We start from the raw sequence: 115,761 nt of genomic DNA on the forward strand, positions 1-115,761 counted from the left end.
GGGGAGGGGCGGGGCCCAGCAGAAGGGTCCCCCTGTCCCCTCTCTGCCTCCTCTTTCTCTCCTTAGGGACAGGAGACATATACCCTGAGGTTGGCTATCTATCATCACCCCTCTGTCTCTCCCTCCTTCCCTTCCTGTGCCCTTGGCCCCCATGTGAACCCACTGGATTGGGCAGACAGGTGAGAATTCCTTGGATTCCTGGTGCGCCCAGCTCCTTGAGGGTGGGATTTCCGGGGCATGAAGGCCTTGTGAAGATCTTACAAAGTCCAGATGACTGTCCCCTCTCTCCACCCCGCTCCCCGCCACCAGGCCCATATCCTGGGTGGGGAGCCTGAAGTTCTCTTAGTTTTTATCATTAAATTTTTTGGCCACAGCACGGGGCATGTGGGATCTTAGTTCCCCGACCAGGGATCGAACCCACCCCCCCCTGCATTGGGAGCGCAGTCTTAACCACTGGACCGCCAGGGAAGTCCCTGAAGTTCTCTTGACTGAAATGCCAAGTGTGCTGGGAATCACCTTTCCCGCTGGCTCCCCTTCCTGAGGTGGTCCAGCTTGGATGCAGGGGGGCGAGGTTGGGCTCCAAGTGGTCCTTGGAGAGTTGAGGTCCAGCTGGGGGGGGTCTGTGTTCTCTGATCTGGATAAAAGCATTTGTGTGTGCAGTGTGACTGTCCAGTCTCAGCAGCTGTCTCTAAGGGTAAAGACTGTCACTTAGGAACCCTCTGGCCCGGGACTCAGAAACTAGTGACCCCTTAGCTTTTCCGAGTCCCTTTGCCTACCTGTCAAAACAGCTGGCTAGACCTCAAGCACCTAGGCTGTGCTGTGTGACCTAGAGCCTCCAGCTGGCCCTCTCTGTGCAAGGCGCCAAGTTCAGGAGCTAGAGTACATTTACAGGCCGGACTCAGCTAGGACTCTCAATATCCAGACGAGGGGGACTCAGACTTGAAGGAAGCCCTCTTCTCCCCCGGGAAGGGGGGCACCGCAGGCAACTCGCAACACAGAGGCAGGAACACAGCAACCAACCTTCTCACATCTTTATTTGAAAGGCACAGCTAAGCCCACCCTCGATACAGCATTTTCACTTCTCTCCGTAGAGATCAAACGACTGAACACAACAAAGGCTGACAGTCTAAAAGGCTATATACAGACACAGGTGTGGGTGTTGCTTTTTTTTTTTTAAAACATTTTTCTGTCTTTTTCTTTTTTTTAATATCCCTTTTCTTAAAACACAAGCTAGTATACTGGAAAAAAGAAAAATAAAAAATAAAAACCAAGACAACTTGAGTACCCTCATCTTTATTTGGGAAAGGGAGAAAGGGAATTCTGGGTCACCCACCCCACCCTGTTCCCCAGGCGAAGCTTGCTGTCCGTGACCCCTCTCTTTCATGGGTGAGGGGACAGGACTAGGTGGTCGTGGGTGGCAGGAACTAGCAGAGGGTGAGTGGGAAGGGGAGACGCGGGGCGCCCAGGGCGGGGAGGGGCAGCTAGCATTGTGTTTGCATGCAGTGCCAGGGTGTGAGGCCAGGGTGTGCCCCGGGGAGTAGGGGGGGCCAGCGGGCAGACTGTCAGTTACAGGTGTGCGAACTGGGGAAGTGCAGGGGGTGTTGGACCTCTTGAGGTCTTGCTCCCTTCGGACCTGGCCTCCCACTTGTGCCTCCAGGCCTCAGCTTGCCTCATCTGTGGTATGAGCGGGTATTGACCCATTCAGGCTGCAGGGGAGGAGGAGGGAGGCTGGGAGTCGGGGGTAGGAGCCAAGTCAGGGGGTGGCACACAAGCAGGGCGAGGGCCCCAGCAGGCGGCTACCATAAATACTACCAGAGTTGAGCCAATCCCGAGCTATACTGTGTCTTACGCTGAATATTCCTCTCTCTCCATGTCTGTCTCCCCTTTGTCCCCCCGCCCCCATCCCAGCCGCCCACTAATCCGATTTCTCGCCATCATCCTCCTGGTGGGTGTCACCGTCATGCCCGTTCTTGTCTTCCTTGGAGAGGTGGGCCTGGGAGCCCAGCGCCGACAGCGAGAGGAGGCCGGTGCCTGCACTGACCGCTGGCAGCGAAGGGGGCTGCAGCCCCACAGGCAGTGGGGTCAGGGGCAGGGCCAGAGCCTGCAGCTGGGACAGCTGGTGGGCTTGGAGCTGCTGCTGCAGGGCAGAGGAAGGGGAGCGTTAGCCCCCTTGGGCCCACCTGTCCTTCTCCCACCCGCTGCCGCCCCCCCAAAGAGCCCAAACATACTCGGATGATGGAGTTCAGCTCAGGAGCAGTGACCTGCTTAGCCCTCTCGATGGCTCCCAAGACTTGCTGCTGGTGCTGGACGGGGCAGGGTGGAGAGAAGTCAACTGATTCGCCCCGAGCTTGTTAGGGCTTGTGGCTCAGAGCCCAGAAGAAGCCCCGTTCCCATCTGGGCTATTAGAGCCCTCCCTGTCCACGGCTTCCCACCCCTCCCGAAACCCCCCTCTCTCCAGCTGATTCCTTTCATCCAGCCTCAGTCTCTTCATCTGGAAAATGGGATACACGGAGATGCAGAGAAGACCCAAAGGGCTTGGTACCAAAATCTTAGGAAAAAGCTTTTGGGTGAGTCTGAGAAAGCCTGAACCACGACCAGTGCCATGTGCAAAGAAGCAGAAGTGCAGTGCACAACCTGGCCAACGGTACAGGGGAGTCCTGGTTCTAAGAGCTCAGACCAGGACTGCTGGTCCAAGAGATCTGAGATCTGCTAACCCAAGCTCCTCTTCTTCCACAGCCTGGGAAGGCCCAGTGAATTCTGGCAGGGCTGGGGCATGAGTCTGGGTTCAGGGCAACCCCCCACACTGTACCCCAGCCCTCCCTGAATGTCTGTCTCTCCGGCCATCAGATGCTAGAATCTGCCAAGCTCCTTCTTTGCCTCCGCTACCAAGGAGCCCCTGTTGTGAACAGAAACCACAAGCCTAGGTCTTCAGGGTCCCAAGAATCCCCTTCTTTGGGGCTTTCATGGTATCCTCCTGGAATTGTTCCTGGGCATCACCTGAGGGACCCCAAGATATGGGCAGGGGTTAAAGAGAAAATGATAAATTATCCACAGTAAATCTGGCAGAGAGCAGATGGGCCTTACATGACCCAGACATGTGTGTGTTTGTGTGTGTACAGAGTGGGCCTCACACCAAGAGTCTTAGAACCCCAGGAAACAAAAGAGGAAGAGTTGGGTACCAGGTTCCTCCGTGTGTCCGTGTGTCCGTGTGCCGTGTGTTTACGTATCGCATCTGCGCGTATCTGTGGCTGTCTGTATGTCTGCCTATGTGTGCTGAGAGCCCCCCTGTCCACACAGCGGCCAGCAGGGCCCCACAGATGAATCTCAGCGGGTGAAAGACGGAAGCAAAACAGGGAAACAGAATTCTTGGTGCAGTCTTCGGCGTAGCTGACATTTTTACAGTGCAATGACTCACTCAGGCTGGGAATTCCACAGCAGGGTGAGGTCCCTCCCTCCACTGCCCTGCACCCCTGGGGTTTCTCCCACCTGGGGATTCTTCTGCATAGACTGGCTGGTGGCTGGGAGGTCCAGAGAGGGAAGGCGTGTGCCCTGGGGCACCCAGCACGCTGCTGCCCCAGATGGCTGCAGTAGGGAGGGCCTGGGGAAAGTTCACGGTCCATCTACCGCCTCCTCCCCGCCCCCGCAGCCCCGGGGAGGCCTGGGGGCTCCACTCACCTCTTGGGAAAGGTAGGGCAGGACCTGGGCACAGATCCCATTCAGCCTCTTGACGATTTCAGCCTGAAACACACAGACGCTTCAGCCCTGGGCAGCAGCTGGGGCAGGCGCAGACCAGCCCCGGGAGGCCTGGGGGTTCTGTCTAATCTAATCTAAGAAGAGGCCAGCTCGGCCCAGGGTCAGGTCAACTCATCAGGCCCACAGGCACCCAATCAGAGGCAAAGATGGAATCTGAGGCTGGCTCTCTGCCCTGTAGGCTAAGAGCACAGGACAAACCCACACCCAGCCGCTTGGGGTCCCGGCGCCTGACAGGTAGTGAGTGCTCCGTGGGAGAGAGGGGAAAAGGGGTGGGGGCAGCTGGCATCAGTGTTCTACAACATACCGGAGAGGAGCCTCATCAGGGCACAGATGGCAAGAGCAAGGCTGGAGGGCAAGGGGCAATCTGGGGGATCCAGGATGGGTTGGCACATCACCCCTCCCCTGCTGTTTGCAAAGGGGAGACAGTGGGGTGCGGGGGGGGGGTGGCAGGTCCCCGGAAAGTCTCTGCCCCTCCCCCTCAGGGAGAGAAACCCATTAGGGAGGCCTAAGAAAGAAGGGGGGTGGGTTCGGAGGTAACAGGATACCAGGGCAGATTTGGTGCTCAGCCAAGGGGTGGGCAAGCTCCTACCTGCCTGGGGGAGTGCCGAAGTAAGCGTGGGGCGGAGGAGGGAGGAAGGGGGCGTACCTGCTTGTGCATCTCGATGTTCAAGCCGTAGGACATCTCATAGTACTGCATGGGGGGGGGGGAGACAGAGAGAGAAATGGGGGCGCGTGAAGGATGGGGGGGCTCCAGAGACAAAGAGATGGGGGGAGTGACAGAGACACAAAGGGGGAGAAATGGAGAGATGGGGAGGGGAGGGCAGGCGAAAGAGATGGAGATGGAAGTGGGGAGACACCCACACCAGGCGCTGGAGCCCAGGTGCCTGGTGGGGCTGCTACGGAAGCTGGGGGAGCTTCAGGGCCCCAGCAGCGGTGTGGGTGCCCTGGTTTCTGGAATAATGATCACACCCCAACCTCTAACACACACACACACACACACACACACACACACACTCTCTCTTTCTCTCTCTCCAAGGCTCCTAATCTTTTATCTTTATGTGTCTTGTCTGCGGGTGGCCCCGGACTCCAGGGAAGTTTGCCTTCATGGGTATAAATAATCGAGGATAAACAAATCCTGCTGGGTCTGGCTCTGGGGCCAGCAGCTCCCCCCCCCCCCCCACGCCCCAGATCTGACCCTGCCCCTTCCCTTGCTCTAAACCGTCCCATGGCGCCCCTCTGTCACCCCAGGGAGGGTGAGAGGGAAGCCAAGTTTGTTCCCAGGCCTTTGTGTGGTCTCTCCTTCTCTGCCCAGCAAGCTCCTACTCATTCTTCAAGACCCCAGCTGCAATGCCCCATCCTCCATGCAGCCTTTCTCAAACCACGAGTACCCCCTTCCGGAGTCCCCCAGTCCCGGTCCCTCTCTCTGCCCCAGCCCCATCCCTCCGTCTGAGGCCAGAGGTTCGGTATCTGGCTCTGCTTCCCCCACAGCCTGGGAGAAGTGGGCTCTGGGCTGGACCGAGGAGCGGTGGGGTGCGGGGGTGGGGTTGGGTTGATGCAGAAATCGCCACCTGGTGGGTAGGAAACCGAGCAAGTGATTCTGGCAGTGTGCACGGGCAGGGTCTCAAATGTCAGGCCCAAGAACACAGTGCCACCCCTTCCTTCCCTCCCACCCACGTCAGAGAGTCCTCCAAGGCTCGGGCAAGGAGGGGTTAAGCCTGGGATGCCTGGACCATGGGGGCAGGGAGGGATCTGGCTGCTCCCCCAGTCAGATCCTGGCTTTCCCAGCCATTGGCTCCTTTCCTGCCAAGGACAGCCGGGGGACCTGGCAGGCCCAGGCTGCAACCCGGTGGTTTGGCACCTCGGCCACTGCCTGGGCCGGCAGCCAGGCCAGCAAGACGGACTCAGCCCGGCCCAGGGGCAGGCTGAATGGAGAGCTGCCCCTGACTCCTCATACATCCCAGAGGTGGCGGCCAGGGTTCGGGCAGCAGCTGCTGGTGCTGGAGGGGGATCTGGGGTCCCCCATCCCTGCCCACTGGACCCCAGGGCTGGCTTACCATCACGTAATGACGCTGCATCTCCGACTTCTCGCTGGCCAGCTTGTCACATTCGAGTTTCAGACTGCAGAACATGGGGAAGGGCGGGGGCTGGGCTGAGGTCCCCCCCCATTGTGCAGGGGAGCCCCTAACTTTGGTGGGGGACAGGCATAAGGTGCGGCAGGGGGAGCCTCAGGTGCCCTAGCTAGAAAATGGGGATTATGAAACCAAACTTGCAGATCTGGGGGCAGAGAAAGCAATGAAAATAATAATAAAAAATAACAAAAGTCAGAGCAAATGCCCTGACTGTAGGTCAGACAGGGATTCAAAGAAACTTTTACCTCTCCAGAAACCCAAAGAGATCAGGGCTTTTAACATCACTCTGTTTTTACAGATGATGCAATGGACACCCAGAGAGGTTGCGTGGACGGGCTCAAGGTCACACAGCCAGGAAGCTGGCTTCAGAGGCCATACTCTCAAGCACTGGGGGAAACTCTCCAGCAAAGGAGGAACAGACAGACACCGCGGAGAGGCTGCGAGAGCCGAGTTGGCTGGTAGGGCTCTGGATTGGATTTACCAAGGAATCTTCAAAGGCACCCAAGCCCCTCTTGTGGGTCCTGATTTCCCTAGCTGGGGGGCATAAATTGCCACCATTGGGTAATAGAGATGGTGACTGCCCCACCTCTCTCAAGCTCCCCCAGCAAGGATGAGCTTTGGGTATTTCTCAAAGGCCCCTCACAAGGGTGTCAGGGTGACAGGTAAAGAGCTGAGAGCACAAACTCAAGCCAGATAGACTGGGTTCAAAGTTCAACCCTGCTATCTTGATGCTGTGTGGCTCTGGGCAAACCCCTCTACCCATCTGGGTCTTGGGTCTCCAAGTCTGTTGAGTTCCAACCTCCGAGGGTGAGATGGTGAGGATGAAATGAATTAGGACCAGAAACACTCTTAATGCTGGTATTCAGTAAGTACCCAATAAAGACTTAGTTGCTCTCATAGTCACCCCAGGAGACTGGAGTTTCACTCCGCCAGACTGACCACGACTTGTATACCCTAATTGCAAGGACAGCCACAGTTGGTTTCTCCAATTTTCTTTAAAAATGTGCATTTGTTGCCACCGTTAAAAACAAAATCAGGCAATTTCATTCCAAACTCTGCATTTCTGGCCCTTCCTGAAGGACTGGCGGATACTGTGTGAGACCCCAACATGGTAGGAGCCCTCAGTGTAAAGCAGGAAGCCCGGGCCCAGCGGATGGAGACTCCAAAGCTCAGAGAGGGGGTGTGGCCTACCCGAGGTCACACAGCGCTGTGGCAGCAACCACCCTCGGTCTCTGGAATTGGATCACCCCAGTGCTCACTGTGACGTGGGCACGGGCCAGGCAGGGTGTGTGTGTGTGGGGGAATCCTCCCCCCCAGAGAGGCTCAGAAAGGCCAGGCCTGCCAGGCAAAGCCCCTAAACCCTCCATATCACAGGACCAGAACAAAGTTCCTAGGCCTGCCCTTCAACCATCCGTGCCTCAGTTTCCTCATCTTTGAAATGGGCACAATGATAGGACACAGCAGGAAAGATTAAACAAAAGGATGTTATGTTCAACCTTCAGCAAATGGGAAGAATGGGAAGTACCCCCAAAGAACAAATATATCACTGTTCCCAATTCCTTCTTGGAGAAAACTCGGGATCCTTCAAAGAATACTTTTGTGCGGGTAAACTAAGGTCCAGAGAGGGCCCAAGACCCCACTGGTATTCGTGGCCATGGACCCCCTTTTGATTCCTAGGCAAAACCCCACTTCGTAGCAAAACCTTGAGAATCTGCATTCTTCGACCCAGAGATTGGGTACAAATCTCAGTTCTGCCACTTCCTTGCTGTGCAACCCCAGGAAATTCCTATCCTCTCTGGGCTTAAATTTCTCTAAGTGTAAAATGAAGACAATAATAGTTCCTTTCTCTTTAGATCTGGCACATTGGCAAGCCCTTTAGAAACAGAAACGTTAGATTCAGTTCTGGAAAGAGAATCGCCTTTCTGTGGGCTGGCAGAAACCCTTTCTCCAAAACTAGGCAGAGAGAGATAACATGCTACAGATTTTGCTGTGAGGTGGGGAGGTGGAGGGCCCATCCCCAACTCCAACTGTTGGGAGGTCTTTTATCCAATGCAGATTGGGGTGGGGGTGGGGAGAGGATCTCTGACACCAGACAGCTGAGGCTTTTGGGCAAATTATTGAAATTTTTGTGCCTCAGTTTTCTCATCCACAAAATGGGACTGTCTTAAAGACTAAACGAATTTCATATCAGCAAAGTGCTAAAGACAGTGCCTGCCACCTAAGACGTTAAACGTCTCTATTTTTCCGGAGCCTAGATATATAGCAGGGGCCACAACCTCCGCTGCAGGCTTTAGTCTTGCCATCTGAGTAGGGGGCTCCAGCTCCTCCCGCGCGGGTACCACCAGCCCCAGCTCACCTGTGGTACTGAGCCTGCAGCAGCTGAAACTCATCTTTGATGCGGTCGCAGGAGTCCGAGGTGGTGAATTTCAGTTGCTGGGGGAGGTGCGACGAGCCCTGTGGGGAGGGAGCGGCCCGGGTCAGGATCCGGTGGGGCCGCCACCCACCTCTCTCCCCGGCTGCCCCGAGGCAGCGGCCCGCGCAGCTGCAGCGTGTCCCCCCCCCCCGCCCGCCCCACTTCCCGGGCCCGTGTTTACAGCCCCCGGAGCTGCCCCCGCCCGCACTTCCTGCCCCCGCCTCTCCGCCCAGAGCTGAGGGGGGTGGGCGCGCCCGGAGGCTCTCGTCCCCCGCCCCCCCCAGGCTGTGGAGGTGCGTTTGAAGGCCCGCCCTTGGTGGGGGGCAGGGTGCGCCCTCTACCGCGCCTCCAAAGCGCCGAGAGGGGGTGCACATCTGAGCGCCCCAACTGCCTCTGGGAGAGGGGAGAATGCGTCCTAGAGGGTCCCCCTCCCCAAGCTGGCGGCGTAGTGGGGGGGTGATGAGGCTTCCTCGCAAACTCCCCTTGGGGGAGGGGCCTCTCTAAGCACCCGAAACCTTCCGGGGGGGACCCACCCCAGATTCCTAGCACCCGTCCTCCGGGCCGCGCTCTTCCGAGAGGGGTGCGCCTCCGGTCTCCCCCCACTCCCAGGCCCCGAAAGCAGCCCCGGCGTGGGAGGTGCCTGGTGGGGCTCCCGGGGCGCCCCAGGCCCGAGGCGAAGGCCGCCGAAGCCCAGGCTGGCTTGATGGGGGGGGCCCAGGGTCCAGAGGCTGGGGCCGGGGCTGGGGTGATCTGAGCTGGGATCTGGAGGGGACCTGGCTTGGGAGCTAGGGGGGTGCTCTGGGCCCGGAAGCTGGGAGGGGGACCGGGAGCTACGGGGGATGGGAGGGAGCCCCGGAGCTGGGGGTGGGGAGTAGCGCTGGGCCCAGAGCTGGAGGGGACTGGGCCTAGGAGGTGGAGGGGAGACGCCGAGCTGGGGGTGGGGGAGGTCCGGCTGGGATCTGGAGCGGGGGGCCCAGGGCTTGGTCCTTGAGGGGTGCGCAGGGCCCAAACCTGGGGGAGGGGAGGGTCCGGCTGGGAACTGGGGGGACCGGGCCAGGACCTGGGCGGACGCAGGGCCCGGAGCTGGGGGGATGGCCCGGCCGGGAACTGGGGGGTGCCGGGCCCGGATGGGAGGGGGGCGCCGGGCCGGCGGGCCCCGCTTACCGAATGCCTGCTTTGTGGAAACATCATGTCAGTCGCGGCGGGGGGCGCGGGTTGCGCCCCGGCTGTGCGCCCCGACTCGGGCTGCTCGGGGCGCCGGGCGGCCGCGCCTTTGTCCCGGCGCCGATCGGCAGCTCCCGGGGCCGCCGCCGCCGCCTCCCGCGCCCGGCCTCGCCCGCTTCCTGCGCCCCCTCCCCGCGCGCCCGGCCCCGGCGCGCCCCGGGCCCCGCTTCCTGCGCGCCCGGCGCCCCTCCCCGCCCCTCCCCGCCGCCCGCCTCCCCGCCGCCCGCCTCCCCGCACGCCCGGCCGCCGCTCCTATTGTCTAATGGCGGCGACGCCGGCAGTGGCCACGGCCTCGGCTGAGCGGAGGCTCCGGCTCCACCTGCTGCTGCTGCCGCCGCCGCCGCTGCTGCTTCCCGGGCCCCGTGCGCGCCGCCGAGGGGGGGGGCGCGCGCCCGGGGAGGCCCGCGGATCCCCACCCATCCGCCTCCCCCGGGCCGGCCGGCGCAGTGACCTTGGGCCCGGCGCGCCCCCGCCTCGCCGCGGCCCCTCCCGGCCGGGTTGCCCCGGCAGCCGCCAGGGCCTCGGTTTCCCCATGTGTCAGAGCCGGGGGGCCTGGCTGCCCCCATCGAAACCGCCGGCGCAGTCATGGCACGACTCGGACGCGTGCCAGGGACATGCTCTGTAACCTTGGCTCACGGGCTGTTCTCTGAGCCTCGGTTTCCTCTTCTGTAGAAAGGAGGTGGTGATACCGCCGACTTCCTGGGAGCCATGCCTTCAGCACACATTTATGGAGCGCCTACTGTGTTCCAGGCCCCGCTCCAGGACGTGGGGGTGGGAAGGGGTACAAAGCCCCGACCCTGGTGGAGATGACATGAGACGGCAAACACATGAACCAAATCCCTGGCAGCTCAGAAGGTGATAACAGCTATGGAGAATACAGAGCAAGAGGGAGGGCTGGGAAGGTGCGATTTTTCACAGAGGGAGGTCAGAGGGGGCCTGTTTGGCCTCTAAGAGGGCCCGAAGGTGAGAGAGCCAGCCAGTAGGCTGTGGGGGTGGTGGCTTATTCAAGTATGGAGAAATGCCAGTGCAAAGGCCCTGAGGCAGCACTGTGGCTGGCACGGGGTGGGGTGCTTGGGAGGAGATGGGGGCAGGGAAGCAGGAGCTTCCTGCATTCACGCAGGGGTGCTGCTCCCAGAAGTGCCTGCGCTTGGGTTAATGATCTGCCGTTTTGGTCTGGAAATTCCTAATAATTTTTGAACAAGGGGCCTCACAGTTTTGTTTTGCCATTTTTGAACAAGGGCCCTGCAAATTCAGGAGCTGGTGATAGGACCGGACAGATGGTGCAGGGCCTCGGGGTCTGTGGGAAGGACTTGGGCTTTTACTCAGTGAGGTCGGAGCCCTGGAGGGCTGTGGGCAGAGGAGGGACAGGACTGACTCAGGCCTCGAAGAAACTGTTGAAATAATAACATGTGAGCCCCCAGCAAGTGCTAAATAGACAAGCTCTTAATTATCACTATTACCATCAACTATGCACCTTGCCTCCTGGATGGGCCTTGGGTTTTCCCATCTGGAGTTAGGACTCTGGTCACCTTTCCTGGGCAGAGGAAAGGTTAGGACTAGGTTGAGGGCTTCCCTGGTGGCGCAGTGGTTGAGAGTCCGCCTGCCGATTCAGGGGACACGGATTCATGCCCCGGTCCGGGAAGATCCCACATGCCGCGGAGCGGCTGGGCCCGTGAGCCATGGCCGCTGCGCCTGCGCGTCCGGATCCTGTGCTCCGCAATGGGAGAGGCCACAACAGTGAGAGGCCCGCGTACCGTTTAAAAAAAAAAAAAAAGGACTAGGTTGACATGAATAAGCAAAATTGAAGCCCCTTCCACCAAAAAAGCCCTTCAAGATAAAACAGTACTTTAACACCGTTTTTTTTTTTTTTTTTTCCTGTGGCCACCCAGTGCAGCTTGTGGGATCTCAGTTCCCTGGCCAGGGATTGAACCCAGGCCACGGTAGTGAAAGCCCAGAACACGATATTTTTTAAAATAAAAATTAATGCCAAAAATTCATCACGAGCAAGATAACACATTAAATAAGACAGCATCTTGGACTTCCCTGGCGGTCCAGTGGTTAAGATGCCAGGCTTCCATTGTAGGGGGCCGGGTTCAATCCCTGGTCAGAGAACTAAGGTCCCACATGCCACAGGGCATGGCCTAAATAAATAAACAAACAAATAAATTAATAAAACAGCATCCAGTGGGGCCAGAGACGAGTTAGGAGGATGCAGGGTCTCCCTAGTCCCGATGCCCTAAGAGAAAAAGCAGAAACTTTTAGAAAGTTTACTATTCCTGGGGAATTCCCTGGTGGTCCAGTGGTTAGGACTTATTGCTTCCACTGCTGGGGACATGGGTTGGATCCCTGGTCGGGGAACTAAGATCCCACAAGCTGTGTGGTGCGGCCAAAAAAAAAAAAAAAAAAAAAAAGTTATAGAAAGTTTACTATTCCAAATGGTTCCAGAATATGCAGACCTCACAAATCGTATTGGAGTCCCTGAGTGGAACGGGCTACAGAATTTTCAGGGCCCAGGGCCAAATGAAAGCTCAGGGCCTCAGGTTCAAAAAGGATCAGGAATTTCATGATGGTGACAACAGAGCATTAAACTAAGAGCAGGGCCCTTCCTTCAAGTGCACGGTCCTGTAGGACTGCACGAGTCACAGGCCCAAGAAACCAGCCCTGCTCCCAAATCTCCCCGCTCCCACACAGGGACCAGGCACCATTTCTGCTGGGAGGCCATCTGCATCTAGGCAGGCAGCTCCAAGTATTAGGGCTCTTGGTGACCATTTTAGCAGACCCTAGACTTGGGTGGGCAGAGATGGAGACAGACATCTCCAGTACAGTGGGGTCAAGGCAGGCCTTTCACCATGTAGTAGAGAAGCCTGGAAGTGTGACCCAGACTATGAATAAACCGACCCACCTGTTTAATTAATTTATTTATTTTTGGTTGCGTTGGGTCTTCGTTGCTGTGCGCCAGCTCTCTCTAGTTGTGGTGAGCGGGGGCTACTCTTCGTTGCGGTGCACGGGCTTCTCACTGTGTTGGCTTCTCCTGTTGCGGAGCACCGGGCGCGTGCACTTCAGTAGTTGTGGTGCACGGGCTTAGCTGCTCTGGGGCATGTGCGATTGTCCTGGACCAGGGCTTGAACCCGTGTCCCCTGCATTGGTGGGCGTATTCTTAACCACTGCGCCACCAGGGAAGTCCCTGTTTAAGTTTTTAGGTGTACAGCAAAGTGAATCAGTTATACATATACATATATCCACTCTTTCTTTAGATTCTTTTCCCATACAGGCCATTACAGAGTATAGAGTTCACTGTGCTATAAAGTAGGTCCTTATTAGTTATCTGTTTTGTATATAGTAGTGTGTATATGTCAATCCCAATCTCCCAATTTATCCCCCCCCCCCCGCTTATCCCCTGGTAACCGTAAGTTTGTTTTTTACATCTGTGACTCTGCTTCTGTTTTGTAAATAAGTTCATTTGTACCCTTTTTTTAGATTCCACATGTAAACGATATCATACGATATTTGTCTTTTTCTGTCCAACTTACCTCACTCAGTATAACAATCCCTAGGTCCATCCATGTTGCTGCAAATGGCATTATTTTGTTCTTTTTAATGGCTGAGTAGTATTCCATTCTATATATGTACCACATCTTCTTTATTCATTCCTGTCGATGGACATTTAGGTTGCTTCTATGTCCTGGCTATTGTAAATAGTGCTGCAATGAACCTTGGGGTGCATGTGTCTTTTCAAATTATGGTTTTCTCCGGGTATATGCCTAGAAGTGGGATTGCTGGGTCATATGGTAGCTCTATTTTTAGTTTTTTAAGGAACCTCCATACTGTTCATACCAGTTTACATTCCCACCAACAGTGTAAGAGGGTTCCATTTTCTCCACACCTTCCTACCTGTTTGAGTTTTTACCATGAAGCAGCCTCTGCTTTAGCATTTTAACGCTGGGTACTACCATTATGCTCATTTGAAATATGGGGAAATTAAGGCACCGAGAGGTTAAGAGACTTGGCCAAAATCACATAGCTGGTAGGTGGCAGCACCGTGATGTCAACCCAGGTCTTTGGGTCCTTGATCACTATGCAGTCCTGCCCCTCCAGGTGGGGCGTGAAGGCGAGTCATGGTGGGAACACTGGCTGGAGAGGGCCAGGACCCCAGATGATGCAGGACCCTGCATTCTGCACTGAGGAGTTGGGCTTGTACCTGGAGGGCACTAGGGAGCCATGGAAGAGTTTAGAGCAGGGTTTGTCAGTCTGTACTCTTGACATTCTGGCCCGAATCATTCTCTGGTGGTGGGGGGGCATCCTGGGCACTGTGGGGTATTGAGAAGCATCCCTGGCCCCCACTCACTAGATCCCAGGAGTACTCCCAGTCCCAAGTGTCCCTCAGGGCAGAATTGCCCCCAGCTGAGAAGCCCTGGCTTAGAGCAGCAGAGAGAGCCCACCAGGGCGAGTGGTAGAAAATGCTTACTGGTAGTGGGAATGGATGCAGATGAGGTGGGAGGTCAGGAGACCAGGGGGGATCCCCAAACTAAGGCTCAGGGGAGGTTCAGGCTGGGCTGGGCCCGCTGTGTGGAGGAGCTTTTGCGGGTAGAAAGAGCAGAATGCCAGCAAGTCAGGGAAAGGCAGGGCAGAAGGCTGCAGCCCAGGAGGGAATAGTCTCCATCGTATAATTAATTTGGGGGAAACGGGGGCTTTTGAAGATCTTACTGTCTGGGAAGCTGCCATCCCACACTCCCCAGCTCCTACCCATCACCAACTCCTTGGGTCCACATCCTGATCTTTCTTCTCCCTGGGGTTCTTAGGGCCACATCTGGGGCCAAGTTGGGGCGGGGATCTGTCTCATGTATCCAACAGCCTGAGACCAGCCTCGCGGCCTGCTTACAAATGAGCGCTGGGCCCCCCGCGCCTCCAGGGCAGAGCCAGGCGCTGGCTGGCGCATGATGGATGGGGCTGCAGGGCCATTAATCAGAGGCGGAGGAGGAAACAGGTGGCTGCTGCGCACAGGGACCTCCCTGTGATAGGCCGGGTGGAGCTGGGGCCTCAGCTGTCCCCGGCCTGGGTTTGAGCCCCTGGCTACCATAACCTGGCTAGGTGACCCCAGGGCAGTATGAGTTTACTGCTCTGTACCCTAGTGCTCCCCTCCTTAAAGGGAGCTGTTATTCATTCATTCCCTCAGTAAACATTTATTGCACCTACTGTGTGCCAAGCATGGCTCTAAGTGGAGGTTTATAGCAGTGATTAAGGAGGACAAAAATCATTCCCCTTGCAGAGCAGACAGGCTTTAAATACTTGACTCAGGTCCTGCCCCTCCTCTGCCCACAGCCTGCCAGGGTCCCACCTCCCTCGGGGTAAAAGCCCAAGTCCTCTCCAAGGCCCTGCAAGGCCTGCCCCGTCCCCTCCCTGCCCTCCCCTCCTCCCTCTCTCCCCCTCGCTCACTCTGCTCCAGACACAGGGGCCTCCTGGCTGTTCCTCCAATACACCAGGCCCGGTTCTGCCCCAGGGCCTTTGCACTGACTGTTCCCTCTGCCTGGAAAGCTCATCCCCACAACCCAGTTTGGCTAATTCCTTTGTCTCCTTCCAGTCTTGACTTAAATGTCACCTTCTCAATGAGGCTGTACTGTGACTTTCCTATTTAATTCTGGCAGGGCTGGGACTAGGATGAGTGTACTTTCTAGTAAGGCACTTTCTTCAGGCATAAAATTTCAGACCAAAATCTCAGTCAACAAGATAAATACTATTTTAGTGCAATCGATTTTTGAATTGTAGTAAAATACACATACAATTTACTATGAGAGACATTTAGTGCATTCACAATGGCATGCAACCATCATGTCTGTCCAGTTCCAGAACATTCCATCGGGAATTCCCTGGTGGTCCAGTGGTTAGGGCTCTGAGATTCCACTGCTGGGGGCCCGGGTTCGATCCCTGGTTGGGGAACTGAAATCCCACAAACTGTGCGGTGCAGCCAATAAATAAATAAATAAAAGTTATAAGGAAAAGAAACCATTCCATCACCCCCATAAGAAGCCCCATCCCCATTAGCACCCCCCAACCCCGCCTCTGGAAACGACTAGTACACTTTCTGTCTCTGTGGATTTGCCTGTTCTAGACATTTCATATAAACGAATCATATACTATGTGACCTGTCATGTCTGGCTTCTCTCACTATCATGTTTTCAAGGCCATGCACATTGTATTGTATGTCACTGCTTCATTCCTCTTTGTGGCTAATGTTCTATTGTAAGGATGGACCACATTTTGTGTATTCATTCATTCGTCTGTTGATGGACACTTGGGTTGTTTCCACTATTTTTTTTTTTGGCGGTACGCAGTTGATGTCTAATCTCTAATTTTTTTTCCGTGCTAACTTAGGTTTTCTTTTTCTTTTTTTTTTTTTTTTTTGCGGTACGTGGGCCTCTCACTGCTGTGGCCTCTCCCGTTGCGGAGCACAGGCTCCGGACGCGCAGGCGCAGCGGCCACGGCTCACCGGCCCGGCCGCTCCGCGGCACGTGGGATCTTCCCGGACCGGGGCACGAACCCGTGTCCCCTGCATCGGCAGGCGGGCTCTCAACCACTGCACCACCAGGGAAGCCTTGTTTCCACTTTTTGACCATTGTGAATAATGCTGCTGTGACCATTCATATATAAGTTTTTATGTGAATGTATTATTTTATTTCCCTTGGGTGTAGACCCAGAAATGGGATTGCTGGATCACATAGGGTAATCCTATGTTTAATTTTTGAGGAATCACAAAACTATATTCCACAGCAGCTGTACCATTTTACATTCCCAATCGCAGTGCACAAGGGTTCCAGTTTCTCCACATCCTTTGCCAATAATTGAAATTGTCCTTAAAAAAAAAAAATATATATATATATAAAATACCCATTCTAGTGGGTGTGAAGTTGTATCTCAATGTGGTTTTGATTTGCATAAGGCAGTATTTGAACAAATAAGAAGTAATGAAAAAATTTCCACGATGAACAAAATTTCAAAATTTTAAATAAAAACAGGATCCAGCCCTTCACTTGGCATCACCAGCTTAACTTGATTCTCTCTTCCCAGCCCTGTGGCAGCTGCTCCTGGTCCCCCACCCTTCCTAACCCAGTAATGAAGTCACTGAGGGATTTTAGTTCCCCGACCAGGGATTGAACCCACACACCCTGCAGTGGAAGCGCCAAGTCCCAACCACTGGACCTCCAGGGAAGTGAATGGGGAGAAGTGGGGTGAACCAGAGGGGAAGATGCAGACTGGGGTTCATATCCTTTGCTGTGCAACTTCTGTGCAACCTCCAAGCCTTGATTTTTCTTCTCCATAAAGTGGAAACCCTCTATAAAAAATGGGGACCAGGGCAGGAGAGTGACCCGGCAATTCCACTCCTAGGTATATACCCAAAAGAATGTAAAAAGCAAGGATGCGGGGACTTCCCTGGGGGCGCAGTGGTTAAGAATCCGCCTGCCAGTGCAGGGGAGACGGGTTCGAGCCCCGGTCCGGGAAGATCCCACGTGCCGCGGAGCAACTAAGCCCCGTGTGCCACAACTACTGAGCCTGCGTGCCACAACGACTGAAGCCCACGCACCTAGAACCCATGCTGTACAACAAGAGAAGCCACCGCGATGAGAAGCCCGCGCACCGCAACGAAGAGTAGCCCCTGCTCGCCGCAACTAGAGAAAGCCCACGCGCAGCAGCAAAGACTCAATGCAGTCAAAAATAAAATAAAATAAAAATAAAAGCAAGGATTCAAAGAGATATTTGTACACCAATGTCCATAGCACCATTATTCACGATAGCCAAGAGTGGAAACAAATCTCCATCAACAGAGGAATGGATAAACAAAATTAACCATCTTACGTGTTTTTTTTTTCCCCCGGTATGCGGGCCTCACACTGTTGTGGCCTCTCCCGTTGCGGAGCACAGGCTCCGGACACACAGGCTCAGCGGCCATGGCTCACGGGCCCAGCTGCTCCGCGGCACGTGGGATCTTCCCGGACCGGGGCACGAACCCGCGTCCCCTGCATCGGCAGGCGGACTCGCAACCACTGCGCCACCAGGGAAGCCCATCTTACCTGTTTTTAAGTGCACAGCCCGGTGGCATTAAGCACAGTCACGCTGTCGCGCAGCCATCCCCACCATCCATCTCCAGAACTTTCTCATCTTCACAAACTGAAACTCTGTCCCCATGAAACACTCCCCATCCCCTCCCCCAGCCCCTGGCCCCCACCAACTATTTTCTGTCTCTAGGGTTTTGACTCCTCTGGGACCTCCTATGAGTGGGATCAGACAGTACTTGTCCTTCCGTGTCTGGCTTATTTCATTCAACATCCTTTAAAGAAGCCCCGTCTCCACGAGCAATCACCCCCCACCCCCTTCCCAGCCCCTGACAACCAGGAATCCACTCTCTGTCTCTGTGGATCTGCCTGTTCTGGACGTTTCTCATCAATGGAATCACACCCTGTGTGTCCTTCTGTGTCTGGCTTCTCTCACTGAGCATCGTGTTCTCAAGGTTCATCTACGTTGCAGCGAGTGTCAGGGCTTCTCTCCTTTTCATGGCTGAGTGATGTGCCCCTGCGCGGAGGGACCACCTTTCGTTCATCTGTTCATCTGTTGATGAACGTTTGGGGTGTTTGTACTTTTGGGCTATTGTGAGTAGTGCTGCTGTGAATATTCATGTACAGATTTTCATGTGCACACGTATGTTCATTTCTCTTAGGTAGGTACCGAGGAGCGGAATTGCTGTGTCAGATGGAAACTCCAGGTTTAACTTGTAGAGAAACCACCAAACTGATTTCCACTGTGGCTGCCCCATTTTCCATTCCCAACAGCTCTGGAGGAGGGTTCAGATCTCCCTACATCTTTGCCAGGACTTATTATTGCCCGTAGCTTTTTTTATTTTTGGCCCTGCACATGTGCGGGATCTTAGTTTCCCCAACCACGGATGGAACCTGGCCACAGCAATGAACAATAGTAATGATGCTGCGGATGGCACAGACATCCTGCATGCTGGGAACCAGTCTAAGTCTTCTTTACGCATTTATTTACTAGTAACCCATTTTGCAAATGGGGACAAGAGAGGCTCAGAGAGAGTGTGGCCCATCTGGAGGTCACCAGCCTGGCAGGGGCTGGGAACCCAGGCCTCTAGGCCTTGTCACTGCCCCCCAGGGCTGAGCTTGACAGTAAGTGTGTTTTGTTTTTGTGCTTTTCCTTCTCCCCGGAGCTTCTGGCTGCACCCTTGGGAGCCTGGCGTTGGCAGGGCCGGGAGCCACTGTTGGGGTATTTAAAGGCCTTTAAAAGGTGTTCCCGGGAGACTTCCCTGGTGGTGCAGTGGTTAAGAATCCATCCGCCAATGCAGGGGACAGGGGTTTGAGCCCTGGTCAGGGAAGATCCCACATGCTGCGGAGCAACTAAGCCTGTGAGCCACAACTACCGAGCCTGTGCTCTAGAGCCCGCGAGCCACAACTACTGAAGCCTGCGTGCCTAGAGCCTGTGCTCCGCAACAAGAGAAGCCACCCAATGAGAAGAGTAGCCCCCACTCGCTGCAACTAGAGAAAGCCTGCAGCAGTGAAGACCCAACGCAGCCATAAATAACAAATTTATTTTAAAAAAATAGTGTTCCCAGCCTTTCCCTGGGGCTGTGTGGTAACTAGGTGCCGTAATTAGGAGGCGTGATTAGGAGGCCACCCCCAGCAGGCGTGTCTCTGGGGACACCTGGGGACTGTGGGGAGAAGGGAGGTGTGGCTGCCCACCTGGCCTGCCCTTCAGAGGCCCCCGCTGCCTCCTCTGAGATACCTAAGGGCCAAGTGCTAGCTGCAGCTTTGAAGCTGGTGGGCTGTGTGGCTCTGGACAACTCTCTGTCCCTCTCTGGGCCTCTGCTTTCCCATCTATGTACTATAGGGGAGGGTATAGTGCAGACCCCACAGGACCTGCACCGCTACCCTTGCTCCCTGGTGCCTAGATCCCTCCACCTACCCCCCCACAACAAAATAAATATCCTCTTCGTTGTAAGAGGTCAGGGTCTACTAAGCTCTTTCATATCCCCAGCACTGCTCCAAGCCCTTGAGGTGGGTAGGATGATCACTCCCATTTTACAGCTGAGGAAACTGAGGCCCAGGGAATTTGAGAAATGGACTCAGGAACACACAGCCTGTGAAAGGAAGAGCCAGGATTTAAACCTCAATCGCCATCCCGAGACCACCAGCAAGTATTTCCCGACATGCTACTGAATGTGGGCAACACTTTTAGTGTTTTGCATGAGTGCTATGGAATAAATGGTGTCTTCCCTAAAACAAACTTGTGCTGAAGGCCTGATCCTCTGTGGGCTAGTATTTGGAGGTGGGGCCTTTGGGAGGGGGTTAGGGTTAGATGAGGTCATGAGGGTGGGGCCCTCATGGTTGGATTAGTGTCCTTATAAGAAGAGGAAGAGGCCAGAACTTATCTCTCTGCTTTGTGAGAACACAACAAGAGGCGGCTCTCTGCCACCTAAGGAGAGAGCTCTCACCAGACACTGACCCTGCTGGCACCTTGGTCTTAGACTTCCAGTTTCCAGAATGGTGAGAAAATAAATTTCAGTTGTTTAAATCAATCAATCTATGGTGTTATGTTATGGCAGCCCAAGTAGACGAAGGCAATGAGTTATGTGATTTAATCCCCAGAATAATCCCAGGAGGAAGTAGCTATAGCCGAGGAGACCCAGAGGCTCAGAGAGGGCAAGACACACCCCTAAGGTCACACAGACAGGAATTGACAGAGATGAGATTCCAACTCAAGTCTGGCTAGTTCTGAGTCCCGCCTGTGCCTGTATGTCCCTAAACTTCCCCATCCCCACCCCCGACCCAAGCCAGTCCTGGGAGGCAGTGTAACCTCCTGGTTAATAGACAGAGGTGAGTTCAAATCCTCACTCTGGCCTTCTACTTGCTGAGTGACTGGGACCAAGGCACGTCCTCTGTCTGCACCTCCGTCTCCTCATCGCAAACAGGAGTCCTAACAGTTCCAGAAGGCTGTGAGGATGGAATGAAATGAGATGTGAGGGCCCCTTGGCTGGGCATTAGCACAGAGTAAGAGCACTTGGTAAAAAAAATTTATTATTTTTCTTTCTTTCTTTCTTTCTCTCTTTCTTTCTTTCTCTCTTCTCTCTCTCTCTCTCTCTCTCTCTCTCTCTCTCTTTCTCTCTTTCTCTCTCTCTCTCTTTCTCTCTCTCTCTCTTTCTCTCTCTCTCTCTTTCTCTCTCTCTGTCTCTCTTCTCTCTCTCTCTCTCTCTCTCTCTCTCTCTCTCTCTCTCTCTTCCTTCCTTCCTTTCTTTCTGGCCACACCATGCAGCATGCAGGATCATAGTTCCCTGACCAGGGATTGAAGCCGTGCCCCCTGCAGTGGAAGCGTGGCGTCCTAACCACTGGACTGCCAGGGAGTTCCCTAAAAAATGTTTTTTAATTAAAAATTAAAAAAGAGCACATGGGCAGCTGTCTTCTCTGAACCTCAGTTTCTTCTTCTATACAATGAGCATAATGTCAGTACCTACCTTTGTAAAGTGCTTGAGTCAATGACAGTAAAGTGCTCAGAAAAGGGTCTGGTGCCAATGAATGCTTGATATACAATAATCTTTTAAAAAATTCGTAAATTCGGGGCTTCCCTGGTGGCGCAGTGGTTGAGAGTCCGCCTGCCGATGCAGGGGACGCGGGTTCGTGCCCCGGTCCGGGAAGATCCCACGTGCCGCGGAGCGGCTGGGCCTGCGCGTCCGGAGCCCGTGCTCCGCAACGGGAGAGGCCGCAACAGTGAGAGGCCCGCGTACAGCAAAAAAAAAAAAAAAAAAAAAAATCATAAATTCAAATACATCCACCAACGTGGAGACACACAATGCCCACGGACACACACACACACACACACACACACACACCGGGACCCCTCCTGCCTAGGGATGAGTGGATGAGTGGCTGCTTTCTCTACCAGTTGGGTTGTCCACCCTGGTTACTGTAGAGCTCCCCTGCCTATTTGCATTAAACGTAAATTAACTGAATGAAAGGAAATTTTAAAATTCAGTTCCTAGGCTGCACAGGCCACATCTCAGGGGCTCATGAGTCACTGGGGCTGGTGACCAGCACACTGGACAGTGAAGGTGTCCACTATCACCACACAAGGGTATTCTATGGAGAGCATGGTCTCGAACGTGGGGGCCAGGGAGGCTGCTCCACACCCCACAGCGCCCAGGATGGTCCCCCAGAGGATGAGCTGGCCCCAAATGTAATAGAGGCGGGAGACCCCGTGTTAATTATTTTGGGAAAATTTGAGTCTGATCCCTGCTCACCTAACATGCCAGGATAAACCCCCGATGGTCAGGCAGTGTAAACCAGGGGGGTCTCCAGTGTCTGAGTCACCTCCCCTCCCTCCCTCTCAGGTGTGTATTTAAATGTGTGCGGCATCCCAGGACCTCAGAGGTCAGATGGTCATGGAACCCAGTCTCCTGGGGCTCCGTGGAATCCCTAACCCCGGGAGTCTCAACTTGGGTGACCGTGCCCGCAGGGGACACCGGGAGATGTCTGGGGATATTTGTGGTTCTCATACTGGGGGGGCTCCTGGCATCGAGCGGGTGGGGGCCAGGGAGGCTGCTCCACACCCCACAGAGCCCACGACGGCCCCCCAGAGGATGAGCCCCATGTCAGCAGTGCTGGGGCGACCCTGGGGTAGGGCAGTGCATCTCAAACCTGTCCCCAGACCGGCTTCCTCGGGGAGCTTGGAGGGATGCAAAATCTCCGGCCCTGCCCCAGTCAGGACTGCCGCTTACATTTTACAATGCACAGCTGGGCCCAAATGTCCACAGTGCGGGGGCTGCAGAGGAGGGTACCCTGGACTAGAGCTATGGGGGCCACTGACCCTACACCGTTACATTATTACACTGAAACTGATGGAAATGAGACGAAAGACGCATGTCCGCAGTTGCCCTGGCAACCTCTCAGGGGCTCAGTGGACACAGGCGGCGAGGATGTTGGGCAGCACCGAGTTAGAATACTGCCATCCTGGCGGAAAGTGCTGGGGGGCAGCGCCCCGTCGAGACCCTCCCCGGAGTCAGGCCAGGCTGACAGCGCTGGATCCACTCCCTGGACAGGGGAGCGGAGGCCGCAGTTCCACGACCGTCCACAAGGGGGCAGCGTGTCCCAGGACCTGCGCCCCGGGAGGGAGGCTGAGCAAGGAGCCCTCGTCCCCCTCCGCTCGCACTTCCTTGGGGAGCGACCACCGTGGGCCAGGCTCTGGGCTGCACACGGAGCTGCACACGAGACAGTCTAGTCCAGTTAACCCCCTCTGCGTTTGGACACTGGTGCAGGTCACGCCGAAAGCCCCCCACAGTGTGACAACCACACAAGTCCCCTGACATCTCCCGGTGTCCCCTGGGGGCAGCATCCCCCGCCCCGCCAGTCATGACAAGCAGAAATGTCACCAACATTGCTGACCGTCTCTTGGTGGGGGCAACATTACCCCCAGTTGGGAATCACCAGGCCAGTGAATCAACTCAGCACACACATCAATATTTAAATTATGAAATAAGATGCAGTCTAAGGAGTTCCCCGGTGGTATAGTGGTTAGGATTCTGGGCTTTCACTGCCGTGGCCCAGGTTCAATCGCTGGTGAGGGAACATCCTGCAAGCCGTGTGGTGTGACCAAAAAAAAAAAAAAAAAAAAAGTAAGAAAAGGACATTAAAAAAAAAAGACTCAGTCTATAAGGGGGGAGGGGGGTTTCAAACTTTTTTGATCATGACATCTTAACCCAGTAAAACTAAATTCATTAATTAAGAAATTTAGGGGCTTCCCTGGTGGCGCAGTGGTTGAGAGTCCGCCTGCCGATGCAGGGGACACGGGTTCGTGCCCCGGTCCGGGAAGATCCCACATGCCGCGGAGCGGCTGGGCCCGTGAGCCGTGGCCGCTGAGCCTGCGCGTCCAGAGCCTGTGCTCCGCAACGGGAGAGGCCACAGCACTGAGAGGCCTGCGTACTGCAAAAAAAAAAAAAAAAAAAAGAAATTTATACACACAGGCTCAGGACACACATTTAAATACAGATATCACCCCAATAAAAGTTGCCCAAGATAACAGTTGCTGTTGCCCAGCGTGAAGCATTGTATTTCCTATTCTGTATCACTGAAAATAAAAAAATGTGGGTCATGACCCATTAAATTGATTTCTCGACCTGCAGATGGCCAAAAGCAATGACTCAGAGTCTAGGCTGGGAAGGCCCCAAACCAGAAACCCTAACCCTGAAGCCTGTCGACCTCAAGCAAGATAGCTTTATGCTGGGCTCACAGCATGGAAAATGGTCAATGGATACTGTCACGACCTTGACACGTCTTGCAGACACAACGTGGATGGAGGTTAGGCATGGAGAGCTAGTGGCCCGGCTGCACATATATGAAGTTCAAGAGCAGGTCAAACTAATCCAATGAAGACATGGGCAAAGGACTTGAGTAGATTTTTCTACAAAGAAGTTACACAAATGGCCAAGAAGCGCTTGAAAAGATGTTTGACATCACTTGTCATCAGGGAAATGCCAATCAAAACCACAGGGAGATACCACTTCACACTCATTAGGACATCTATGAAAAAAAAACAAAAAACAAACGAACAAACAAAAAACCTAGAAAGTAACCAGTGTTGGCGAGGATGGGGAGAGATCAGAACCATCGTGCTCGGCTGGTGGGAATGGAAAATGGTGCAGCCCCTGTGGAAAACAGTCTGGCAGTTCCTCAAAAGGTCAAACATAGAATCACCACATGACCCAGCAATTCCACTCCTAGGTGCGTGCCCAGGATAATTGAAAGCAGGGACTCAAACAGATATTTGTACACTTGTATTCATAACAGCATGATTCACGATAACCAAAAGGTGGGAACAACCCAAGTGTCCATTGACAGATGATGGATAAACAAGACGTGGTCCGTCCACACAGTGGAATATATTATTCAGCCATTAAAAAGAAGGAAATTCTGACACACGCTATGACATGGATGAACCTTGAGGACATTGTACTTAGAGGAGCCAGACACAGAAGGACAGATACTGTCTGATTCCACTCACAGGAGGTCCCCAGAGGAGTCACATCCACAGAGACAGGAAGTAGCTGGTGGGGGCCAGGGGCTGGGGGAGGGGCTGGGGAGTCAGTGTTTCATGGGGACAGAGCTTCAGTTTGGGAAGATGAGAAAGTTCTGGAAATGGATAGTGGGGATGGTTGCACAATAATGTGAATGTACTTAATGCCAGCAAGCTGTGCACTTAAAAATGATTGAGGGTGAGTTTTACATTATGTTTATTTTACCACAACTAATAAAAATTAAGTAAAAAATGTAAAACAAAACAAAACAAAACCCAAGGCTGGTTGGGTGGGGAAAACAGAGCTGGACACAGACAGTACCATCCCACGTAGTCAGGGCTGGGATTGCCGGGGATGGGAGAGGAGCAAAGACATTGCCTGAGCTTAGGGCTCCCAGAAACTACTGGATTCCCAGTTCAATGTGCATAGGACATTCTTATAGTAAAACCTTATTTGTTGCTTATCTGAAATTCCCACTTGTCTGCACATCCTGTGTTTTTATTTGCTAAACCTGGTTGGGAATTCCCTGGTGGTCCAGTGGTTAGGACTCAGAGCTTTCACTGCTGAGGGCTCGGGTTCGATCCCTGGTCAGGAAACTAAGATCCCACAAGCCATGGCTCACCCAAAAAACAAAACAGAACAAAACAAACCTGGTTAGTCCAGACCTGGTTTGCTCTGTGCCCACTGGCTGTGCCCACCGTCCTGGGATCGCTTCTAGCCTTTATCCTAAGAGGAAAAATCAGAGAATCATACCCCCTTCCTGCATAAATGTGGTCAGACACATAATTGTTGAGAATGGAACCTGGCAGGAAGAAAACACTCAGAAATTGTTAGCTATTCCTCTCTCCTGGGGGTACAAGGCAGGCTGTCGTTTCACACTGCCCATGTGTCCGCTCTGCCCGGGAGCCTTGACGACTTGTATTGCTGGTCACAGATAAGGGGCAATGAGGGAACCGAGATGAGAAGAGTTTCAAATATAAAACTCAGAATTGAAAGTCTTTGCAGCCACACAGGTCAGAAGCTTCTTGTGCCAACAGGCTGGCTGGGGCGGGACTCTGACCCAGCTCCGCCCCCCTGAGCCTCAGTTTCCCTCTAAGAAGTGAGGGGCGGTGACATTTCCTAAAGGCATGCCTTGTGGCACCGATTGCTCCGGGATGAGAAATGCCTATTCCAAAAGGGCAGTTTTGATTTTACTGTATATGGTGGGGGAAGCGTATTGAACAATTGTTTTGGGTTGTGATCTAGAGTGAGGCACGGTGGATGCAGAGTCCCTTTTTGTTATTCACAAAAGTTCTGTCCTATAAAGTTGCTGCAAACACTGAATTACTAAACACTGCACCGCTGCTCCTGGGGACACGCAGGGTCAGGCTCCTGCGAGCTCTGGTCACGGCACTTTTGTTAACCGGTCAACACATAAACTTGTGTGATGTGTGTTTCTGCTTGAAGACACCTTATTTAATAAAAGTTGTTGATTCGTTAACACTGAGCTCACAGCCCGCAGGGCTGTAACTCACGTCTGAACAAAGCTCATCTTACACACGTACTTTCTCCGTGAGGACGTAACAGCCCTCCTGCGCTTAGGACACTAGACAGCACTTCAGCTCTACCTCCATCCGGGTCCATCCCTCATCATCGCTTACCCAGAGCCAGCACAGTCACCCGCGTCTTGAACCCCAGACTCCCATTTTCGCCCCCTACAGTCTGTCCTCCCCGAAGCAGCCACCAGAGGGCGCGCGTGAACACCCGAGTCAGACCCCGCCCCCACCCTGCCCGCTGCTCTCCTGGGCTCCCAACCTCCCTGGGGTAAAAGCCCAAGTCCTCCCCGCGGCCCTCGAGGTCCTGCACGACGTGCCCCGTCCCCTCCCTGCCCTCTCCTTCTCCGTCCCCCTCCCTCTCTTCCCTTCGCTCAATCTGTTCCAGCCACACGGACCTACTCCCTATCCCTCCAAAATGCCAGGCACAGGTCCTGCCCCAGGTCCTTTGCATACATTGCCCCTGCTGCCCGTAGATATATGGGTGCCTTGCTCACTTTTGCAGAGGGTCCTTCCCTAATCCTGGTACTTAAAATTCCACTCCCTTCCCAAACCCCCTACTGTGCTTTTTCCCCCTTCTCTTAAGCATTTACTCCTATCTAAGACCCAGTATATTTTATTTATTTATATTTGTTTATTATCTGTCTACCCTTACCTAGAACATTGGCTCCATGAGGGCAGGAATTTTTGTCTGCGTTTTCATTGCTGTATCCCCGCGCCCAGAACCATGACACACAGTAGGTGCTCGATAAATGTGGATTAAAAAACTGGCTCTATTGTGTCCATTGAGCCTATTATAATGATAACCCTGAATGTTTATTGAACGCCTTCTGTGTGCCAGGCCATATGGGAATTGTTACTGTTTTTTTTTATCATTGACACATTTTTTGAGATACAGTTCACAAATCATAAATTTACCATTTTAAGGTGTACAATTCCATGGTTTTTAGTATACTGTGCTGCCACCACCATCTAATTCCAGAGCATTCCATCACCCCAAAAAGAAACTCCATTCCCATGAGCAGTCACCCCCACCCCCTCCCCGGCCCCTGGTAACCACGAACCCACTCTCTGTGTCTGTGGATCTGCCTGTTCTGGACGTTTCCCATCAGTGGAATCACACACTGTGTGTCCTTCTGAGTCTGGCTTCTCTCACTGAGCATCGTGTTCTCAAGGTCCGTCCACGTGGCAGCGAGTGTCAGGGCTTCACCCCTTTTCATGGCCAAATAACATTCCAGTGTGTAGATGGACTACATTTTGTGTATCTGTTCATCTGTTGATGGACATTTGGGTTGTCTGCATTTGGGGGGGGGCAATTGTGAATAATATTGCTGTGAATATTCCTGTACAAGATTTTGTTCGAGGGACTTCCCTGGTGGCACAGTGGTTAAGAATCTGCCTGCCAATGCAGGGGACACGGGTTTGAGCCCAGATCCAGGAAGATCCCACATGCCTTGGAGCAGCTAAGCCCGGGTGCCACAACTACTGAAGCCTGCATGCCTAGAGCCCGTGCTCCGCAACGAGAGAAGCCACTGCAATGAGAAGCCCACGCACCACAACGAAGAGTAGCCCCCGCTCACCACAACTAGAGAAAGTCCACATGCAGCAACGAAGACCCAACGCAGCCAAAAATAAATAAATACATTTATTTATTTCTTTTTAAAAAAGATTTTGTTTGAACACCTGTTTTCAATTCTTTTGGATAGGTCCCTAGGAGTGAAATGTCTAGTGAAACGGTAACTCTGTGTTTACTTTTTTGAGGAACTGCTAAATTGTTTTCCACTGCGGCTACACCACTTTACATTCCTACCAGCCCATGCATGAAGGTTCCAGTTTCTCCACATCCTAGCCCACACTTGTTATTATGTCTTTTTTATGATAGCCATCAGGGTGGATGTAGAATAGTATCTCACTGTGGGTTTTGATTTGCATTTTCCTGATGACTAATGATATTGAACATCTTTTTTTTTTTTTTAATTCACACAAAACAACTGCTGGGTGTCTACTATGTGCAGAACATATTTTCATATGCTTAGTGGTGCCTGGAAATTCTTATCATCACCCCCATTTTAACAGATGAAGTAACGGAAGCTCAGAGAGGGATGGCCACTTTCTGAAAGTCACACAGCCTGCAGGGCAGTGTGTATGGGATGAGGACCAGACAGTTTGATTCTGACCTACTAGCTTAAAATGAGACTGCTGTGAGCATCTGCGTGCCAATCTTTGTATGGACGTATGTTTTCATTTCTGTTGAGTAAATACTTAGGAATGGAATAGCTAGATCCCGTGGCAGGTGTGTAATTTTAAGAACTCTTGGAGAACCCGCCACACTGTTTTCCACAGAGGCTGCCCATTTTGCATTCCCACCAGCTGTCATGGATGAGGGTCCCAGTTGCCCTGCTTCTCGTCAGCACTTAGTATGGTCTTAGCCATTCTGGTGGGCGGCATCTCACTGAGGTTTTCCTGGGCTTTTTCCTAATGTGCTTATTTTACTGGCCACCTGTATGTCTTTTTTGGTAAAGAGTAAAAGCTAATATTTATGGAGTTGTGCAATAAACATTCATTGTGTGTCTGCAGGTCTACAAAACTGTCATCCAGACAGACCCAGACCCCTCACCCTGATCACTGTCTTTGAAATTTTTTTTTTAAAGTATTTATTTGGCTGTGTCAGGTCTTAGTTGCGGCATGTGGGATCTACTTCCCTAGGGAAGGGATCGAACTCAGACCCCCTGCATTGGGAGGCATTGGGAGAGCAGAGTCTTAGCCACAGGACCACCAGGGAAGTCCCTGTCTTTGAAATTTAAAAGAGGGATTTCCCTGGCTGTCCAGTGGTTAAGACTCTGTGCTTCCACTGCAGGGGGCTCAGGTTCAATCCCTGGTTGGGGAACTAAGATCTCCCATACAGCACAGTGCAGCCAAAAAAGAAAAATTTTAAAGAGAAGAAAACAAATAAATACCCTCTGGGATTGCAGGCTGGGGCGTTAAGTCGGGTTAAGGATGTGACCCCTTTCTGGTTCCTCCGACACTGAGTGTCCACGTGACATGGGTGACGATCGCCCTATTTTCAGCTCTGATGCCCGGAGAAGGACGGGGACTTGAATACAGTGGAATGTGCCCCCGATTCCGGGGCTGGTGCTCTGGCCTCAGGTGCCCCTCCACCTTGCATGCCCCCACCCTGGGCCCCACTCACTTTTGCTCACGTTCTCAGCTCTGTGCCAGGAAATGGCCTTGTTCCCTGGCCCCTGGACCCGCTCATAAAATAGAATCCTTCAGGGCATGGGAGGCCAATATCCAAGGATGGAGGAGGGGAGGAGGCCACGGGGACAGGAGGACGGGGCCTCCCAACCATCAAGGAGTGCAGCCGTGGCCTTTTCTCTCTGGGCCTCTGGGTGGAGAAGCCAAGGTCAGTAATTAGCCACCAGCTGGGCCCTGGGATCAGTTCACCATCTCTCGGTGGGCCTCCGTTTCCCCATCTTACCCGCCTGGTCCCCACCCACCTCCGGCACAAGGAGAGCACTTAGTGAATGGCTGAGAATGACAAGCCAGTCCCTGTGGATTCTGCTCCGTTTCAGTGTCCTCTGAAACATTTAAGCACTTACTAAGCACCTACTATGTACTTTACAGATACCACCTCCGTGGACACTTATTATTTTGACAGCTTTATGAAGGTGTAATTGACACGCCACGAACTGCACGTGTTTAAAATGCACATTTTGATGAGTTTTGTAGTCATATGTCTACCCCAATTATGGGCACAATCAAGAGAGTGAACAACAACAACAAAAAGATAGTGAACAAGATCCCACAAGCCGCGCGGCACGGCCAAACGTTTCCATCACCCCAGAAAGTTTCCTTGGGCCCCTCCCTGCCCCGACCCTCCAGCCCCAGGCAAACAGCAATCTATTTTCAGTCACTATAGACTTCCATAGTGGGTGTTTTCCAGAAGTTTATATAAATGGAATTATACAGTACATCCTCTTTTGTGTCTGGTGCCTTTCGCTCAGCATAAGGCATTTAAGATTCAGTCATGTTATGTTTTTCCTTTTTTATGGCTGAATCATATTCCAGAGAATGGATGGACCCTATTTTGTTTATCCACTCACTTTGTTGGTGGACATTTGGGTTGTTTCTAGTTTGGAGATCTTATCAATAAAGCTGCTACACCATGTATGTACAGGTCTTTTTTTTTTTTTTTTTTTTTTTTTTTTTTTTTTTTGCGGTACGCGGGCCTCTCGCTGCTGTGGCCTCTCCCGTTGCGGAGCACAGGCTCCGGACGCGCAGGCTCAGTGGCCACGGCTCACGGGCCCAGCCGCTCCGCGGCACATGGGATCTTCCCGGACCGGGGAACGAACCCGTGCTCCCTGCGTCGGCAGGCGGACTCTCAACCACTGCGCCACCAGGGAAGCCCGTACAGGTCTTTTTTGCTGGTTGGTTTGTTTGTTTGTTTTAGCCGCACCGTGCGGCATGTGAGATCTTAGTTCCCCAACCAGGGATCAAACCGGAGCCCCCTGCAGTGGAAGCATGGAGTCCTAACCACTAGACCGCCAGGGAAGTCCCGTGTGTACGGTTCTTATGTACACCTGTGGTTTTGTTTCTCTTGGGTACATGTGTTGCTATTAATTTCTACATAACGAAACAGCCCCAAACTTGCTGTCTTAAAACAATAAACATTCATGGTCTCATGCAGTTTGGGAGGGTCAGAAATTTGAGAGTGGTGTAGCTGGGATGGTTCTGACTTGGGGTCTCTCATGAGCTTGCAATCAAGCTATGCACTGGGGCTGGAGGAGCCGCTTCCAAACCGGTTCCCTCCTGAGGCTCTTGGCGGGAGGCCTCAGTTCTTCTGCACATGTGCTTCTCCAGCAGAATAGGATGGTCTAGACGTCTGTAAAGAGCTCGCTGTAAGAGCGGGTGAGGGAGATCCCACTATGGAAGCAAAAGGCATTTTGTAACCAAATGTCTGAAGTCTATTCCTCCGTATTCTGTTAGAAGTGAATCACTAAATTCAACCCACATCTTAGGCAAGGGAGAGAATTACACAAGACCATGAATACCAGGAAGCAGGGCTCACTGGGGGGCCATCCTACAGTTCCCTAGTACTTGAATATTTCAGCAAACATTAAGCTTCTACTGTGTACTGACAAGAACCTTCCCCTTGGCTACTGACAAGCTCTCTGAAAAACGACAAATAGTCTGCCCACTTTGCAGACAGAGAAACTGGCCCAGAGAAATTAAGTCACCCGCCGACAGTCTACACCAGAGTAAGCAGCAAAAGGAAGGTTCCATCCTGAGGTTTAAGTCCCGAGTGAGGAGGAGGCCAGATGTGGCAAGGAATAGGACCAGAGAAGGGAAGAAAGTACAGTTATTTTTTTTCCTCCAGAGCAAGAGAAGACGCACCCAGGAGAGCTGTGCTGCTTCATTGGTTTCACAAACATGAATCAAGCACCTACTGTATGTCAGGGGCTATATGAGGCTGTGGGGGCACTGCAAGGAGCAAGATGGACAATCCCGGAGCACGTGGCACTCACACATGTGGGTGGGCGATTCCACTCATCCCTATCCAGGCCAGCACGGGTGCACCGTTTTGCTAGAGGAGGGAGAGGCCTCAGGCTCTGTGCTGGACGTTGTGGACCCCAGGGTGACCGAGACACATGCCGTCACTGCCCTCCTGAAGTTCACAGTCTGTTGGGTGAGATGGAAAACAAACAACAAAGAGCTCATCCATTCTTCCCTTCAGTACCTATTTATTACCAACCAGTGTCCTTGGCTTCCTTAATGAATAGAAATTGATGAGGCCAGACAAGAAACTCAGGGCCCCTGCTGCAGCAGGTGGGGGAGAGGGGGGACGAGCTGGTTCCTGATATGAGGTGAAGTGTAGGGGTGTGTCCAGCGGTTGGGCCAGAGAGGTGACTTAGGTGGTTGGCCCACCCCTTTGGTGGTGTAGTGTGCGGCGGGCATGCACTTTTGCTCCCGACACCCTGCTTTTGCTTCTGGGTCTTCAGAAGTGACAGTTGGGACTTCCCTGGTGGTCCAGTGGTTAAGAACCCAACTGCCAACGCACAGGGGACACAGGTTCGAGCCCTGGTCCGGGAAGATCCCACATGCCGCAGAGCAACTAAGTCCGTGCACCACAACTACTGAGCCTGCGCTATAGAGCCCGGGAGCCACAACTACCAAAGCTCGCACGCCGCAACTACCGAGCCTGCTCTCTAGAGCCCGCAAGCCACAGCTACCTAGCCCATGCACCGCAACTACTGAAGCCCAAGCGCTTAGAGCCCGTGCTCTGCAACAAGAGAAGCCACCGCAATGAGAAGCCTGTGCACCGCAACAAAGACCCAACACAGCCAAAAAAAAAAAAAAGAGAAAAAGAAGTGACAGTTGGGTTTTTTTTTGGTCTTTTCGTATCTTGTTGTCCATAATTTGCCCCAACTGCGCATGCACACAATTTTTAGTCCCCTTATAGTTTCTTTGTATTTTGTTGCCCGAGGAGACCTTTTTCCAGGTGCAAGCACTGCAGCAAAGGGTCCCAGGTCCCAGGTGCCAGCGTGCCTGAGCACTTACTGTGTACCAGGCTGGGGTCTAGATGCAGCAGTGATCAGGACATAGATACCCTACAATATGGTGGGGAGGGAACAGGACAGTAAGGGAAGAAAGCAGATGATTTCAGCCCATGAAAAGGGCCTGGGGAAGTCCAGCAGGGTGGTGCTGGGGTGGGGTGTGGGTGTCATCAGAAGGGGTGCTCAGGGAACACCTGGCCTGACCACCTCTCCTGGAGGAGGGGACATTGGAGCCAAGACCAGTGTTTTTGTTCAGGTTCCCTGGTTGTGGGTTCTTTGTTCAAGTGGAGCTTTCTTCTCTTGGTGGGGCCCAGCGGCCCCTGCTCTGGCTGCGTGTCCAGTTGGGGTGGGGATGGAACCCCCAAGATGAGTATCTCAAGAAACCAAACTTTCCTCAGTCCCAATCAACTAATAAATGGAGACTTTGACCCTCCCTTCTCCCCTTATCTCAAGATAGGTGAGCACAGCGTGTCAAGGTGCAGCTTGGAAGGTTTGTGATGGGATCTGGGAAGGGCCAGGTGGAGAGGAGGTAGGTGTTGTGGCCAGGTCATGGCTGGGAGGAGTGCCATCGTCAGGGAACTGTGCATAAGGGCACCTCAGTTTCCTCATCTGTGAAATGGGTCTCCATTTCAGGCTTTTTTCTTTTTCCGTCATTCAAAACACGTGGCGCTTCCTGTGTTTAGGCCTCCTTCTAGGTCTCCTTTTGGAAGAGGCCAGATGGTAAATATTTTAGGGCTGTTGCAACTATGCAGGTCTGCCGGTGCAGGGTGAAAGTAGCCAGGCTCCTTAAATGAATGGGTGTGGCTATGCTCCCATAAAATCAGCCCAGTAGTACTTGGTTTATAGTAGGTGCTTCATTAATGCTTGTTCCCTGCCTGGAATTATAGCAGGCACTGCACTAATGCCTGGTCGAGGCCTGGTATATAGCAAGTGTTGCATTAATGCCTGGTCCATGCCCAGTTTACAGTAGGCATTCCACTAATGATTGTTTCCTGCCCAGTATATACCAAATACTGCATTAATGCTTGGTTACACAGTAGGCACTACATTAAAAGCTGGTCCATACCTGGTATACTGCAGGCACTACATTAATGGCTGGTCCATGCCTGATATACAGCAGATACTCCATTAATGCTCGTCCCATACGTGGCACACAGCAGGCTCTGCATTAATGCTAAGTCCAGGTCTGGTATACAGGAGGCGTTCCATTAATGTTTGTTCCAAGAACGGAGGAGAGGAAGGTTCGTTTCCGGTCAGGTAATGCCAGGGCGCCCTAGGAGGCCGTGAGGGCTGGTACCCCAGTGCCTCGCGTTGGGCCTTGGTCGCTCAGCCTCGCGACCGCTGCTGCGGGTCCGAGCTTCTCGCTCCGGGGCCCAGAGATCCGCCGGGCCGAGCGGGGCCGAGCGGGGCCGAGCGGGGCCGAGCGGAGCCGATCGGGGCCGAGCGGAGCCGAGCGCAGCCGAGCCAGCCTGACGAGTCCTCCACATTCCCACAATCCCGGGAGGCCCCGCCCGGCTCCCGGCTGCGCGTCCCCCTTCCCACGTCGGCGCAACCAAACCCACGGGCGCGCCCGCCTCGCCCCTCCCCGCCCCGCCCGCGCGACGCCCCGCCCATCCCGACCGCTAGTCCCGCCCCCGCGGCGGGCGCGCGGGCCGCCGCCCACTCCCATTGGTCGCGCCGCCCGCCCGTCGGCGCTGTCCGCGCGCTGGTTAGGTTGTGAGGTGCTGTCGCTTGGTCGCGGCGGCTGCGGTTGGCGGCGGCGGCGGCGGCGGCGGCGGCGGCGGCGGCGGTTGTGGCGGCGCGGGTGGAGGGCGGCCGGGAGGGACCAGCGGCTGAACGGGACCGGCTCTCGCAGGTGGCTGAGGCGGACCGCCGGCCCAGGGGCCGAGCGCCGAGGGCCGGGCGGGCGCGGCCGGGGCAGCTCGGGGCCAGGGCCGGGCCGGCCGGGGGGCGGTGGCGGGGGCGGCCGGCGGGCGGCCGGGGCCGGGGCCGGGACGATGACTCTGGAGTCCATGATGGCGTGTTGCCTGAGCGATGAGGTGAAGGAGTCCAAGCGGATCAACGCCGAGATCGAGAAACAGCTGCGGCGGGACAAGCGCGACGCCCGCCGCGAGCTCAAGCTACTGCTGCTCGGTGAGTGGGGCCGGGCCTGCGGGGTTCGGGCTGGCGGTGCGCGTGCCGGGCGGGCGGGCGTGGCGGCCCTGCGTGCTGGCCACGGCCCTGCGTGCTGTCCAGAGTGGGCTCGACCCCCGCGGGGTCAGCCCTTGCCTACCTGTGCTGTCCACCTCTGGGCCACCCAATCTCTGCAGCCTGTGCTGTCTAGGTTGAGCCCCTGACATCAGAGGGGCCAGGCCCTGCCTCTGCTGTCCACATCAGCGCCCCAGACCCTCGGGATCTGCCCGCGCCTCTGCTGTCCGTGTCAGGTCACCAGTCCCTGCAGGGTCAGCGCCTGCCTCAACTGTCCAGATCAGGCCCCAGTTTCCTTCAGGATCAGTCCCTGTCTCTGCTGTCCAGGCGGGGTCCCCAGGACCCTTTGGGATCAGTCCGTGCCTCTGCTGCCCAGTCCCTGATCCCTGCAGGGCCAGCTTCTTCTTCTGCTGTCCCTTTCGGGCCATCAGAACCCTCGAGGGTCTGCTCTCTGCCGCTTTTGAGGAGACAAGCCTCCTCTCTGCACAGGGCTGGCCCTCCATCCCTGCCCCCAACAGGTGTGCCCCCTCGCTGCCCCCAGCATCCATTCAGGGCCAGACCTTTGGGCTGTAATCCACAAGACGCACCCCTTGCCTCCTAGCATCCCTTCTCTACTTTTCCCACCAGGTGGAGCCCTGTTCCCTGCAGGCTGGGCCTGTCCCCCTCCAGCCCCCGTTCCCTGAGGCCAGTCGGAAAACCCATGTCCCTCCCCAGTGGAGTGCAATCCGTGGGGAAGAAGACAGCCTTTCCTCTCTTCTTGGGGCCGGGGTGGGTGGAGCCCTGACGGAGCTACTGTCTCCGTCCGGTCCCTCTCCTTACGTCCTAGTGGGAGCCGGGTCTCCCGGGTCCTCTTTCCCCTCCAGGAGAGGATTCCTGTCCAAGCCTCCGTCTCCCCCACCGCGCACCTGTTGCATGGAGCCAGTCGGCCCAGTAGTCGGCAAGCTGTTGTCACCCCAAATAAGGGTTGTTGGAGGACTTACCTCCGCAGTCAAAGGCAAGAAGGTCGTTTACACAAGCGAAGCCCTTGCCCTGCCTTCTCCGGAGCTCTGCTGCATTCCTGCACTGCGGGGAAAGTTGGAAATGCTGCTGTGATGGGCCCCTGGTGGAGGAGGGGTCTGCCACCGAGGGGTCCACGCGCAGGACGGTGCAGGGTCGGAGGCAGCGAGTCGCTGGAGGCCGTGGCTCTTGGAGGGACTGCCTCGCTTCTCCCACCTGTGGGGACCCTCTGGGTTCTCCTTTTGATTAAAATACCTTCCCTGTTGTTTTTTTTTCCAAACGTTCCACTTTACCTAAAGGCTATAAAAGGGACCATCTTAGCAGAAAAGACAGGGAGAGAGTAACGGTAAAGTTTGGAGGAAACTTGCAGTGGGGTCCCAGTGGCACCTGGGAGGACAGCATGCCCCTGGCTGCCTTTCGCCAACAGAGGTAGACTTTATTTTCAGAGGGGGGTTGAGAAGTTATCAGCATGTTAATGTTACCAGACAGTAGGCCTTGCCTGGGGGCTGGGGGCTGCATGAACCTCTGCACGCCCCTGCTGCCTGCCCTGTGCGCACCCAGGCTCCAGATTGATGTGGGGTTCAATGGTACGGGTCGGTGGCCTGTGCTCCTGCAGCCTTGCTGTGTGTCTCTGGTCTCCCTGGGCCGGGGCTGAGGAGCCTTGCAGGGGATCTGGCCGTGTCCAGCGCCCACCCATGGGTGTGGACTGTTGGCTGCAGGAGCACCTGGGTCTGAGGTCCCACCCCTCCCCCCGCTGGCTTGCAGGACAGGGAGTCTGCACCCTCCTGGGAAGCTGTGAAGTCCTAGGCATGGGGGCAGATAGAAAGATGAGAACTTGTGGGTCCAAGGTGAAGGTTTATGACACCAGGAGGGCGGCTGTGAATGCCAGGTGGAGGTCCAGGGGATGTGCTGGGGGCCGGGGAGTGCCGAGCAGCATCCCTGCCCCACCCACTCCATGCTGGGAGCACCCCCAGTCATGAGAACCGCAGACATCCCCAGGCGTGGCCCAGTGTCCCCCGGGGGCAGAATCACCCCCGTTTGTGTTATCAGAATCACCCCTGCCCCGTGTCAGTACACAGTGTAAAATGCATGTTGCAGAGCCGGTATGTGATGAGTGTTAGGTTATTTTGTCAGATGTTTTGTGGGTGCTTAAAAGGTGAATGCTTTTGTTACTACGGTCCAAAGCCACAGACGTGTGTGCCGTCAACACGCAGCACGTCTACGAACACGTGTGATAGGTGTGTTCGGTTTTGTTGGTCCTGTTACTCCAGGCCACATCCTCGTTGACAGTCGTCTGTGGTGGGGAGTGGGGGCAGCAAGTGTCCCTGCAGGGGATACACCGGGGTCGCCACAGCTCGGCGTCACTCTCCCACTTTACGGAAGAGGACCCCCAGACCCAGTTAGGAGCTCCAGTGGGGGTCCCGGGCAGGCCCACCGGCTTTTGCCTCCCGTGATCCCTCCTGGTGCAGGTGCAGTCCCCTGCCCCCGCGTTCCTGCCACTCAGCGGAGAACCACCGAGGAGGCCCCTTGTCCATTCCTTAGGACAGGTTTCCCCTTGAGAACCGAGGCCTACCGCAGGAAGTGCCGTTCCGGGAGCTGAGCGGCTCCGGGATTTCTAAATAAAGCAGGGCGGTCAGTTCCGCAGGCTTCCTGTCCAGCCCGCTGCGGCCCCGAGGGCGGTAGAAAGGGCCGGAATCCGGCCTGGGGTGTGGTGGCCCCTGGCGGGAAGGGTGCGTCCGCCCTGCTTGGAGGCGCGAGTGGAACGTGGCCGTGGCTCCTGGCGGGTGGCCCTGCCTGTCCCCCGCAGACCCCATAGCTGGAAGCGCCTGGGGCCCCGGGCCACCACTCGTAGCCCACCCCAGCATGTCTTAGGGGCTTAAAAGTTAGATGAAATTTTGTGTCGCTGAAAGGGTGGGCGCCGTCCCTGGAGGTGCAGGAGCCCAGACTTGCTCTCAGAGCCCCTCTCCCTCTGTGTCCTGTGCGCCGGGCCGGTGGGAATCTCCCTCCCCTTGGGCCCGACACGGCCTCACCAGGCGTGTCCCTGGGCTCGGGACTCCGTGTGCACAGATGCTTCCCAGCCTCGGCTGAGCGCTGGGGCTGAGCGCTGTTCGCTGCCCGAGAGCCTCGGATGTTTAACCGTGAAAGGTTTCACTTTGTGGTGTTTGTGGTGGAGCACTTCTCCCTGCGGCCCAAGAACAGGTCGCACTCACTGCTACTCCTGGGGTGGGAGTTTGGAGCGGCTGCAGACGGAGCCGACTGGGGACCCCTGGCAGGAGGGACGGGAGCCCGTTTGTCCCTCCTCTGCCTCGGAGGGCCTTGAGGGCAAAGTCTAGCCCTGGGTGGGCGGGTCTGGTCTGGGCCCGGGCCAGGCCGGGTGTGCGGAGCTGGGCCGCACTCAAGGGGAACGGCCATCTCTGGTCCCCATAGGGCGCTCCTCTCCCATCAGGACAGTGAGCCGTGGGGCCTGTCAGCCCAGTGTCTGTGGACGGGATTGGGGCGTCTCCATGGGCTTCGGGGGCGCCCACGTGCGGGGTTATTTTTTGGTGAAACTCCAGCTGCTCTCAGAACCGGGCCCGAGGCCACAGGCTTGCTGGCTGGGGAGTTAGTGCCAATGCGCCCCGGCCCCCTGCTCCCGGGTGGCCGCGGTCTCTGCCCTTGGCCCGGGCATGGGCCGCCTGGCTGGTCACTACCAAGGTGTCTCCCCCTCGTTTTCCCCACCACATCTCCCCTCCAGGCCAGGCCCTGCCACCCCACGGCCCAGCACAGAGCCCTGTGGACCTGAGATGTTTGCTGGGTGGCTTTGATTGGCTAACTGAACGCAGTTCCCTCAAGCAGGTGGAATGGGGGTGACCGGGCGCCCTGACTGAGGGCATCCTCATATCCCGCCTGGATGTGAGGCTCCCTGCTCCGGGGCCCGTTGCCACTGCCGGTGGCCCTCTGCTGTGATGCGTGGACAGACAGGGACTTAGGGGCACAGCTTGCAGCTGCCGCCCTCCCGAGTCCTTGTGAGTGGGCTTGGGGGTGCTCCAGAGCGAGCACAGCCTAGGCTCCCCACCTGCAGTGCCGTTGGGGGGAAGGCCGGGACCCCTGCGAGGCGCTGTGCCCTCCCGTGGCCACTGCTCTCCCTCGGGGGGGCTTTACCCGCGTTGACAGTCTGTGCTGTGCCGGCAGCTCTGGGAGGCGGGTCCCGCCAGGACCAAGCTGGAGAGTGCGGTGGGGTTTTGGTCCCCGTGCCTCCCGAGCCTCAGGTTTCCCTGCTGTGGAAGGAGAGCGCCCCCTGACTCCCGGACTGTGGGAGGGTCAGTGGGGGCGACGCACGTCAAACTGGGGAGCGCCGTCTGTGCCTTTGTCTTTATTCACAGTATCGCGCTGGCTGGCAGTCCCTCTGTGGCCGAGCAGGGACCTCCTGTCTTGCGGTGGGGTCTCCGGAGCTTGGCCCTCAGGGCTGGGCCTCTCGTTTCCTGATCTGATCCCAGCGCCTGCCAAGGAGGTTTGCTTACGGACCTCGGTTGGCCCAGAGCTGGAAGGTCAGACCCCCCCCACGGAGGCGGGTCGCCCGTCTCTGCCCCATTGGTCCTCTCTACTGAGCCTCGACAGGTGGGGGGGGGCCTTCCCGTCCCCCAGGCCAGGCAGCTGGGCTGCACGGCAGGGTTGGGCAGGACTGGGGCTCATACCAGTCTCCCCGACTCCTGAGCATTAGGGTTCAGGAAGGGCTGCACTAGGACCCGGCACGTGGGACAAGAGGGGGGCTGGCCCAGCGGACCATTGTCTGCGCCTGGAGTCACCTGGGCAGGGGACGCTGGACCTGCTGACTTAGCGGCCACGGTGTGGAGGTCAGATGAAGGGATGAGTCCCGAGGTCTGCCCTGTTGTCCTCCCTCCTGGCCCCTGTCTCTGCTGGTGCCTGCTGCTGCTGCGGTGTCTCTGAAAGGCCCGTGGCTGGCCCAGAAGAGCTCCCTCCGTGCTCTAACATTCTCTCACTTCCCTGGGTGGCGGTGACCGTGGACCACGGAGAGATGGATGGACCGTGAAGCCCGAAGACAGCCTGTTGAGATCTGACAGTTACTGGCTGTGTGACCTCAGTGAAGCTGCTTGACCTCTCTGTGCCTCAGTTCCTTCACTTGTCCAGCAGGAGGTGGGGTGATAGATGTACCACTGAATGAGTGGATGAGTGGGGGCGAGGGGAGGGTGCAATTGCCTTCCTTGGCTGCACGAGGGGTTTGCACTCTCTCTGTCCCCCAGCAGAAGGTCGCCATGCCTCATTGATCTTGGACCTGTTGACACAGCTCAAGGCCGTGTTGGATTTCTGGGCTGTGTTTCCAGGAGCCCAGATCCCCGGCAGTGCTCTCGCCTGGGCCTCCTGTGGTCCTGGGTTCCTGGCTTCACTGCCCACATTCTAGAATTAGGGATGGCCAGGCCCAGCTTCTGACACTAGTGTTCTCTTGCTAGATCACGGCCACTTGCCCCGGGGGTCACGGATGCTGCACACCTTGAGTCCTACTGGGATGATGTCAAACCAGCACCATCCTTCCTGCCCTCCAGGCCCTTTCCCTGCCCCTCTCCTCTCCCACATTTGAGGAGTGGCTGCCCGGGCTCAGACTTAATTCCTCCCGGTCTGCGGTCCTAGATCTTGGCCAACCATGCAGGCGAGACGGTGGCTTTCTCCCTCTGTCGCAGGGATGGGGCTGCTCTCCTCCTTCCTCTTCTCCAGTTAATCTCGGCCGGGCGACTGATGATGCCCCTGAGCAGGCTCCCGGCCCTGCTGTGCTGTCTGGCCCCTGCCAGGCCCCCAGGGGCAGGACCCCTCACCTGGGTTGTGCCCCCAGGGGCCCCCATTCTTGGAGTTAGGACAGGGGATGCAGAGGACCCGAGGGGGACACGTGACAGAACCAGGACTGCGGATTGGGGCCGAGTTCATTTGGTTCATTCGGGAAAAAGGTTTGCGGTGCCTTCTGTGAGCCGGGCCTGTGCTGGGGCTGGGTGTGAGGCTGCTGGCAGAGCCCCGCCCTCGGGGATCTGGCTCCCAGCAGGGACAGACGGGAGCAGCAGGCCAGGAGCAGGGGGGGCGCTGGGGGCGCTGGGGCCCTTCCTGGAAAACGTGAGTTTGGGTTTCTGTGCAGGGAGTTGGGGTGGCGTTCGGGAGGGGAAGGGCCTGATGCGTGGGTGACGTGAACAGTGGTGTGGGGACCCACAGACACGAGCCTGGGGTCTGAGTTCAGCCAGGACCTGGGGCCACTCGGTGTCCTCGCTGGGAGGGGGTGTGGTGGTAGGTGCCCTCTGCACCTGTGCAGGTGCGTGGATAGAACGAGGCCTGTCACGGGGTCTCACACGGTCTTGCTTGAGGGGGGCCTTGCTTTTCTCCCTGGTGAGCGGCTATTGAAGGTTTTTTTTTTTAATAAATAATTATTTGGTTGCGCTGGGTCTCAGTTGCGGCTTGCAGGCTCCTTAGTTGCAGCACGTGGGCTCCTTAGTTGCGGCTCCCGGGCTCCTTAGTTGTGGCATGCAAACTCTTAGCTGCGGCATGCGAACTCTTGGTTGTGGCATGCGAACTCTTGGTTGTGGCATGCGAACTCTTAGTTGCGACATGCATGTGGGATCTAGTTCCCCAACCAGGGATTGAACCTGGGCTCCCTGCATTGGGAGCGTGGAATCTTCCACCAGGGAAGTCCCCGTGACCGGATCTTCAGGGGGAACTGACTGAGGGCCGGGCAGGATGAGCTGGAGCTGCCAAGGACCCGCGGGCAGCAGCCACAGCAGATGGGCCTGGTCGTGAGGTCCAGGTGGGCTTCGCACCCTGAGACTTCTCTGAGCGGGTGGCTGTTGGCTCGGGCGTGTTGGGGGGCCCAGGTCCCAGCTCCCAGCACCGGGTGCCGGCAGCACGTGGGCTGAGTTGGGCCAGGGGGTGGGCACCTGGAGAGGACACTGTGGCGGCTCTGCGTCCCCCAGAGCCTTTCCTCCCTCCCTCCCTGGCCAGTGGTGGCCGAGCTCCGGCCAGCTGGGCCTGCTGGTTCCAGAGCCCAGGGCCCGCGGCTCTGGCCTTCCACCCACAGCTCTGCCGGGAGGCGCCTGCTGGGACTGGCACCTGTCACTCAGTCGCTGTTGGCCCTGAGCACAGGTGACACGCCACCTTCGACATGCGGCTGGTGGGGCTTTCTTCTGGGGGCCTGGCCTCTGCAGCCATCACCTCCACACCCTCCTTTCTCTGTCCTTCCTGGTAAGGCGGCATGGCCCGGGTGGGGTCACTGACTGTCCCACCTCCTGGGCCGCACTGTCCCCAGGGTGTCCCTTTGGCCGTGTTCTCCCCCAGCTATGTTGAGACGTAAGTGCCATGCATGTTAAGGGGTGCACATGAGGACTTGACACGTGGATTGTGACATGATTGCCCGTGAGGTCCGTCACCGCCCCGTCACCTCACCAGTGCCTTTTGCTCCTGGACTTGATCGCAGTGCTGTCTTCGCAGGGGCTCCTCTGCCCCCGGCAGGGTTTGGGCCACACGCCTCGTCCAGGACCCCTGACGTGTCCAGGGCCAGTTGTGTTTCCGGCTTCTGAGGGGTCCGTCTTCCTTTTCTTGGTTTTGGGGGTGTGTCCCCAGCTGTGTCGTCTGTGTTGGGCACCGGGGCGTCCCCCGTTGTCCCTCGGCCTCTCTCTGGCTGGCGATCACGGCTCCTCCGTGAATACCCACTGTCCCCTGGCTGTTGGCACGGGCACGTGCACGTGTGTGAGACCCTCAGTCCTCTGTGCTGCCTCTGGGGAGCTCTGGGGGGGCTGCCTGTCCTTTTCGCACCCGTTTTGGAGACGCTGGCTGTGGTCTGAAGTCAGCAGGCTCTCTGGATCTCCCTGCGCCCTTGCGCTCGTGCAGCTCGCTTGCCCGTCCTGCAGTTCAGGGAGGTGGGCACAAGGGGCAGCGCCCCGGGGCCTGAGTGGCTGCCCGTCTCCACCTCAGTTGAGCTGTGGCTGCAGGGGGTCGGGCTTTAGTGGCCACTGGTCTGATGTTTCCAGTGAGAGGCCCTTCCAAACACCAGCAGGGCACGTATGTTTTTACAGTAGCATAGTGTCAAAAACAGGGGTTCTCACCTGGGTGGTCCTGCCCCCAGAGGACACTGGGCAATGTCTGGGGATGTCTGTGTGTCACACTGAGGGGATCCTGGCATCGAGGGGGCGGGGCCAGGGGTACTGCTCAACACCCCAGAGTGCCCGGCACGGCCCCAGTGTCAGCAGTGCTGTGGGGACCCTGGTCCAGAGGAAACCACGCAGGGCATGGCATTCATGTGTGTCGCCTCCCCTCCCCCACCCCACCCCCTGCAACGAGGGAGGAGTGCCTGGACCCCTTAGGGAGGTGTGGGGTCACATGGGGTCCTCGCCCCTCCTGCTTCAGAGCTGGGGTGGGGCCTCGGTGGGAGTGGGCGCCTGGCCTCTGGTTGTTGATGTGGCAGTGGTGGGATGGGAGGTGGCATCGGGTAGTTACCACTCGGAGACAGAACCAGAGTCATATTCTTTTATTCGTAAAAGGACCCAGGACCTTGATGGAGGTCCTAGAAAGGGGCAGCTGCAGTGAGGCGGCCCCTGCTCTGTCTCCCCAGGTGGGCTCGGGCACCCGTGGTCAGTTACTCAGACGCGGGCGGAGGGCCTCCTGCTGCAGGATGGTGTGGTCACTGCAGGCCGCTCAGAACCCATGTCTTCTCCAGGAGCTCCCGGGCAAGGAGGCAGGCAGCAGATGCCTGAGAGAGACCCCCTGAAAGGCAGCGGTGATGGGTCCCAGTGCAGAGGGGAGCTGCCTGCCCTGCACCCACGGCACCGGTGGCTGTGAGCTGGACGGCGTGCAGGGCAGGACGCAGCTCAGGCCCCTTCGTTGGGGTGGGGGACGCAGGTGACTCAGACAGGGTGGGGAAGGATGAGCCTTGACAGGCGGGCTGGGGTGAGTCTGGGGGGTTCTGAGTCCCCAAGAGGGGTCCTGGGGGCTTCAGTGCATGGGTGAGTGGGGACCTGTGTTGGTTATCAAGTAGGGGTTTGAGGTCGTGCATCCTTAGGCTGTACAAGTTTTCTTCTGCTGTGCAATAAAACCACCCTGTAACTTAGTAGCTGAAAATAACACACAGGCAGATTCTGAGGGTCAGGAGTCTTGGGGGTTCTAGCTCGGGGTTCCTTAGGAGGTTGTAGAGCACGTGTTAGCTGGGGCTGCCTCATCTGAAAGCCCGATGGGGCCGGAGAAGCCGCTTCCAGGGTGGCTCCTCATGTGGCTCCTGTCCACATGGGCCCTCATGGACGGCGCTGCCCCCCGGCCCCCGCGAAAGTCCTAGAGAGGACGGGGAGCCCTGTGACTCGTCTTGGAAGTGACAGGCCATTCTTGGTCAGATTCTTTTGGTTGGAAGGGAGGCACTGAGTCCAACCCACCCTCCGGGAGGGGTCAGGCTCCCCCTCTGCATGGAAGACATCTCAGAGATTCGTGGGCACATTAAAGCCACTAAATTGCAGTCCCTGCCTGTGGAGGTGAACAAAAGTGGGGATACGGGTTTGCCGCTTAGAGGGTGACAGGGCGGTGAGAGGCTGGAGCAGGAGAGGAGCCCTCCCTCCCGCCACAGCTCTGGCCCGCACATGGAGCAGGTTAGCGCCGCACGTGGAACAGGTTAGCGCCGCACGTGGAGCAGGTTAGCACCGTAGGAAGATGCGGCGGCCACGTGGCCCTGTTCAGGGGTTTCTGCTCTAATCCCTTGATCCCGGAGACAGAGCCTCGGTGTGCCCTTCTCTGAGGTGGGGTCTTGACACCTGACACCCGGAGGGTGGTGGGACAGAGAGGGGAGGGGCCCCGGGCGCCCGCTGGGCCTCTGGGCTGACAGGGATGTGGGCCTTGGGGCTGTTCAAGCGCCAGGGTCACGCTCGGTCTTGGGTGGCGTGAGGTTGGGTGAGTTACAGGTTCAGGGGCTGCTGGGGACTGTGGGGGGCATGGCCCGGTGCCCTGCGAAGGCCCAGTGTGGCCTTGATGCAGATGCCAAACTCGTGCCCTGAAGGAAAGCTGTTCTGATCGGAAGCTGGGGGTTGGCGGGACGTTGTCACACGAGGGCGCGTGGGACAAGGGAGCTTGTCCACCAGTTAAGGGGGTGGCGGCATCTGGGGGAGACACTTCACTGCTTCTGGCCTCCAGTTCCTCGGCTGCGGCCAGAGTTGAATTCAGACCCAAGTTGCAGCAGGTGCCGCAGCTGCTCCCCACCCGTCCCTGCCCCCGTTGTTGTCCCGACCTGCTCTGAGCCTCGGCTCCCCGTGTAGACAGGGTGTGCGTGGGAGGACGCGGCCCGCCCTGTTGTCCGTGCAGCAGCGGCTGGCCAGGCTCATCCCCACCTCGAGCCTCGTGGGCGGGGCTCCGCGTGGGCGGGGCTCCGCGTGGGCGGGGCTTCTCGTGTGCAGGGTGCGGTGAGCCCAAGGCTCGGGTCGCAGGTCCGGTCCTGCTGGGTCTCACTGGGCCATTTGCAGGCACGGGCGAGAGCGGGAAGAGCACGTTCATCAAGCAGATGCGCATCATCCACGGGGCGGGCTACTCGGAGGAGGACAAGCGGGGCTTCACGAAGCTGGTGTACCAGAACATCTTCACCGCCATGCAGGCCATGATCCGGGCCATGGAGACCCTGAAGATCCTCTACAAGTACGAGCAGAACAAGGTGAGGCCCTGGGTGGGAGCGCCGGGCATGGCTGGGCGTCTGGCCGCTGTTCGCAGCCCCGTCCTACAGTTGGCAGAGTGGGTCCTGGCCCCCTCTGAGGGCCAGCATCCTACCAGGCACTCCACGTGCTGTATCAGGCCCTCTGTGACCCTGGGGGGTGGCACGTCGTCTTATTTTCTTCAGTAACAGCTTTATTGAGAAAATGTACATACCAAGTCACCCGTTTAAAGTGTGCAATTCACTCATTTTTAACATTCACAGAGTTGTGCAACCATTGCCTCTAATTCCATAACATTCTCATCACGCCAGAAAAAAACCCTGTCCCCACTGGCAGTCACCTCCCCTACCCCTAACCCAGCCCCTGACAACCAGGAACCCACTCTCTGTCTCTGGATCTGCCTGTTCTGGACATTTCCCATCAATGGAATCACACCCTGTGTGTCCTTCTGTGTCTGGCTTCTCTCACTGAGCATCGTGTCCTCAGGGTCTGTCCACGTGGCAGCGAGTGTCAGTGCTTCTCTTTGTGGCTGAGTGATGTTCAGTGTGTGGAGGGACACATTGTCTGTCATCCACTGAGGGACACATGGTTGTTTCCACTCTTCTGGCTCTCGCGGACATGCTGCTGGATCATTCACGTGCAGGTTTTTGTTTGCACGCCTGTCCTCGTTTCTCCGGGGCGCGTCCCCAGCAGTGGAGGTGCGAGGTCCAGGGTAACTCTCCGTCTGCCTTCCAGAGGGGCTGCCTGCCTGCTGTCCCAGCGGCATTGCCCCGGCCGTGCACCAGAGGGCTCTCTCTGGCGGCCTCCCTTGGTTTTGCTTTTGTGGGTCTGTTTTCGGGGACTTCTCTTTCAACTCCAGCAGTTTGCCTGGGCTGGCACGTTGGCACCATGTATTGGACCATGTATGTCCAATAGGGTTTAACTTAATCTGTTTACTTTGAGGCTTAAGAAGGCCAGTCAACCCAATTTCTGATATTGGCGTCTTCCTGCCTTGATGCCCGGTTCACGGGTCATCAGGGACCCTACAGGGCCTAGCACTGGGTCTGGGGCCCGGCCAGCCTGGCTGTGGGGCTGAGCATGTAGGGCCTGCTGGAGCCTCTCACCCCCTGGTTTGTAGGATTGCTCGCAGCCGAGGCCCCTCAGAGTCCAGGCCCCACTTTAACCGTGCAAGTCCAGCGGCATCTGGAACAGGGATTGGTAGACTAAGGCCTGTCTCTGTAGGTGCAGCTTTGCTGGCACAGGCCACGCCCACTTGCTTACACGTCATCCGTGGCGGCTTTTGCTGCAGCAGCAGGGACAGCGTGGCCGTAGGAACAGACGTCTGGTCCCTGGCCTACATGCATCCACAGTCAGGGGGGTTTTCTGGGGCTGGTGTCTGCTTCTCCAGGCCCGGACTGAGAGGCCGGGAGGGTGAGGTGGGGCTGAAGGACGCTGGTGTGTCGGGGAGCTGGGGCGGTAGAGCATCCCTGGGAGGCAACCAGTGGGTTCCAGAGCCTGGGCCGGGGCCCCCTTGTTACTTGTTTGGGGTTCTGCCCAGCTGTGTCCCCTCCCCAGTCCCTCAGCCATGTGGGTGGGGCCATCCTGAGCACAGGCATGTGGGGCTGGAGGAGAGACGGCTCTCCTGGGAGCCTGCCGCCCCCGGCATTGTGTGTGTGTGTGTGTGTGTGTGTGTGTGTGCACGCGTGTGGATCTCTGGGGTGGCGTGTCTCAGCGAGGCTCTTTCGGAGCGGGTCTCTGAGCCCTGTGGTCCAGGGTCTGTGTGGAGGCTCCGTCCCAGGGGCGTGAGTCATTGCACCACTGGACTGTTGTGATTAGCTCAGCCTCCCCTTCCTGGTGGGTTGCTTTGGTCCCCAGACCCCATCCGAGGCTGCACACGAGAGGACCTATGCCTTCAGAGATCCCGAGGGTTTCAGGAGCTGTGTGCTTGGAATCGGGGGGCAGGTTCTTCTTAGGTCACAGCATCTCTCTGTGCCTCGGTTTCCTCACCTGCAGCATGGGAACACGGGGGCAGCCGGGGGTGTTTGTTCCTCTGTCCTGTTTGGGTGCCCCGGCACCGAGGTGTGTGGCGGCTGGGTAGGCCCTGCTCCCGGGAGCTGCCTCCATCTGCATTTTCCTTTGGGGGCCTGGCACTGGGGGGAGATCGCCGCCGGTCGCCCTTGCGTCGTCCTGGCGCGTGTTCATGGGAAACGGGAGTCAATGGTTCTGAGTCGGTTGCCGGGTGCTGGCGTTGAGCGTCCCGGCCTGCCCCTCCCCCCGCAGGCCAACGCGCTCCTGATCCGGGAGGTAGACGTGGAGAAGGTGACCACCTTCGAGCACCGGTACGTGAGTGCCATCAAGACCCTGTGGAACGACCCCGGCATCCAGGAGTGCTACGACCGCCGGCGGGAGTACCAGCTCTCGGACTCCGCCAAGTAGTGAGTGGGACTGGGCCGGGCCTGGGCGGAGGAGGGTCTGCACGGCGCCCCGTTAGCCATGACGGGGCGAGTTTCCCTACAGGGAGGCGGCTGTCTGCGGGGATTTTCTTTTGTCTCTCTGCCCCTTTTCTGTGTCTCTAAAACTATTCCAAAGTGACAGGTTTGGTTGTGAAAAGCCACCCCTCCAGCCCACAGCCTCTCTTCGGAACCCCGGCGCCGTCCCCATCCCCGGACAGCCGTCCCTCAGAGCTGGGGCGGGCTTCTGTCCCAAGCGTTCCCTGCGGCCTCATTTTGCCCCTGTCCGTTCTCGTCCCAAGTACTTGGGCTGCTTGGGCCCCTCCCAGCGCTCAGGAGACCTGGGATGGCCGGGAGGCCCCGCGTGGGCTGACCTGAGCGGCCCTGCCTGCTGTGTTGCAGCTACCTGACTGACGTGGACCGCATCGCCACCTCAGGCTACCTGCCCACCCAGCAGGATGTGCTGCGAGTGCGCGTGCCCACCACTGGCATCATCGAGTACCCCTTCGACCTGGAGAACATCATCTTCAGGTACCTGTGCCCCCGGCCCCGGCCCCAGGCCCCGGTGTGGGGCAACGAGAGAGGGTCCTAGTCCGTGGCTGTCACCAGGTTTCCGAGTGAGCCAGGCCCCGGTGGCGCTGGCGGGGTGGAACGGAGGCGGCCCGGGGGCGAAGGCCTCCTGGTGCGGGCTCCACGTGGGCCCCACATGGGTGGAGGGTGCCGGCGTGTGCGGGCGGGCAGGCTGGAGTCCAGGCCAGAGCAGGGGTGCTCCGGGCAGGCGGTGGAGGAGCCTGAGGGCCCCAGGGGAAGGTGGCTCCAGGCCCCTCTGCGGCCCAGTTCCAAAGGCCATGCGGGCAAAGTGGACTCAGGGCCATCCCCGAGGATGGGCCCGGCCACCCCGCAAGGTCACAGCTTGTCCAGAGCTGCCAGACGGCAAGGCCAAGTGTGTCTCCCGGGGCAGCTGTAACAAATGACCACAGATGGGCAGCCTAAAATCACAGAAATGTATCCTCTCCTAGCTCCGAGGTCAAGGTATCGGCAGGGCTGGGTCCTCCTGAGGGCGTGAGGGGAGGCTGTCCCGTCCCTCCCAGCTCTGGTGGTGCTGGCAGCCCGCGGCGTCCCTTGGCTTGTAAAAGCCTTGCTCCATCTCTGCGTCCGCCATCACACGGTCCCTCCCTGGGTCTGTGCCCATGTTTCTTTCTTACGGTGACACCACTGATCACTGGATTCAGGGCTCCTGCTCCGGAGTGGCCCTGTCTTAACTAGTGCCATCTGCAGTGACCCCGCTTCCAGATCATGCTGTTGTGTCCCCAGATTCCAGGGGGACTGACTTTGGGGGACACGGTTCGCCCAGGGCTCTGAGGCCCAGTCTCCGGGGTGGGGTTCCTGCTCTGGCTGCGAGCCTCCCCTCCCCGCCACTGCATGGGGTCCCTTCTGCTGGGCGGGCCCACCCCAGGCGCCCGAGACAGCGCTGCTGGCGGAGGTCCTGCCCTGTTACCTTGAAGTGCCAGCCCCGGGGGCGTTCAGGGAGTCTGTTGGGTTTGCCTTGAGGTGCCCTCTGGCCCAAGACCCGAGACCCACCTCTGCCGCCGGGGACCCGCACTTCTCAGGCAGACGCTTCTGGGAGACGGGGAGAGTCTGGGTGCCCCCAGCTGGCCCCCATCCTTTCTCACCTGTCAGAGCCCCCGGGGTGCCTTTGGACCCTCAGGAGTTGTAGGCATCACACCGTACATGCCTGAGGGTACATTTTCTGGTGAGAGTTCAGCATTTTGGTTTCCTTCTTTTTTGGTCAGATTCTCGATGGGGTCCGGGACCTCAGAGGCCTGCGGGGCACAGGCCGGGGCTATCACTGGCCTTCCTCCCGACCCCACGTCCCGGGGTCCCCTCACACGGCCTCACCTTGGTCTCCGCAGCTGCTGTGCCCTATGTCCGGAATGCCTCTCCCCCTCCCTTCCCGCCCCTCCCCCAAGCCTGTGTGTGCACTCTGCTGCTGTCCGAACTGCAGAGTGGCCCTGCACCTCTGCCACCACTGTCCCTTGGCCAGCCCCCCCCTCGCCCACCTCCCCCCTGGTCTGTTTGAGGGCTTACAGAGGGCAGGCCGGCGGCCCGGGCATGGAGCTTGTGCCCCCATCTTGATCGGAGCTCACACAGCATCCGGTGACAGTGCAATTGGTCTGATGTGTGAGGCCCAAGCCTGGTCCCACACGGGACCTCCTGCGGAGACCTGACCACCCCCGCCCCCCGACCCGGGGGCCCAGGTTCCCGCCCAGCTGTACCAGGGAGACTCAGTTCCAGAAAGGCTGTGACCCCTGACGCTGTCGGCCCGATGGCGCTCCCCAGACTGGCAGCGGCGACCCGCGTGGGCCTGGTATCCACTCACCCCCCTCCCGTCCCCTCGGTCACCCTGGCACATCCACCATCCGCCTGTGCTTGCTAGGACCTCCTCTGTGAAACCCCTGCCAGGCGGATTGACCTCTGCTGCCCGACTGTCCAGCAGCTGTGGATGGGCCTGGCCCGGGGACCCTTACCTTCTCAGGCTGCTGTTCTTTCTCGCCGTCGTCTTCACAAGTAGAGGGCTTCCTCGTCATAGAAAACTTAAGAAACTCACAAGTAGAAAGCGGGGACCCGTCACCAGTCATGATGCTCAGGGCGCCGTCCCTAGCGTGTCCCCGCCCCCCACCCTGCCTGGTGTCAGCATCTGTGTGCCGACATCTCCCGCTGGACAAGCAGCCTGCTCTTGCCGTGGCTGGGGTGGGTTCCAGTGTTTCACAGGTGATGCCGTGTGGTGTCCAACAAGGGGAGACGGGTTTCCAGACGTGGGACGTCCGAGGTCGCCCGGCTCAGCCCCACCGGGGTCTGTGGGCCAGGGCCCCTCCCTTGGCAAGCAGGCACCTGGCTGTCTCGGGGGTCCCCCCTCCCCTGCTTGTGCTGTGTTCTCCTGGCTTCATGGTACTGTGGCTTTGCTGGCTCTGACAGGTGACTGAGGGGGCCCTCGTGGCTCTGATGCCTCAGGGGTTGCTCGTGGCTCTGGCAGAGGCGGCTGTGCTGGGGGTGGGCAGTGTCACCTGCAGCCCCGCGCTGAGCCCGTGCACCCCGCCCTGCAGGATGGTGGACGTGGGGGGCCAGAGGTCCGAGCGGAGGAAGTGGATCCACTGCTTTGAGAACGTGACGTCCATCATGTTCCTCGTGGCCCTCAGCGAGTACGACCAAGTGCTGGTGGAGTCGGACAACGAGGTGAGGCCCTCGCTGGGCCCCGGGAGGGGGTGCCCACAGGCCCTTTTGGGGGACCTGCTGCCAACCTGCTGCCTGCCCCGCAGAACCGCATGGAGGAGAGCAAAGCGCTGTTCCGGACCATCGTCACCTACCCCTGGTTCCAGAACTCGTCCGTCATCCTCTTCCTCAACAAGAAGGACCTGCTGGAGGACAAGATCCTCCACTCGCACCTGGTGGACTACTTCCCCGAGTTCGATGGTGAGCCTGCCCTACCGGCCTGTCCCGGGGGCCGCCAGCGCCTCCCTCACCTCGGTGGCCTCATTGGCGACTCGGGAGTGACACATGGACGGTGTTTCCCAGGCCGCACGGAGGCCGCGGTGCAGTTAGTGTGGCCGGAGCTTGGCGGGCGCCTCACAGGGCCCAGGATGGTGGGGAGAGCTTTGTGTTCCCCAGGGGAGCGTCGTCTGTGGGAGGGGGCACCCTGTGGTCACCTCCCGGCAGCCTGTCCCCACCCGCCCCGTGCCCGACGTGGAGGAGCAAGGCGCGGGGGATACGGGGTGAGCCGGACCCCTCCTGCCCTCCGGCTCAGCGCCAGCTCCTCCTGCCGTCCCCACCCCCCACGCGGAGACACCCCGGGGGTGCTCCTTGGGGGCAGTCGGGGCTCCGCCACTCCCTCCCCGGCGTCTCCCGGAGGTGCTGCCCGAGGAGCTGGGAGGTCCGGGGTTGGGGGGCGGCGTGGGCGGCGGGCCAGAGCAGGAGGCTGGCTGCCCCGGGCAGCAGGGCTGTGGACACGTGCCTGAGTGGTGGGGGGGGACGGAGGGGAGGCGGCAGCCAGGGAGGTGGGAGGTGGGTCTGCCTGGCGGGTGGGCCTGAGTGAGGGACTGGTGGGAGAGGGGGCTGCGCGGCTCCCTCCGCTCATCCCGCCCCTCCCCCCGCCTCCGCCAGGCCCTCAGCGGGATGCGCAGGCCGCCCGGGAGTTCATCCTGAAGATGTTCGTGGACCTGAACCCCGACAGCGACAAGATCATCTATTCCCACTTCACGTGCGCCACCGACACGGAGAACATCCGCTTTGTCTTTGCCGCTGTCAAGGACACCATCCTGCAGCTCAACCTGAAGGAGTACAACCTGGTGTGACCGCGCGGACTCCCGCCGGCCGCCTGCCGGCCGCCAGTCTGCCCCGGGAGTCGGGGGCGTTCATATTTTTAAACAAATGGTTTTTATTTCACAGTTATCAGGGGACGTACATCTTTCTTCCTACACACCTCGTGCACCTTCTCATCTTTGTCAGTGGCAGAGGCCGCCTTTTTCTGGCCTTGACTCGTGGCTTGCTTTTTTCTAAAAAAAAAAAAAAAAAAAAAGACAAAAAAGGAAAAAGGAAAAAGAAAAAAAAAGAGAACCCACAGAAGACGGGCAGAGAGGAGACCTGGCCCGCAGCGGCAACGGGACACGGCCTCCGGGGACGGCTGTCGGCCTGCTTTCTTCTGATCTCGGAAGGCGTGGAGACGCAGAGGCTGGGATTTCTCTTTCTTCCTTGTTTAAGTTATTGATGCCCTCACCACTGTTGCCGGGTTTCTGCCCCGGACTCCAAGACGTGGGGGTGGGTGGCGCCCCCCGCTGCCCGCCCTGGGAAGTGCCTAACCATTTTTTCTTTTTTTTTTTTGAGGAAACAAAACGCAGCCCCTGGGGCCCTGTCTCACAGCCCTGCCTGCCACGGGGGGCCAGGGCGTCGGGGTTCTCTGGGTCTCCCACTGGGAGTGCTCCTGGGCTCTGGGCCCGGTCCCCAACCCCGAGGAGGCCCACTTGGACTGGGAGCCACTGTTTGTTTTGTTCCATTTTGTACCCAATTTGGAAACAGTGGGGTGGGGTAGGGACTTCTTTCAGAATTTTCTCAGGTCTGTCCCCGAGAGGCAGAGAGGGAGGGAGGGTCGCCCCGGCGGGGCCGTGGGTGGCTGGGAGGTGCCCACCGCCCTGCACTCTGCCCAGAGCCGAGCTGTCGGGGCTCGTGGCATCTGGAGGTGGGCCCTCAGCCTGGCCACGGCCACGGCCATGCACTGACGGGGCCTCCCCGAGGGCCGGTTTCTGGGGGGAGGGAGTGGCCGTCGCACGTGGCGTGGGCCGAGCACCGCGGTGGTTGGTTTTGTGTGGTTGGTTTCTTGCACCAACGTGACAGGAGTGGCCCACCGGTGGCGCCCCGCACCTGGGCCCTGCGAGTGAGCGCTCAGGGCAGCCCTTGACCAGGGAGTGCAGAGAAACGGCGCACACGTCAGACCAGCCCCGCACCAGCCCTGTCCCCCGTCTGTCCGCCTCCCACCTCCCTCCTGCACCTGATACGCAGGGCCCAGGGTGAGGGCAGGCTTCTCGGCCTGTTCTCCTCGGGCATCTCCCCCCGAAGGGCCCTCTCTGGTGCCATGCGTCTGCTTGCGGGGGTTTGTGCCATAGCCCTGACGTGCGGCCGGGGGTGGTGGTGCCTCTGGCAGTGGGCTCCCGGGGCCCCACGACGCACGGGGAGCTGGGGCAGTCCCTCGAGGGGAAGGCAGTGGGGGGCGCATCCAGAGTGTTAACTTCCGGAGGGGCCGGCGTGCCAAGATCCCGGGGCAAGCCCGGCTGCCGTGCCCACCCTCCCTGCCTGGCCCGCTCGCCTCCAAGGCGCTTGCCCGAGTGCCAGCCTCCCCCAACCGCTGTGTCACATCACTCAGCAGAACTGCCCTCCGAGTGCCAACGCCCCAGTGGTGTGAGGGGCCGTGCCAGCTGGCGGGGGTGACCTCGCCCGCTTGTACTTGTATATTAAAGTCCTGATTTCAGACAATTTAAACCTTAATCTATTTAAAAAAGAATATTATATAAAAATGCTGTTTTTAAACCTTTTGTCATTTGAAATGCATGTATTGTCCGTGCGGGCTGAGGGGCAGGTGCCGTCGGCTCAGTGCCAGTCTCCTGTGGCCGGAGCTGTCCATGTTCAGGCAGCGTGTCGGGGCCCTGACCCCTTAATCCAGAGATACGTGATGGAAATAGACTTTTCATACCTTTCTCCTGAAATGAATTCTGTTTTAAATTGGAATAAATTTTGTTCCTAAACACTCGGCCCCCTGTAGCTTATTTCCTGTTACTGGCTGGGGGGTGGGGGGCAGCAGAGGGGCCCTGAGGCCCCCGGGGTGTCACCCGACTCCTGTGTGGCCTGCGGGGCCCTGGCACCTTCAGGATGGGGTCTGAGCTCACGGGGAGCCACAGCTCGGCCGCCTGGGGTGTACCTCCTTCCCTGAGCTGGGACTGCGGCCCCAGGGCCCCTGACTTCGGGTCGATGTGCCGCGCTGTGGGCTGGAGCATCCTGCCAGAGGAACTCCTCCTGGTGGCGGGCAGGCAACAGAAATGGGGCAGAGCCCGGGTTCTGGGCCCAACTGGCCACTCACTGCCGCGGATCCTGTTGGGAAGACACGCCCCTCCCCCAGCCCCATTTCTTTCTGCAAACCAAGATGTTGGACCAGCGATGTCCCTGCCATCTCTCAGTCTTTTTTTCCTTAAAAAAAGTATTTTTTACATTGTGGTAAATACACATACAACTTACCAGCTTCACCTTTTTTTTTTTTTTTTTTTTTTTGTGGTACGTGGGCCTCTCACTGCTGTGGCCTCTCCCGTTGCGGAGCACGGGCTCCGGACGCGCAGGCTCAGCGGCCATGGCTCACGGGCCCAGCCGCTCCACGGCACATGGGATCTTCCCGGACCGGGGCACGAACCCGCGTCCCCTGCATCGGCAGGCGGATTCTCAACCACTGCGCCGCCAGGGAAGCCCAAGCTTCACCATTTAAAAATGTACAGTTCGGTGACATTAGTTTCATTCATAATGTTGTGCAACCATCAGCAGTAATTGTCTCCAGAACCTTTTCATCACCTCAAACAGAAACTCCGTACCCATTAATCAATAACTCCCCACCCCCTCCCCCAGCCCCTGGCCCCCACCATCCTATTTTCTATGGATTTCACTCCTCCAGGGACTCCATGTGAGTGGAATCAGACAGTATTTGTCCTTCTGTGTCTGGCTTCTCTCACTGAGCATCATGTCCTTCAGGTGCTTCCATGGTGTAGCAGGTGTCAGGATCTCTTTCCTTTTTAAGGCTGAATCATTCCACTGCGTGGATGGACCACCTTTGTTTATCCATCCGTTGATGGTCACTTGGGTTGTTGCCCCCTTTTCACTGTCGTGAATCACGCTGCTGTGAACACAGGTGTGCAAGTATCTCTTTGAGACTCTGCTTTCCGTACTACTGGCTATAAACCCAGAAGTGGAATTGCTGGGTCAAATGTCGATTCTACGTTTAACCATTTGAGGAACTGCCAGGCTGTTTCCACAGCGGCTGCCCCCTTTCTCGTTCCCACCAGCTGTACGCCAGGGTCGCATTTCTCCATATCCCCCTCCAGTTTTATTTAGTCATTCATCAGCGGGATGGAAATGCCCTGAAGGCCCCGTGTGTGCCAGGCACTGTCCTAGGCACTGCATATACAGGGAGACAGCACTTATCACCATGACTCAATCTATGAAGAAAAACAGCAGGGAAGAGGCATGGGCAGTGATAGTGGCTATTTCAGGCAGGCTGTTCAGGAAAGCCCTTTCAGAGAAGGGGGCGTAATGAATAGGATGCTGGAAGACGTGAAGGGAAGGGGCCATAGTGTGGTCTGAGGGAGGGGATTTCCAGGTGGAGGGCCGAACACGTGCAAAGGCCCTGGGGCAGGACCAGCCCTGGTTCATTGGAGGAACAGCAAGGAGGCCCGTGTGTCTGGAGCAGAGTGAGTGAGGCGGAGAGAGGGAGGAGGGGAGGGGAGGGAGGGGACGGGGCAGGTTGTGCAGAGCCTTGTGGGCCGCGGGGAGGACTTGGGCTTTTACCCTCAGGAAGGTGAGACCCTGGAGGACTGCGGGCAGGGCAGGGACAGGGCCTGACTCGGTGCTCACGGGCGCCCTCTGGTGGCCGCTTCCGGAAGGACAGGCTGCGGGGGTGAGGGCGGAACCAGGGACCCGGATGGAGGGGACTCAGGTGGACCAGTTGGGAGATGATGGGGTGGTCCCAGGTGGAGGCGGAGGAGGGGAGTGGGATTCGGGAGGTGGGTGCAGGGAGGGAGCCTGCGGATGCTGCCGGCGCGCCTGGCCGTCGTGCCCCCCGCGGCCGGCAGGTGCCACTCGCCTGCTTTCCGCGCCCGCCCGCGCGAACGTGCATCCGCTCCGGAGGTCCTCTCCGCATCCCGGTTCCAACAGGGAAACCGAGGCACACAGTGGCCGGGCCCTTGCCCTGACGGTAGGTGGCGCCCCCGAGCCTGGACACCAGCCGCGACCCGGTACAAAGTGAAAACGCAGGGCCCTTGTTAAAAACCAGGAGGCTTTCAAGACAGAAAAGCTTCCAAGCCCGAGTCCCCCGCCCACCAAGCCGGCCCAGGTAGCCGGCGAGGGGGATCCTGGATGTTTCCTCCTTTTGGCTGCGGTGAATCATGCCTCTCTGAACTTGGGTGGGAAAGACCCTCTGGAGACCCTGCTTTCGGTTTGGATATACCCGCAGAAGTGGACTCAAATCCGTGATTCATCAGTTAATAAAGGGAGGCGATGGACCTTTGTACCCCAGCCTTGGGCCAGCCCTGGTGAGGGCGGGGGCATGACCTTGGGTATGGCCAAGGGCAGTGGCCAGGGAGTGACCCAGCTGTGGCCTCCCATCAGCTGAGGACTGTGAGGCAGTGTGAAACCATGTAAACATCCGATTCCTCATTAAACAGAAAGGGCATTTCTCATACCAAAGGAACAGCAAGATCGTCGTCTCTGAATAAAGGAGAGACTTTTGGATGGGATAAATTTAGGTCCATAAAAACTCACCAGAGAGAATTCCCTGGTGGTCCAGTGGTTAAGAATTCGGGATTCCACTGCAGGGGGCACGGGTTCGATCCCTGATCGGGGAACTAAGATTCTGCAAGCCCGGTGGCACGGGCAAAAATTTAAAAAACAAACAAAAAAACTTCACAGAGCTACTGGGGTTGTAAATTGGTACACGCACTTTGGCAAAAGAGAGTTAAGATCTGGGAAATACCTTGTAACCCAGCAGTTCCACAGTTGGGTATTTTTTAAAAAATAAATGTATTTATTTATTTTTGGCTGCACTGGGTCTTCGTTGCTGCGTGCGGGCTTTCTCTAGTTGTGGTGAGCCGGGGCTACTCTTCGTTGCAGTGTGCGGGCTTCTCATTGCGATGGCTTCTCTTGTTGTGGAGCATGGGCTCTACATGCACAGGCTTCAGTAACTGTGGCACGTGGGTTCAGTAGTTGTGGCTCACGGGCTCTAGAGTACAGGCTCAGTAGTTGTGGTGCATGGGCTTGGTTGCCCCACGGCACATGGGATCTTCCGGGACCAGGGCTCGAACCCTTGTCCCCTGCATTGGCAGGCAGATTCTTAACCACTGCGCCACCAGGGAAGTCCCTGAGTATTTATTTAGAGAGTCATACATATGGTCTCCAAAAAGGCACATCCCAAATGTCCATAGCCATCCTATTCATTACATCCCCCAATGCCCATCAACAGTAGAATAAATGCCTAGCCCAGCATGGTGATGACAGTTAATAATACTGTATTGGGGCTTCCCTGGTGGCGCAGTGGTTGAGAGTCCACCTGCCGATGCAGGGGACGCGGGTTCGTGCCCCGGTCCGGGAAGATCCCACATGCCGCGGAGCAACTAAGCCCGTGAGCCATGGCCGCCAGGCCTGCGCGTCCGGAGCCTGTGCTCCGCAACGGGAGAGGCCACAACAGTGAGAGGCCCGCATACCGCAAAAAAAAAAAAAAAAAAAAAAAAAAAAAAAAAATATATATATATATATATATATATATATATATATATATATATACTTTAAAAATTTACTTATTTATTTATTTGGCTGCGGCACGCAGGATCCAGTTCCCCAATCACGGATGGAACCTGGGCTCCCTGCATGGGAAGCGTGGAGTCTTACCCACTGGACCACCGGGGAAGTCCGTGTGTGTGTATTTTAAAACACACACACAACTCACCCTGTTATTCCCGAATGAACTAATAGGTGACAGGTGTCCCGCCAGGATGGCACCTCATCTGGAGAGGAAGCAGCTCCTCTCCTGTTTGGGGAAGTAGGAAGTGTTGTTGTGAGGCTGAAGAAACTCACAGAGTATGGGCCCCGGAGGAGGGGGAGTCAAGGCGCCTGTTGTTTTTTTTCTGAGGTCAGTGGAAGCCAAGAAAGGTATTAGACCTCGGCCTGCCGCCCTGGCCCTGTGTGATGGGTTAGGGGCCTGGTGTCCTTCGGGAAACAGCGGGGTGGCCGCAGGTGCTCCTGACCTTGACCCGCCGTCCACCCTCCAGTCTGTGACTCAGCCTGGCCTCCGGGTTTTGCCAAGCTGGTTACCTCCGTTCTGCTTCTCTGTGGCCCAGATTATTATTTCTGCTTTTCTTCACCTGCCCAGGAGTGGGAAGTCACCCAGGCCTCAGGTCCCGGGGAGCATCCCCTCCTCACGGCCATCCGGTCAGGGGTGGGAACGGGGTTGGGCAGGGCAGTGCCTGCCAGGACCCAGTGACCCAACGGGGGCCCCTATCGAACTTCCCATCTGCTGGTCGTTATGAATCAACAGCGAAGGAAACCGCATTGGTGCCGGCTGGGGTGTGGCACAGGGCGACAGTTGCGGCTATGTGACCTCAGGCGCAGCACGCACCCTCTCTGAGCCTCACCGGTGCCTCTGGGAGGGGCCCGGGGTCTCCCGGATTCTGTTTCTCTCCGGGGGGGGGGGTTGTTCGGGAACTTTCTAGAGCTTTCTAGAACCTCTCAAAGAGCATTCTGTCCCCGAACACGGCAAAGAGCTGCTGGATTGGAGACATTCTGTGGGGACGCAGCTACACAGCCACCCCTGTGTCCCCTCCTGCTTCAAAGGTCCTGAGGGCTGAGCCGTCAGGGAACAGGGGCCTCATGGCCTTGCTGGGACGTGGGCTTGACTCCCAAGGTCCCCCTATGTCCAGGCGGCCTGTCCGACTTCTCCTCCTGGTCCCAAATGCCTGTCTTCTGAGGGTGACCTTCCTTGACCCCCTGTCCGCAGGACCACCCCCCAATACACAAAAGCACTTAAAACAGTGGGTGCCTCCGGGCCTCGGCTGTTCTTTTATGACTGCTTCTAATTGGCCCAGAGGAGGGGGAGAGGTGGGTGGGCCGGGGCCGGGGCCGGGCGTCAGAGGCCTTGGAGAAAGAGGAAGGAGGCCCAGCGCAGACCCAGACTGCAGACGGCCGGGCCTTTCCTCGCCGCCCCGCCCTCCCCCGGGGCGCCCACCTCACCTCTCGCTCTACCGCCGCCAACCTGTCGGGCCGGGCCGGGCAGGTCTGGGGGTGGGCGGGGAGCCCTAAGCGGGCATCTCCTCTCCTCCTCCTCCACCCCTGACCCGGCGCGCAGGCCTCGCCGTGCTGGGCCGCCGGGTGCCCAAGGCCGGGAAGCCGGGGGTCCCTGGGGGGGGCGACCCCCACGACGAGGGAGACTCTGGCCGCCGGCTGCCAGAAGCCCTCTCCGGAGCGGCCGGCCGGGGTGCCTCCCGGGGCGCGGGGGCGATGCTGCCTGGTGCCCGCTGAGGCCCCACCATGGCCCGCTCGCTGACCTGGCGCTGCTGCCCCTGGTGCCTGACCGAGGACGAGAAGTCGGCGGTCCGGATCGACCAGGAAATCAACAAGATCCTCCTGCAGCAGGAGAAGCGGGACCGAGGGGAGCTGAAGCTGCTGCTGCTTGGTGAGTCCGCGGCCACCCCTGGCGGGACAGCCTGGGAGCCCACTTTCAGGGTGAGTCGACTGAGGCCCGGCTCCTAGTCCCAAGGGGTGCGCTGTGGGCCCGTCCCGCGGCCCGGCCGTCTCCTGGGCATCTACAGGAGCAGAGGTGGTTTGGCCGGGCGGCCTGGCTTGTGTCGGGCCCGTCGGGCCCGCCCGGCCCGCCCGGCCCGCCCCACCGGCTCCCGCGTCACAGGAAAGGAATGAGCCGCGCAGCCCGGGGAGCTCCAGCCTCGCCCTCCCAGACCCCCCCCGTCCCTCTGGAGGGCTGGGTCTGTTCTGGTGGTTGATCAGCACGAGGCGTGTGGGCAGAGAGAGTATTGCCAGGTGCCTCTGATTGATTGATTGATTGGTTCATTCATTCAAGACGTACTGAGTAATTCCTGGGGGCACAGGGGCAGAGGAGATGGAGTGTGTCCCTGCCTCTGGGGACCCCGGCTTCCGGTGGGGGAGACAGATGTTAAGCCCCCAAAGCCAATAAGCAGGTAAAATAATTTCCGGCAGCAGGAAGAACAGGAAGAAAATAGAACGGGGTGAGGGAGTCGGGGTGACTTGGGTGTGGTGGATTGGAAGGCTCTGAGCTTGTGATCTCTGAGACCTCATGTCTTCTTGTCCACGTGTGTCCACTCCCCCAGCCACCTTGCCCTGTGTATGACCCTGCTGGCCTAAGCCCAGGGATGCCAGCCTTGGAGGGTCTCCTGGGACGGCCTGAGCCCTGGGTGAGGGCCGGGGAAGTGTTCCAAAGTCCTATCTGCCTGTCCTGGGGCAAAGAGCCTGGTCATCTGGATGGCCGTCCTCTCTCTTCTCCTCAGTGGGAAGGGGCAGCCCTGGGGGGTGGAGAGAGAGGAGAGGGCGGGGGCATGGGACCCCAATGAAGCTGTCTGAGCCTGGAAGGTTTTAATTAAGAATTTAATTTCATAGCTATCTCTATTCACTTTCTGTAATAGCTAGGCTAGTATATATATGCTATTCACTCGTTTTTAATAAGTAGGGCTATTTAGGCTCTTTCTTCTTGAGTGAGCTTTGGTTATTGGTATCTTCCAAAGAATTTGTCCATTTCTTCAAAGTTGCCAAATGTATAGGCATAAGGTTGTTTATAACATTCCCTTGTCCTCCTTTCATGTCTGTGGGATTTGTAGTGATGTCTCCTTTTTCATTCTTTGTCTCTGCTACATTTTTCTTGACCTGTTGGGCTAGGGGTTTGGCAGTGTTAGTGATACTTCCTTGCACATCTCAGGTTTTCTTTAACCACACCTCAGGACCTTTGCACTTGCCATTCTCCCTGCCAAGGGCTCTCAGCATCCCCCAAGCCTTTGCACGGCTGGTGCTCTCACCCCTTTCACTCAAGGCAGGTCTCACCTCAAGTGTCACTTCCTCAGAGAAGTCTTCCCTGATTTCCCGGGCTTCAAAGTCAGCCCCGTCTTTCTTTCTCGCCTGATTTTTCTTCATACCACTCACTCACTGACGCTCTCTCAGGTGTTTTCTTGTTTCCTTGTTTATTGTCTGTCTCTCCAGTTACACAGCAAGCAACACAGAGGTGAGGACCATGTCCATCTTATTCACTCCTGTGTCCCCAGCATCTATTCCAGGCGTACGGTGACCTGACGTAGAGCAGATACCTGATGCATGATTTATAAATGAGTGAATGAATGAATGAATCCTGTTTCAGGGGTGATTTTCCCCAGAGCTGTACCATACCTTCCTGGAACTGGGAAAGTCCCTTGCCCCACTGACCACTGCACACCCAGTCCCAAATCAGGAAGCCACTTCTGCTGGTAGGGGTGGGAGAGGGGAGAGGGGAGATTGTCCACATGCCCAAGCACAGATGGCGGCCCTATGGACAGCCCGCTGGACTGTGGTTTCAACACCCGTATCCAAGCCCTGAGGGCTGCTTCCACACCTGCCCTCCTTAAAAACAGGAATTGAATCCAAAAGGTTTTTTTTTTTTTTTTTTTTTTTCCTGGGAGGTGGCTGACCCTTTGGAGGAAGAAGGCCAAGGGGCTGGGGGTCTGTCCCTGACAGGAAGTGGTCACCATGTTGAGGAGGGGGAAGAGTCAGAATAAAGCAATTAAAGGAGCCAGTTCTGTCCATACTGTGTGAGGTAGGAACCACTCCAGATGGGGAAACCGAGGCCCAGAGAGGTGAAGCGACCTGCCCAAGGTCACACAACCAGGATCGGAACCTAGAATCCTGATTCCACAGTCCACGCGCTTGACTGCCCTGTGAACGTGCCTCTACAAAACCCCAATGACAGATGGGGAAACTGAGGCCCGGGGCGGCGGCAGGATGGGTCTGGGGTCTGCAGCCAGTTTTGAGGCAGAGCTGGGCAAAGACGATGAGCTGTCTGCTCTCAGGAGGCTCCCTGTGTCCCAGTGGCCCAGTTTCCTGGGGGAGGACGGCGGGGCTGGGACTGCCATTGCCCATGGAAGGAGCCGCACAGCGTCTCGCGATGCCTGGGGCTTGGCACGGCTTCTGGCCTCTGTGAGTTTCCACTTCGTCACCCATTCCCAGAAGGAAGCAATCACTTCCCGTCTGGGCTGCGAGGACGCGCCAGGTGGAAACAGCTCTCCCTGCAGCCCCCAGCCCCATTTGGGGAGCTTCCTGAACCACATCAGAGGGGGAGCAGAGAGGCTCCTGATTCCTCAGTGGCTCCAGGACAGTCACAGTTGCAAAGGTGGAGTTTTTCAGACTTCAGATTGTGAGCCACTTCTGAGTCACAAAACCCAAGCTGTGGGTGGCCACCAGGATATTTTTTTTTTCTTTAATGAAACAGAAGAGGAAAAAAAAAAAAGAAAGAAATTCGTGCATCTCAACAAAATTAACTGTTGCAGACTTCCCTCGTGGTGCAGTGGTTAAGTATCCACCTGCCAATGCAGGAGACACAGGTTCGAGCCCTGGTCCAGGAAGATCCCACATGCCAGGGAGCAGCTAAGCCCGTGCGCCACAACTACTGAGCCCATGTGCCACAACTACTGAGCCTGCGCTCTAGAGCCTGCGAGCCACAACTCCTGAGCCCATGTGCTACAACGACTGAAGCCAGCGTGACCAGAGCCTGTGCTCTACAACAAGAGAAGCCACTGCAATGAGAAGCCTGCACCCCTCAACGAAGAGTAGCCCCCGCTCGCCCCAATCAGAGAAAGCCCGCGCGCCGCAACCAGAGAAAGCCTGCGCGCAGCAACGAAGACCCAACGCAGCCAAAACTAAATAAATAAATAAAGATTAACTGTTTCTTGGTGAGATCCTTCTTTGTTCTCCACACTTTTGGGGGCAACCCAGAGGAAGGTCAAAGGGTGCAGCCCCCTGCCATAGGTCTCACCGCCGTCTTGGCAGCACCCAGAGGAGCCGACGAGCTTCCGAGCGTCCGTAGAAACATCACATGAACTGACACTTTGATGAAGATGAAGCATCCACAAGGGCTTGTGTTTACTCCTCTGCTTTTCCAGTAGCTGTGTGATCCTGGGAAAGTCACTTCACCTCTCTGAGCCCCCACGTCTCCACTGCGAATGGGAAAACAGTGGGAATCTTAGTGACGATAATTCAGGCAGTGCCTGGGGAACTTCCCGGAATGATTATTAAAAAGCCTGTGAGGGCTTCCCTGGTGGCGCAGTGGTTGGGAGTCCGCCTGCCGGTGCAGGGGACACGGGTTCGAGCCCTGGTCCGGGAAGATCCCACATGCCGCGGGGCAACTGGGCCCGTGAGCCACAACTACTGAGCCTGCGGGTGTGGAGTCTGTGCTCCGCAACAAGAGAGGCCGCGACAGTGAGAGGCCCGCGCACCGCGATGAAGAGTGGCCCCCGCCCGCCGCAACTAGAGAAAGCCCTCGCACAGAAACGAAGACCCAACACAGCCAAAAATAAATAAATAAAAATAAAATTTATAAAAAAAATAAAAAGCCTGTGAGCTCTGGACTCAGAACCGGGTTTGAGTCCCAGTTTGGCCACCCACCGGCCGCATGATCCAACCGATCTGGGACTCAGTTTCCCCACGTGAAATGTGGAGCCAAGAGCCGTTCCTCTTGTGGCAAGCTGGTGCATGTGGACCCCCCGGAACCCTAGGAGGACAGGGGGGCTTATGGTACCTCTCCCACCTCCGAATAGCAGAAGCTCTGGAGACCAGCCCGTCTCTCCAGGTTTTCCAGTGGGAGGCGAGGCTGTGGGTTTATCTCACTGACTGTGATAGTCAGAGGTTCTACTGCAGGAATATTTATTGAATTTGATGTATCCCCATCCTGAAATACAAGGAATCTGAGACACACGTGGCTCCTTACTGAAGCATTTCAGATTGTGGAACTGTGGGGCGTTTTTTGTTTGTTGTTGGTTTGTTTGCAGGAAACTTTTTATCTTGGAATCATTTTCTAAGGACAGAAATGTGGCAAAGATAGTCCGGAGAGTTCCCGTCTCCTCCTAAACAACTTCCTCTCGTGGTGACATCTTACATAAGTGCCCTGTGCTCTTCACAGCTGAGATATTAATGTGGAAACCGTACCATTACATTCTGCTAACTCCAGATTTAGATTTCACTGGTTTTTCCACCACGGCCCCTTTTCTGTTCCAGCCTCCAACGCAGCATCTCACATGGCATTTGAGGGTTTTTTTATTTTAATAAGTTTATTTATTTTATTTTTGGCTGCGTTGGGTCTTCGTTGCTGCGTGCCGGCTTTCTCTCGTTGCGGTGAGCGGGGGCTACTCTTCATAGCTGTGCGCGGGCTTCTCATTGCGGTGGCTTCTCTTGTTGCGGAGCACGGGCTCTAGGCGCGTGGGCTTCAGGAGTTGTGGCACGCGGGCTCAGTAGTTGTGGCGCACGGGCTTAATTGCTCCACGGCATGTGGGATCTTCCCAGACCCGGGCTCGAACCCATGTCCCATACACTGGCAGGCGGATTCTTAACCACTGCACCACCAGGGAAGCCCTTGAGGGTTTTTTTTTTTTTCCCCTTTCTTAACTTTTCATTTTGAAATACCTTCAGAGTTATAAAAAAGTTGCACCGAATTCTTCTGCAAATGTTAACATTTTACCACATACCCTTTATCCCATCCCACCCTGCTCTCTCTCTCTCTCTCTCTATATATATATATATATACACACACACACACATTATATATAAGTATATGTGTATATACTTATAATTTACATAATGCATAGCTATAGTTTATTTGTTATACATTTATATATTATATTTAATACATACGTATTCACTGTTATCGGAACCATTTGCGAGTAAAGTTGCAGCCCTGACACCTCCCCCCCCCCCCCCAGATACTTCAGTGGGTTTGAGTCCCACTAAAAAGCAAAGACCCCCCCAGGGCAATGGCGACCAGGCGATGAGCTCACGTGATGCAATCCCGTCACCATCACGTCCCGCCGGCATTCCCAGTTTCCCCATGAATGTCCTTTAGGGCCATAGGAAAGTGACTCTTTTCCTTGGCTCTTGAGTGCAGTGGTGTCGCTGGGTCCTGCCCTCACCGCCTTCAGAATTGCTGGGAGTGGGAGGGGACGAGAGCCCCCCAGGGGCGGTACAACAGGGTTCCACCGGGTCTTCTGCTGCTTCCTACACTCCCCGCCTCCTCCCTGCTGCGTTTCCGCTGCTCCTGGTTCCTCTTTCTGGCTCCAGCCAGGGCACCCCTTCCCCTTTTGCTCCTGGTCCCAGTTCCTCCTGCACGAGTCCCCTTCCCCATCCCTGGAGGGACCCCACACCAGTGTCCCCCAGGAGCTGGCAGGGGGACAAGGTGCTGGAGGTGGTTCCCGGCCCTGCACCTCCCACCTGGCTATCATGCCCATTTCACAGACGAGAAAACAGAGGCTCAGAAAGGGAGATATCAGGGCTCAGACAGCAGGGAGCCAGGCCTTGCTCTTTGAGCTTCCAAAGGTTCTAGTATTATTATCCCAGACCCATGACCGGCTTTTTGACGTGTGACCCTGCACTCAGAAGGGCCCTGTGGCTTCATCCAGCACTTGGCCCTGGAGATTCTGTAGGTGAGCCTGCAAGGACCCCTCTCCCCACTCTGGTTCATCAGCAAGGTCGTGTGTATTCTGTCTCCCAAATATCTCGTGCCTACGTCCTCTTCTCTCTACCTCCACGTGGCCACCTGGGTCCAGCCTGGACCTAAACAGTCCCATTTGGCTGGGTTCACCCCTCCCCAACCTGCCCTCCCCTCAATAGCCAGGGGCCACCTGTGAGCCCCTGGGTCAGGCCCCACCCCTCCTCTACCTACAGCCCTCTAGGCTCCCACCTGCTTCGGGGTAAAAGCCCAAGTCCTCCCCACAGCCCACAAGGCCCTGCATGACCTGCCCCGTCCCCTCCCTGCCCTCCCCTCCTCCCTCTCTCCCCCTCGATCACTCTGCCGCAGACACACAGGCCTCCTAGCTGTTCCTCCAACATTCCAGGCATGGTCCTGCCCCAGGACCTTTGCATGTTCTGTGCCTGCTGTTGAGAATGCTATTCCCCCTTCTCTTCTAATGAATTCTGTCATCTGCCAGGCCTCAGATGAGATGTCACCTCCTCAGTGAAGCCCTCCTAGATTACCCAGCCTAACTCAAAGCCCCCGGGTCCTTAGAACCCCTTCCACCATAATAACTGCACCTCCTCCCTCTCTCCCCCTCGCTCACTCAGCTCCAAGCACACAGGCCTCCTCGCTATTCCTCCAACATACCAGGCCTGGTCCTGCCCCAGGGCCTTTGCACATGCTGTGTCCACTGCCTGGTGCTCCCTCCTCCAGATATTGGCATGAGAGCAACCTTCCCAGCCTTCAGATCTCAACGCCAATGTCACCTCCACTGAGAAGCCTTCCGTGACACTTAGCTGTAGTAGTCACTTAATCACTCTTTATCTATTTATCTTATTATATTTCCTTCACAAAACTTTCTCTACCTGAAATTATTATAGCGAATAATAATAATAGTAATTATAATCATGGTAAAGACTACTCTTGCTAATAATAGTGGACAGGAGTGTAGCTCTTACTATGTCAAAACACACTCTAGGCCAGGGGTCCACAGACTTTTTAAGTAAAGGGCCAGATGGTAAATCTTTCCAGCTTTGCAAGCCAGAGGGTCTCTGACTACTCAACACTGCGGCTGTCCCGAGAAACCAACCCTAGATAATTTGTATACAACCCGGCACGGCCATGTGCCAATAAAACTTTATTGACCAACCCTGAAACCTGAATTTCATGTCATTTTCAGGTGTCACCAAAAAGGAATCTTTGGATTCCTTTCGGCCATTGAAAAAGGCAAAACTGTAACCATTACAAAACTGTAAAAACTGTAAGGGTGAAAAGCATTAGAAATATAAAAACCATGCAAACTGTAAAAATTTTGCTGGCCGTGCAAAAACAGGCAGCTGTCAGGAATTCCTTGGTGGTCCAGTGGTAGGACTCAGCGCTTTCACTGCAGGGGACCCCAGTTCCATCCCTGGTCGGGGAACTTAAATCCCACAAGCCACGTGGTGTGGCAAAAACACAAAAACACAAAACAGAACCCCCAAACTGAAAACAAAAACAGCGGCCGGTAGGCCGTGGTTTGCTGCCCCTCCTGGGACAAACTTTCAATGAACTAGTTTACCCCTCACGTCCACCCAGCAAACCATGTTTCACAGGTGGGGAAACCGAGACCCAGAGCCATGAAGCTGCTTGCCCAGGATCACAGAGCAGGGATTTGCACCCTAGTGGCGGGAGGTGGCGGGTGGCGGGAGCCCCGGGGGGCTGAGCTGACCGCTGAGTCGTCTCCGCAGGCCCCGGGGAGAGCGGGAAGAGCACGTTCATCAAGCAGATGCGTATCATCCACGGGTCGGGCTACTCGGAGGAGGAACGCAAGAGCTTCCGGACCCTGGTCTACCAGAACATCTTCGTGTCCATGCAGACCATGATCGAGGCTATGGAGCGGCTGCAGATCCCCTTCAGCTGGCCCGAGAGCAAGGTGAACACCCCGGGTCTGGCCACGTGGGCGCCACACTGGGAGGGGGTTCCTTAGCACTTCAGGGTGGGACTGTGTCCCTTCAGATCCCCTAAGTCCTTGTTAAGAACCACCTCCTCCCAGGTTTCCTGGGATCCTGGTCTGCATTCCAGGCAGCTCAGCACCAGCAGGTCCCCCCACCGACCTCGCAGGTTCCCCGTGGACCCCCAGGCTCAGCCATCTCTCCCCTGGACCCCATGATGCCTGGTAGGAGTCCTGAGTCGGCAGGCGTTTTGTTCTAGAAATATTAGCACGGGCGGCCTGGTTCCTGAGCCCTGCCCCACCCTGCTGGGGGGAGGGGTGCTATGCAGACTATGTGTCACATCACCCTTCTCTTTAAAATTTTTATTTTATTGTGTGAAGAACACTCAACACGAAATCTATACATCTTAGCAAATTTTAAGCGCACGATGCAGTATCAGTAACTGCAGACACAATGTCATCAGGGAGAGCTCTAGAATGTATTCCCCTTGCCTAAGGGAAACTTTATTCATAGCAACCCCAACTCCCTTCCCCTAGCCCATTCTACGCTCTGTGTCCGTGAACTCGCCTCTTCCGGATGCCTCATATAAGTGGGATTCTGCAGGATCTGTCCTTCTGTGACTGTGTTATTTCACTTAATATGCGCAGGCTCAGCGGCCATGGCTCACGGGCCCAGCCGCTCCGCGGCATGTGGGATCCTCCCGGACCAGGGCGCGAACCCGCGTCCCCTGCATCGGCAGGCGGACTCTCAACCACTGCGCCACCAGGGAAGCCCAAGAATTTCCTTCTTTTTAAAGGCTGAATAGTATTCGAGATATATCTATCTTTATCCATCCAACCATCGATGGACATTTAGGTCCTTTCCACATCTTGGCTGCTGTAAATAAACACTGCAGTGAACCTGGGTGTACAGATATCTTTTCAAGATCCCAGTTTCAATTCTTTTGGATAAATACCCAGGAGTGGAATTGCTGAATCATAGAGTAGCTCTATTTTTAAAAATTAGTTATTTTATTTGCCATGTCACATGGTCATCCTTCTGTGTGTGTCTGTGTCCCAACCTCCTCTTCTTACAAGGACACCGGTCACATTGGATCAGGGCCACCCTCATGACCTCATTGTAACTTCATTACCTCTGTAAAGACCCTATCTTCAGACATGAACAACAGGAGCGCCTGCTTCCCGTGCAAAGAAAGGAGGACAGATAGAGCAGAGGTTACTGCGCCAGGCAGGGTCACCCAGAACTGGCGCTCCCTGCACGCAAGCCCCTGCTGGCCCCTCGCGCCGCCGTGCGCTCCCCCTGTGCCCACCCTCGGTGGAGGGACGCCGGGACGAAAGGGGGTGGAGACGTCAGGAGGGCAACCCGCCCCGCCCGGCTGCTCTGACCCGCCCCTGTCCGTCCGTCCGTCCGTCCCTCCCCAGCACCGAGCCAACCTGATCATGAGCCAGGACCCCTACAAGGTGACCACCTTCGAGAAGCACTACGCCATGGCCATGCAGTGGCTGTGGAGGGACTCCGGCATCCGCGCCTGCTACGAGCGCCGGCGCGATTTCCACCTGCTCGACTCGGCAGTGTAGTGAGTCTGGGGTCCGCGGGGACGGGCGCGGAGTCGGGGGGCCGAGCGCGAGGCGGTGCCGAGGCGGAGCCAGAGGAGACCCAGTCCCAGGTTTGGGAGGCGGCAGAGGGGCCTCAGGCTGGCCGGTTCCCACTGCTGGGAATGCTGTGGGTGGTCTTGCCCCGGGGAGAGCTCCTGGGGTGCACTGTTCCTGGGGTGACACTATTTCTGGGGTGATGGCGCCTCTGGGGTGACTGTTCTAGGATGACGCTGTCCTGGGGTGACAGCATTTCTGGGGTGAGGGCGCCTCTGGGGTGACTGTTCTAGGATGACGCTGTCCTGGGGTGACAGCATTTCTGGGGTGACGCTGTTCATCATCATGCAGTGAAGCTGTCCTGGGTACCACGCTGGGTGTCTAGTGTTCCAGGCTATCACTGTTCTTGGGGCAGTGACACACCTGGGGTGACAGTTTTCCCAGGGTGACGCCCACGCCAGTGAGACTGTCCTTGGGGTCACGCTGCTGAGGGTGAAGCTGCTTCTCTCCATGCTCCCATGGCCTTGGGCTGTGCTCCTGAGCCACCTGGGACCCCAGAGATCCTGGCCCCCCCACCCCCGGGGGTTCTCTTCCCCCCCAGCAAGGTCCTCACCAGGCCCTGGGTGGGGGGCCTGAGAAGCAAAGGGAGGTTTCAAGGCCAAGACTCAGGGCTTCTGGCTCTACAGCTACCTGTCAAATCTGGACCGCATCATGGAGGAGGACTACATCCCTACCTCGCAGGATGTGCTCCGCAGCCGCATGCCCACAACAGGCATCAACGAGTACTGCTTCTCCGTGCAGAAAACCAACCTGCGGTGAGCGCATAGCCTGGTGGGTGGGGAAGGCTGTGGAACTGTGGAGGGGCAAGGAACTGGGGTCGGAGGGGCAAAGGAAAACAAGGTTGGAGGGGCAAAGGAACTGGGGCACTGAGGGATGAGTAGGAGTTGCCTAGTCCCAGCCCACAAAGGGGCTGCCAGGCTGAAGGAGGCAAGACTGGACACAGACACCTCCAGCCCCTCCATGGAATCAGGACTGGGGCCTGCGGGAGCTCAGACTGAGCCCCCAGATCTCTAGGAGGGTAAGTCTTCCTGGAGGAGGGGACATTGGTATTAGGGCACTGAAGAATGAATAGGAGTTCACTAGAGCTAGGAGGTGAGGGGAAGGAAGAGACAGAGACTGTGCAGTCAGGGCTACACCAGAGGGATTGATTTGGGGCTGGGGAATGCTCACCCTCTGAGCATTCCCCAGCCCCAAATGAGGGGTGAGGCTGGAGGTCAGGAGACCCAGGGGAAGGCAGGAGCCATGGTTCAGGCAGAAAGGGTTGGGAAGTGCCCGGGCAGTGGCTTTGGGATAGAAATGAGGGGACAGTTCGAGAATGCTTTCTGATGTAGAATGGGCAGGACTAGATGAGCTTGGGAGTTAGAGCAGAGTCAAAAGTGACTCCCTATGGGTTTCCCATCTAGGTGACAGAGTAGATGGTGGAGCCACAGTGGTGGTGGCGGGATGGGAGGTGTTAGAATAGATGACGAACTCATTTGGGGCAGGTTGGGTCTGAGGGGTCTGGGCCATCTGGGAGGTGGCTGGGCGCACACAGGCCTGAGCTGGAAACCAGAGGTGTGGGCGGCCAGTGTAGCAAAGGATGGTCCATGCAGAGTCATGGTCACCGTCAAAGGCCAAGGAGAGGTCAGGAAGAATACAGTGAGAGAAGCGACTTCTGGGATTGGCCTTTAGAGAGTCCTCGGTGACCTTAGGCAGGGACCTGTGTAGGGTGCAGGGTGATGACTGAGACCCTTCAGTGTTCAAGCCACCCATGTTGATCCCTTGTTTCCCTGAACACCCCCTCCCCTGGCCCCATGTTGTTCTGGCCTCTGCAGTAGTCCTTAGCAGGAAGGTTCATAATTTATCTGTTTGCATTGGGTCTCCTCCACTAGATGGAGAGACCCTCAAAGTCAGGGGCTGAGTTTGATTCTCCTGCTTCACTAGTGGTGATCAGCTGAAGGTCAGAGTGGAAGCTTGGAAATGTGAGTGGATGGTTGGAAAGATGGCTGGCTGGATGGGTGGGTGGATGGATGGATGGATGGACTTATGGATGGATGGATGGGGGGGTGGATGGGTGGGTAGATGGATGGGTGGATGGATGGGTGGGTGGATGGATGGATGGGTGGGTGGATGGATGGGTGTGTGGATGGATGGGTGGGTGGATGGATGGGTGTGTGGATGGATGGGTGGGTGGGTGGATGGATGGGTGGGTGGATGGATGGGTGGGTGGATGGATGGGTGGGTGGATGGATGGGTGGATGGACTTATGGATGGATGGATGGGGGGGTGGATGGGTGGGTAGATGGATGGGTGGATGGATGGGTGGGTGGATGGATGGATGGGTGGGTGGATGGATGGGTGGGTGGATGGATGGGTGGGTGTGTGGATGGATGGGTGGGTGGATGGATGGGTGGGTGGATGGATGAATGGATGCATGAATGGGTAGGTGGGTGGCTAGATGGATCAATGGATGGGTATATGGGTGGGCGGGAGGGTGGGTGTATGTATGTATGAACAGATGAATGGATAGATAGCTAGACAGATGGATGGATAGATGGGTGGGTATGTGGATGTATGGACAAATAGATAGGTGGGTGGGGGATTGGTTGGATGGATGAATAGATGGGTGGGTGAGTTGGTAAAAGTTTAGGAGCAAAAATAGTGGTTAGGGAAGTTGAGAAGGAAGGCTGGGCTGAGGAGGGGAATTATCAGATGGGGAAACTTGAGTCCGTTCTTAGGCCAAAGGTGAGGGCTCAGAGGAAACTGAGACTTCGAGCTGGGAGGCTGGCAAGTAGCATACCCCACACCTATCTCAGCCATCAGAGCCCCAGTCTCAACCACTGCATCACCCATCCCGCCCTGGGTACAGGGTTTGAGGGAACCTGAGGATCATGAGAGAGGCTGGTTTTGGGAATCTGGAGCCACAGGCATCGGCCTGGATTTTCCTCCGGTACAGCAGGGGCAAGTCTCTTCGTGCTCTGAGGCTTCTGGCATTTCCTACCAGCTGCCTGAGTAATGGTCCCATACCTGGGGAAATGACACAGGGCTTGTTATCAGTAAGCCACATTTCTTAGAAGAGACAACAGGAAGGCAGGAGGCCCAGGCTTTTGCTGTGGTTTGTGTGTGGGGGGGTGGAGGTGAACCCTTGCCCTGGGCCACACACAGAGGGGATGGCGTTTGCCCATCTGTGTGGCCACTGGACACTCCCATGGTCAGCCAGAACACAGCTGATGGGAAACTGAGTTCTGGAGACCATCCGCAATTTCCCTCTTGTCACCCAGCCAGAACCAGGGAAGACTGAGGGCAACCAGCTGTCTTCTACCATGGGGTAGAAATCAGGCAGCCCAGTGTAGCAGAAGCTCTAGAAAGTCCCCTCTCTCCCTATACCTCAGTTTCCTCATCTGTAAAATGGGCATAATAGCGATACTTGCTCCATGGGGTGAAATGCTGTAACACACAAGGTGGCTGGCATCTATTCTTGTTGCTGTTAATATCGCTCATGGCATGTCCCAGCCGTGACTGGGGTCTGGGACGCCTCGTCACGGGGGTCCCGATTAGGCCTGAACTCTGAAAGGGAGTTGTTCCCGGTTAGGATCGTGGACGTCGGGGGCCAGAAGTCAGAACGCAAGAAGTGGATCCACTGCTTCGAGAACGTGATCGCCCTCATCTACCTGGCCTCGCTGAGTGAATACGACCAGTGTCTGGAGGAAAACAACCAAGAGGTGAGGGGCCACGATGGATGCAGGGGCACCGTTTCCCCTGCTTTTCTTACCCCCATCTTGGCCCGGGGACCCACAGCTGAGCAGGCACTCTTGAGTGGGGCTTTGTGTGTCTGGCCTGGCTTTGAGCTTCACCGTCCACTCTTTTGTGGTCAGACCATTGAACCCCAACACACAGATCTACAAGCATTTGTGAGGCCAGGACCCTGACACACGCACACACACACACACACACGCACACACAAGTCGGACACTCGAGCCTCAAGACCACACCCCCCCCCCGCCAAAGCACAATGTAAGCTGTCCTGGGAATGTGAGTCATGGGGACAATGTCCTGCTTTTACTCAGAATTCTCCTCCTTTTCGTGAACTCTTCTCCTAATTAACCCCTGGCATGAATGTCAGGCACAATATCATGTCTGACATGTGCACTTTTCAGGGTTAAAGTTTCCCATAGACAGTTTTGGGATCCAAGGGTCAGATGTTATAATTTCAACTTTCAAACTGAATCAGATAGACTCAATTTGAGGTCATTCTGACACAGATCTTGCTCCAGTCCAGCCACATGAGATGTCCTAGCTTGCTAGGGCTGCCGTGATGAAGTACCACAAACTGGGAGGTGGTGGGCATGGGGGTGGGGGAGAGGTGAAACAACGGAAGTGTATCGTCTCATAGTCCTGGAGGCCAGAAATCTGAGGTCAGGGTGTCAGCGGGGCTGGTTCCCTGTGAAGGAGAATCTGTTCCAGGCTCTCCCAGCTTCTGGTGGCCATTGGCAATCTTTGGCATCCCTTGGCTTATAGACACATCACCCCATTTTACCTCCATCTTCACGTGGCCATCTCCTTGTGTCCTAATTCCCCTTTTTATAAGGATACCAGACATTGGACTTAGGGCCCACCCTACTCCAGTGTGACCGATTCTTAACTAATTACATCTTCAAAGACCCTATTTCCAAATAAGGTCTCATTCTGAAGTTCCAGGTGGACATGAATTTTGGGAGTGCGGGGGACACTACCCAAACCGGTACAGGCACAAAACCATCTCGGGCATACATAGGCAGCTGCCCACACCACCCTCAGACCCAGCTGGGCGGGAACTGGGGAGCCTCAAGCTGCTGATGGGGGGTTGACAGCCCCATCTCTACGTGGGGAGAGGGCTCCTGTTTGGGCCGAGTTGGCCATCTGGATCAACGACCTGTTTGTGCCCCCCAACCTAGAACCGAATGAAGGAGAGCCTGGCCCTGTTTGGCACCATCCTGGAACTACCCTGGTTCAAAAGCACTTCTGTTATCCTCTTCCTCAACAAAACCGACATCCTGGAGGAGAAGATCCCCACCTCCCACCTGGCTACCTACTTCCCCAGTTTCCGGGGTGAGTGGTTGTAGAACTTTCTATACGTTTCACTTCCCAAAAGCAGCTCCCAAGAGAGGTGCTGGTCCAGGTCCTACCCCAGACTAGAGCCAGTGGGGTTTCAAAGGCAATGGGACAGGCCTGGGTTCCAGACCCATCTCGGTCCTCTGCCCAAGCTCTCTGAGTCTCAGCTTCCCCCTCTGTAGAATGGGGATAAACTAACAGAAGCCTTCATACTGGATGCTGAAAACAGCAGACATTTTTCCCCTCACAGTTCGGTAGCCCAGAAGTCTGAAATCAAGGTGTCAGCAGTGTTGGTTCCTTCTGGAGGCTCCAGGGGAGAATCTGTTCTAGGCCTCTCTCCTAGCTTCTGGTGGTCACCTGCAATCCTTAGCATTCCTTGACTTGTAGATGCATGTATCCAATCTCTGCCTCTGTCACCACATGACTGTCTCTGGTTGTCTCTTGTCTTCTTATAAGGACACAAGTCATTCATTCATATATATATGAATATATATATTAATATTCATATATATATATATGAATGCAAGGTGGTGGTGGGGAATCGCATGTGTGCCTCACCAGGATGGCCATCCTTCCCCCGCTCTCTCGGCCTCAGTTTCCCCATTTGCACCTCACCAGGATGTCTTTCTCTGCAGTTCCAGGCTCCCATCCCCCCAGCTCCAAGCCCAGCCAAGAGAGAGGGTATGTCTTTAACACAGTTCTGCCCAGAGTCCCAGAGACCAGTCTCATTGGTCCATTCCAGGTCATGTGACCTGCATGAACACATACCTGATGCTCCTATTGGCTGGGCCTGAGTCATGTGACCAGCTAGAAAGGCAAAAGATGGCGGTTGCTGGCAGGCACTTTGGTGGGTGGTTCCTGCAGCCCTGTTGCTGCCCATATCGGGGACAGGGTCTCCAGAGCCCACCTTGGTCCCAGGAGGGAGAGGCTCCCACCTGCCCCATGAGCCGTGTGCCCTGACTGCCCACCCCTGTCCCCAGGCCCGAAGCAGGACACGGAGGCAGCCAAAAAGTTCATCCTGCACATGTACACTGGCATGTATACCAGCTGCGTGGACGGGGCAGACGGGAGCACGAAGGGCTCGCGCCACCTCTTCAGCCACTACACGTGTGCTACGGACACACAGAACATCCGCAAGGTCTTCAAGGACGTGCAGGACTCAGTCCTAGCCCGCTACCTGGAGGAGATCAACCTGCTGTGACCTAGGCCCAACGCTCCGGACTCAGACCCGCGCGTGGCAGGCGGGACCTGCGGGCGGTGGGTGCGGGGTGGGCTGGCGCTCAGCGAACCCAGGTGCTCCTCGTCGCTCCAGCCCCAGGCCCAGGTGGCAGAAGAGCCACGAGTGAGCCGGGGTGGAAGGCCGATCGGCGGCGCCTCGTCCTTTCTCCGCCCCTCAGCAGGACAGCCTCTGTCTTCCTTTCCTCGCCTCACTGTGTCTCCTTGGAAAGGGAGCACAATGGCCTTTTGGGAAGCCGCGGTGCAGGAAAAGGTGAAAAGAGCAGGGGATCCAGGACTTGGGTGGATGGGGTTCTCTCAGGACGCCCACCTCCAGGTATGTCCCCCCTTGGGCAGGGGTCTGGGACCCTTTTGGGGGTGATGCACCAGCCCCGGGACAGGGGAGCGGTCCTTCATGCCGAGGGACGCGGACTCTGGCGCCCCCTAGCGGAAAGGAGCCGCATCCCAGCCTGAGGTCTGCGTAGCTCGGGGGGACTTGCGTTTTCTTACGAGAAAGAGACGCCCGGAAAACGCCGCCGTATCAGAGCCTCGTGGCTCGAACGAAGTGTGTCCTGCTCCAGTTTTCAGATGAAGGAAACCGAGGTCTCCAGGCATCCCCCGCCCGCCTTCCTTACCAGGCTGGGGGCCGGGCGTGCTGCATCTTACAACCTTCTATATTTATTCCCACACCTTCTGCGGGGCCCCTTGAAGGGTGAACATTAAAGAAATGACATTCTGGAGACCTTTGATTTCTTAGGGGCGTCCTGTTTAACAACCAACCCCCTGCCCCGCGCGGTCCCATCTCAGGTCGTCTGTCCCGGGCAGGGTAGCAACATGGCAAAGGAAGGAAAAAGTTCTACTTGTTGTCCAACCACTTGTGTAGGGCACGGTACACAGAGCTGCGTAGGACTGCGAGCGCTTTGAGCCAGGAAGTGGAGTTCAACCTCTCTCCCTGGCCCCGGGGACATTTGAGCTGACCTGTCGCTGCTCACCCAAAATTCCAGCAGCAGCCACCACCTATCCCTGATGGAGATGATGATGCCTCCACTTACTGCAGATCCTGGTCTCCCACCATCCTCAGGGCAGGCCCATGTAGCACAAACCCCATCACCCCCATTTTACAGATGGGGAAACTGAGGCACAGAGAAACTTCATACTTTGACTAAGGCTAAACACCCGGGTGGTGGCCAAGCCAAGATTCTATTATTCATTCAAGAGGTTTTTTGTTTCGTTTTACTTTTTAAAAAATAAACTTTAATTTTTAGAATAGTCTTAGGTTTATAGAAAAATTGCGAATACAGAGGGTTGCATTATGAAACCACACCTGATTTCCCGTATTATTAATATATTAATATGGTACTTTTTTTTCCATTAATGAGCCAATATTGACCCGTTATTAATTGAAGTCCAACAAATTTCCTTTTTTCCCCTAATGTCTTTTTTCTGTACTGGGACCCCACCCAGGTTCCCACACGACATTTCCTTATCACGTCTCCTTAGGCTCTTCTGGGCAGTGATGGTTTCTCAGACTTTCCTCGTTTTTGATGACCTTAACAGTTTTGAGGAGTGCTGGTCAGCTATCCTTTTACTTTCCCAGGGCTACTGTAACGAAGGACCACAGACAGAGGGGCTTAAAGCCACTCAAATGTATTCTCTGACAGTTCTGGAGGCAAAGTCTGAGACTAAAGGGTCAGCAGGGCCGTGCTCCCTCCAGAGGTTCTAGGGGAAAGTCCTTACTGCCTTTTCTAGCTTCTGGTGGCTCTGTGTATCCCTGGCTTGTGGCTGTGTCCCTCCCGTCTCTGCTTGTGTCTTCACATGGCCATCTCCTCTTGTGTGTGTCTGTGTCCAAATTTTCTTTTTGCAGAGACACCAGTTACACTCAATTAGGCCCGCCCAAATGATCCCATCCTAACTTGATTCTATCTGCAATGATCCTATTTCCAAAGAAGGTCACGTTCCCAGATACCTCTCCTAAAAGGTATTTTGTCAAACGTCCCTTGGTTGAGTTTCATTTGATGTTTTTCTCATGATTAGACTGAGGTTTAGATTTTAGGTCAGAGGAGCACAGAGGTGAACAAGGTTTTGTCCCGTTATATCAAGAGTACATGCCGTCAACATGACCTTGCTCCCTTGAGTTAGGCACCCAATTCTTATTTATTTACGGCTGCATTGGGTCTTCGTTGCTGCACGTGGGCTTTCTCTAGTTGTGGCACACAGGCTTCTTATCGTGGTGGCTTCTCTTGTTGCGGAGCATGGGCTCTAGGCGCGTGGGCTCAGTAGTTGTGGCTCGCGGGCTCTAGAGCGCAGGTTCAGTAGTTGTGGCTCACGGGCTTAGTTGCTCCGCGGCATGTGGGATCTTCCCGGACCAGGGCTCGAACCCGTGTCCCCTGCATTGGCAGGCGGATTCTCAACCACTGCGCCACCAGGGAAGCCCCAATGTGAATGTATTTAATGTCACTTAACTGTGCACTTAAAAATTGTTAAAATGGGGCTTCCCTGGTGGCGCAGTGGTTGAGAGTCCGCCTGCCGATGCAGGGGACGCGGGTTCGTGCCCCGATCCAGGAAGATCCCACATGCCGTGGAGCGGCTGGGCCCGTGAGCCATGGCCGCTGAGCCTGCGTGTCTGGAGCCTGTGCTCTGCGATGTGAGAGGCCACAACAGTGAGAGGCCCGCGTACCACAAAAAAAAAAAAAAAAAAAAAATTGTTAAAATGGTAATTTAATGTCACATGTAGTTTACCACAACTTAAAGCAATTTTTAAAATGGAGTATGATTAAAAAAACACCTTTCCCCTATCAAGTAATTGGTTACCCAGAAGTAAAGGCTGTGCAGGAAAGACAGGGTAAATGCCTGATTCTTGACTTTTCTTTAGCAGTTTTCACAATAATTTGTTACTTCCTCAATATCCACAAAAGATCACCAGAGAGTTTTTTTTTTTTCCTTTTGTGTCCCTATGAACTCATGGATGTAACATCTGATGTGTTTCTATCCACTGCATATTTTATTATTCTCTTATGCCCACATTGTTTCATCTTTGGTCAGTGGAAACCTCTTTGAGTTGGCCCCTAAGTTCTTTTGATGTGACCCAGTGGCCTTAAGGGCTCATAGTTCTGGGGACTCCCCTGGCGGTCCAGTGGTTAAGACTCTGCATTGCCAATGTCGGGGGCATGAGTTCCATCCCTGGTTGGGGAACTAAGATTCCACAAGCTGTGTAGTGCAGCCAAAAAGGATAAAAAAAAAAAAAAGAGCTCATAGTTCTGGCCACGATGCTTTCTGCTCATCCCATACTTCACAGTCCCAGCCCTGGACGCAGCCATTTCTCCAAGGAGCCCTGCTTCCTTTTAACAGGAGATGATATTTAGAGACCTTAATCTGACCACAAAGTTAGGAAATCCACATTTTCTTCACTCATCTTTTGACTTTGAAAATATTTGACCTACAGAAGTTGCAAGACGATGACCATGAACTCCCATAGACCCTTCCTCTAGGTCAGGGCTCACTACCTGCTCTAAGCCTGTTTTTGTAAATAAACTTTTATTGGCACATGGCCAGGCCCATTCATTTACACATGGTCCGGGGTAGCTTTCCCGATGACAACAGAGTCATTGTGACAGAGACTGTCTGACCCTCAATGCCAAAAATATTTACTATTTGGCTCTTTGCAGAAAAAGTCTGCAGACCCCTGAGCTAGATGCTCCCACAGTTAACCTTTTCCTTTATATTTCTCTATAAACATAACCTAAAAGTATACAATCTATTCCATAAAGAATATACACATTTTAAATTCTTTTTCTTAACTTTTTTCTAAGTAATTTGAAAGTGGGCAACACCTTGCAACTTGACTCCAAAAATACAAAAATACAAACAAAATAACCAAATGTATTTCCTGCAAACAAACACCTCCTGTTATGCCAATATTGTCTTTTATAGCAACTTCCCCCTCCTCACTCCCCTGTTGTATTCAGCTGGGGATCACTCATTGCATGTAGTTTCATATATCTCTGATCTCCTTTCTTCTTTTTTTAAATTTTTTTTTTTTTTTTTTTTTTTTTTTTTTTGCGGTACGCGGGCCTCTCACTGTTGTGGCCTCTCCCGTTGCGGAGCACAGGCTCCGGACGCACAGGCTCAGCGGCCATGGTTCAAGGGCCCAGCCGCTCCGCGGCACGTGGGATCCTCCCAGACCGGGGCACGAACCCGCGTCCCCTACATCGGCAGGCGGACCCTCAACCACTGCGCCACCAGGGAAGTCCTGATCTCCTTTCTTCTGAGACAGCTGTAGGCTTTTTTTTGCTGTTGTTGTCTCTTATGACCTTGTACGACCTTGACTCTTTCCAAGAGACCAGGCCAATTATTCGGTGGGATGTCCCTCAGTGCGGGTTTGTCTGATGGTTCCCACAATCAGATGCAGGTGATCCACGTTTGGCAGGAATATTCTAGAAGTGATGTGTCCTTCTCAGTGCCTTGTATCAGGAGGCCCACGAGGCCCGTTTTTTCCCCCCATTCCCGTTGTGTTTACTTGGTGTCTTGGTTAAGCTGCTATTCACCAGGTTTCTAAGGCATTTTCCCCTTCGTAACTGATAAATCATCTGTAGGAAAATACTTTGAGATTATGTAAATATCCTGCTCCCCAGCAAACTTCCACCTAATTACTTTAGCATCCACTGATGAATCCTGCTTGGATCAATTATTGCTGGGATGGTAATCAAACGGTAATTTTTTAAACTCTGTTATTGAGTCAGTGCCTGGGAGTGGGATTGCTGGATCATACGGAATAGTCATTCTTTTTTTTTTTTTTTTCTAATTGTTTTTTAAAACACACATAAAATGAACCGTGTTGTACATTTCAGAGGTATGGCTGAATGAATTCATTCATCTTTTTGCAGCTGTCACCACCATCCATCGGCAGAACTCTTTTCACTTTGTAAAACTGAAACTCTGTCCTCATTGAACACTAACTCTGAATGCCCTGCTTCCCTGCCCCGGCACCCACCATCCTACTTTTTCTGTCTGTGTGATTTTTAAAAAAAAAAGATTTATTTATTTTATTTTTGGCTGTGTTGGGTCCTCGTTGCTGTGCACGGGCTTTCTCTAGTTGCAGTGAGTGGGGGCTACCGTTTGTCGCGGTGCTTGGGCTTCTCATGGCAGTGGCTTCTCTTTGTTGCGGAGCACAGGCTCTAGAGTGCAGGCTTCAGTAGTTGTGGCCCACGGGCTTAGCTGCTCTGTGGCATGTGGGATCTTCCCAGACCAGGGCTTGAACCCGTGTCCCCTTGCACTGGCAGGCTGATTCTTAACCACTGCGCCACCAGGGAAGCCCCATGTCTGTGTGATTTTAAGATTGTTCATTGTTGATGCTCAAATTGTACCAGGTTTGGCCAGCCTGTGTTTCTCCCATAGGTCCCCATCCTTCTCGGAGCCCTTTCTTACTCTCTGGTGCATCAAGACATTCCAGCATTCCAGGCTCACCTTGTATGCTTCCTGCCCCATCCCTGGAATCAGCCATTTCTCCCTAGAGTCCTGGATCCCTTCTTTTTTTTTTTTTGCGGTACGCGGGCCTCTCACTGCTGTGGCCTCTCCCGTTGCGGAGCACAGGCTCCGGACGCGCAGGCTCAGCGGCCGTGGCTCACGGGCCCAGCCGCTCCGCGGCACGTGGGATCCTCCCGGACCGGGACACGAACCCGTGTCCCCTGCATCGGCAGGCGGACTCTCAACCACTGCGCCACCAGGGGAGCCTCCTTCTTTTTTATTTTTAGGGCATGATATTTAGAAGCCAAGATCTGGGTGCTAGGTGTGCTCCTTCCTATTGGGTTATCTCAGTGGATGGAGTTAGGAAATTGATTTGTGTTTAAATATCAAGTCCACATGGATACTTTAATCCCATTTCATCCCTGGGGGGTTCTTCTATTTCATCTTTGCACCTTCTTTCTCCCCCAGTGAACACCTGATTCCTAATAATATCAACACACTTGCTACTTTGCCACATTTGCTACTTCACTCAGTCCCACAGCACATGACAGTTTCAGAATTACTACATCTATGCCACTCCCCAAAACAAATGTACTGAACCAAGTTTAAAATTTTTTTTGCAGTTCCCTTTGCCTTTAGAGTGAGTAGTGTGTCCAAAAGTTGCATAAGCTGGTTCTTTTCTATTTCGGTGAGGTTATGTTTTTCATTTGACATACCGTTCAGTTCAGTTCGTTTGTTTTCCATTTATAGTCCATCTTAAAGCTTCTGTCCTCCATCGTTGTTGATTTAAATTTTTGTTGAATATAGAAAGCATTAACAGTTTAAAAACTATACAGAGGAAAACACAAAGGGTGTCATCCCCTCCTCTCTTCAATTTCAATCCCATCCACTCCTGTAGGTAACCAATTTGATTGGTTCTTGGCTTATCTTTCCTTTTGTAAAAACAAGCTGATATGTGGATATTTTGCTACCCCCTTCTTTATTATACAAAAGGTAACATACTACATATACTCTTGTACTTCCCCCTCAACTTAACAATACATCCTGGAAATCACCCCATTCCGCTCACAGAGATCACCCTCATCCTTTTTCATGGCTGCGTAGTACTCTGCTGTGAAGTGCAGTGTAATGCATCAGCCTCTCTCCTGTGTACAGACATCTGGGTTGCTTCTAATATTTTACACTTACAAATGACAATGAATAACCTTCTGCATACTCACTTGTGTATCGTTAAAGCTGTGTTTTCAGGACAGACTCCTAGAAGGGGGACTGCCCTTCTGTAGCATGGGGATAATCGTAAGATTAAATAAGGTATAATACACATATGGCCTTTCACCCAGGCAGCAGGTAATTCATGGCAGAAGGTCACCACTGTTGGACAGCTTGGCCTCTAATTAGCCAAACTCTGCTTGGCCTCTAATTAGCCAAACTCTGCTCTCTCATCGCATTTTAGTCTAGTTCTCAATTTGCTCTCCCAGCCTGGGGTCAGGGGCTTAGCTGGGGTTGGGGTTTAGTTGGGGTTGGGGCTCCACTAGAGTTGGGACTCAGCTTGGGATTGGGGCTCAGCTTGGGGTCAGGGTTCAGTTCAGGGTCAAATCTCACCCAGGGTCAGGGGTCAGGGTTGGAGTCGGGCTGTGGTCATGGGCTCAACCAAGGTCAGGATTCAGCCTGGAATCAGGGCTCAGTCCAGGATCAGGGCTCAGTCTAGGACCAGGGCTCAGTCCAAGGTCAGGACTCAGCCTGGGATCAGGGCTCAGCTGGGGTTGGGGGTCAGCCTGGGTCGGGGATCAGAGTTGGGGTCAGCCTATGGTCACAGGTTCAGCCTGGGATCAGGGCTCAGTCCAGGGTCCTGGCTCAGAACATGCCATGTGTCTCTCTGTGAATGTGCCTGGGTCAGGTGGTCCCTCATGAGGCCGGGACTGGGGCTCGGGTGCTCATCGCCTCCCCCCTCCCCCCAGCTGCCTGCACAGCCCCTCCTCTCACAACCCCCCCCGCCCCCCCCCCCCCCCCGCTTCAGACCCGTTTCTGCTTGGTCACCTCCAGTGACGAGATGCTGTTACTTCCCAGGGCGCCCCTCCCTCTGAGCTTTCCCGTAACTGTCCTGCTCCAGAGCTGAACAACGAACTCGGGGTTCAGGTGCTGGGCGGGGGCCACAGTCCCTGGGCTGTCCTCAGCCCCTGTGTCCTGCCCACCCGCCACGCATGGGGGACACCAGAGCCCCTCAGACACTGGCTAGGGCCGTGCCTCCCCCAACAGGCCCCCCAAACATCACCCCTCACATCATCCCCGACCTCCTCTCCCCGACTTGGCGCCCACACACCTCCATCCTCACCCTTCTCTGGTTGAGTCAGTGGGACCCGGGTCAGGATGGCTTTGCGGGGGCGGTGGGATGAGCTCCCCACTTCTGTGAGCCCCTCCCCCTCCAGAGGTGAGATGCTGCCCCAGCTGGCGGGTCCCCAGCAGCTCTGCTCCTAGCAAAGCCAGCTCAGGGGCAGGAGAGGCAACGGAAAACCTGGGGAGAGAGGGTCCCACCATGGAGGCCCCGGGTGAACGTGTGGGTGCGTGGGATTCACCTCCCGGCTGCGTGCTTTTCCGCGGGACCCGGGGGCGGACACAGCCTCTCCAGGCCTCGGTTTCCCCTTCTGTGGACCGCGTGGTCCTGGCCCCGTCTTGGGGCTAAAACGGGGCGCATCCGCGCTACGGATGAGGAAGCTGGTGGCGCTCCTGTGTGTGCGGCCGCTTGACGCACACTTATTAAGCACCTACTGTGCGCCAGGCGGGCTTGGAGCAGTTGGGGAGCCGGTGACGGAACAGCGGGTCCTGCATGGGGGCGGGGAAGTCGTCCAGCCCGGGTGTCACAGGGGAGCGGGTTTCCCCCGCTCTGGGACGGGGCGGGGACCCCCCCGGCAATGAGGGACCGCGGTCTCGCAGCAGGCAGCCGCCGCAGCGCCCTCCGGGAGTCCGGGTGGGAAGCGACCGTTGGGATGCCCCTCCCCGTCCCGGCCTCTCCCTCACCCTGGGGGTACCTTGAACATAACAGGAAATTTCAAATAACAGGAAACCAAGACCGGGCAAGGCGAGCGGCTCCACCCTGCCTGGGGCGAACCACCCCGGGCCTCAGTCTGCCCCCGGGGACCGCGATGAACGCCACGGGGGCCCCGAGCGCGGCCCCCGAGTCCTGCCAGCTGCTGGCGGCCGTGGGCCACAGCCAGCTCATCGTCCTGCACTACAACCACTCTGGCCGGCTGGCGGGGCGGGGCGGGCCCGAGGAGGTCGGCCTGGGGGTGCTGCGCGGGCTCTTCGTGGCCGTGAGCTGCCTGGTGGTGCTGGAGAACCTGCTGGTGCTGGTGGCCATCGCCAGCCGCATGCGCTCCCGCCGCTGGGTCTATTACTGCCTGGTGAATATCACGCTCAGCGACCTGCTCACGGGCGCCGCGTACCTGGCCAACGTGCTGCTGTCCGGGGCGCACACCTTCCGCCTGGCGCCGGCCCAGTGGTTCCTGCGCGAGGGCCTGCTCTTCATGGCGCTGGCCGCCTCCACCTTCAGCTTGCTCTTCACGGCGGGCGAGCGCTTCGCCACCATGGTGCGGCCGGTGGCCGAGAACGGGGCCACCAAGAGGGGCCGTGTGTGCAGCTTCATCGGACTCTGCTGGCTGCTGGCGGCCCTGCTGGGCCTGCTGCCTCTGCTGGGATGGAACTGCGTCTGCGCCTTCCAGCGCTGCTCCAGCCTGCTCCCGCTCTACTCCAAGGGCTACATCCTCTTCTGCGTGGTGGTCTTCGCCTGCATCTTGGCCACCATCACGGTGCTCTACGGGGCCATCTTCCGAGTGGTGCGTTCCAACGGGCAGAAGGCCCCGTGCAGCCCGGCCCGCCGCAAGGCTCAGCGGCTGCTCAAGACGGTCCTCATGATCTTGGTGGCCTTCGTGGTGTGCTGGGGCCCGCTCTTCGGCCTGCTGCTGGCCGACATCTTTGGCCCCAACGTCTGGGCTCAGGAGTACCTGCGGGGCATGGACTGGATCTTGGCGCTGGCCGTGCTCAACTCCGCGGTCAACCCGCTCATCTACTCCTTCCGCAGCCGCGAGGTGTGCCGGGCCGTGCTGGGCTTCCTCTGCTGTGCGTGTCTCCGGCTGGGACTGCGAGGGCCTGGGGACTGCCTGGCCCGGGCCGCCGAGGCCCAGTCCGTCGCCTCCACCACCGACAGCTCGCTGAGGCCGAGGGACAGCTTTCGGGGCTCCCGCTCGCACAGCTTCCGGATGCGGGAGCCCCTGTCCAGTATCTCCAGCGTGCGGAGCATCTGAGCCCACGGTTGGGGCAGTGGTCCGGCTGCCGGGTGCGCGCCCGGGTGCGCAGGGATGCAGCAGCAGGCAGGCCAGATGTTGGGGAAGGAAGAGGGCAGCCGGGGGCGTACGTCCCAGGGCCCTGCGGTCCTCCCCGAAGCCTCCTGAGGCTGCTGACGCCGAGTGCATCTCCCACGGTCTCCGTGGAGCAGGAGGCAACAGGAGGAACAGAGAGCGCGCTGGAATGGGGACGAATGGGTTTGCTGTGTACGCCGCCCCCCTCCTGAGAAATTCTGAGGAAATCCCAGCCCCACACTGGGCCTCAGTGGGGCTCCCAGGCTGCCAGGGCTAGGCTGGGTAGGGGGATGTCTATGCCCTGGCAACGTGAGAGTTCAATGGTGGGATGAGATGCTGCAGCCCCTGATTCACACGTGGCGTCAGGGTGATGGGGTGAGGGCTGTGGGTCTGCTGGAGCAGTGCCTGAAGCACAGGGAGGGCCATGACACCCGCCCCTTCCTGTTCACTTCCCCTTTCCCTGCCCTATCTCTCATCTTGGGTCCTGGGCGGCCTCCTTCCGCCACCTCTGGCCTCTGCATCTCTTGGGACTCGGTCTGGAGACCAGCAGAGAGGGAGCCGACTGGCCCTCCTGACCTTGGGGAAATCTCACCCACTTCTCCCTTTAGCACTAACTGCCTCTTCCTTCCCCATCTGTAAAATGGGCCTATAGCAGACGGAACCCACCGCAGGAGGCGGTCGGTACACGCTCGGTGTTTTTGCCATGGCGCGTGGCATCAGTGTGTTGACAAAACATTCAGTGATGGTGGAAATGTTCTACATCTGTGCTGCCAGTATGGGACCCCCCCCATGTGGCTACCGAGCCCTCGATAAGTGGCCTGTGCGACTGAAGACTGAACTTGGAATTCCTTTAATGCATTTTAAAACAGCCCACGGGACTAGCCACAGTGGTATGGGACAGCGCCGCAGGGGTACACCCTCCGATGTAGCCACCTTAGGCTGGTAGAAAGCTCTCTCTCTCCATCTTCCCTAGCCAAGACAGTGCCCGCAGGTCTTTCTGCCTCCGTCTCGCCAAGTTCTTGGGTCAGCGTCCCGTCTGCCACTCTGGATGGGATAGCTCCGTTCTGAGCCTCCGCTTCTCCCCTGCAGGATGGGGGATGCGGCGATGGGAAACTGTTTACTGCGCTGTTTCAATAAAGCAGCCATTAGCCACACATGGGTATGTAAAATTAATTAAAATGAATTTAAAAAATTCAGTTTCTCGGTGCATTTCTCAGAGCTGCCGTATCAAAGTATCACAGACTGAGGGGCTTAAACAACAGGAACGCATTCTTTCATGACTTCCCTGGTGGTCCAGTGGTTAAGACTCCACGCTTCCACTGCAGGGGGCACAAGTTCAATCCCTGGTCGGGGAACTAAGATCCTGCATGCTGAGCGGTGCGGTCAAAAAAAAAAAAAAAAAAAAAGAAAAGAAATTTATCCTCTCATGGTTCTGGAGGCTGGAAGTCTGAGATCAAGGTGCCAACAGGTTTGGTTCGTTCTGAGCCCTCTCTCCTAGATTCTGGGGGTTCGCTGGCAATCTTTGGCATCCCTTGGTTTGTAGACTCCATTTTCACATGGGTTCTCCCTGTGTGCACGTCTGTGTGCAAATTTTCCCTTTTTATGAGGACACCAGTCCTATTGGATTAGGGCCGCCCTATTCCAGTGTGACTCAGCTTAACTAAGTACACCTATAACCATCCTATTTCCTAATAAGGTCCTATTCTGAGGTCCTGGGGGTTAGGATTTCAAGACATGAATTTTGGAGACACAATTCAGCCCATAACACTTGGTCACACTAGCCACATTTCAAGTGCTGGATGGGACATGGGACTTGTGGCTACTGTTTTGGACAGTGTAGACACAGAGCATGTCCACCATCACAGAAAGTTCTGTTGGACAGGACTGGAAAACGTTCCTAGCACGTATAAGCTGGGATACTTCTTACATTTTCCTGATTCCTGGTCCACATGTGTTTATTCGGGACAGTGGCAGGCAGGGTGAGGTCTCGGTGGAGTTTGGTGTGAGTGGAGCCTGGGCCTCCTTGAAGCTCTCAGCCTGCATCCTGGGCCTGTGTGAGCTGGCCCTGTGGCCCCCTCTGCCCTGTGGGGTGAGGGGTGAGCTTTGACGGAGCTGCACTATTTGCTGCTCCCTCCCATCTGGGGGTCTTTGCACCTGCCTTTGTTGTCCCCAGTAGAGTGGCCTGCCTGGCATGTGCCCTGCCCATCCTTCAGGTCTCAGCTTTAGCATCACCTCCTCCAGGAAGTCTCCCTGATTTCTCCTCCTCAGCCCTCTTCTGGGCTCCCACACCTGCCTGTGCAACTCCATCATAGATCCGATCACGCCTGGTTACACATCCACCTTCTCCCCTGGACTTTGAGCTCCATGAGAGTGGAGGTAGTGACAGTGTTTGGGCCACAGCTATGTCCCCAGCACCCAGCACAGGACCCAGCAGATAGTAGGTGCTCTATGACCTAGAGTGTTGGGAGAACTAGTCCTAGCATCATGCCTTCCACTGAGCCTGGGAAACCTCTTCCCCTCCTGACTCTCCACCCCCACCTTCCTCCCTGACCTCGATGAAACTGTCCCCATGAATCCTGACTTCTGCTCTTGGGTGGCTCAGGTATCTGTGACCCATTACTATTCCCCAGCTCCGCCACTCACCATGGGCTTCAGTTTCCTCATCTGTAAAATGAGGATATTGATATCCCCTGCCCTCCTGGGATGTTGATAAGGCAAGGAATATAAAGGCCCTCAAACTTACTTGTCTGATTTTGTAATAGGGAAGACCAAATCTGACTCCGTTTTAGACCTGTTCCTTTTACTTTAACCTTTGTGCCCTGTTGCCTGTGCTTAGTCATGGTGGCTTTGTACCTTTTGTACAAGAATGTTGCCTATAGCCTGAAATATACCGATGAGCCTATTCTCGAGGCTCTGACATTTAAGAGTCCATTCACATAGAGGTAAAATGTTTCAGAATAGGGAATAACATTTGTTTCCTTGGAGGTTTACAGGAACATCTTGACCTGACCTAAACAGCTGCAAGAACAAAGGATTCCCACACCAAGAAGTTTGCAACAACTAACCACTGTCCCTCTCTCACTTGCCTTTAAAAGTGCTTTGCTGAAACCCTTTGGGGAGTCGGGGGTTTATGGGGCATGAGACACTGGTCTCCTTGCATGGCCCTGCGATAAACCTTTCTCTGCTCCAAACTCCAACTTTGGTTTGTTTGTCCTCACTGTGCATTGGGCACACGAACTTGGCGCTTGGCAACATTTTTAAATGCCTTATGTATCACTCAACATTATCCTCGTCACCTTTGTACTAACTCATTGAATCCTTGGAAAACTCTCCAGGAGGCAGGTACCATCATTAACTCCATTTTATAGATGAGAAACTAAGACCCGGAGAAGTTAGGTAGCTTATGCAAGGTCACACAACTGGGAAGCGGCAGAGCTGGGCTTCAAACCCAGACAGGTGACTTTTTTTTTTTTTTCCCCCCCTTCGGGATCTTAGTTCCCTGACCGGGGATCAAACCCACGCCCCCTGCAGTGGAAGCGTGGAGTCTTAACCCCTGGACCGCCAGGGAAGTCCTCACGGGTGACTTCTGGATCCCTGTCTGTTACTGCCTCTTTGCTGAATGAATGAATAAATGAATAAATGAAAGAATGAATACCAGTTCCTTCTCTCCTTGGAAAACTCGGAATGAATGTTCCATTGCATTCTTTGGGCTGCCCCAAGGTTTCATCTCCACAAAGCAGGATTAGTTGAACCTCCCCATTTTACAGACAGAAAAACCAAGGCTCAGGAGAGGAGGCGGAATGGGCAGCCCTAAGGTCCAAGCCTCGTTATCTGAGCCAAGTTCAGGCCCCTTTCTTGCTTTTTTGTCTCTAGGTGAGTGTGCCTGTCTTGCCTGTTCATAGCCTGGTCTGGAAGGGCGGGGGTACATGGAGAAGCAGGTAATAAACATTTGCTGATGAAGACCACGTGGGTCAGAATTTCTCAGTCTTTTCCCTGCCCTGCCAAGCCACTCCTGACTCCTCGTGTCTAGGACCTACCTGGGGATGGCTGAAAGCAAGGGACACAGCTGGAAGGCAGGGGCTCGTGTGTTGGGGTTTTCATGACTCAGTCATTCATTCACTCAACAACTGTGTGTCAGGCTCTATTCTGGGCAATGGGGTTGCAGCTATAAACAACCTGGTACCTGCCCATGGAAAGGTCACAATTTGCTGGGGGTGACAAACGTCAAACTAAGAAATGTCCAACATCATTTCAGTAAGGAACTAGCCATGCAGAAAGTGGGAGGGGGCCCGCGAGTGTTTTGCAGGAACAGCGGATGCAGCAGCTCTGAGGCTGCACGAGTTTGGTGCGTTCTCATAATACCAACACTTTTTGAGCGCTTCATGTATGCCTCATCCTTTCCAAGTGCATTCACGTGGAGCCGGGGAAGAGTGTTTGATTATTTATCATCATATTTGGCAGCTGAGGAAATGGAGGCTCAGAGAGGTGAAGCGACTTGCCCAAGGTCACACAGCTGGGAAGTGGAGGAGCTGGGACTTGAACCCATGCTGTTAATCAACACAACTGCCACCTTTCACTTGGGACAGAAGGGAGGCCCACTTCCCTAGGCAACGGTATCAGAACCTGGGGGCCAGGGCCACGTGCTCTGCACCCTCTGGCTTCAGTCTTCCCATCTGTACAAGGGGGTGTGAGTTACTGATGACCCTTAAGGCCCCTGGCCCAGAGACAGTTGGGTTCTCAGGGGGGTCAGATTAGAAAATACAAATTTAAGACACCCAGTAAAATTTGAATTTCTGATGAACGAATAATTTTTTTTTTTTACTGAGTATGTCCCTAATATAAATACGCCTAAGTGTAAATATATCTATCACCAACCCCGGCACAACGCCAAGCTGAAGACTACAAGTCCCGTAATCCATTGCGACATCCCTTTAGAAACCTTGTCATGATTTCTTGATTCTTCTTTCATTCTTTTATCCAGAAATTCTATAAACCACTCACTGTGTGCCAGGCCTTGTGTTAAGTTCTGAGGAATACATCAGTGCACAAAGCAGACACAAGTCTTTGCCCTCATGGTGTTAACATCTATAATTCTTGGGAGTTTTAAGTGATTTTTCCCGAACTTCTGCCAGGAAGACTTCAGCTCCCATGACTCCTTGTGCTTGTTCAATGAGACTACAATTCCCAGGAGACCTGGCGAATCAGGCCGGCCCCTCTCTTCCTTATTCCCAACTTTCCTCCGGGTCGCAAGGTCACGTCCTGCACAACCCCCTTCCCCCCTTCACCTTCTACCACAGCAAAGACAGGGCCTCAGTAAGTTCTGCCGATTACAGTTTTTTTTTTTTTTTAAGTCTCCGTATTTTCTGACTTGGGGTTTATGTGAAACCTTAGTCAAACGGTCCACCATAGCCTCCTCTCCCGGGGAGTAACAGAATGGGCCTACAACCCCCAGGTGGCTCCGCGCGCGCCGGGAGGACTACAACTCGCAGCAGGCAGCGCGGTGGGCGGGCGGCCCTCGGCGGTGCCCGCAGGACCCCGGAGCGGGCGCGGGCTGCCCGGCGCGGCGCCCGCAGGACCCCGGCACCTACCCATGCCTAGGTGAGTTCGCGTGAGCTGCTGCCGCCGCCGTCCCGTCCCCGCCGCCGCCCTGCGCGGCCTTGCCGCCGGCCAGGATGCTGGAGGAAGCAGGAGAGGTGCTGGAGAACATGCTGAAGGCGTCGTGCCTGCCGCTCGGCTTCATTGTCTTCCTGCCCGCCGTGCTGCTGCTCGTGGCGCCGCCGCTGCCCGCCGCCGACGCGGCGCACGAGTTCACCGTGTACCGCATGCAGCAGTACGACCTGCAGGGACAGCCCTACGGTGCGTGGACCCGGGCCCCTGGCCTTCCCCCGGGGCCGGGCTTTCCCCATGGGCTCCTGACCTCCCCCACCTTTGCCTCCCCGCACCTGACCTCCCGCTCAGCTTCTCCCGTCCCCGGGGCTCCGGCCTCTGCCGGCCAGGATGCCCCCTCCCTCGGTTCGGCCTCTGCTCCCCGGGTCCCAGGACCTGCCTCTCCCACCTGTCCAGCAGGAGTCCAGCCCGCAGACCTCACTTGGGCCGCCAGACACCAGATCCCAGGCAAGTCCGAGCCTGGATACCTGGACCGGCGCTAGGCCCCCAGCTGTCTCTGCCCCAGGGACCCGCCGCGCTGGCTGCTACAGCACCCCGGCCCCGTCCCCGACAAGGGCTACATGCTCCAGAACGCAGAGCTCCCTGCCACCTTCAGGCCAAGCTGCCCCTGCTCCTTTTCTCCTGGGTCCTGTCTCTCTGATTCCCAGCTGGAACAGAGTCCCAATCTTGGGTCTTCTTCACTTGGAGTGAAGCTTCTCAACGCGGTTCTGGCAGGCCGAGCTGGCCACCCTTGCACAGCTCCTGGCACCCCGGTTTGTTTTGTCCAGTGCCTACATTCTGACCCCCTTCAGGGCTCAAGAAGTTCTGATCGCTGACCCCAGCTTGGCCCCGTGTCAAGGCCCATCTCTCCCCAGGCTCTGCTCCCTGGTCCCAGCTCATGAGCCAGGTTCCTCAGGATTCCTTAGCTAATCCTTCAGTTCTCTGCCTTTGGGCTCCTGAAATCCCTTGGACCTCATTTCTTGCTCCCCGCTTTGGTTCATACCCACCCCTCGGCTTCCTGAAACACCACCGGCCCGCCCACCCTGGCTCCTTCTCTCCAGGATTTCAGGCCCCCACGGCTGGATCCTGCCCAGCTCCTGTTCCCCGGCCCTGCTCCCGCATCTGTCAAAGTTCTGACCCCAGTGCCCAAGTCATTCTGAATTTCCCCCTCTTTCCCCAGCCTTGCTGTATCTGGTGTTCCAGAACCTTCTGGCCTCTGGTTCCTCTTCCAGCCCGGTGCTTTAGGCCCTCACAAGTCAAGGCCTGCCCTCCCCAGTCCCCCTGGTCCCCTAATTTCTGAGCTCTGGTTCTCTTGGACTAACCTCTCTTGTGGGAACATCAGGCCTAGCCTGAGCCCCCTGGATCCCCTGCCACTGCCAGGCTCCTGGTGAGCCCCAGTGTCTGGAGATTCCCCTCAGATCCCTCATCACCCCAGAGTTATGTTGTTTCTGTTTAGTGCAGTGGTTGTCAACCCAGGGGTCGCTGAGTGATGACTTTGGGTTGTCACGACTGGGGGGCTCCTGGCACCGAGGGGGTAGGGCCAGGGGTGCTGCTCCACACCCCACAGTGCCTGGGACGGCCTCTCCCAGAGAATGATCTGGGCCAGATTGTCAGCAGGGCTGAGGGGGAGAGCTTGGGGTTACAGTGATGTCTGTAGACCCCAGGCTGTCGACCGGTGGGGAGGAAGGCCAGGAGCCCCTAACGAGGGGGCAGTTCGTATGCGTTGTTCACATGCCCCCGGGGAGAGGGTTTCAGCCAGTGCTGTCACAGGTGGTCTTTGAGATGTGGCTCCTGCGATGGAAGAAGGGGATCTTTAGCATCTTTTGGTGGTTAATCGTAATAAGCTTGAATAGCCATGTGTGACTAGCGGCTGCCGTCCTGGTCTAGAGGATCCTGCAGTCCAGCAGCAGGCCTGGATCCTAGAACTCTCCAGGTCAACCCGTTAGTCCTTCCCGCACCCAGTCACTCCGCTGTCCCCTCTCGCACTGCACTCGGAGCCTTGCCGGGAGCTCTCCCAGCACACCCAGCTCCACTCCAGGACCCTTGGGCAGCTGTAATCCAGCAGCCCGGATGCCCCGGATTCCCCCACTGCCTGCTCAGCGCCGGCCTGCTTGCAGGTGTGGCCCCCTCTCCCCGCCCCAGACCCGCTCCCCGACTACATCATTCTCCTCGCAGGTCTTCGGGAACCTTCTCTCCTTTCTCCCTGCCATCCTTCCCTCCTCTCCTCCTTTACCTGAGTTCTTCGCCCCTGTTCCTGGATTCCTTCCCGTTCTTTTTTCTGACCCGGTGCCTCCCCCGACCCCACATGCCCTCCTTTCTGGCCCCCGTCTTTGTTGCTCATGGTGAGAAACCCGGATGCCGAGTGGCCTCGGGGGTGAGCGGAGGGGCCTGGCAGGGCGCCCACCCGTCTCAGCTCTCACGTCTACACCTCCACCCAGATCACACCAGGCAGCGCCCCCTGTTGGCAGGGATGTGAGGTCCCCACCGCTGCCTGGGGAGATGCTGGCGGGATAGTCAGGGAAGGCCCGGCTCCTCCCCGGTGGCTCCTCCCTGGTCTCGGAACCTCTGAGGGCTGGTCTGCTGGCTCACTGCTGATTGCCCGCCTCCTGGTGTAACCCTTGCTCTGGGCCTCCTTTCCCAACTTCCTGTTCGCTCCTGTTGAGAAACAGGCGGGCAGGGTGCGGGGAAGGGGAGGCGTGTGCTCTTTGAGCTGGGGTGTGACCCCCCCCCCCACGGCCCCCCGAATGGGCTCCGGCCTTTCTGGGCTGGGCTGCTCGTGCCCACCCCACTTGGTCCCCTCAGAAACAGCCCCGGGAGGTGGGCTGTGGGCACCCACACCGGGCGCGGGGACGGGCTCTCTGCCCCGTGCTGGTCGGTGGCTTCGCGCTGCAAAGGACCAGTGCAACCCGCAAGGAGAGAGGACTGGCCCTGGGCCCTCGGTAGAGAAGTTTGTGACCTCTGTCCAGATCTGGCCCCGTTGTGGGAACCAGCGACTTCCGTCCAGGTGTCCAGCGCCTGCCCAGATGCAGGGGTGACCGAGGCTGCGCTGGCTTCAGCCTCATGCCAGCAAAGACGGTCTCTGCTCTTTGGGCGCTCAGCCTCTGGGGGCAGTTGGGGGGCTGGCGTCCACCTGGGTCTGCTCTCACCCCCTGCTTCCTGTCTCTGGAAAGCGGGTCTCTGTGGGCTCCACAGGCGGCCCTCTGTGTCCCCACGCCCAGGTGACAGGTGACATCCGAGCTGCCCCTGGGAGGCTGCGGGCCCCTGGGAGGCTGCGGCTGGGACATGTGGGACACGGGGGAGGGGCCTGTCCGGCATTCCCAGAGCTTCAGGGGCCCATGAAGGTCTTTGCTGCCCTTCCCCCGCCAGGCCCTCCCGGGCTCCCACGGCTCCCACGTTGCCCTAAAGCAGAGGAAAGGCCCCGGGGGTGGGGCTGGGGAGAGGCACACAGCCCCCAGCCTGGGGCTCAGGCCCAGCTTCGGTCTTTGGTCACAGGCCCCGCCCCTCAGATAGCCCTGCCCTTTCCCACCTGGGGCGCTGTCCCTTCTGTGTCCTGCTGGGCCCCTCCCCCGGACCAGCCCTCAGGATGAGCTGTAGGAAGCAACCCTTTCCCGATGGCACATTCTTGGGAAGCAGAGGTGGGGACCTCGCTCCTGGCCCTGAACTGAGCCTGAGTCCGTCTGGGCCTGGTGCATCCCTGAGGACACAGGTGTCGCCTTGCCCGGCAGCCTTGACCTCCAGGCAGCACACTCTGGCTCCCTGGGGGAAGCAGAGCTGTTTCTCTGCATTGTTATTTTGACATTCACTGTGTGGGTCTCCAGCTGGAGGCCCTAAGGGCCACATCTGGCCCCTTGTGCAGTAGGGTTTGTTTGTTTGCTTTGTGCATCCTGGGTCAGCCTGGGACCTGTGAGACATTTTGGACTCTCTGTGTGCCTTTGTCACCTGGGTGATCTGACCTAAGAATCTGGATTTCTGGCAGCATCCCGCTGAGTGCTGGTGACCCTGGCAGCTGGGGGCCTGCCTGAGCCCCCTTTCCCATCAGTCCAGGGATGGCCCCGAGGGCCCGCCGCTGCATGCTGTGCACCCGTGGGTGCTGGCGCCCCCTCCTCGTTCCCCTGAAATGTCCACGCAGCTTCTCGCCGCCTTTCTCCAGTAGAGCTTTCAGGACAGCAGTGCTCTGTGTCTGAGGGGACCTGCTGGCCTTAGAAAAGCGCTCTGTGCAATGCTGGCTGTAGCCTACTTCTGTTCAGGCGGGGAGGGGTCAGCTGCCTGGAAAAGCTTGTGAGTGGGGAGGGGTCCAAGCCGGAAGCAGCCTCTCCCTCCCTCCCTGATTCTCTGGCACTTTCTTGAGCTCCCGGAGGAGAGAAAGCTGGGTGGTCCTGCCCCCAGGGCACACCAGGCCACATCTGGCATCATCTGTGGTTACCCTGACTAGGGGGCTCCTGGCATCGAGGGGGCGGGGCCAGGGAGGCTGCTCCACACCCCACAGCGCTCAGGACGGCCTGGGGGGAGCAGTGTAGCCCTGACTGGAAGAAGATGGACAAACCCTGGTGTTTTCCTTCCTGAGGGGCTTCGGGGAGACCGGGCGTTGGTTCGTTCCATGTCCTGAGCCCGCTGGGCTGGGAGCCGCCAGGCGATGCTGGGTTTGCACTGTGGTGAACGAGGTCCCTACCCCTGGAACCCTCGGGCTAGTTAGGGGAGTAGATAGCGAGGGCCCCGGGGACATGGACAAGGCCGTGTTAGAGCTGTGAGGGGAGGGGGCCCTGGTCTGGGGAGGGCGGGATGGGGGCCACTGATCAGGTCGGCCAGGGCAGGGTTTGGGTTTTCCTCAGGTCATTGGGAGCTGTGGGGGGCAGTCCCGTAGCCTGGGGGCTCCCTCTGCTGGGGACTAGACCCTGGAGTGGGTGCTGGGCTCTGTGCTGGGGGTCTCCTGACACCCTGGGCAGGGCGTGAGGCAGTCCAGGAGCCACGGGGAACGCAGAGGAGGAGGGCTGGGGAGCAGGACCCGCTGGGTTCCGATGCCTTCCGGGTAGGTGGCTTGGGGCGTTGCCGGCTGCCTCTGTGGGGTGGGGTGAGGTCACGTGGGGCGGGGCCACAGCACCCAGCCTGGCAGGCAGCCCGCACGTCCTCGCGGGGCGGCTGGGTGGGCAGGGAGCACGTCACTTTCTGAGGGATGACTGTGGCCGTGGCGCAGCGGCGGGGGGAGGGTGCCAGAGCAGGGACACTGGGTCCAGCCCTGGTTTAGGAATGTAGGGGTGGGGGGGGTTGGTCCGAGGAGAAGGGTCTTAGTTTTCGTTGAGTTCTCGGAAGGCCCCGCGAGCCCGGGGTTGGGGTGGGTGCGGCTCCGGTGGGTGGGCGACCAGCTGAGGGACCCCTCCCTGCAGGCACGCGGAACGCGGTGCTTAACACGGAGGCGCGCACCATCGACGCAGACGTGCTGAGCCGGCGCTGCGTGCTCATGCGGCTGCTGGACTTCTCGTACGAGCGTTACCAGCGCGCCCTACGCCAGTCGGCCGGTGCCGTGGTCATCATCCTGCCGCGGGCCATGGCCGCGGTGCCGCAGGACGTCATCCGGGTGAGGCCCGCCCCGCCCCACCGGCTCTGGCTCCATCCAGTCCAGCCCCCGGTGCCCGCCCTCCAGGGGCAGCCCCGGGCCCCGATGCCCGAAGCCGCCTGAACATTTGTCTCTCCCGCAGCAATTCATGGAGATCGAGCCCGAGATGCTGGCCATGGAGACCATCGTGCCGGTGTACTTCGCCGTGGAGGACGACGCCCTGCTGTCCATCTACGAGCAGACGCAGGCTGCGTCCGCCTCCCAGGGCTCCGCCTCTGCCGCCGAAGGTGGGCTCGGGGCGGGGGACGTGCGGAGAGGGGCCCCGCTGTGCAGTTTCCAGGACCCCCTCTCCCGGGTTGGGGGATGCTGCGGTGAGCTTGGCAGCCGGGAGCTCTGCCGTTTGACAGGTCCGGGGGCCTTGGGGGAGAGTGAGCTAGCAAAAGTGGTCAAAGAATTGAGGCAAAAGGATCCAATCGCTGGTGTAGGAAAAGGAAGCTGGTCCTCAGAGCCAGCGAGAGTGGGCAAGGCAGGCAGGTTTGTCCGCACAGTGGACTCTCCCAGCTCCTTGGGGAAACAGTTTGTGGGTATGTGTTTAAGCTGTAAAGGAAGGGTCATTCCTCCTGGCCAGATTATAAGCTGCGTGGATGCTAGACTGGGGTGTGGCAGACTGTGGCCCTCGGCTGCCTGTTTGTGGAATTAAAGTTTTATCGGCACACAGCCAGTGTTACACATGGCTTATGGGCTTTCACACTACAGTAGGAGAGTTCAGTGGCTGTGACAGACTGGCCCACAGAGCTGAAAATTTCGACTCTCTAGCACTTTACAGAGAAAGTTTACCAAACCCTGGTCTGGATTAAAGTCTGGACAGTGGCCTCTGCATTGCGGCAGCACAAGAGTGAGTTTTTGGCAAGATCTTAATTTCTAGTTAGAGTGGAAGGGAGGAGGAGTCGTCAGCTACTTGGTGGAATGTTACGCAGCTGTTAAGAAGTGGCATCAGGTGTGAGAAAGTGCTTATTTTACGTTGGTCGTGGAAAAAAACAGAATATAAGATCATAGGTCAGGATCACAACACTTTCTTAGGCATAGCTTGTTTGTTTTGGAATAACGCTAGGGTTTGGAAGAAGTTGTGGTACGGTTCCTGAGAGGCACCCTCCCAGCTCCCCCAGTGATGACACCTCCCGTGGCCATCACGATTGTGGTTTGTGTCGTCATTGTTGTTGTTTTTTGGCCGCACCGCACGGCTTGCAGGATCTTACTTCCCCGACCAGGGGTCGAACCCGGGCCCTCGGCAGTGAAGGCGCGGAGTCCTAACCACCGGACCGCCAGGGAATTCCCACGGTTGTGTTTTTAAATGTGTGAGGAACGGAAGGGCTTGAGACAGGGTGAGCTGTCCGGCGTTTTAGGGCAGCCGCTGCCCCCAGGTGGAAAGGTGGCAGGCGCAGTGGACCACTGGCTCGCGTGGAGCGAGGTGGGCCCCACCTCACCTCGGCTCAGGAGAGGGTGGGACCTTCCTATTTATGAAACTTTGAGTTCTTGTGCCATCTTGGCTTTCGGGGCTGGGCTGGAGGATTGTGAGCCGTCTGATGGGAAACCCCTGTTTTGGGGTCCCCGCTGAAGTGATCCTTGGGAAGCTGGGTCGGAGGTCGTGCACGCGCCTTTGTGGTTTAGGAATGGTCCCTGACGGTCCTGCAGGGCGAGGGCCTGAGTGGTGTCCGGGTGACTGTTTCACCGGCTCTTGTACTGGACACCCAGGTTCTCTCCCGTGTCTGTTTACCACGTTGTGTTCTAGTCTGTGAGGTCAGTTCTGCGTTTGCTCAGACTGAACCCCTGGAGTCTGGGGTGCTGGGGTGGTGAGCGTGCCGGCTCTGGTCCGGGAACCCCCGGGCTCGGGCTGACCTCCCCGCCCCTGTCCTCAGTGCTGCTCCACACCGCCACCGCCAACGGCTTCCAGATGGTCACCAGCGGGGTCCAGAGCAAGGCCGTGAGCGACTGGCTCATCACCAGCGTGGAGGTGAGTGCCCGGCGCGCCTCACTGCCCGTCCCCACTAGAGGGAGCCACTGACTGGGAAATCGGCTCAGATGGCCGCCCGCCCGCCCTATGGAGAGATGGGCCTCCAGCCACACACCCTGCCCGGCCTCCTCCCCTCCTCACCCCTGCCCCAGCGAGAGCCCCCTCCCCGAGTGGCCGGCCTTTCTCCTGACAGTACCATCCCGGGAGCTGAGCTGAGCTGGCGGAGAGCAGCCTAATCTCGCCGCGGGAGCGGGGTGTGTGCAGGCATCCAGGCCAGAGCAAGCTCCAAGCCCGCCCCCGGCATTCTCCCCGCCAGGGTCAGCCCCATGGGCCGCCTGTGGGCTTGTCTCGCCGCACGCTGCACCCGTCGCCCCCAAAGAAAGCCTCCGGTGGTTTTGTGTGTCCCCCCCCACGAGGAGGCCGCGGCTGAGGCCTTGCGGAGCTGCCCTCTGTCCGGAGAGTAAGGGGCGTGGGGCCTCGGCACATGCTGCCCCCGGCTCGGCCCCCCCGCGGGCCCTGCTCCCGACAGGATGACTTTCCCGGCTGTTCCCTGCTGGGCTTGACTGGGGGCCGGTTTACGCAGGAGGACCTCGGCCAGGGCACCGGACCCCGACCCCCCCCCCCCACCCCGAGCTCTTCCTGCGCTGTCGGGACCTTGCCGTGCCTGCCGTCAGTGGGGCTTGGCCTTTGAAGGGTGGGCCTGGTTTCCCGGTGGCCAGCTCCGGCCACCGCCGTGTCCACAGTGCAGCCGGCAGAGCCGAGAGCACTGCCGCCGGGTGGGGGACGGCCGCGGCCTCGGGCTGGCTGGCCCTTCACGCCTGTGTCTCTGCAGGGGCGGCTGACCGGGCTGGGCGGAGAGGACCTGCCCACCATCGTCATCGTGGCCCACTACGACGCCTTCGGGGTGGCCCCGGTACGTCCGCGCCTCGGGGCCCCGTGAACGCCCTGCGGGATGGGTGTTATCGTGAAGCTTCACTCCCCCAGACGAGGGGCGACAGCAGAGGGAGGGGCGGTCCCCGGGGAGGCCCACGAGACCCAGCCCTGGGCTCTCACTGGGGGCCGGTCACGCAGGCACCTCGGCCCGGTACGGCCGAGACCCCCGTCCCAGGAGGAGGGCAGGTGCTCGTGCGGACCCCGTGTCTGCACAGACACTGTCGGGACAGGGGGCCCCCGAAGTCCGGTTCCCGGCGCCCCCAAGGGCTGGCCTGGCCAGCGTCCCTCCAGGCTGCAGGCCACCCGGGGCCGTGCCCTCAGAGCCCCCGGCACGGTGGGGTGGGAGGTTCCTGCTGGAGAACCAGCAGCCAGCTGAACCGGACAGTGGGGGTGCTGGGAGGGCCTGCAGCCGGGCGTGCGCCCCTGACCGCGCCTTGCGGGCCGCCCCGCCTGGGAGGCCAAGGCTGTCCTTGAGGACGCCGGGGCCCAGAGGCCGGCCCTGGACAGTGGGCTCAGAGCCGTGTTCTCACCCTTTTCATCATCCACCCCTACGGAGCCTTTTTAGACACCTGTGTCCTCGTTTTCCCTTTCCTGTGAAATTTTCTTGAATTTTTGAGATGTGATTCCCATAACATAAAATCCATCCTTTTAAAGCACGCAATTCAGAGGTTTTTAGCGAATTCACAAAATGAGTGAATTCACGTCACTGCTCTCTGCTTCCAGAGCATTCCATCCCCCCAAAAGAAGCCCCGTCCCTATGAAGTCACCCCGCCCCTCCCCCAGCCCCCGACAGCCAGGAACCCCACTCTCCGTGTCTGTGGATCGGCCTGTCCTGGACATTTCCCCTCGGTGGGGTCGCACCCTGTGTGTCCTTCTGTGTCTGGCTTCCCTCACTGAGCGCCCCGTCGCCCCCACCCCGTGAACTTGCACGTCATCGCACGCCGTGTGTCTGTTGGTGCGCTGTGACTGTGGGAGGGTCCCAAGCCGTGCAGACAACCCAGTGTTTTTCTCTCCAAGAACCAGTCGTTCCCTGCGGGGAATGTTGCCTTAGAGCCCAGGACCCAGACGCGAGGGGGGTGTTCACAGCGCGGGGAGGCAGAGGGCCGGAGGTCCAGCTGGAGGGAGCTCCCAGGGCAGATGCCCAGGCTGGACGGAGGCTGCGCACGGGGCTTCCCGCGTGCATGGAGGCCGGGCGGTGCCCAGGAGCCGTCGGTCTCGGGTTGGGGCCACGCAGGGCGGGAGAGCCCCGCTGTGCTGGAGACGTGGACCTGGGGCGAGATGCGGAGGGGGGTTGGGGGGAGGCGAGACGCTGCATGTGGACGCGGGGTGACCTCGGTCTCCTCTCCGCACACCCGCAGTGGCTGTCGCACGGCGCGGACTCCAATGGGAGTGGCATCTCCGTGCTGCTGGAGCTCACCCGTCTCTTCTCCAGGCTCTATACCTACAAGCGCACCCACGCTGCGTAAGTGATGGGGGCAGGGCACTTCCGACCCCGGAATCGCTGTGTCGGGTCGTGGGGCCCAGCTCCTCCCGGCTGCATCCCCGGGAATCCCCCCCAGGAGGCCGGGCTGCCCTCGCTCCCGGAAGAGCCGGGACGCTCCAACGGCAAGAAGCAGAAATACCTGCCAGCCGGTCGCTCAGGCTGGCGTCTCCCCGTCGCGGCCGGGGCACAGCTGGTCACCGGTGTGGGCGCTCGTCACTACGCCACGCTGCCCTGAGATGGCAGGGCCCCAGTGACGAGCGAGTCTCCCTGAGCTGCTGGGCCCGGCCCCACGCATGCAGATGCCCTGGGTGGCAGGGGTGCTCACGTCCCGGGCGGGGAGGGGAGGTTGAGATCAGGGTGTCAGCAGGACCGCACCGCCTCCTGAAACCCCAGGGGAGGGTCCTTCCTGCCGCTGCCACGTTCCAGCAGCGATGGATTCTTTGGTCCTAGCGTCACGTGTCCCTCTCTTCCTCCGGGTGTCACCCCTCTCCTATAAGGACCGCCGTGGCCACGGCGGGATGGATGGGGCTGGGGGGGTGGTGCGGGGACATGATCCTTCACGACACCCCTGGCTTTAGTCCTGCTCGAGGGGCGGGGTGCTGAATCGCCCGTCACTTTTCATTTCCCAGTTGGTCCACCTAGTCTCTCCTGGTTTCGAGAGTTCAGTGAGGCCCCTGAAGCCATGCTTCCCGCCAGAGGGGCAACCAGAGCTGTGCTTCTCACCTGGAGCCCCCGGGGAACACTGGGCCATGTCTGGGGACATCTGTGATCACGATGACTCGGGGGCTTCTGGCATCCATTGGGCGGGGGCCAGGGGTGCTGCTCCATCACCCCACAGCACCCAGGACGCCCCGATGTCAGCAGTGCCAGGATAGGGAGGCCCAGCCCTGAAGGCTGCTTGGATTTCGTACTTGCGGGGGGGACCAGCTCCTCGTTGGGGACCTGGACTCCCACGTGTCAACACTGGCGCCCCACTGCTTCCCGCCAGGTACAACCTCCTGTTCTTTGCGTCTGGAGGAGGAAAGTTCAACTACCAGGGCACCAAGCGCTGGTTAGAAGACAACCTGGACCACACAGGTGAGCGGCCCCAGCGGCCAGGGTGGGGTCTGGGCCCCCGGTACTCCCCGCCACCTCCACCCACCAGCTCTCACTGCACTCAGACTCCAGCCTGCTCCAGGACAACGTGGCCTTCGTCCTCTGCCTGGACACCCTGGGCCGGGGGGACAGCCTGCACCTGCACGTGTCCAAGCCGCCCAGGGAGGGGACGCTACAGCACTCCTTCCTGCGGGAGCTCGAGACGGTAGGCGCCCCGCCAGAGGCCAGGCTGGGACGTGGGAGCTTTGCGCACCCTGGGGCCTCGGGTGAGCCTCAGGTGGGTTTTCGGAGGGGGGGGGGGCAGGTGGGCCTCTTCCTGGGTTCCAGAAGCAGGAGGTTCGGGGAGGGACTTGGGGCCCGCCGCACGTGAGGGGCCTCCTCCACAGAGACAGGCGGGGCTGGGGCGCGGCCCGCGGGTGCCGGGCAGAGCCTGACGGTGCCCCTCGCAGGTGGCCGCCCACCAGTTCCCCGAGGTGCGGTTCTCCATGGTGCACAAGAAGATCAACCTGGCGGAGGACATCCTGGCCTGGGAGCACGAGCGCTTCGCCATCCGCCGGCTGCCTGCCTTCACCCTGTCCCATCTGGAGAGCCACCGTGACGGCCAGCGCAGCAGCATCATGGACGTGCGGTGAGCACCGCCGTCGGGGCAGGCGTGGGCCGGGGCACCGGCAGGCGTTCTGGAGGAGGTGGCGCTAGAACTGAGGGGCGTGAGCCCGGGGAAGGGTGTGCCTCGGTGGAGGGAAGACTTGGGGGGGAGGAAAGGCGGGGGACCTCCCGGGGCAGCCCCCCACCCCACGCCCACGCCCACTCGGGTCGGCATGTGTTGCCTCTGAGGCTCTGTGTTGTTGGCAGCCCTTGGTGTCCCTGGGCTTGTGGCCGTGCCACCGTCCCCGCCTCCGTGGTCACGTGGCCTCTCCCTTGTGCCTGTGTCCAGATTCCCCTCCTTGTAGGGACACCAGCCGTGGGACTTCAGGGCCCCCTGCTCCAGTGCGATCACATCTTAGCTAATAACGTCTGCGGAGACCCTACTTCCAAATCGGGTCCCGTTCCCAGGTTCCGGGTGGGCGTGAATTTGGGGGACACCGTTGCCCCCACTACAGGGCATTACAGCAACTCCACCCTCAGCAGCCCGTGGAGGCGGGTGTCCTGACCTCCCTCGAGGTCCAGAGGAGATCGGCCCCGGGGCCGCCAGTCACCGAGGCAGACGTGCGTCCCCAGGGCGCAGGCTCGGCCCGGGTGCCCAGGGTGCAGGGCAGCCCCGTTGGGGACGGGCCCGGCCCAGAGAGGAGCCCGCAGTGTGGGGGGCGCCCGTCTGCTGGGAGGGCTGTCGCTCTGCTTGTCTTTATCGTTACCGGGTATATGCTCGCTCTTGGTTTTCGGCGATTATGGATGACGCCAATTCCTGATACGTGTGTTTTTAAAACTTGCCCTCGAAGGTCCCGGGTTGACTCTAAAACCCTGACCCGAAACACGAGGCTGATCGCCGAGGCCCTGACCCGTGTCATCTACAACCTGACGGAGAAGGTGAGCCCCCGCCCGCAAGCCCCCCACCCGCCCGGCCGCTGGCAGGTCTGCACTCAGCCGCGTGCCCTCCTCTCTCCGCAGGGGACGCCCCCGGACATGCCAGTCTTCACGGAGCAGATGGTAACGGGCGGGCAGGGGGGACTGGCGGGGTGGGGGCGGGTCCCGTGACCACAGCCGCTTGCCCGCAGCAGATCCAGCAGGAGCAGCTGGACTCGGTGATGGACTGGCTGACCACGCAGCCGCGGGCCGCCCAGCTGGTGGGCAAGGACGGCACCTTCCTCAGCACGTTGGAGCACTACCTCAGCCGCTACCTGAAGGAGGTCAGGCCGCACCACGTCAAGGCCGACAAGCGGTGAGGCCGGGTGCCGCCCCGCTAGCCAGCGGGTGGGCTCTTCTAGGGCCTTCCTCCCCCCAGGGCCGGATGGAGCAGACAGAAACACTGGATGAAAAATAAACACGATCAGTGAGAAGTGCAGGTGCCCCGTTAAACGAGTTGCAGGTGAACCACAAATTGTCTCAGTGTAAGTATAGCCCACGCAGTGTCTGGGACGTACTTACACTGGAAGCCCATTTTTTCTGTATCTGCAGTCCCGTAGGACTGAAGCCATGTGTTTTATGTGGCGGCCCTATACTCCCAGCTACCCTTCGTGGACCTTTTGTGTTCTGGGCCTCGGGTGACTCATACCCCAGGTCCCCTCCTGCCCGCGGGATGCTCTTCCCCACTGCAGGCCTCCTGAGTTTCGTCTTCTTGCTGTTCAGTGCTCCTTTGCTCCCTGGTTGGGCTGAGCAAGGACCGAGGAGGGGTGTCTGGGGGATCCACAGGCAGGAGACACCCCCCGGAAAGCTTGGTGCCCCTCGCTGGCTCTCCACCTTCCTCCCAACTCTTGGCGCTCCAGGGAGAGCAAGCTCTTGAATAGAAGAAGAAACTGAGGCTCAGAGTGGAATCACAGCTGTGGAGCTGGGGGCCTCCAATTCCTAGGCTGTGGTCGTTCTCCCTCCATAGAAAGGCTTCCCAGACTGGATAATTTCCACAGTTACCACACTTTGTTTTAGAGGGTACACCCCAGAAAGCAACAGGAAAGACATTAGTTGAGAATAAAGGACGGTCCTTCCCCAGGAGGGACGATGGCAGCCTTGTGCAGGCACACACCTGGGGTGCCCCCTTCCCCCGCCACGTTCCTAGGCTGGTGGGACCTCCGGTGGCCCTGCTGTCAGGGTGAGCCTGCTGAGAAAGCGCTCTCTCACCAGGGACCCTGAGTTTGTCTTCTACGACCAGCTGAAGCAGGTGATGAACGCCTACAGGTGAGCGCCCTGGGTCACCGTCCGGGGGACTGGGTCCTCGGGACAGCTGGGGAGCAGCCCGCTGACCCACCCCGCCGCCCCCTCCCCTCCCCAGGGTCAAGCCGGCCATTTTCGACCTGCTTCTGGCCGTCTGCATCGGTGCCTACCTCGGGATGGCCTACACGGCGGTCCAGGTGAGCAGGGGACTGGGGGAGGCGAGGCCTCTCGGGAGACCCCTTGGGCGGCCCGAGGGCCTTCCTGTTGGCGGGGTCGCCTGACCTCACTGGAGCGCTCCCGCTGCCCCCAGCACTTCGACCTCCTGTACAAAACAGTTCAGAGACTGCTGAAGGCCAAGACGCAGTGACGGGCCGCTCGGCGCCGGCAGGAGGGCAGGGCCTTGCCCCGCGGCGGCTGTAACCGTGAATTACACAGCTTTTCTGTGTTGCTCTTGAGGATTTGGGGGCTTCTTTCTCACGTTTATCCTTTGAGCTCCCTCGGAGGAGTGCTGGTGGAGGTCTGGTCTGGGGCCTGGCCGCAGACTCGGGGACAGACGTGCGGATAAGCCCCTGCCCTGGAGTCGGCCCCCTGGCCCTCGGGGCGTGTAAGCCACGCCAGGACAGAGGAACCGTGCCCAGCTCAGCCTCGGCCTCACCCCCGCCCGTGATGCTGACCGTGGACCTGGTGGTCGCAGGCCGACAGGGTCAGGGCCAGGCCGCCCCCGTGCTGGCTCTGCGTCTGACCTCGAGGCCGTCCCCACCCTCTCCGTCGACCCGGGTACTCTCTTCCCTCCCGTCGAGAGGGTGGCGCCGCCTCTGGGTCTCTGGGTTCTGGCCGCCCCCTCGCAGCCTTGTGCCGTCACCCAGCCGGCCCTGGGACGCGACTCCCCGGAGCCCCCGTGGGCGGCTGGCGCCTCGGACACCTGGCAGCCTCCCCAGGGGCCCTTGTGCTGCTCACCCTGCTTCGCGCTGCCTCTGCCCCTCCTGCCCCTGCCCCGGACTCTTGAGGCTCCGCGCCCAGCCTGTCCCCCTGCGGAGCCTCCCGGGCGGGGGGTGGGCAGCCCCTCTGCCCCTTGCCCTGGGCCTTGGTTTCCTCATATGCAAGGAGGAGGATGCTTTCGGGGGGAGTGAGCACCCCCCACCCCCACCCCAGGAGGAGACGTGACCATGGGAGCAGCTCTTCCCTGGGGCCCTGAGGGGGCGGGTCCTGGCCTGAGCCCCACAAACCAGGTGCCTGGTGGGGCCTGAGCCGCTCGGAAGGGGTGGAGCAGGCAGGGCTGGGACTGACCTCAGGGAGACCCAGGTGTTCAGATTCATTAGCAATACAGCCAGTTAAGTGTTGAGTGCTGGGGGGCCATGGGCCAGGAGAGGGGACTCCAGGGGCCTCCTGGCCACCAGGGAGGGCCCACCTGCCTTCCGGTTCTGAGGGGCCTGAAGGGGCTGGGGACTGGCTCGCTCCCAAAGCCGCCCGACGCTCACTGGAGGGGACGGGCTCCTGGGGGCTCCTGGCTCGGCTGACCGTCCCGTCAGGCCTGGGAGGGGCAGGCGTGGAGGCTGCAGGTCCTCTGTCTCGTCCCACCCTCTCCCTGCCCGGTGGCCCGTCTCCCCCAAAGACTGTTTTACTGAGTGTCCCGCCACCTCTGGGGTGGGTATGGGCCCGGCCCATCCTATCCTTCCCCACGTGTGAGTGTTTGAGTCGTGGACGAGCTGTGGTTGCCGCGTGAGCGTCCTTCCTCCCCAGGGCGCGTGGTCAGGATCGCTGACCAGTTGGAGCTCAGGATGCTTGTGGGACACGGCTGGACGATCAGAAATAAAGCCATAATGAATGACAGCCTTACGTGTCCTGTCCTGTCGGGGGCCGGGGCCTCAGGGTTCAGTCCTGCCCACCTGAAAGTGGTTTGCGTTTCCCCGGGGGGTGGGGGGGCCTGGTTCCCGTATAAAGAGCAGGGTCAGCATCCCTCCTGCCCGCAGCCGAGGCCACCACCACTCCTCACTGCAAAGTGGGGGTAAAATCCAGCTCAGAGCTGATGGGACAGTGGGGCATGTTCCTTTCCTGCGGTGGCTGTACCACGAACTCGGTGTCTCAAAACAGCAGGGATTTGTCGTGTCCCAGCTCTGGACGCTGTGAGGGTGAGGATCCCAGGTCTGTCCCGGCTTCTGGTCTCTGTGTCGCGTGGCCGTCTTTTCTGTCTTCTCTCATAAGGATGCGTCTTTGGGTTTAGGGCCCATCCTACTCTAGCAGGACTGCATGCCAACTAATCACATCTGCAGAGGCCCTATTTCTCCATAAGACCATAAGTCTGAAGTTCCGCGTGGATGTGAAATTTGGAGGGACACCAACCTGATGCAGGGGTGCCGCGGCTGTGTGAAGGCCACGCCCACTGGTCAGGCGCCGCCCCCCGCCCCACCTCCCAGCCGCAGACCGGGCTCCGGGAAGGCCCTAGCTGGGCTGTGGTGCCCGGTGCAGCTCAACACAGGGGTTCTGGCGTCGGGCTCTCTGCTCTGGGCCTGGGAGCTCCCGAGGGTCGGCCTTGAACAAAGCCCTAACCTCAGGAGCTTGGATTCTGGGGGTGGGGGGGGCATACACACAGTACAGAGACGTATGCTGCGGGGACATGAAGCCATAGGCGACGGAGGCAGTACGGGGGGTGCAGTTTGGACGAGGCATCGGGGGAACCAAGGGAGGGGGCTGTGGGATCGTTTATCCCAGGGAGGTGGGACCCTAGGGGGCTGTGGGCAGGGCAGGGGGCGGGGCCTGACTCAGGTGCTCACCGGCGCCCTCTGCTGGCGGCTGCGGGGAGGACAGGCGGGGGAGGGCGCCAGGCGCCGAGGACTGTGCTTGTCCAGGTGGGGGCACAGGAGGGGAGGAGTGGGCTGGGTTCCCCGAACCCAGAGGAGGGGCTAAGAGGGTTAGTGCTCCTGGGACCGTGTGGGCCAGACCGCAGGGGGCTGCTCAAGTTGCCTTAGTGACGCCCCTAGTCAGGGTCAGGGTCACAGCTCCCTCTCCTCAGACCGTCCTCACCTCCCCCAACTGCCCTCCCCCACCCTGCCCCCCACCGCCCTGAGGCTGGAAGGTGGCTCTGGCCCCAGCACGGACTCATGTAAAACTCCCCACGTCTGAGGGGCAAAGCCAGCCCCTCATCTCCTCATTTCAACACAGGTTGATATTTCTTCCTCGTTTTCCACAAAACTGTTCCATTGACTGTAGTCAAGAAAAGGAAAATCGCAACAACACCGGCCCGGCGGACAGAGACAGCCACCATCTACATGCTGGAGCCTTATCCTGTCCCCACACCCCCGGGTACGTGAGTGTGTGTACACGTATGTACCCGAAACCTCGTTCTGGAATTGAGGTTCGTGTATAAAAATGGTTTAAGTGTTTCTCTCTGTAGGCATAGTGGACAGGCACCCATGAAGCTATCCCACATGGAGGGCGTGGTGTGTGTATCGTCCCGAACGCCCCCGGCTCCCTTTGCACACCCCCCCCTCCGCCCTCCTCCTCCCCAGGCGCCCGCTGGTCCTGTCACTACAGATCAGTCTTGTTCGACTGTGGAGTCAACCAGTATTTCCTCACCTCCCTGCCACGTGCCAGGTACCATGCGGGGGCCCGCAGCCGCCGCCGCCAAACGGGAGACCGTGGGGCTCACGGTCCACTGGGAAAGACGGATAAGTAAAAATAACGCCCGGTGGACATGAGGGGGCTCTTGAGTGAAATCGGGATGACAGGACGGTGGTCCAGGCAGAGGGCACAGCCCGTGCAAAGGCCCTGGGGCAGTACCATGCCTGCTGTGTTGCAGGACCAGCGAAGAGGAAGCCTGTGTGTATGCAGCAGAGTGAGGGAGGGGGAGAGAGGGAGGAGGGGAGGGCAGGGAGGCCCCCAGGACGCTGGTGGGCGTTTGCATTCTGCTCTTCAGTGTGATGGGGAGCGGTAGGGAGGGATGGGCTGAGGAGAGGAGGGATGTGGAGAGGTCACTGGCTCCCAGGGGACAGTTACGAGGATGACCGCGTTCCCTGGGCTCCCTCGGTGCCCATGAGCGTCACCCGAGGTCCCCATCAACCCTGGGCAGCAGCAAACGATTTGGGCAAAGGTGTCCTCCAGCGAGGGCATTGCACCCCCCATGGGAACTCCCAGGGGGTCACATCCAGTGGCTCTGATCTCTTCCCAGGGGTCTTTGTTTTAAGGCTGTAAAACAGTAGGAGCGTCCCATGAAACCGCCTCGGTCCCTCCCGCTTCTGCACAGAGGCACCATCCACTGTCTGTAACTTGGTCATTCTTTTAAAAACGTTTACCTGCACATTTATGGATCCAGGGACAATATTCAACATTGCTTGGTGTGTGGCCTACACACCTTACATGGGTGGCATCACGCCATCCCTCTCTTGCATTAACTCTTGCTTTGGTATCTCCCACTTACACCCCACACCCCTTTTCCCTGCTGTGTAGTATTCCACCCTCAGAAGACACAACTTACCCACCTGGCACCCTGCTGATGGCCATACCATCGCAAGCCTTCATAGGTGCCTCTTGGGAGGGAGCGTGTTTAACCAGAGGTCAGAGAACTGTGGCTCATGGCTGCGTCCGGCCTGCTCCCTGTCTTTGTAAGTAAAACTTTATTGGCACACGGTCACACCCAGCAGACAGTGTACGGTCCACGGTTACTTTCTCACCAGGGACCCACCAACCCCCAAGTGCTTACCTTTACGGCTCTTTCCAGGAAAATCTGCGGCCCCCAATATGCCCTCTGGTTTTTCTCCTTTCTCATCGTGGGAAAACTTTGGCCGCTACCAGAGCAGAGTGGCTCTGTGGTCCTTTTGCAGGGGGTATACATCCTTGGCTTCTTTCGACATTTCAGTCTCAGTTCTGAGAGTTACTGCTGATTTTAATCGCCGTTTGACCTACAGCAGGTCCAGAGGAAATCAAGCCGGGCTGGGGGGAAAGGGGGCAGGTGGACCATTGCAGGAACCGTGAATGAAGTGGGAGTGTCATTCCTGAGTGCAGTGTGATGTAGTGTCTGCCGGCTATCTCACCGGAGAGTCACTGTTTCCCCCTTTGTGATTAATAAGCAATTTGCCGGGAGGTCCTTCAGTCTATGCAAATACCACTCCTCCTCCAGGTCACCCCACAGTGTCAGCGCCCACTGACGATTCCTGCCCAAAACCAGGACCCTGGTGCCCAACGGGGACCCTCCTTCCATCCCTCCTTCCAAAGGTACAGGTCAGGATCACATACCTGCTTTTATGTCTAATTTGCAGAGAACAAAAGGGAAATCCAGGCAGGCGAAGCATCTTGCCTTGAGGTCGCGTGGCGAAAGGGCACAGCTGGCGTTCAGAGAGCTTTTTTTAATTAAAAAAAAAAAAAGTCTTATTGAGATATATTCACATGCCATAAAATTTACCCTTTTAAAGTATAGAGTTCAGTGGATTTTAGTACATTCACAGAGACGTGCATCCATCACCTCCATCTAATTCCAGAACATTCCATCACCCCAAAAGGCAACCCCGTCCCCGTGAGCAGTCACCCCCATCCCCCTCCCCCAGCCCCTGGCAACCACGAACCCATTGTCTGTCTCTGTGGATTTGCCTGTCCTGGACGTTTCACAGAAACGGAATCCTACAATACAGAAACCCACGCGGTTTTGATGGCAAGTTACTGGATCACACTGAGGCTGGCTCATTCAGAAAAGAGAATTTATTCATGTCTTTTTCATTCTAACTTGGGGGGGAAAAAAAAAACCCCTGACGACTCTGGCATTCCACATGGCATGCACCCAGCCCCTCTTGTTCCCAAGCTCAGATTCCCAGGGCAAGAAGCCCTGTGGGGCAGGTGTCCACTCCTGTGGCGAAAGGGTGGGGGGAAGGGGCCACGGCTGGATCTCTATTCCTGTTTCCAGCCCCTCCTTCCTTCCTTCCCCTTCTCCAGGCTTTCTCAGGGTTGGCCAAGCTGTGCTTCAGACCTCCCCCTCCCCGACCCTGTCCTGTCCAGGGAGTGGAGTTTGCTGAAAGAGGGAACAGGGAGGGGTTTGTCCAACGAGGAATAATTTCCCATCCCTGAAGCCAAATGGTGGGGACCAGGGAGGATCCGGGGTCCCTGCAGGAAAGTGGATGGACAGCTCCTTCCCAAGAGAGGGAAGGCAGTGGAGTTGGGGGCACTGAGACCTGGAGAGCTCTGGCTGCTCTATGTCCTTAGATGTGTAAAGGTGGCAGGCATCTGGGGCAGGGGGGGACGGCGGTGTAGTGTTTCTGGGGGACGCATCCTGAGCCCCTAGGCCCTTGTAGGATGGGCCTAGGGCTTCAACCCCCTGGAGTGTGCCAGAAGAGCTGTACACAGCCTGGGCAGTGAGGGTCTTCGAGGCATGGAAGGGGCAGCGGCAAAGGGCACCCGGGTCTAAGGGGACGGGGTACGGCTGACCATCACCCAGGAAGACACTCAGGCTGGCTGTGCAGAGACCACTGAAGGGAAGGGGCCACCGGCACAGGGCAGCTCCAGGCCGGGCCCCTCGCCCCACTTGCTGACTCTGCCCCGCTGGCTGACCAATAAGCCCCAAGCAGAGGGGGGCAAGGCAGGGACTCAGAAAGGACATTTCCCTTCGTGGGCTCAGCCCTCTTCACACCCGCACCCTACGAAGTGAGAGCCTTGCCAGTAAAAGTCAAGACGGGAACGCGGTGGATGTCTCTTCATAACTTTGCTGCCCTTACCTGGAGGCAGAGTCCCAGGCCGCACCTCAGACCTCCTGCAGGATCGGGATCTGCATTCCTGGCCGGATGCCCAGGTGGTCTCGTGCACATCTGAGAGGTGCCAGCCGGGACTCTGCCCCCTGACCCCAAACTGGCCCCTCTGCTGCTGAGGTAAGCACCTTACCTGTCCACATCCGCAGTTCTCACCTGGGGCGGTTCTGCCCCCAGGGGACCCTGGGCCGTGTCTGGGGATATCTGTGGCGGCCACAACTGGGGGTGCTCCTGGCACCGAGTGGGTGGGGCAAGGATGCTGCTCCGCCACCCACAGAGAATGACCTGATCCCAAATGTAGACAGTTTTCCTTTAAGATAAATTTATTTAAGTTTGGGTAGTTATTTTGAGAAACCCTATTCTGGGAGATAAACACTAAGCAAGTGCAAAGGTCCTGGGGCGGGTTTTTGACGACAGATCCAGAGAGCCAGGCAACTTGCCAGAAACCTCCCAGCCCCGGATCCCCCAACAGGCTTTGTTCCCACCCTCATTGCCTTTTAAGTAACAGCCCAAACCGTGGGCCTCCTGCCATGATGCCAATGTGACAAGGTTTCCTCTGGCTGCTAATAAGTCAAGAGAGTCAGCCTCGAGGGCTTTAAATGCTTTCAGGCACACAGCCTCAGTTTTCTCTGCCATGACCTTTTCCCTGATACGGCTGAGGTGTGTCAGGGAATAAACTCCAGGGATGAGTATTGTTCAGGATGTGGGATGCTGAATTTAAGTTCCCGGAGGTCAGACTCAAGCTAGACTGGGCTGTTCCCCTCAGTGGAAGAAAGAGGCTGAGAAAAATGCCTCTTTGACTCACAGGAGAGCCGGTGGGGTTTTATTTTTATTCTTTTAAACGACTCTCCCGGCACATCAGAGGGCCACAGGGCTTCAAGCATCCTGTCTCCATGGAGACAGAGCCTGTCTCCAGCCTGGCTCCACAAGCCCAGCCTGGGGCTGAGCTGAGAACCAGGGGCTGGGCAAGGCCAAGGGGCAGAATGTTCTAAGAGGACTCTGGACCCCTCACCCGGGCTCTGCTCCTCCCCCAGTCCTGATGTCCTACTCCTGTCTGGGGGTGGGCAGGTGGCTTCTGGTAACGGTTATGATAATAGCCATTTATTGAATGATAAAGATGTCCCAGGCGCTATGCTGAGCCTCACCTATTAGCTCACTGAATCCATGCCAGGGGCTTCACCCTCTTAATCTCACTTGGCAAATAAGGAAATGGAAGCTTGGCTGTGTAAAGCGTGGGAAAGACGGTGTGGGATCACGGGAAGCGTGTGGGTTCTGGAGTCCAGCTGGTTGGGTTCAAATCCCAGTACTCTCACTGTGTGACTTTGCCCAAGTGACTTGACCTCTCTGGGCCTGTTTCCCCCTCTGTAAAGTGGGTATGAGAACAATACTTACCTCTTATGTTTGCTATGAGAGTGAGTTTGCCTGGGGAGCAAAGTTTAAGGGGGGGTGCCAAAAAACATCATCAAGATAAACATTATTTTAATGCAATAATTTTTTTCTTGAAGATCTGGGTTGTGTTATTTATTTGTTTTTATTATTTTATTTATTTATTTTTTTCTGCGTTGGGTCTTCGTTGCTGCGCATGGGCTTTCTCTAGTTGCAGCGAGCGGGGCCTACTCTTTGTTGCAGTGCACAGGTTTCTCATTGCGGTGGCCTCTCTTGTTGCAGAGCACGGGCTCTAGGCGCGCGGGCTTCAGTAGTTGTGGCGCACGGGCTTAGTTGCTCCGCCGCATGTGGGATCTTCCCGGACGAGGGCTCAAACCTGTGTCCCCTGCGTTGGCAGGTGGATTCCTAACCACTGCACCACCAGGGCAGTCCAATGCAATAATTGAAAAAAAACTAAAAGTAATGCTGAAAAATCCATGGTGAACAAAATGTCAACATTTTAAATAGAATCAGAATTACTGAGGTTTCCTTTGGCTCACTATGGCACTGTTACTGATCCTGTTTTTATTTTAAAATAAAAACAAAGAAAATAAATTTAAAATGAAGTCCGTGTTGGTAGACTGCCCCCAGTGGCTGTGTGTTGCTCTTTCTCTTACAGCCACTGATCCCTGTTTCTCCAACCCTGCCTCAGGGCCTTTGGACTTGCCGCTTCATTCTCATCTTTGCTTGAAGGCCATCCTCTCTAAGTCTTCCCTGAATTTGCCTCCTAAAGCCATCCCTCCACTTCTGTTTCCTCCATTGCATTGATGACAGTGTAAAATATCTGGTTTATTTGTCTGTACCCACCCCAGGCATTTGCTGTGTGGATCAAATGAGTTCATACATGTCAAGCACTTAGCACAGAGCCTGGCGCCTGGAAAGAGCTATGTAGCTTATCAATAAACAAGTAAGTATATAGCAAATTAGAATTAAATTAATTAAATTGAAATGAGTATAAATGCTATGGAGGAAAAAGGAAGCCTGAGAAAGGAAGTAATGGTAGCTGAACGATTTTTGATCAGGTGGACAGAGAAAATGATGGGAGATTGAAAGAGTGGGCCATGCACCATTTGGGGGAAGGGAATTTCAGGCACAGCCCGTGCAAAGGCCCTGGGGCAGGACCATGCCTGTTGTGTTGGAGGAACAGCCAGGAGGCCCATGTGTCTGGAGCAGAGGGAGCGAGGGGGAGAGAGGGAGGAGGGGAGGGCAGGGAAGGGACAGGGCAGTTTGTGCATGGCCTTGTGGGCTGCAGGAAGGACTGGAGTTTTAATTTTGGGACATCTTTGGAAAGTTATTTTTTTTTGAAGTATAGTTGATTTACAGTGTTGTGTTTCAGGTGTACAGCGAAGTGGTTTGGTTTTACATATATATGTATTCTTTTTCAGATTCTTTTTTTAATATCTTTTCTTAAAATTAATTATATTATTTATTTATTTATGGCTGCGTTGGGTATTTGTTGCTGAGCACAGGTTTTTCTCTAGTTGCGGCGAGCGGGGGCTAATCTTCGTTGTGGTGTGTGTGCTTCTCATTTCGGGGGCTTCTCGTTGCGGAGCACGGGCTCTAGGCACGTGGGCTTCAGTAGTTGTGGCTCGCGGCTCTGTTGCTCCGCGGCATGTGGGATCTTCCCGTACCAGGGCTTGAACCCGTGTCCCCTGCATTGGCAGGCGGATTCTTTACCACTGCGCCACGAGGGAAGTCCCTTTTCTCAGATTCTTTTCCAATATAGGTTATTACAAGATAATGAATATAGTTTTCTGTGCTCTACAATGGGTCCTTGTTGTTTATCTCTTTTATATATAGTGGTGTGTATCTGTTAATCCTAAACTCCTAATTTATAACACCCCCTTCCCCTTTGGTAACCATAAGTTTGTTTCCTATGTCTGTGAGTCTACTTCTGTTTTCCAAATAAGTTCATTTGTATCATTTATTTTAGATTCCACAACTAAGTGATATCATATGATATTTGTTTTTCTCTGTCTGACTCACTTCACTTAGTATGATAATCTCTAGGTCCATCCATGTTACTGCAAATGGCATTATTTCATTCTGTTTTTTATGACTGAGTAGTATTCTGGTGTGTGTGTGTGTGTATGTGTGTATACACACATACACACACACACACACACACACACCAAAATATGTATATACAGGAGATATATATATATATATATATATATATATATATATACACCACATTTTTATTCACTCATCTGTTGATGGACATTTAGGTTGCTTCCATGTCCTGGCTATTGTAAATGGTGCTTCTATGAACATTGGGGTGTATGTATCTTTTCGAATTCGAGTTTTCTCCGGATATATGCCCAGAAGTGGGATTGCTGGATCATGGGGTAGCTCTATTTTTAGTCTTCTGAGGACCCTCCATACTTTTCTCCACAGTGGCTGCACCAATTGACATTCCCACCAACAGTGTAGGAGGCTTCCCTTCTCTTCACACCCTCTCCAGCATTTATTGTTTGTAGGCTT

General features: G+C 57.0%; 5 protein-coding genes across 10 annotated transcripts; 4 read left to right on the plus strand and 1 right to left on the minus strand.

Annotated features, from left to right (window-relative positions):
• Positions 1-1,017: 1,017 nt before the first annotated feature.
• On the minus strand, positions 1,018-34,144 carry TLE5 (TLE family member 5, transcriptional modulator). Of its 2 annotated transcripts, none has more exons than XM_067033119.1 (7): positions 33,733-34,144; positions 8,239-8,336; positions 5,808-5,871; positions 4,400-4,444; positions 3,676-3,738; positions 2,229-2,303; positions 1,018-2,137 (listed from the first exon to the last, which is right to left on the minus strand). In XM_067033119.1, the coding sequence occupies exons 1-7, from the start codon at positions 33,808-33,810 to the stop codon at positions 1,916-1,918; spliced, it is 645 nt and encodes a 214-aa protein (XP_066889220.1). In that variant the 5' UTR covers positions 33,811-34,144; the 3' UTR covers positions 1,018-1,915. The 2 variants fall into 2 exon arrangements, with proteins under 2 accessions (XP_066889220.1, XP_058916086.1); XM_059060103.2 differs by lacking the exon at positions 33,733-34,144 and adding an exon at positions 9,460-9,600.
• Positions 34,145-34,616: 472 nt separating this feature from the next.
• On the plus strand, positions 34,617-54,217 carry GNA11 (G protein subunit alpha 11). Its single transcript, XM_059060093.2, has 7 exons — positions 34,617-34,799; positions 45,314-45,498; positions 47,756-47,910; positions 48,328-48,456; positions 51,030-51,159; positions 51,243-51,396; positions 52,084-54,217. Exons 1-7 carry the CDS (start codon positions 34,664-34,666, stop codon positions 52,272-52,274), a joined length of 1,080 nt encoding a protein of 359 aa, XP_058916076.1. The 5' UTR covers positions 34,617-34,663; the 3' UTR covers positions 52,275-54,217.
• Positions 54,218-59,350: 5,133 nt separating this feature from the next.
• Positions 59,351-76,530, plus strand: GNA15 (G protein subunit alpha 15). Its single transcript, XM_059060081.2, has 7 exons — positions 59,351-59,890; positions 67,654-67,838; positions 69,279-69,433; positions 70,133-70,261; positions 73,078-73,207; positions 74,420-74,573; positions 75,557-76,530. The coding sequence occupies exons 1-7, from the start codon at positions 59,746-59,748 to the stop codon at positions 75,775-75,777; spliced, it is 1,119 nt and encodes a 372-aa protein (XP_058916064.1). The 5' UTR covers positions 59,351-59,745; the 3' UTR covers positions 75,778-76,530.
• Positions 76,531-84,378: 7,848 nt separating this feature from the next.
• Positions 84,379-86,795, plus strand: S1PR4 (sphingosine-1-phosphate receptor 4). The gene has a single exon (XM_059060057.2). It carries the CDS (start codon positions 84,395-84,397, stop codon positions 85,550-85,552), a length of 1,158 nt encoding a protein of 385 aa, XP_058916040.2. The 5' UTR covers positions 84,379-84,394; the 3' UTR covers positions 85,553-86,795.
• Positions 86,796-91,108: 4,313 nt separating this feature from the next.
• Positions 91,109-108,494, plus strand: NCLN (nicalin). 5 transcript variants are annotated; one of them, XM_059060035.2, is made up of 15 exons: positions 91,109-91,462; positions 96,634-96,824; positions 96,946-97,090; positions 98,720-98,814; positions 99,647-99,727; positions 101,106-101,209; positions 102,219-102,307; positions 102,391-102,530; positions 102,775-102,953; positions 103,762-103,849; positions 103,931-103,969; positions 104,041-104,201; positions 105,098-105,151; positions 105,246-105,324; positions 105,438-106,957. In XM_059060035.2, exons 1-15 carry the CDS (start codon positions 91,279-91,281, stop codon positions 105,492-105,494), a joined length of 1,686 nt encoding a protein of 561 aa, XP_058916018.1. In that variant the 5' UTR covers positions 91,109-91,278; the 3' UTR covers positions 105,495-106,957. The 5 variants fall into 5 exon arrangements, with proteins under 5 accessions (XP_058916018.1, XP_058916017.1, XP_066889222.1 ...); XM_059060034.2 differs by having other exon boundaries at positions 91,113-91,462; positions 104,038-104,201; XM_067033121.1 differs by lacking the exon at positions 105,438-106,957 and adding an exon at positions 108,287-108,494 and having other exon boundaries at positions 91,149-91,462.
• The last annotated feature ends 7,267 nt before the right edge of the window (positions 108,495-115,761 follow it).

Source organism: Kogia breviceps, chromosome 4 (assembly GCF_026419965.1).
Source record: "Kogia breviceps isolate mKogBre1 chromosome 4, mKogBre1 haplotype 1, whole genome shotgun sequence".
In the NCBI taxonomy this organism is placed as follows: Eukaryota; Metazoa; Chordata; class Mammalia; order Artiodactyla; family Physeteridae; genus Kogia; species Kogia breviceps.

What these genes read in the sequence shown, in the direction of transcription:
- TLE5 (XM_067033119.1), bottom strand. Translation starts at nt 33,810, where the DNA reads ATGGGACGAGCATTAATGGAGTATCTGCTGTATATCAGGCATGGACCA. An exon ending in TAGTGCCTGCAGTATACCAG is followed by an intron (nt 8,337 to 33,732) that starts GTATGGACCAGC and finishes CCCTCCCCACAG; the next exon opens with GGCTCGTCGCACCTCCCCCA. An exon ending in CTGCAGGCTCAGTACCACAG is followed by an intron (nt 5,872 to 8,238) that starts GTGAGCTGGGGC and finishes CATGTTCTGCAG; the next exon opens with TCTGAAACTCGAATGTGACA.
- GNA11 (XM_059060093.2), top strand. Translation starts at nt 34,664, where the DNA reads ATGACTCTGGAGTCCATGATGGCGTGTTGCCTGAGCGATGAGGTGAAG. An exon ending in GCTCAAGCTACTGCTGCTCG is followed by an intron (nt 34,800 to 45,313) that starts GTGAGTGGGGCC and finishes GGCCATTTGCAG; the next exon opens with GCACGGGCGAGAGCGGGAAG. An exon ending in CTGGAGAACATCATCTTCAG is followed by an intron (nt 48,457 to 51,029) that starts GTACCTGTGCCC and finishes CCCGCCCTGCAG; the next exon opens with GATGGTGGACGTGGGGGGCC.
- GNA15 (XM_059060081.2), top strand. Translation starts at nt 59,746, where the DNA reads ATGGCCCGCTCGCTGACCTGGCGCTGCTGCCCCTGGTGCCTGACCGAG. An exon ending in TCAGCTGGCCCGAGAGCAAG is followed by an intron (nt 67,839 to 69,278) that starts GTGAACACCCCG and finishes GTCCCTCCCCAG; the next exon opens with CACCGAGCCAACCTGATCAT. An exon ending in TGGAGGAAAACAACCAAGAG is followed by an intron (nt 73,208 to 74,419) that starts GTGAGGGGCCAC and finishes CCCCCAACCTAG; the next exon opens with AACCGAATGAAGGAGAGCCT.
- S1PR4 (XM_059060057.2), top strand. Translation starts at nt 84,395, where the DNA reads ATGAACGCCACGGGGGCCCCGAGCGCGGCCCCCGAGTCCTGCCAGCTG.
- NCLN (XM_059060033.2), top strand. Translation starts at nt 91,279, where the DNA reads ATGCTGGAGGAAGCAGGAGAGGTGCTGGAGAACATGCTGAAGGCGTCG. An exon ending in TGCCGCAGGACGTCATCCGG is followed by an intron (nt 96,825 to 96,945) that starts GTGAGGCCCGCC and finishes TCTCTCCCGCAG; the next exon opens with CAATTCATGGAGATCGAGCC. An exon ending in CACGTCAAGGCCGACAAGCG is followed by an intron (nt 104,202 to 105,097) that starts GTGAGGCCGGGT and finishes CTCTCTCACCAG; the next exon opens with GGACCCTGAGTTTGTCTTCT.